Raw genomic sequence first — 144,179 nt, 5'->3', positions numbered from 1 at the left:
CCGAAACGTCAGCCTTCCTGCTTGGCCTGCTGTGTTCATCCAGCTCTACACCTTGTTATCTCTTACCAAAGATGTGTAAGCTGGGAGGATTGGCCATTCTAAATTGCCGATAGTGTTCAGGAATGTGTAGATTAAGTAGGTTATCAGGATTGGGTCTGGGTGGGAAGCTCTGAGGGAAGGTTCTGAGAGGAGGTGTGGACTTCTTGGGCCAAAAGGGCCTGCTTCCACAATGTAGGGATTCTATAAAAGTGGAATCTCAACCTTGCTAGCTCATTAGTGAATGGGAGTTTTCTTGAGATGTTCTACCTACACAAAAAATTTACTACCTCAATAAAATTATTCCTAAAAAAATTCTCTGCACAACCTTTCTAGCAAGAATTGCAAAAGTCATGACTCCAATCTTTAGTTAAGTAATTAATCCCATTCATTTATTTTTTAAGCCACTAACCTCAGGTTAACATAAAGCTATCCTTGAGTGTAATAAGCTCCAAGTTTATTTGAAGTGATTCACTTTTGTTTAGTAGTTTCAAGTTAAGCTTTAACTTTTTGACTAAGTTACATTCTGAACAAAGTTAACTAAATATTAGTCTTGATCATCTTTGATATTGATTCCCTCCATCACTAACACTCATTCACAGCAGTGTGCACTATTTCTACACTCACCAATCATTGGGCAACACCTTTCACACCTATGACCACTACCATACAGGAAAAGAGCACGTTTCCCTGAGCCAACAGTGTACTTTGGTCAAAATCGTGGATTTCCTTCTCTAATGATATTATTGGTTTCCCTAGTGCAGATAACTGCTGCATTTCAGTCACCCTTTTAAAGGGCACGTACAGGTGGGCATTAACATTTGATCCAGCCTGTGACACCCACGTACCATGAGTGAATTTTGAAAGCGCTAAGAAAATTTCAAAAACATTTTTTAAAAAACATGTACACATACACACAAATCACAAACAATTCAGTTCTGTATAGCAGCATATCAAGGAAACAGACATTGGAGTTTGATTAATCAAACAAACCAAAAACATCTCTTCCTTGAAGAAGGCAAATAAGAAAACATGAGATAACAAGGTGTAGAGCTGGATGAACACAACAGGCCAAGCAGCAGGAAAACTGACATTTCATATCTAGACCCTTCAGAAATAGGGAGTGGAAGGGGATTCTGAAATAAATAGAAAGAGAGGGAGAGGCAGATAGAAGATGGGTGGAGGGACGACAGACAGGTCAATGAGGCAGGGGTGGAGGTGCACCTCCCAGTCGTGAACCATTTCAAATCCCCCTCCCACTCCTATTCCCATTCCCTAGACGATATGTCCATCCTGGGCCACCTGCAATGCCACAACGATGCCACCCGAAGGTTGCAGGAACTGCATCTCATTTCACCTGGGAACCCTGCAGCCCAATGGTATCAACGTGGGCTTCACAAGCTTCAAAATCTCCCCTTCCCCGACCGCATCCCAAAACCAGCCTGGCTCGTCCCCACCTCCCGAACCTGTCCGTCCTCCCACCTATCCCCATATCCCACCTCAAGCCGGACCCCCATCTCCTACTGCACCCTTGACTTGTCCGTCCTCCCTGGACTGACCTATCTCCTCCCTACTTACACTCATTTACTGGCTCCAACCCTGCCTCTTTGACCTGTCTGTCTATCTCCTCTCCATCTATCTACTCCTTTATCCATCCTCTCCGCCTTCCCCCCACCCCCCCCCGTTTATTTGTGGCCCTTCCCCGTTTCTGAAGAAGGGTCTAGACCCGAAACGTCATCTTTCTTGCTCCTCTGATGCTGCTTGGCCTGCTGTGTTCGTCCAGCTCTTCACCTTGTTATCTCAGATTCTCCAGCATCAGCAGTTACTACTATCTCTGTAACAAATAAGAAAGCATGATTTATCTGTCGTCTAAACCAAAGACCAAGACCTATAATCCTCTCAGAACACACGAATGTGAAATAGATACACCACACAATCAAAGTATTAGAGATAATGGGAACTGCAGATGCTGGAGAATTCCAAGATAATAAAATGTGAGGCTGAATGAACACAGCAGGCCAAGCAGCATCTCAGGAGCACAAAAGCTGACGTTTCGGGCCTAGACCCTTCATCAGAGAGGGAACTGGAATAAATAGGGAGAGAGGGGGAAGCGGACCGAAGATGGAGAGTAAAGAAGATAGGTGGAGAGAGTATAGGTGGGGAGGTAGGGAGGGGCTAGGTCAGTCCAGGGAAGACGGACAGGTCAAGGAGGTGGGATGAGGTTAGTAGGTAGATGGGGGTGCGGCTTGGGTTGGGAGGAAGGGATGGGTGAGAGGAAGAACCGGTTAGGGAGGCAGAGACAGGTTGGACTGGTTTTGGGATGCAGTGGGTGGGGGGGGGGGGGGGAAGAGCTGGGCTGATTGTGTGGTGCAGTGGGGAGAGGGGACGAACTGGGCTGGTTTTGGGATGCAGTTGGGGAAGGGGAGATTTTGAAACTGGTGAAGTCCACATTGATACCATATGGCTGCAGGGTTCCCAGGCGGAATATGAGTTGCTGTTCCTGCAACCTTCGGGTGGCATCATTGTGGCAGTGCAGGAGGCCCATGATGGACATGTCATCTAGAGAATGGGAGGGGGAGTGGAAATGGTTTGCGACTGGGAGGTGCAGTTGTTTGTTGCGAACTGAGCGGAGGTGTTCTGCAAAGCGGTCTCCAAGCCTACAATCAAAGTATTACTTGTTTGGGCTAAGGCTAAGGCTAAGGCTAGAAAGGGAGGGAGGGGTGGGGGCACAACCCACGAGCTTCAATCTCAGCCATAACTACCCGGAGCGGAGATGTAGGTAGGCCAAAGTGCTCGTGATCTCCGGGACGCTCTGATAAATCAACCGCCAAGACTAACAACCCACTCTTCATTGGACAGTCAGGCAGCCAATCAGAGTACGAACCAGCTCCGTCCCTGCACCGGAAACTGTACCTTCATTGGCGGATTAATGCCTGTCTGTTGATTGGTGGATCCGGAGACACTGCGATTGGCTGATGTTTCGGCGGCCTGCCATTGGCTGACTGGAGCAGACCCTGTGATTGGTGGATGTGCGCGGGCTTGGGGGAGGGGCCTCGAAGACAGCAAGATGGCGACTGCGGAGCCGGCGACAGCAGCGGAGCCGGTGAGAGAAGATCGGGTGGAGAGAGATGATCGAGTGGAGTTGGGCTAACTGTTTATGTGGGCCGGTAACAGTTAGATTGGTGGGGCTGTGTAGGTGGAGTTTAGAGTGGAAGCCTGGCTCTGGGCCGGAGTGCAGTGGCTAGGCGGGAATGGAGTGTGGAGTAGCCGGGCCTTGGAGTGGAGGGCCTCGACTCGGAGTGTACTGTGTGAAGACAATCTCCAGGGGTGGGATGAGGACTGTTGAGCTGGATAGTGTAGGAAGCTCTGTCCTTGAACTATTGGGTAGCTGAACGCGTGCTGCTTCTACGGAGCTGGTAGTGGGCCTTTCGCTGGCGGGAGGTGGTGCTGATAATTGCGCTAGGGCCATTGGGCAAGAGATTGGCCTTATCAGGAGGATGACCAAAGGAATTCAGTGACTATCGAAAACGAATCTTATGGGATCATCACAATATAACAAATATTAAATAATTACTTCAATCACTCTAAAGACGGCACATATAACAGTAGATGATTTAAAAAATTATGAAGACATTTACGAATGAAAGATGGACACTAAATACACTTGCATTTCATGCAAGTTAAGATAGGAGGTAACAAATTGCTAGAATCAATCTGTGCAATAGTTATTGATCAGAAATAGATTGAAATAGAGCAAGCCTAGGGAATATAGATGTTGCTGGAAAGATCTTGGAAGCTTTACTGTCATGTAATGGGAAAAACCATAATTGAAACAATTCAGAATAGAAGGTATTGCTCAAACTTATAATTGAATTCTTTGGGTGGATCAGAGTAGGTGAGTTACAGTAGAAAAATGTAGATATATTTATTTCAATCTCAGAACATCCCAAAGCTTGGCTGCTTATTAACTACTTGAAAGCATAGGAAATGTGGCAGCCAATGTGCACAAACATCAATCAAATCTGTTAATCAGTCAAGTCAAATAATTGTTGCCTTGCCCTTAAAATATCATCATGGAATCTTTTGCATCTGCCTGAGTGTGCAAATGCTGAGGATTGGTTTACCATCTCATCCATGTGATTACAGTATCCTTTAGTATTATACTAAAGTGTTAGCCTAGATTTTGTGGATAACCTTCTGGAGTGGGGCTTAAACACAGCCTTCTTACTTTGAGGCAAGAGTACTAATTGCTGAGTCACAGCTGATGTAATGTGTAATATAGTCAGAGTATCTAAACACCAGTGGTAAGTAATTGCAGTGCTAACTCAATATTTAGGTCACGGGACATGTGGAGTCAGTCAAGTACCAGTACAGCTAGCAAGGTGGCTACAGAAGCAGAAACCAGTGTAGATTTAAGGGGGAGTTGTTCAGAATGGGGAATAATATTTTTATCAAAACTCATGCAGAAACTACTGTTCATCGTTTACATACGTTTGGAATTAGGATTTCGGGCTGGTATAAGGACAGGTTGAACTGAGGAGTCGGGCAACGTGACTGAATTTGTTCAAGGTGTAAATGTACACTGTACTAGTGATTGAATAGCTGTATTGCTAAATGAATTTCCGAGGAAGGGTCCAGACCCAAAATGTCAGCTTTCCTGCTCTTCTGATGCTGCTTAGCCTGCTATGTTCATCCAGCTCTACACTTTGTTATCCCTGTATCGTTAGATAATTTGTTTGTCTGTGGAATGTATCCAGCTAATGGCTGTTGGACATGCTTGTACATTCTTGGCAAACGCAAATATTTATATGTTCATTGTTTCTCAGTGCCAGGCCAGCCGAAGGAAAATGGTAATGCCTCCAAGGATGAGAAATGAGGGTGGCACGCTGGCTCAGTGGTTAGCACTGCAGCCTCACTGTGCCAGGGACCTGGCTTTGATTCCAAACCTCGGGCGACTGTCTGTGTGGAGTTTGCACATTCTCTCCATGTCTGCGTGGGTCTCCTCTGGGTGCTCCAGTTTCCTCCCACAGTCCAAAGATGTGCAGGCTGGATAGATCGGCTATGTGTTCAGGGGTGTGTAGGTTATAAGGGGATGGGTCTGGGTGGGATGCTTCAAGGGCGGTGTGGACTTGTTGGGCTGAAGGGCTTGTTTCCACACTCTAGGCAATCTCATTTAAAAAAAGTACTCACGACATATCGCTGCCCCAGAGGGAGAATAAGGCTTGTCCATTAGTTTATAGGCTGACTCTAATGTGTTTCTTCACAGTTCATGACAATAAATTACTTTTGTTTTCATGTACTTGCACAACCAAACAAGGGCCTTCATGCCCAGGAGAATGATCTGTTGGTGGAGTGCTCCACAGTAAGAAAGAAGCACAGGGAAGTTGGCACCCTGTGAGTGAGAGAATTCTCTAGGAAGAATCTGTCGGTAATCACAATTTCAACAGCAACCGATGCTTCGTAAGCTGGAAAAGCAGTTATTTAATGACTCCAGACCTGACAGAAGGGTATTGACTCTCCTGAGGTCAGGTGCATTTTTTAACTTCAAGAATTCAGTTGCAAGAGTTCTTGGATCAAACATTTCAGAATGATAAATGCATCTAGCATGTCCCAGCAGCTAGTGCATTCCCTCTTGAACCAGGTTAATTCTGTTCTGGTGAGTTGAAGATAGGGTTTTGTTATGAGTCGGGTAGCATGTGAAAGAATTTGGCGCAAAAATGACGAGCTAACAGATGTAGAATGTATCTGGCCCAAATTTTACATTTTGATCACTGTATTAGTGCAAGAAAGATCTGGATTGGCAAGGATTAGGCTATTTGCCTATACGTGTCAATTTGTCACCTGTCAAAGATGTAAACACTGATAGATTGAGGTTTGGGTTGTCTGAGCAGTCACCACAGAAAATGCCCAGTATTTTTGCCCTAGATACTTGTAAACATTCACAGTCCTCTCTTCTGCAACCGTGAGTTCTAAACTGAAGGAACAATCTTGGATGGGAGCATCCTGTGATATCTGTTGCAAGCTGCTGTTACAAGGAGTGATGTTTTCTACAATGCAGGTGCAGAAGCAGGACATTTATTCTGTCACGGCTGTACTACCATTCAGTGTAATTATGGCTGATCAGCATCTTACTCCACCCTAACAATTCTTTTTCTCTTTCAAAAAGAAATCTGTCGATTTCAGTTTTGAAATTTTCGTGCTTTCTCTACCCCCTCCACAGAACCCCTTTGAGCCTTTACACACCTTAATTAGATCGCCCCTTAATTTTGACACTCAAGGGGGAAAAAGTAAGTTCTTTCTGCGCTGTGCAATTGTATAGTAACCTGCAAGTTCCTGTACACAATCAGACACTGTTGCGATACTCAGCACACAGGTATAAAGTAAAGAGTTTGCGTGCTTAAGCAAATCAACCATGTAATCCAAAAATATTAAGAGCGAGTTCTAGTCCATGTACCTAGTCCTTATAAAATTAGCCCATTTTAATCCTACTATCATCTTGATAAATCTGCACCCATTTGCAAATGTCTTCTCCTTGAGATGCAGTGTCTGAAGCTACATTGTGCTGTAAATGGAGTATAAGTTAGCCATAGCATAACTTGCAAATTAAATCAAAATATTCTGTTTCTCGCTCTATGGATCCTGCCATACTTGTTGAGTTTCCCCAGCATTTTGATTTAATAGCAAAACTTCTAAATGTTTATATTACAGCTGCCTCAGGACAAAGGCCAACATGCCATTTGTGTCTTTCAATTTCTTTTGCATCTGCTCAGAAGCTCTTGGCCTCTTGAGCTTGCACCAACATTAAAAAAAAAACTTCTGTAATGCCCCTTAAAAGCCATCGCACCTCCACAGTTCCCTGCTTCTCAACATTGGCAAAACTCTCTTCAATCAAGGTTGAAAACTTTGTACTTTCCCCACTCAGTCAACTCCATACAAAGCAGTTCTGCCTAGTTAATCCATCAATCTCCCTTTGCAGTTTTTAACTATCTGCTTAGCATAATACGTCAGACTTAGATATGCGATTCTCTTTAATCAAAGACATCCAAGAACAGAAAATAGGATACCCCAAAATGTATCAATTTTTCCAGTGAAGCTGCACAAACAGCAGTAAGTGTTTTTTTTTGTTTTTTTTCCTCATTATTTTGTGGGATGTGGGTGTCGTTGGCTGGCCAGCATTTCTTACTCATCCCTAGTTGCCCCTGAAAAGGTGGTGAACTGCCTTCTTGAACTGCTGCAGCCCACCTGGTGTCGGTTGACCCAGAATGTCATTAGGGAGGGAATTCCAGGATTTTGACTCCACAACAGTAAAGGAACAGCAATATATTTCTAAGTCAGGATGGTGAGTGGCTTGAAGGGGGACTTGAAGGTAGTGATATTCCCATGTGTCTGCCGCCCTTGTCCTTCTAAATGCAAGTGGTTGTTGGTTGGGAAGGTACTTTCTTAAGATCTTTAATGAATTTCTGCAGTACATCTTGCAGATATTGTATACTGCTGCTACTGAGCATTGGTGTTAGAGGGAATGGATGCTTGTGGATATGGTGCCAATCAATCAGACTGCTTTGTCTTGGATGGTGTCAACTTCTTGAGTGTTGTTGGGGCTGCCAGAAATCATGGAGCATTTCTTCAAGAGTTCCTCAGTGTAGTATCCTTGGCTCAACCATCTTTAGCTGCTTTGTCGATTACAATTCCCTCCATCATAAGGTCAAAAGTGGGATGTTCGCTGATGACTGTACAATGTTCAGCACTGTGTGGCTCCTCAGGTACTGTAACAGTCCATGTTCAAATGCATCACGACTTGGACAATATCCCAGTTTGGGCTGACAAGTGGCAAGTTACATTCTGTCACACTACTCCCATACAATTTCCATCTCCAGTAAGAGATAACTTAGCTCGCCCCTTGATGATTAATGGCATTGCCATTACTGAATCTTCCACTATCAATATCTCAGGGATTACCATTGACTAGAAATTGAAGTGGACTAATCATATAAAATTTGTATTTGCAGAGGCAGGGAATCCTGCAGCAACAAACTTGCCACTTGACTCCCAAAAGCCTGACTATCATTAAAAGGGCAGGTATTTTATGGATTACTTCCCACTTGTCTCAACGTGTGTGGCTCCAACAATATGCAAAACATTTGGTACCATCCAGGACAAAGCAGTGTGCTTGACTGGCATCACATCTTACACTCACTTTACTGCCTATCCTCATTAGTAGCAGCATGTACCACCTACGAGATGCACTGCAGAAGTTCACCAAGGCTCCTTGGATAGCATCCTCCAAACCCTAAATACGTGGAAAGACCACCATCTGCAAGTTCCCCTCCAAACCACTATATTGTCATTCTTTTATGTCACTGGGTCAAAATCCTGGATACCCATCCCTGATGGCATTCTTGGTGTACTGATGCCAGATGGATTGTAGTGGTTGAAGAAGGCACCTGACCTCCACCTTCTACCAGGCAACCAGGAATGTGAAATAAATGATAGCCCAATGAACAGAACCTGTGAATTAATGAGAAAAATCGGTTTTTGGTGATATTAGAGCCATTGAGATGTACAGCATGGAAACAGACCTTTGGTCCAACTTGTCCATGCAACTGTATATCAGAAATTAATCTAGTCTAATTTGCCAGTATTTGGCCCATATCCCTCTAAAACCTTCTTATTCATCTAACCATCCAGATGCATTTTAAATGTTATAATTGTACCAATCTCCATCATTTCCTCTGGCAGCTGATTCCATACATGCACTGTCCTCTGTTTTTAAAAAAAAATGCCCCTTAGGTCTCTCTTAAATCATTCCCCTCTCATCTTAAAACTATGCCATCTAATTTTGGACTCTCCTATCATGGAAAAAGAGTTTTGCTATTCAACCTATCCGTGCCCCTTATGATTTAATAAATATAAGATCACCCCTCAGTCTCCGATGCTCCAAGGAAAATACCCCCAGCCTATTCAGCCTCTTCCTTTAGGTCAAATCCTTCAACCTCAGCAACATCTTTGTAAAATCGTTTCTGAATCCTTTCACGCTTCACAATATCCTTTCTATTGCAGGAAGACCAGAATTGAAAGCAGTATTCCAAAAGTGGCCTAACAAATGTCCTGTACAACCGCAACATGACATTGCAACTCCTATATTCAATGCACTGACCAATAAAGGCAAGCTTACCAAACACTTCCACTATCCTGCCAACCTGCAACTCCACGTTCACAGAACTATGAACCTGCACCTCAAGCTCTTTGTTTGGCAACGCTCCCCAGGACCATACCATTAAGTGAATTAATCCTACCCTGATCTGCTTTATCAAAATGGAACACCTTCCATTTATCTAAATTAAACTCCCTCTGCTGCTCCTTGGCTCGTCTGATCGAGGTCCTGTTGTACTCAGATAACCTCCTTCACTGTCAACCGCACAACCAATTTTGGTGCCATCTGCAAGCTTACTAATCATATCTTATATAATCACACCCAAGTCGTTTATATACTTGATGAAAAGCAGCAGACCTGGTACCAAGATAATAAAATGTGAGGCTGGATGAACACAGCAGGCCAAGCAGCATCTCAGGAGCACAAAAGCTGACGTTTCGGGCCTAGACCCTTCATCAGAGAGGGGGATGGGGTGAGGGTTCTGGATTAAATAGGGAGAGAGGGGGAGGCGGACCAAAAATGGAGAAAAAGAAGATAGGTGGGGAGGGAGGGTCTAGGCCTGAAACATCAGCTTTTGTGCTCCTGACATGCTGCTTGGCCTGCTGTGTTCATCCAGCCTCACATTTTATTATCTTGGATTCTCCAGCATCTGCAGTTCCCATTATCTCAGACCTGGTACCAATCTTTGTGCACACTACTGGTCACAGGCCTTTAGCCCGAAAAACAACGCTCCACCACCATGATAACAAAGTGTAGAGCTGGATGAACACAGCAAGTCAAGTAGAATCTTTGGAGCAGAAAAGCTGACGTTTCGGGCCTAGACCCTTCATCAGAAAATCCTCTGTCTCCTATCTTCAAGCCAGTTTTCAATCCATATGGCTTGCTGTCCCTGGATTCCATGTGATCTAGCCTTGCTAATCAGTCCACCTGTGGAACCTGGTTGAATGTCTTGCTGGAGTCCATAGACAATGTCCATCTCTCTGCATTCATCAATCTTCTTTGTCACTTCTTGAAAAAAATCAAGTTAATGAGACACAATTTCCTACGCACAAAACCGTGTTGCCTATCCCTAATCAGTCCTTGCCTTTTCAAATACATGTAAATCCTCTCCCTCAGAATTCCCTCCAACAATTTATCACCACTAACATCAGGCTCGCCAGTCCGTAGTTTCCTGGCTTTTCATTATACCTTACTTAAATAATGACACTACATTTCCACCTTCCAGTCTTCCAGCACCTCACTTGTGGCAATTGATGGTACAAATATCTGAGCTAGGGGCGCAGCAATCGGTTTCCTAGTTTCCTACAAAATTCTGGTGAGCTCATGATTGGTATAGACATTGGGTGAACTACCTTTTGAATAGTGCCGTGAGTTTTTTGCATCGACTTGAACAGGCAGATAAAATTTCAGTTTAATGTCTCATTTGAAATCCAGCATCTGAGACTAAAGCTTACTATTATTCAGCCACAATATTTTGTTTTTGACAATAAAAGATACAGTCATGTATATGTTTAGCCTTGAGTATTGCTTAAAAATAACACACTTTGTTAAAGTCTTTCGTCGTGCCCTCATCAGGACAATTCATAAGTATACCAATGCAGAGGGGAATAAATTTTGAACTGTATGAACAGAGAAGACCTGTTGATTGACAAGTTGCCTCTGATTGGTGGAGACGGAGAATGCACACATTAATGATAACTGGCAATTAATTGCCAAGCTTCATTTAATTATAAGCAAAGCAGGTTGACTCTAGTCAAGACATTATTCTTTCTGCCAAAGTGAAGAACTTCAGATTTTCTCACATTATACTCAATTTGCTGTACTCAGTCCCACTCACTCAACCTATCTACACCCATCTACATCTTCCTGATGTCATCTTCACAATATACGTTCTGACTATCTTTGTGTGATCTTTAAGTTCAGCTACTTTGCCTTTGCCCCCTCATTTAATATTTTTAAAATTTATCCTATTTTTCCTCATCGAACTGTTCGGAGATGTTATTACACACTTCTAGAGCAAGTGGGACATGAACCCAGGCTTCCTGATTTAGGGGTAGGAATGTGACCACTGTGCCACAAAACGGCACCCCTGCTCCCCTCCTTTAAGTCATTGATGTAAATTGTAAAATGCTGGGGCACCTGCACAAACTGTTGCAGGATTCCAGAGCCATGGCAATGTGGTTGAGTCTTAACAATTAGGAAGGGACGATAAATGCTGTTTGAGCCAGCGATGCCCACATTATGTAAATTACTTTTAAATTTTTTTAAAACCTTGAGCACCTACAATGCACAATAACTTTTCACGTGGCACCTGGTCAAATTTCCTTCCAGAAATCCAAGTCTGCCAGCCCCATTTTGTTCACAGTTCAGGTTACTCCCTCAAAGACCTCTAATAAATTGGTTAAACATTATTTCACTTTCAGTAAACCCCATGTTGTCTTTTCACGATTACTTTGAAGTTTTTTTCCAATTGTCTAGTTATAACCTCCTTATTGATTGTACACTTTCCCCATGGTGAACATCAAACTAACCAGCCTGTAGCTTCCTGTTTTCAACACCTCCACCTTTTCTGAATAGAATGATATATTCACGACATTCCAGTTTGATGGACCCTTCCCAGAATCTATTGAACTTTGGAAAATTATTTCCAGCATTAGCAACCTCTTTTAAAACCCTGAGATGAAAGTTACTTACTTTCTGGAGAGAGCTTGCCTGTGGAGGCGACAGCATTGGGGTCTGGAGTGTGGCAGCAGCTGGGGCCCAAAGCGGGACACTGGTGCCAGTGAGCCTGGTGAAACTAGAGTGGTTGGCAAGGCTGACAGGGAACCTGGAGGTCAGCAGCGATACAGCTGTTTGGGGGAGAGATCAAGCTCTCGTAGGGAAAGCCCAGAATGGAGTGTCTGAAGGTCCATGGCTAAAGAAGACCTAAAAAGCTGAATTTTTACCTTATTTCTTTATTCTTCTACTTTGTATCTAAGATTTTGTACCCAGGTACCCAGATTTTGTACTGAAGATGGTGTGTGGAATGGCGAAGTTGTACACTTTTCACTGTGCTCTTGTATCCCTGTATTGAGTACAGGAGACAATAAAATCTAATTCTAATTCCATTTTTAATGACCTGGGGAATTATTAACCTGCAGCTCCATTAGTTTGTGCAGCACCACTTCCCTATTGATTGTATATCCTCCACTTTGGAAACCAAGTTCTCAAATAACCAAATGTTATGAATCTTCACGATACTTGTCATCAGTTTTTGGCCTTTATGCAGTGTCCAATTGCTCAGACATAAAGATACAATGCAGAGTCTGGATTAAGCATCGTTTTGCTGTGGTGGTCAGGCAAAAGAGGACTGGAGGCTGCAACATCTTTAATATGACTTTATGAAACGCACAGATTTTTGTCTTTTGTACCTTACAAAACTTTGTAAAGATGATATTTATAATTCTCTCAGTATGCTTGAATCTTCACTATTTATTTTCTAGCAAGAAGTACCTGAGGTCCTTGAAGCTGATTCAGCAGCAGCACCAGAAGTGTGCCCTGAAACTGTAAGCCAGGATCAATACCTAAAACACCCACTGCAAAACAGGTCAGTTTGAATCTGTGCATCAGGGTTGGACAAGTGCTTTTGCAGCGTTTTGAAGACGTCATGGTGGGTTCAAGGTCTGCATGTAACTTAGTGTTTTGTACCTGATGTTAAGAGTGTAGAAGTCAAGTGTTGAATATGTACAAGATTGAGTTAGGATGCAGTGATAGCTTTATGTACAATTTGGAAGCCTTTTATGGGAATCGTAGAAATTGCAGCACAAAAAGTGACCATTTGACCCATCATGGAGTCTACTGAGTCTTTGAAAGAGCAGTGGTGCTTAGAACCACACATCCACTTTTTGTCCCTAGTCCTGTAAGTTCCTCCATCTTCAATAAATATCCAACTTGCTTTCGTAATTCCCAATGGAATTGGCATCCATAACCTTTTCCACGAGAAGCTGACAACTCATCAGATTGTTTCTGTGTCCAAGATATTTTGCCATTAATGTCATATATTATGTGTGTGTGTGTGTGTGTGTGTGTGTGTGTGTGTGTGTGTGTTTTATTTATTTATATGCTTCTGGTTATTATCTATCTCACTAGGGGAACACTCATTCTCTACCTTATCAAAATGTTGGGTCATCTGGGAAATCTCTGTTAGACCATTTCTTGGCATTCCGTGTTCCAAGTAGCACTTTTTATTTACCTTTCCTCAAAGATAATTTCCTTCATTGCTTGCAAGTCTCATTTAGAACATAGAACAGTACAGCACAGTATAAGCCCTTCGGCCGAAGATGTTGTGCCAAACTTTTACCCTAAAAATGTGTACTCTGGTTTCTAAGATATTCCATCTTACTGGCAGTGTGCTACCCAGAATTGATCTCAGTATTTCAGCTGAGATCAGGCTAGTGATTTATACAGTCTACCACAGTCTCTTTGCTTTAATCTGTTTATAACCTAAGTAACCCATACGATTTTAATTTACATTTTCAACTAGGCTCGCCATCTTTAAAAATATTTGTATATGGACTTCAAACTCTCCATGCTTGTTTACCTTTTTTAAGGTGTCCCATTTGTTCTCTCCATGAAAGTGCATGAATTCGTAGTTCATCTACTCCATCCTTCTTTGCATTTCAGCATCTTGTCTGTCATCCTGAAATCTGCAACTAATCTTGTTCACCACTATGTTGCCAAGTTTCACGCCATCTGAAAATTTTATAATGTCCCACGTTATAACTGACTCGTTTTTTTCTGTGATATTGCCCTAGACCTAAAAATTCACCATTGGAGCACCACTACAGAGTATCCTTTGCTTCGTCACTGTGCTGATTCTATATCCATACTGCATTTTGTCCCAATTCCAGGATTTCCACCTTCTTAATAAGCTTCCTTTCTGTCACTTTCGTCAAATGCCTTCTGAAAATTGATACGTACAAGTTTGTGCACGACATGTATCAATATTTTCTGTTACATTATCAAAATAATTTTGTCAAGTTAGACATAATTGATCTTTAACAAATCCAGGCTCAATTAACCTCTGTCTTTTCAAATGAAAGTTTAATTTATCCCTGATAATGGTTCTCCCACAGCCAGTGTTAAGCTGAGTGACATGTAGTTTCCTGATATATCCCTTCTTTCTTCTTAATGCTGGCAACGACTCCTGCTTCCAGTAAAGGTCGTGACTGGCAACTTTGCTAGTTCTTGATGCACTATCGTGATTTTACCCACTTGAAAATCTGGGGCTTGAGCTGAAACAACTGGCAGCATTTCCTGCATGAATTATTTTCTAGAATTAGAGTTGTGGTCTTCTCACAAGAGAAAAAGATATGCATGACATCTTGACCTAGTAACCCCTGGATAACTTCATGATCACTAAAATAGTTGACACTGATTTATGAAACTGAGACAGAGCTCTCAGAAACTGATGCGTGAAACTAAGTTAAGAAACCATTTAACAAAGAAAACTAAAGCACAAGAATTGGTATCTGTCAATCTGAGGTGTGATTCATTCTGCCTTCTAATGAGTAAACAACATGGTGACAAAATAAGCTATTTAAGTAAATTGATACATACCTACCATCCCCAATGCTTTGTGACAATGACTCTATTTCTGAATTGCTTTGTTTACACTCTGACTTGGTGACTTTCATTCTGCCTTGATTTCTCCAATCTCACTGACACTCTGATGGTCCTTCCACCTTATTTGTTGTCCTGTTGTATAAGATGCCAGTTCAGCCTCAAATGTAGCACTGTGCCCACTTCTGGCTACTGCAGTTTAGGGGAGGACATGAAGGCTTTGGATCAAGTGGAGGAATGATGCATGAGAATATTTTCAGAAATGAAGAACCTCAATTATGAAAAGAGGTTGGAGAAGTTGAGACTGTTTTCTTTGGAGAAAATAAGGTTGATAATCAATCTAGTGGAGAGGTATTCAAAATCATGAAGGGTTAGACAGCTTAAAGAAGAAAAATCTGGCTCCACTTGTCAAAGGATTGAGAATAAGAGGGCACAGATTTTAAATAATTGGCAAGAGAAACAGATGCAACTTGAGGAAATAGCATTTTTATGCAGCAGTTCGATGAGGTGGGATAGTGCTGAAGGCACATTCAATTGATGCATTCAAGAAGGAATTGAACAGTTATCTGAAAAGGATGAATGTGTAGAGTTATGTGGAGCTAGCGGGAGAATGGCACTGGGCAAAATACTCATTTGGAGAGATGGTGCAGACACAATGGGCTAAATGAGCCGTAACCGTTCTGTGATGCTGAGGCTCCATGTTGGCTAGCAGAAAAGAATGATATAAAACTCTGTGGAAAGGTTCATTGTTGATTCACTGGAATGTTACCAGAAATGGAGGCTGCAGTTATATAATCTCTGCGCTTCTGTTCTGTATTACAGATGGGCTTTATGGTATTTTAAAAATGACAAGACCAAAAGTTGGACAGAGAACTTGCGACTTATTGCTAAATTTGATACTGTTGAAGACTTTTGGGCGTAAGTATTATTTGCCTAATGTACATTGAATAAATTGCATGAATGTGATGGGCTGAATGGCCTTCAGTACCATAATGATTCCAACAGAATGAAATGTGCAGATGACTCAATTTTACTCCTTCAAAGTAAGCCAGGTCAAGAGAAATAAAGCAACACGGTTTTTATCTTGGGAGAGCATCAGTGATTACATGGGAAAGTACTGCATAGCTCTCAGGCCCCGTGGACTGTACCCTGGCACTGTTATAATGTTTGGTGTGACTGTGGGAAGAAGTAGAGAGGGATACACAATATCTGTATGCTGACATAAGACAGTGTCTAAATTTTGTCTCAGTCAGTTATTTAAAAGCTTGTTTGCATAGATGAGGCACTTACATTACTAAGTAGTCTTTTTTTATGCTGGAAAGAGATAAGGATCTCACATATGTGCTGCTAATGTCAATTAGGTTATTCCTTAATCTTCTCGACTTTCAATGCTGCATTGCTTTACATTTTGCATTCATCCAGTAAGCATCCTTACATAATCATTGCAGATTCCTTTGCCTGTCAGGGTTTGAATTTTCCTGGGGTGTAATCCACATGAGCTGCCATCTTGAGTGTTCTGGAATTGGTAACAAAGGCAGGCTCTCAGCTAGCAATTTTGATTATACGGGTTCACTTTTTTTTCACTTTTTTGGGTGTTTGTGATTTATTGACACTTGACCCCCCGCTTACCATTTGATCTAATTGAGGTATTTAAGCAAGTTCAGCTGTAGTTAAGGGAGATGTAGATAAGTATGTGATTTGGAGAAGCCCAGAACAAGAAGCTGTAAATTTATAATCAGAGGCCAAGCAATTCGGGATGCTATAACGAACCATTTTCTCACATACAGGAGAGTGAAAACCTGGAACTAAGGTATGAGGCAAATTGACAATTGAAGAATAGGCAATGGGTATGAGGAGTTATGCACTGTGATCTGTTAATGGATTGAGGGTACAGATCAGCCAAATTCCCACTAAATGCCTTTCAGCAGAGGATTATGAAGCAGTAATGAGAAGCTGGCTGAACCTTTCTTTCTGTAGCCAGGGTAATATTTGGGATGTTGAAACCCCGAGAAGGGCATTGAATTATGGAGGAAAATAATAAAATTGGGTAGGTTGAACTTTGGAGTTGAGTTACAAATCGTGTTTCAAAAGGAGAAGTGCCTGGTGATGGGATATGAGAGGTGAAAGACACAAGGGTTTAAAAAGAAATGATAACTGAAAGGGACATGTTTGACTCATCAAAACTGTTCGTGCAGGATGAGAAGAAAGCTAAGCCGAGATGCTGTGCTGTAAGGTTAGAAAGGCAAAGTAGAATTTGAGCAGAAGGTGAAACATTTGTGCAAAGCATTGAATACAGTTACGAGTACTGGTATCGACCCTCCACCACGACCGCTGCATACAGTTCTATGAACATTGAGTAGGACTGGCTATTCAGCTCTTTGATTGGCAGACTAGGCTCAATCAGATTGTGGCTGATCTAATTGTAACATTAAACCCATATTTCTACCTCCCTATTACTTAACCATCCCACCTCCACTCCAGCACCTGCTGAACAAAAATCTGTCTACTTGTGCCTTAAAAATATTTGACTATTTCACCACCTTTAAGGGAGAGAGTTCCAAAGGCTTGTAACCTCAGAGAGAAAAAAAAATTGCCTTATCTGTTTTAAATAGGTGACCCCTGACTTTTAAATGGTGACCCGTAATTCTAGATGCTCCCATAAGAGGAAACATTCTCTCTACATTGTCATGGCCCCTCAGGATCTTAGAACATTACAGCACAGTACAGGCCCTTCGGCCCTCGATGTTTTGCCGACCTGTCATACCAATCTGAAGCCCATCTAACCTACACTATTCCATGTACGTCCATATGCTTGTCCAATGGTTACTTAAATGTACTTAAAGTTGGCGAATCTACTACCATTGCAGGCAAAGCGTTCCATTCCTTACTACTCTCTGAGTAAAGAAAGTACCTCTGACGTCTGTCCTATATTTTTCTTATGATGAGTTAAAGATCAATGCCAAAGGCTCGGCAATCTCCTCCCTGGCTTCCCAGAGGATCCTAGGATAAATCCCATCTGGCCCAGGGGACTTACCTGTCTTCACACTCTGTAGGATTTCTAATACTTCTTCCTTTTGAACCTCAATCCCACCTGGTCTAGTAGCCTGTATCTCAGTATTCTCCTCGACAACATTGTCGTTTTCTAGAGTGAATACTGTTGAAAAATATTCATTTAGTGCTTCCCCATCTCCTCCGACTCCACACACAGCTTCCCACTACTGTCCTTGATTGGCCCTAATCTTACTTTCGTCATTCTTTTATTCCTTAAATACCTATAGAAAGCCTTAGGGTTTACCCTGATCCTATCCGCCAACAACTTCTCATGTCTCCTCCTGGCTCTCCTGAGCTCTCTCTTTAGGTCTTTCCTGGCTACCTTGTAGCCCTCAAGTGCCCTAACTGAGCCTTCACATCTCATCCTAACATAAGCCTTCTTCTTCCTCTTGACCAGAGATTCCACTTCCTTCGTAAACCACGGCTCCCGCACTCTACAGCTTCCTCCCTGCCTGACACGTATATACTTATCTAGGACACACAGGAGCTTTTCCTTGAATAGGCTCCACATTTCTAATGTGCCCATCCCCTGCAGTTTCCTTCCCCATCCTATGCTCCTTAAATCTTGCCTAATCTCATCGTAATTGCCTTTCCCCCAGCTATAACTCTGGCCCAGTGGTATACACCTATCCCTTTCCATCACTAAAGTAAACATCACAGAATTGTGATCGCTATCACCAAAGTGCTCATGTACTTCCAAATCTAACACCTGGCCAGGCTCATTACCCAGTACCAAATCTAATGTGGCTTCGCCCCTTGTTGGCCTATCTACATACTGTGTCAGGAAGCCCTCCTGCACACACTGGACAAAAACTGACCCATCTATAGTACTCGAACTATAGTGTTCCCAATCAATATTTGTAAAGTTGAAGTCCCCCATGACAACTACCCTGTCTCTCTCACTCCTATCGAGAATCATCTTTGCTATCCTTTCCTCTACATCTCATTTGTTTCAATCAAGTCATCTCTTATGCTTCTAAATATCAGAAGCACAAGCCTTGCCCGATTAACCTTTCCTCACAAGACAACCACAAATTCATGTGTTAGTCTTATATTCTGAACTGCTTTGAAAACATCTACATCCTTCATTAGATAAGGGAATCAATACTGTACACACTATTGCAGATGTGGTTTCACCAGTGCCCTTTATACTGAAGCATCATGTCTCAATTTGCATATTTGATTCCCCATGGCAATCGGTTGACATTTTATTAGCTATCATAATTACTTGTTGTACCTGCATATCGACTTTTTGAGATTCATGCACTAGGACACCTAGATCCCTCAGCATCTCAGCACTCTGCAATCTCACTGCTTGGTCACTGCTTAGTTAACACAAACACAAAGATGGCTGTTGAAATGGCACCACATGTGCAAAAGGGCACAGTTGCTGGCAAATGACATCCCTGAGCAAGAATGAATCTGTATGGCTGGTGTCACTACGTTTACACATGTAATAACATCAAGTTGGCTGTAGATACGCATATGGCAGTCTAGAGATTAAGGTGCCAAGAACAGGACAAATGTCAGTAAGTACTGCTGGCCTTTCAGCCAGGAAATTCCACCCAGTGGAGGAGAGAGGTGGTGACTCTGGGCTGAATTTAGACAGGGATCGCGAGTGTGAATTTTCTTGCTGCCTTGCATTCAGCAGACGTTGCTTCACTGAATGCTTGAAGGTGAGCTGAATTGACATTTTATTATCTTTGCTGCCAAAATGGACAATATCACATCTTTTACAGTGGTAGGATGCAAATCTACCCCTCTGTTTAAGACTGGAGCCTTAATACTATGTATTTCATAGCCATGCTATCAGTGGGTACTGGTATCTGCCCACCACTGCCATGAGCACCGGATACAGTTCTAGGCTATTCCTATTTGAATGTCTAAATGTGCTTTTGTTTCCTTTCTGTAGGTTATATAATCACATACAACAACCTAGTAAACTTTTGTTTGGTTGTGATTACTGTTTGTTTAAGGTAAGCTCTTTGCTTATTGCTTTCAAACTTAATAATGTTTATCTGACAGTAACAATTTGATTAATTTTCTGGATTGTTGGAGAGGAATTGACTTCCTGGAGTCTAAATGGAGGCAGATCAAAAGGAATCAGATTTATTGACAATATTCTAACCAATTTTATTTTAATATGTATACTGACTATAAGTAACTTGAGTGCATAGAATTTAGCTGAAGCTCAACATTTGGAACAGCAGCTTCTGACTTGCTCAGTACATGCCAGTGACCAAACCAAAAATGTTATGCTTGATATGTCTCAGTGGGTGAAGGAATGGAGTGGGTCCTGGAATTGCTTGTTGCATTGGGGAATTTTCTTTTAGCTCATTGTGTCTAACACTGTAGGCTCAGGCCAAATGAGATTTAAGCATGTGGCAATAAGATTAAGGCTCAGCATCCATCCTATCTCACTCCGGAAGGATGGGTGGGAATTGATTGTGCAATGATTGTGAACGGAACCTGGTTAATTTTGATCAATTTTTAACTTGTCAGTCATGTTGGTGTATAACTGGAATCTTGTATGAAGCAAATCAAGTAAAAACCATGATTCCCTTCCCTAATGACATCAGTGAACCAGCTGGCTTTTTTGACATTGCAATGTTGTGTTGACTGGTGACTGATCATCTTTTTCCTTATATCTAGACTTTTCCCCCCTGCCTGCACCCTCCAGAGATGGTACAAGAGATTTCTTTTTCTGTTTGAATTGTAGTTTTTGCTGGATGGGGATAGCTACTAATGAGTACGTTACTCATGGATGGTATTGAATTAAGGAATTATTTTAAGTTTAAAATAGTAAAGTAGCCTTCTCATTCTGGTTTCAGCAATTGTTCAACGTTAAAAAGTCAAAGTTAATACAGTTAGATTTAGGAATTTAAAAATATTTGACAGAGCTCACAATAAATTTAGTCAGTTAATCTTTGGTTTCAATGATGTGGTTAGTGAAACCATGGGGCCTGTGAAGTTTGTAGCTGAACTTGTTTGTCGTGTGGGTATTTGTATTGTAATAGCTTGGAGACTGTGGTTAGGGGTCTTGGGAAACAGTGGAGTTTTTGTTTTCTTTTAGGCTTCCTGACCCTGTTCAGGATTATTACTGAAATCATAGAAGCAGCTAATCAAGATGTGACTATTTTAACAGGACGGTATTAAACCGATGTGGGAAGATGAGAAAAATAAAAGAGGAGGAAGGTGGCTAATGACACTTAACAAGCAACAGAGGCACAATGACTTGGACCGATACTGGCTGGAAACGGTAATTGCTCTCCAGTAAAATAAATACCCTGTCTATAGAACATGCTCTTGGCAACCCTTGAATCTGGAATTTTAATCTAGGTTGTAATTGGCTTTTATTCTGGGCTTTAAGTCCTCCTGTTTTGGTATGGCAATAAAACAAACAGGCCAGTTACGCAGTTCACTAATACCACTGATGTTCTCATGACAAATTGTTTATTCAAGTAACTGGTCTATGGTGTATGCACCTCTTGTCTATTTTATCTACAGGAATAAAGTTAACGGTTCATTGTTAGATTATTAGATGTTTGAAATGCGTGGTTGAAGATGGGTTGATTCCACTGAGTGTTTCATGCAGTAATGAGGCCATTTGTATGAAGTTAAAAGTGGCAGTGTTATGACTTACTTTGAGGACAAATTGAATCTATGGTCTCTTCTCTGACCGAAAAGACCAGGAATGATTGGTTTTGGATTGTTCGAGCTGAAAACCTTGTTTTGTGAGGTGTGTGTATGGAATTGTCCTAAAATCTGACAACAATTAATTAATCTTAGAGCTCGTGAATGATCACTGTGAGGAGGATTAGTACTTCCATTTGAATCCCTGCAGAACAGAAGGAGGCCAGTTGGCCCATTGAGCTGACACAGCCTCTGAAGACCATACTTCCCAGTCTCATCCCCAAACAGTAGCTCCATATTTACCGTGATTAATGTACCCAGCCTGCACATCCCTGGACACTTAAGTTGTCATTTAGCATTACCAATCTACCTGATCTGCTCATCTTTGGGCTGTGGGAGGAAACTGAAGCAGCTGGGGGAAATGCAAGCAGACACAGACAGTTGCCCGAGGCTGGGATTAAACCCAGGGCCACAGCACCGTGAGGCAGAAATGCTAATTACTGTACCACCCAGAGTTGAATGCTACTTGGGACAATGTCATGTCCACAGAGCAGCCTGTAAACTGCAAATTTGTTCAGCTTGTTTAGCACCCTTCTAGTTTCCAAATGTTTTTATTAGTAAATAATCAGCAGCAAAGCTTTAACAAGACAAAACTTAGTTTACACAATAATTTCTGAAATGTTATTTCAGTAAAATGGTGATCAAGTTATTAACTAAAACACAGAAATAACCATTTAAATTAATTATAAAAGATACATGTGAAATTAAACATGAAATCAATTTCTAGTATAATTGCAGGCCCATTGTTTGCTTAAGATGCTCCACCCCAGGTGAAGGGATTCAACGTTGACATCTTAATCAGAAGATGTAGTATCTTCTGTAATTGAAGAGTTTACCTTTGTAGGTGGACATAGTAGGTAGAGAAGCATCAGGAAGTGAGGAAAATTCTCTTTGTTAGTTCTGCTGGCATAATACTTAAACAGCATGGTATCCTTATCAGCACAGCAGGGGGCTTTCTGGGCACCATTTCTCTGCAGCTGCTGATGTTGGAGTGAAATCCCCACTCTCATGCTGCTGACAGTTCAGCTGAACCTGTCTGTCATCCAGTTTCTTAATCCCTACACACTCAATGGCTCTCTCAGCCATGGTTTAATCACAATCAAACAAAATGGCTGTAAATAACATTGAATCAGTATTCCAGAAACCAAAGGCTATTCTGCTGGAAGGACACTGAAAGGAATTTCAATCTCCTCTGCAACAATACCTTTGAGTCTTCACACTTTATTTAATGGACAATTCCAGAATTTCATGAATTAGTTAATGATGTTTATGACTGACTTTTAAGATAACACATCAGTGTGTCTGTTTTGGCTGCAATGAATCAACAAGATCAGCCATATGACTAATAAGAGTCATCTTTAAGATTCTGCGTCTATTTTAAAGACAGGTTAGCTGCCTTTGCAAATTATATAATTACACAGTCATGACAAACTGTAAAGGGTGCTTTATTCTGTACTTGGACAGTGTTGTGAGCTCTGGATTGTTTAATGCATGTGTGCAAATGCAGCTTTATGCTATGTTGAACCATCCTTTGAAAGTGTTCCAGAGTATGCTGTTAGCTCAGCTCTACTTTGATGACAGCAACTAGACAGGGCAACAAATATTACTTTGCCAATAATGTTATTATCTTATGAAAGATTATTTTTTAAAACTACCATGGCAAGAAGTTTGAAGACTTTTTGTTGCTCATGGCCTGGTTATCTATAGTACATTTGTAGTCTGTTGGAATTTTTGTATGATAATCTTAATGCATGAAGGCGATTCATTGCAATCTATAACAGTTCTTTACCTGTTCCTATCCCATGTGACAGCTTTTGTGTCTGATTGGGGAGGCCTTTGATGAATTCAGTGACGAGGTGTGTGGAGCTGTTGTAAATGTCAGGCCCAAAGGTGACAAAATAGCAATCTGGACAGGGAACTGCCAAAACAGAGATGCAGTTGTTTCAATAGGGTAAGTGCTAACGTTACGATCCTCAGTATTAAAGGATGAATGGTGGGAATTTTATCTGTACTGTGCTGTGACTTCTGCTTTACATTCCTTTTACTGAATTTTGGTTCTTCCCAGGATGTGTGCCCTTTGCGGAGGGAGCACTAAGACATGAAGAGACTTGTAAAATTGGGGCTTTATCCATTACATCAACATACATTATTCGTTAAATACGATGCAAGTGTTTAAAGTTATTAAAGTGTAGGTCAGAGTAGATCAAGCACGATGAACTGAAGTGATTTTGAACAGAAAGCAGGTAACTTTTCAGAACAACGAAGCTGTGGAATTTATATCTAAGGCTAATGATCAAGGCAGAAAGTTTGAACATTTGGGATATGGTTGGATGGATGAAGCGAAGGGACGTGGAAATTGGATGGGTAAATGAGAGGTATATATGCTGGAGAGGGTGGAGTAAACAGTAGATGGAGATGGACCCCAGAGAGAAAGGGAGAGAGAATAGTAGTTAGACAAAGGAATGGAAAATGGTCAGCCTGGGAGAAAGGTAACCTGCTAATGGCAAAATGGATGGGTTGTGAGACCGGACAAAGAGATGACAAAGCCGGTTGTAAAGAAGCATCATTGGACCCAAAACGTTAACTCTTATTTTCTCCACAGATGCTGCAAGACCTGCGGAGTTTTTCTGGCAATTTCTGTTTTTGTTTCTGATTTCCAGCATCTGTAGTTCCTTTGATTATTTTTATTTGATGACATAGCCTGATGTTCGGGGTTGAGAGAAGGGCTTGGGAGAAGATGCTCAGGCCCTAAAATTATTCAACTTGATACAGAGCCCTTGATATAGAGTCTCCAAGCAGAAAATGCAGCTTTTCTTTCTCCCAGGCTGACCGTTATCCATTGTTTTGCCTGCCCAATTGCTGTTCTCTCCCTGACCTCCATCTCTGCCCATCATTTACTCCTTCCCAGCCCCAATTCCTCACCCTTACCATCTCCACAATCTTCAGCATATATACCAATCTTTTCTAGTTACAACCGGTTCTGAAGAAGGATCACTGCATCCAAACATTAACTCTCTTTTCCCTCCGGAGATGTTGCCAGAACTGCAGAATTTGTCCAGCTATTTCTGTTTTTGTTTTGTCATGTTCCCGTGTTGGTACCCATGCATGGTAATAAATTACCGTGCCCAGAAATAGTTCAGTTTTGCTGTTGTGCATGATACAGTTCTGTGTGAGCTCTGGTGACTGCTTCGTTTTTCTCCTGGTGTGGGGGATGTCTCTGAATCTCTCTCCCTCCTTTGAGGGCCTGTAATCCTTTGGTTGGGGGGGTCGTGTGAAGATCGTTACCCAGAATTTGAGGTGGCCCAAGATATGTGTTGGATTAATATGTCTGACATCCTGTCCTGAGGGGGGTTACCTGCTCCACAAATTTCAAGCGCCTTTGCTTATCCTAATCTGGTCACCAGCAGATCTCATTGAGTAATGAACAGATGCTGAGCTTCCGTTTATTCCTTTCCCTCATGCCTGGTTCTTGGCTGTAACTGCTGACCTGCATAAAAATGAGCTAACTGAGCAGAAAGCAGGGCTGCAGCCGGGACCTCCTATTTGGTGTGGCTAATCACCAATGAACTGTCTTCAACAACTGAGTTTTTAACAGGAGCTGTACTGCTCACAATTTCAGCAGCCTCTTTAACAAGAGGGCTGATTGACTCGTGGGGCATGTGCTGGTTGCGGAACCTCTCCAGTGCCAGTCTGCAGGAGGGAAACAGGAAGTCACTGAAGAGAAAACATGCTGAAATTCACTGATCTGAGACAAAGGCAGAAGCTGGAAATGAGTTGGCAGAAGCAGATCAACAACTGATGTTTGAAAAGACAGCTTAACATTTTGGTGGGAAGGGGCCCAAGATCGTAGTTCTGAGGTATTTTTTTGAAACTTATCTATCCATCACATTGTTGATAAACCCATAGGAATCCTGGCACTTGCTGTTGTTGTAGGAAAGCACTGTGCGTTTAATGTCAGTTGTACCTTCAACTTTCATTATGTGTTACTCATATTTTATAAACAACTTCGTGTATTTTACAGGCAATTGTACAAAGAACGTTTAGGACTGTCTTTGAAAGTTCTTATTGGTTACCAGTCACACGATGACACATCTAGCAAAAGTGGATCCACAACAAAGAACCTGTTTTCAGTTTAGCGAATATCCCAAATGCAGCAAACAAACTGAAATTCATCTGGTAACATGGGTAAAAGTAAATAAAACATTGGATCTATCAACACACAAAGAAACTTGCAGCAAGCAGGAGCTGAACACGCCAGGTTCTGAGAGATCCTTGCAGCTAACCAGAATTGGTTTCTATTGACAAATGAAAGGTCGATGGAGGGAGCCACACCATCGGGTCTATAGAATTTTTTTCTTTATTTTGGATTTATCAGGCTCAAATTTAACACTAGCTGATGAAGAAACAACACATTTTCAGTTTTAATGGCCATTTCTAACCAATCTTTAGCTTAACACAAGCAAACAATAGTTTGATGTGTACATATCACATAGTATGAGCAAAGGACAATGAACATTTTCCCTAACATTTGGCCAGACACACACAGCATGCTGATAATGGTCCTGAACTTCAACTGGTAATGGTAAGAGCAGTGTGCATAGCACAAATTACAGCAGATAAATCATTAAAATCTGCAGTATTTGCAAACTACAGGCTTTCTCTGTATAAAGCATCCACAAAGAAGCGGCTTTGGGAACAGGCAGAATCTGACACATTCACATCAATCATGCTGCTTCATACATGGGAATGTGCTTATACTTTAGTCTTTCCAAGCTGTCTGAGCTCAACATATACGGAAGTTCTGTCTCGTGTCTGAATGTGAGAGCTTACCATCTCTCCCTAAGCCTGAATATTAATTTGGAATGGGAGCCAACTGCTAATGCCCATGCCCTTTTCCTCGCATTCCAGAACTGTCTCCAGGAATGTAATGTTTGTGAATCTAGTTTGCATTTATGTGGGCAGTGTTAAATTATTCAGAGCCAATTATAAGCAGAGCAGACATCAGGGAAGAAAGGTGAAATAGTTCTTTGTCAAAATTTCATAACAGATGTGAAATTGGGAAGAAATTCTAAAACGTACATTAACTGTTTTAAATTGGGGGGGGGGCAATGCAAATGTCAGTAGTTAAAAACAATCTAGCTATTTCTCTCAGCTGCCACTTTGAATGACTTGGAGTTTATTGCTGCTTTTCCTTATATCCTGCATTTCTTTGTTAAGCTCTGATAACTTGAGTGTCCTGAAACATTCCTGCTTATGTTTGATCTGCAGCCCTGTGTTGATTTTGATCACTTGCATTTTGAGGTGAACTTGTTCGCATGTGGAACTATTCCATAGAAAATATTATTTTCTTAAAGTATTTAACAGTTAAAAGCATTGCTGTGAACTTAATTCAAAAGATTATTCAATTGGATGCTAAACAGCTATCCTTATTTGAGATTCATTGATTGGATTTGTAAGTCTTTTCACAGCGGATGAAATAAAAATTAGAAATTAGGGATATTGCCTAATGAGCAGGAAAACTGATGCTTTTAACATCCTTTCACCAGTATTTTCTCATTGTGCATTGTATGAATTCCAGAACTTGGTAATAAATGCTAATATTGGAACAATTTGTGAATTATTTTGTGGTGGTCATTACGTATTCCAGCCGTATGCAGATTGTAAACGACATTGATAGTATTTGATCTAATATACCTTTAATGATGGAAATTGCCTCTTCCCTCATTAGTCTATGAATTACTGAATGATTTTAAACTCTGTGCAGAATCTTCAACCAGCACTATATACTCCTAGTCTGGGGTAGAATAAGAACCTTGCCCCAGGGTTCCTGTGGAAGTGCACATGCAATGATGCTATTTGGAAGTAGATACTAGCTCTGCTCGGAGACCCCACATTTGTCTCACTAATCAGCAGTCACTGTCCAGACATGTGAAAACATGCTAATTGTCGGTGCAAACAGAGGGAAGAGGATACTTTGTGCATACTTTTCACCCTCCTGTGCTCTTACTTTGCTATGAATGACAGTAAAATCCTGAAACAAAAACAGAAATTACTGGAAAAGCTCAGCTGGTCTGTCAGCCTTGGGAGACTGAATGAACTGAAATAAAGATTTAACTGAGTGGCATGTTCTTGAATATCTGCTATATGGAAATTAATTAGTTAATTTTTTGAATTCCAAAAGACTCAAAGTTAACTGTTTCTCTCTCCACAAATGTTGCCAGATCTGTTGAGTTTCTTGAGCATTTTCTTTGTTTCAGATTTCCAGCATCTTTGGAACTTTGCTTTATTATGGAATTAATTAGATCAGTCTAAATAAATAAAACCTATGGTTTGAGGTAGAGGGGCTGGGAATTGAGATCCAGAGTCGGTAATCATTATTGTAATCGTTACTGCTGTCATAGTGATTGTCTACAAATGAAGATTAGGTTGAATCAATGAGTGAAGGAACATGGGAACAGAATTAGTAATATAATAAGAATTATTGAGTCATGTGAAGAGTAAATGTTAACAGCCTGATTCCAGGCTAAAACTTCCGTGTACTACTTTGTACTACACTCATGACTTAGTTCTAAATTGCTGATGGTGCAGATTCAGGATGCTGTGACCCCACTGTACCACCAGTCTGTCTGTAAACACTGCCAACTTATTTCAAGAAGACAGTTTCAGAGATGATGGTTCTGTGAAGGAATGAAAAGCAATTCTACCAAATAAATAGTTAGTACATTTTGAACAAAGAAGAATGAGCTTGGATGCTTAAAAAAACAACTTTGTACTATTTGGGCTTGAACAGGAGTTGAATATATGAGATTGAAAATGAGAAATTGAGAATTAGGATTATTTTCAGCAATTGTTGACATTCCTACTATGTTGATGTGACTTTGAAAGGCTGCATCATCATTCTAAGGGGGCCTGGAGGAATATTGCACAGGGAATTTAATCACATTAACCCCAGAACTCAGCCACTTTGCCGCAAAGAAAAAGAAGCTTGAAGTTGATAACTGATGGGATAACAGAAAACAGCTGGCTGTAGCGCGGACATGTTCAACGGCATCACATTAAGTTTCCATTACAAGGTGAGATCAGTCTATGCTCATCTCTAGTAGAAATCTTTCTTTGGAGAGAACGATATTCATAGAATCTATATAAAGCCTAATGTTTCATGTACAGTTTCCTAGACTCAAAGATGACCTAGTTCTTGAGGGAAACAACATTGAGCTGGTGTTAAATGCTGTTGCTCTTACTTAACAACCAACAACTGTGAAAAAAGGTATTTGTATGTTTGTGGGTGACATCTATGTGAACAAAAAGTACTTGTTCCATGGTGAATAACACTCATTTCTTTAATGCTGAACTCCTTCAGATATTAATTGTTGAACAAATTTTGTGGACTGAAAAGAAATGACAAAATAAACCAGATGCTGACTAGAAATTGGGACAGAAATTCAAACCATGTGGCAGACTGAAGGCTGATAAATTCCAGATAAATAGACTTTAGAGTTGGAGAGGAAAGGACAAAATGTCCAGTGAAGGTGAATGAAGGAAAGAGGACAAACCTGTAGTGGAAAAGGGAATATCCCATGTCAGTAATTGGGTAGGGAGAACACATAGGTTTCTACCTGCCTTGTTGAATAAAATTCTATCTACTCAGTTGACGCCAACCTCAACAATTTGATGTTCCAAATCTTGACTAACTCTTTATGAAGCGTTTTCTGACATTACCTCTGAATGTCCCAAATTTAAGAATTTTGTCTCCCTCACAGGCTGATGATTTAGTGAGAATGTCATTGCATCAGTAACTCAGATGCCAGGGCTATGCTTGGAGGACATGGGTTTGAAACACGACACAGCAAATAGTGTAATTTAAATTCAGTTATTCAATCTAGAATTAACAAGTCTATGGTGACCTCTAAAAAGATATATTTTTAATCAACCTATTCAGGTTTGTTAGGACACTTATGGAGCTGATGTGATTCTGAGTTAGAGACACTACCTCTGCACCCTGAGGAATTTGTTTAATCACTAACAACAAATGATACTGATATGGCCCCTCAAGCTGACACCAAAGCTCTAGTGATCAGAGATAATGGGAACTGCAGATGCTGGAGAATCCAAGATAACAAAATGTGTAGCTGGATGAACACAGCCGGCCGAGCAGCATCTCGGGAGCACAAAAGCTGATGTTTTGGGCCTAGACTCTTCATCATGAAGGGTCTAGGCCCAAAACGTCAGCTTTTGTGTTCCCGAGATGCTGCTCGGCCTGCTGTTTTCACCCAGCTACACACTTTGTTCCCAAAGCTTTAGTGCTGTTTCTGCCTCAGTTGAGTACTGTGGGTACGGAGCAATATTACAACAATGTTGTTGAATAGCCTAGCAAAGCACTGTTTTTATATTAAGCAACTACAAAGTCTAAGTGAAGCAAGCAAACAACATGGCATCAATCTAGAAGAGAAAAAGGAAAATCCAACTCTGTTGACACTGCAAAAAGTTTTATTTAGCACCTGGCAGCTTAGTGCAAATTTGGAGAGCTGTATCACAGACTGGTCAAGCAACATTGTGAATTGGACTTGTCTGCATTATCTCCACAGATGCTGCCAGACCCACTGAGTTGCTCCATCAGTTTTACTTTTATTTCAGTTTTCCAGCACCTGCAGGTCTTTATTTTATTATACATCATTTTGTGTGATATTTTCATTGTGTTAATAGACTTTGAATAGATCTAGCAATACTGGGTGTCGGTGAAGCACTGTGGGCCATCAGCAGCTGAGCTGTATTCAATTACAGCCTGTATGCAGAGAGCTACACCAAGCATACCTAAACAAGGCATCAATCTGGTGAAGTTAAAACAGTGGACTACCTGCACCCCAAATAGTACAAGTGGCAGGCAATAAAGCTACGTGATCCTATGATTGACAGCTCAGTTATGCAATCTTTCCATACCCAGTCATGAATGGTGAAGGACCATTAAATAATTTATAAGGGAGTTAGTTAGTTCCACAAATATCACTAGCCTCTACGATGGGGGAAGCCCAGAATATTGGTACAAAGTCAAGGCTAAAGTATTTGTATGCATCTTCTGCTGACGAACCAAGTGATGATCGATTCTGAACATCATTAAGAAATGGCTGAAGACACCAGAATCCGAGAAAGAGATTGTTCCTAACAACGTCCAGAACCATGCTGGAAGTCACTACCATGTACAAACCTTGGAGATTCCATGCAACAGAAAAAATAATAAGCAGAATTTTTGTTCAGAACAAGTTGTGCTTATAGCCAAGCTATTCCAGTAATTACACAACACTGGAACCTGTGCAATTGTGTAGAAAATTGACCAGGTATGACCTGTCAATGCAGCTGGCTGTCACAGATACACAGAAGTGTTAAACACAGGGGCTATTTGGGTCCGTCATGTGCACCAACTCTCAAAATGAGCATTATGGCTTCATGCCATTCACCTGTTTTTTTTCCCCCATCCCTTCCACATTGATAGAATTGAAGTAATCATCCAGTGCCCTCTTAAATGTCTCTTTTGAAACACGCTTTCAGGCAATGCATTTCAGACCCAAACCACTGTATGAAAAAACTTGTTCAAATATCAGATTTGTTGTATATAAGCAAATCTCTTCCCTCTTGTTCTCAATTTTTTTTTGAGTGGGAACAGCTTGTCGTTACCTAACCTATTCAGACCTCTCATGATTTTGGCCTTCTTCATTCTGAGAACAATTTGCTCCAATTTATCCTCATAACTGACTTTTCCCAGCCCTTGAACTATTCCTGTAAATATCTTCTGCACTCTCCATTGTGTTCACATATTTCCTGTAGTGTGGCACCCAGATCTATGCTCAATACTCCAGCTGAGGTCTAACAACTGACTTGCATAAGTTCACCATAATCTCCTTGTTGATATACCCTATGTTCCTATTCATGAAATGCAATATACTGTATGCTTTATCAACTGCTGTCTTCTGCTGCCCTGCCGGTGTCAATGATCTGTCCACATATGAGGTGGTCCTTCTACTCCTACAACCTCTTTAGAATTTTATATTGTCTTTCAATGTTCTTCCTCATAAAATACCTCCCCTCAGATTTCTCTGCATTTAACCTCATCTGCCATCAATCCACCCACTCCACCAACTTGCTACATCCTTTTAATTTCTACACTGTCCTCACCATTTATAATTCTACCAAGCTTCCTGTTATTGGCAAACTTTGTAATTTCCCCTTGCACACCAAGCTCAGTAATGTATATCAGGTAAAGCAAAAGTCCCAAACCAAACCCTTAGGAACTCCAGTACAAACCTTTCTCCAGCCCGAAAAAATACCCATTGACTATTACTCTACATTGTCTAGCTAATTTTTACTCAAAGTTGCTACTGTCTCTTTTATTCCATGAACTATAACTATTCTTGTAAATCTATTCTGTGGCAATGAATCAAAGAGATTTTGAAACCCCCAATACACCTTCATCTTTGACATTTTCAGTTAATTAATTAAACAAAATTTCCTGTTTAGAGACTTGTGCTAGTTCTCCCTCATCAACACAGTTTTCCATGTGACTACTAAGTTAAATTGACTAGTCTGTAATTATAGTTGAAACCTTTTTTAGAACAGAGGCATAATCTTTGCTATTCTCAAATCATTTGTCATCTCCTAAGAGTCCAGAGAAGATCTGAAAGATTTATGGCCAGTACTTGTGTAATTTTCACTCTAACTTCCTTCAGTCACCTTAGATGTACTTATCCAGTTCCAGCGCCTTTTCAACTTTTAAATACTGGCAGTCTAGGCAACACTTCCTCCTCATCAATTTTGAACCCTTCTAGTAACAGTTTCCTCCTCTGTCTGCTGGTCTGCATTTAGCTTCTTGTGAAAGACAATGCAAAAATATTCGATACCTCAGCCATGACCTTTGCCTCCATATCAAATTCCCTTTTTGCTCCGTAATGGGCCCCACTCCTCAAATTGCCACATTTTCTTACTATTGATGTCCTTACAGAAGACATTGAGAATACCCTTTAAATTGGAACCTAATTTTTTTTTAATAATCCCTTTTTACTTCTTTGACATGCCTTTTTCCTGTCTGAATTTCTCTTGGTTTTCAATTGTACGTTCTACATGGCACCAGTCACAAGCACACATCTACTTCACTCTTATTTTTTGCCCAACATTTTCTGTCTTCAGGGAATATATCTTGTATGTGCCCAAACAATTTCATTTCGTGAAGGTAGCCCATTTTAACTACAGTTTTTCCTACATTTCATTCCAGTCTATATGGCCTAGCTCTGTTCTTACCATGTTGATGTTGACTCCATCCCAATTAATTATTCTCACCCTAGATTGCCTATTGTCCTTTTCTATCATCATCCTACACTGTACAATATAATGATCACTGTCTCCTAAATGCTGGCCCACTGACATTTGATCTACTTGGCCCAACTCATTTATAAGTATCCAGTACAGCAGCGCATCCTAACCAAACTGTTTCATAATGTTCAAAGACAGAATCATTCTCTTTCTCCAGAACTGGAGTAGTCTTCTTAACCAGTATCACAACCCCTCTTTCTCTCCTATCTCTTCTGAGTTTGTTGGATAAGATTGGTGAGTTTCAGTGGCTGTAACAGAGACTCAGCTCAAAGAAGGGCTGTTAAATAGTTCTGGATTCAAGGTATTCAGGAATGATGTAGAATAAAAATGTGGGTGGTTTGGTAGTAATGATTCAGGAAAGCATTTGTTTAGACTTTGTTCCCTACCCTGGACCCCACTAATCTCTTTCTCATGCCATCGGTTTCTCCCAGTATTAGAAACTTATCTGAAAAGGGCAGTTCAGAGACTACAGCATTCCTTCACTACCATGTTCCTTGATCAGGCCCAGATACTCCTCAAGTGGAGCTTGACTCACGTCCTCTGTTGGAAAGAGCCACCCACAACAAAAACAGAAATTGCTGGGAAATCTCAGTAGGTCTGGCAGCACCTGTGCAGAGAAAGCAGAGATAACATTTTGGGTCCAGTGATCCTCCTTCACAACTAATTGTAGTTCTGAAAGGTTGGTATATAAGTGAAGATGGGGGGGTGGTGGAGGGAAAGGGTAGAGGAGTAGACAATAGGTGGAAATGGACCCTGGGCAGAGAGAAAACAATTGTACAAAGGAATGGGTAAAAGTTCAAAAACAGAAGTTGCTGGAAAGCTCAGCAGGTCTGGCAGCACCTGTGAAGGAAAAAGAAATCACAGTTAATGTTTCGGGTTCGGTGACCTTTCCTCAGAACTGAGGGTTACCAGACTCGAAATGTTAACTGACTTTTTTTCTTTACAGATGCTGCCAGGCCTGTTGAGCTTTTACAGCAATTTCTGTTTTTGTTCCTGTTTTACAGCATCCACAATTCTTTTGGTTTTTATGGGTAAAAGTTCAACCTGAGGGATTCAATGCCTGCTAATAAAGACTATTAGTAACTGACAATGGGTTGGTTATGGTATAAGGCCACGTGATGACAAAGCTGTGTGTGTGTCGGCAGGTGCGGGTGAATTGTGATCAGGGCATGGGAGAAGGTGATCAGGCTCTAAAATTATTGAAACCAATATTGAATCCCGAAGGCTGGAGTGTTCCCAAGCGTAGAATGAGATGCAGTTCTTCCCGTTCATGCTGAGGTTCGCTGGCACACTGCAGCAAACCCAGGACAGAGAGATGTTGTTGTGTGAGAGTTTTGAGGGGGATTCTGTTTTGGTTGTTGTTGCGGGGAGGAGTGTGAGGGATGAATTGCGGGAAGTGCAGAAGATACGGTCAAGGGCGTTCTTGACCACTGAGGGGGAGAAGTTGCGGTCCTTGAAAAACAAGGACATCTGAGATGTTCAGGAGTGGAATGCCTCATCCTGGGAGCAGATGCGGCAGAGGTGAAGGAATCGGGAATAGGGGATGGTCCTCACGTACCACCCTACCAACCTCCAGATCCAATGCATCATCCTCTGACACTTCCGCCATCTGCAATCTGACAGCACCACCGCAGACATTTTTCACTCCCCACCCCGATCTGCTTTCTGGAGGGACCACTCCCTCCGTGACTCCCTTGTCCGCTCCAGACTGCCCTCCAGACCCACCACACCTGGCACTTTTCCCTGAAACTGCAGGAAGTGCTACACCTGCCCCTATACCTCCCCCCTCACCCCCATTCCAGGCCCCAAGAAGACCTTCCACATGCGGCACAGTGGTTAGCACTGCAGCCTCACAGTGCCAGGGACCCAGGTTCGATTCCAGCCTTTGGTAACTGTCTGTGCGGAGTTTGCACATTCTCCTGTGTCTGCGTGGGTTTCCTCCGGATGCTCTGGTTTCCTCCCACAGTCCAAACATATGCAGGCTAGGTGGATCAGCCATGCTAAATTGCTCGTAGTGTTCAGGGGTGTGTGGGTTATGGGGGGGGCGGGGATGGGGATGGGAATGGGTCTGGGTGGGATGCTCCAAGGGGCGGTGTGGACTTGTTGGGCTGAAGGGTCTGGTTCCACACTGTAGGGAATCTAATCTAATCAAATCAAGCAGAGGTTCACCTGCACATCTGCTAATGTGGTATACTGTATCCGCTGTTCCTGTTGCGGCATCCTCTACATCGGGGAAACCAAGTGGAGGCTTGGGGACTACTTTGTGGAACACCTACACTTGGTTTGCACTAAACAATTGCACCTTCCCATCACGAACTATTTCAACTCCCCCTCCCACTCCCCAAACGACATGTCCATCCTGGGCGTCCTGCAGTGCCACAACGATGCTACCGCAAGGTTACAGGAGCAGCAACTCATATTTTGCTCGGGAACGCTGCAGCCCAATGGTATCAATTTGGACTTCACAAGCTTCAAAATCTCCCCTTCCCCTACGGCATCCCAAAACCAGCCCAGCTCGTCCCTGCCTCCCTAACCTGTTCTTCCTCTTACCTATCCCCATCTCCCAACCCACCCGCATCTCCTACTTACTAGCCTCATCCCACCCCCTTGACCTGTCTGTCCTCCTTGGACTGACCTATCCCCTCCCTACCTACACTCACCTTTGCTGGGTCCATCCCCGCCTCTTTGACCTGTCTGTCTCCTCCCCATCTATCTTCTCCTCTCCCCCTCTCTATTTATTTCAGAATCTCCTCCCCCACCACCCACCATTTCAGAAGAAGAGTCTAGACCCGAAACGTCAGCCTTCCTGCTCCTCTGATGCTGCTTAGCCTGCTGTGTTCATCCAGCTCTACACCTTGTTATCTCAGAGAGATGTTGACCAGTAAACACAGTGACAAGAAACTGTGGAAGTTCAAGTCAGAACGTAGATCCACCCACACTGCTGCACCTGGTACTAAGCACATAGAATCACTTCAGAGCTCTAGCCAGAAACAGACCCTATCCCGAATATACTGGATGAATGGGACAAGGGGAAGGGAAACAGTCCACTGCATCGAGCGAAGATAAACGTCGTTCAGTTAGAGGACTCCCATCGGATAACCTCAGGCTTCAGACCCCACGAACCCAAGCGACCATCTGCCGGGCTGGAACCCCGCCCCGTGCACTGAGCACTGCACTTCACCCGGGAATGACGGGAGGGATTGGCGTGAGGTAACATCCTGTGGGCGTGGTCTGGCAGCGCGCGGGCTAGTTGTCTGTTGCCGCCATGTCGCGGAGCGGGGAGCGAGTCTGTGGGGTGAGTCGTGGCGCTTGCCGTAAACCATTTCAGATAACTGTGTTGAGCCCTCGTGTCTCGACTCGTTCTACCCCCTTCTCTATCGCTTCTTGACAGATTCTCCCCGCCCCTGGCTCACCTTCTCGCCCCTTCCTCCTTGCCCCGTTACCCTTTCTTCCTTGCTCACCCAACCCCCCCCCCCCCGCCTCCATCGCCACACTTTCCTTGCTCACCTTTCTTTCTTGCCCCGCCTTCACCCCTTACTCTTTCGCTCTGTTCTGTGGCAAAACAAGCTTGTATCTCAGATTTTCTCTTCCCAAGTCACCTGTGTTGAGTGGCCCAATCAGTAAACAATGTCCAGTGGCTTTCTCAATGAGTAGTAGTTTCATAGATATGGTCATTGAGTGGTTTTTAGGGCAACACTAAATGTGAAATAGTGCATTTTTACATATCTGTAGCTTAAATGCTTGAATTATTTTGTTTTGGTTGAATTATATGTGAAAATTGCTTTCTCTCCCTCTGGATGTAGTGTACTCCATTGGTGGGGAAGACTCCGTTGGTGGGGAAGAAACCTTTTGCAGAAATTAGACATGGGCAGAAAACCACTGAAACAAAGTGGAACCGCAGGACTGTCCCAGTGACTATCAGTTTGTTGGAAAGCAGTGAAGGTGAAGAGGATTGGATGGAAGCAGTTGTGAAGTTACCCGAATCAAGTGAAGTACTTCCTGAATCTCCAGTGGCTATAGCAGATGATTTTGTTCCTGAAACACCAGCCAGTGAAATAGCAGCACAACCCAAGTTGCAAATGCCCAGTGTGATGACACCACCGACTTTCCATGCCTATCGTTCCAAGTTGAATTCATCGAAGAAATGTACCAGAGTTAAAGTTCAGCTGTTTTCAAACAGTGAAAATACTGGAGCTGTGAAATCAAGTCGACGACACAGTGTCAGCAGCAAGACTAAGAGACAGGATTTGTTGAGAGATCGTGAAAACTTTTCTCCTGTTTGCTTATTTGGGAAGAGATCTGCTGGTCCTAATGAGGTACCCAGATTGAAAAAGCAGAAATCAGCTCCAGTGAAGGAAGTAATTGGTGACATGGTCCAGGATAAACAGGACTGTTCTGATTGTCTTCTGCAAGAGTGTCTTGTGGCTATTAACCAGGCTCCGCTTGGACCACAGTTGTGCAACGTTGTGAAGAAAACTGTGAATGAAAAGCTGCGAGATAGAAAACTGCAAAATGGGCAGATGAGACAATGTGGGAATTATGTTTTGAAGCCACTCTCTTCTCCAAACTGTTTATCTAAAGATGCAAACCTTCCTGTGTCTGTGTGGAATAACGTGGGGAGCCTGCCATTGCCCACATCCACCACTCTGTTAAGAAATCCCTTCAAGAGAATAGATAGACTGTGTACAAATTCACAGAATAAAAGTTGTGATTCAGTATTTGTTCAAATAGCAAAAACTAAGTACGGTAACCATAGTAAAGAGGATGCAGACTGGAATTGTGTTGAGCCCACAGTGCCAACAGATAAAACAGGAGAAGTGGAGATTATGAAAAGCCCTGGCACAACTTTGGGGCATCATAATGTGAACAATATTCACCTTTGTATTGATGAAGAATGTGAAGAGCAATGTGTCAAATCTGAGGACGACATTGGAAATGCTGCAGCAGATTTAAAGACTGTGTCTTCTCCGGTTGAACTATATTTTAGTGTGACGAACAAACCCCAGATCTCAAATGTTACAAAACAATCAGATGCACTGGGAGAATCAAAGAGCAGAAGCTGCTCACAGAGTTTCAGTCGTGCAGCAGAGATGCCGAATTCTTCGAGGTACAGCTGGTCTGTTGCTCTCAGTTAGCCTGTGGTGCAGATTTATTTGTCATTACAAGGCCTTGTTAGAAACTTGAATATGCAGTTGTTGAATTAATCTATAAATTTCTCTTGTCTACATGCCTTTGTTTTTGCAATAGTTGGCTGATTCTTGCTGTTGTCTTATAAACTTTACCGCAATCATCCTGGCTTCCTTTTGACTCCTTGCTTTTTCTTAGAGTTTCTGTATATGTCAGTGACTTTCTAAGCATATATTGCATTGATCGGAGTTACTTAGGTGATCACCAGTTTCGTTGAACTAGTAATGTCATCAAGTAATTTTACTCTTGTGGTCCCCTCTTAAAAACTTAGTCATGAACATTGGAAACCTCTCTATGGCATTAACATTTTGGAATGTGTTTGCTGAGCTTCCAGAGAATTGCTGACCTTCAGCTCTGTGTACAAGTGTGGAATGTTGCCCATGAGGCTTAGTTCTCCAATAATGATAGCATCTATGCTCAGTACATTTTGTGACAGTTTTTATTACATTTGTATTTCCACCCAAAAGCCATACACACAACTAATAAGATATGAAAACTGGAAGGTGTAAAATTCAGAGATAGTAGGAACAGCCAATGCTGGAGAATCTGAGATAACAACGTGTAGAGCTGGATGAACACAGCAGGCCAAGCAGCATCAGAGGAGCAGGAAAGCTGACGTTTCAGGTCTGGATCTGAAACGTCAACTTTCCTGCTCCTCTGATGCTGCTCGGCATGCTGTGTTCATCCAGCTCTACGCCTTGTTTGCCAGGTGTAAAATTGAGTTCCTGCCATCATTATATTGACTGTAACAGGTAGTAGACAAAATTTCTCCTGTCTTGAGATTATAATTTGCTTCCCAATTCTACCATTGCTCCAAGTCCATTTTGGAGCTAGGCAAATCATCTATAACAGATATAGAAGCAATAGTTTATTGTCTCTGTGACAATACTTTAAAGTGTTAAAAATAAATCATTGAAAGCAGAGAACCTTAGAAAAGTTAGGGTTTGATTATGTCTCGCCTCTCTTAAGTTTGTTGCAATCCAGTGTCGTTATTTTGAATCAGATAATGCAGTTTTTTCATGTATTGTTCATGTTTTCAACTTATGGTGGTCCTCACTCTTTCTGAAATCTACCTGGTATATTTTCCAAGGTTGACTCTCATCCTTTGGATTTCAGGATAATGCTCAAACTATTGACAATAGGTGCAGGAGCAGGCCATTCGGCACTTCGAGCCAGCACCACCATTCATTATGGTCATGGCTGATCATCCACAGTCAGTATCCTGTTCCTGCCTTATCCCCATAACCCTTGATTCCACTATTTTTAAGAGCTCTATCCATCTCTTCCTTGAAAGTATCCAGAGACTTGGCCTCCACTGCCTTCTGGGGCAGAGCATTCCAAATATCCATCACTCTCTGGGTGAAGAAATTTTTCCTCAACTCTAAACGGCCTACCCCTTATTTTTAAACTGTGTCCTCTGATTCTGGAGTCACCCATCAACGGAAACATGCTTCCTGCCTCCAGAGTGTCCAATCCCTTAATAATCTTATACGTCTCAGTCAGATCCCCTCTCATCCTTCTAAACTCAAGTGTATACAAGCCATTGTGGGAATTGACCTCGTGAACCTATTGGTAGCGTCCTCATCTCCACCACCTCTCTGGGATATGAGGGGGGCAAAGGTTTTCCAGTGTATGCATGAACTTCTTTTGCCCCACTTCTCAATTTTTGAAATGTAGCAAGAGGATTCCATTGCTTATTTACTGTCCAGTGCGTTTTGCAGCCACATTCATTACCAGTGCCCACCAGGAAGGTGTTGATTCTAATTAGCTTCTTCCATTATTTGCCTGGATGGCCTGACTTATTTTACTGTTACCGCACTAACTATTCTGTTGGCGGTATTGTGTGATGCTGCCTCAGATGATCACAGCCTTGTTGATTCATTACCTCTTTGTTCCTGAATACTTTGCCTATTCTGATTGTTCCTACTATAGCTTCTATTTCTAGTCCTTCTGTCAGTCTTCACTCTTAAGCTTATTCTCCTTTTGTTTTCTGCTTTTGGCTTTTTTAAGAAGTCTGTTTGTAGTTCCACATTGCCAATGCAATTCTTGCTTTATTCTCTGTGATTTTTATATTTTATACTTTTGGTTCTGGTTTTATTAAAATCTGAAATTGAATGTATGGTATGTGCTTTTCACAGATACAATGGACCAGCATTTTTTTAATGATAGTAGAAACTGCAGATGCTGGAGAATCTGAGATGGCAAAGTGTAGAAGGCTGACGTTTCGGGCCTAGACCCTTCTTCAGAAAAGGGGGACGGGAAGGGGGTTCTGAAATAAATAGGGAGAGAGGGGGAGGCAGATAGAAGATAGATCGAGGAGAAGATGGGTGGAGAGGAGACAGACAGGTCAAAGAGGTGGGAATGGAGCCAGTAAAGTTGAGTGTAGGTTGGGAGTGTAGGGAGGGGATAGGTCAGTCTCCAGGGAGGGCGGACAGGTCAAGGGGCTGGGATGAGGTAAGAGATGGGGGTAGGGCTTGAGGTGAGAGGAAGGACAGGTTAGGGAGGCAGGGATGAGCTGGTTTTGGGATGCCGTGGTGGGAGAGGAGATTTTGAAGCAGTGCCACAATGATGCCACCTGACGGTTGCAGGAACAGCAACTCATATTCTGCTTGGTAACCCTGCAGCCCAATGGTATCAATGTGAACCTTACAAGTTCAAAACAAACATTGAAAACTGTGTAAGAAAGTCCTAACTTGAACAGCATTGTCTTTGCTTATAGTTTGAATGCCACAAACAGGTTCCAGGATGCTTAACCCAATCCTAATTATTTCAAAGACAATTTCTCTGTGGCGTTTATGTCTTGCTCATTTCAAATGTTGTCCCATTTACTGAGACGCATCAACTATTCTGTCATGCTGTTGTTGGAAACCCATTCTTAAGTACAAAATTCATCATACGTTCCAGCATACAAGTTTCTTCACACACAGTAAATCATATTTGAGCACAGTGGTATCCCAGTATCATGTCTATCTGTGTTCAATGGCAAATTTTATTTGGCTTTCAGGTGGTCTTACCAGAATAAACATTGGATGTCTCCTGTATGATCCAGTTACTAATGTTAAATGCAAGGGGTCTGCTGAAAAATGCAAATGAATTGAAGGCGTAAATTGAGGGCAATGCTTTTGATGTAGTGTACATTGGCTTCAATAAGGCTTTTGATAAGGACCCGTAACAACACAGTATTCTTTGAAGTTTGCATCACATAGACAGAATGGTGCAAAAGGAGAGTTGCACATCCCAGATGTCTTCGTTTTTCAAGGACTGCAACTCATCCCTCACACCCTGTCCCTGCAATAACTGCCAAAAGAGAATCCCCCTCGTACTCTCATACCACACCACCAACCTGTGAATCCAACACATCATCCTCCGACACTTCCACCATCTGCAATCTGACCCCACCACCAAAGACATTTTTCCATCCCCACCTTGTCTGCTTTCCAGAGGGACCACTCTCTCCGTGACTCCCTTGTCCACTCCACACTCCCCTCCAACCCCACCACCCCTGGCACTTGCCCCTGCAACCGCAGGAAGTGCTACACTTGCCCCCATACCTCCTCCCTCACCCCCATCCTAGGCCCCAAGAAGACTTTCCACATCAAGCAGAGGTTCACTTGCACATTTGTCAATGTGGTATACTGCATGCGCTGTACCTGTTGTAGCCTCCTCTACATCGGGGAAACCAAGCAGAGGCTTGGGGACTGCTTTGCAGAACACTTACGCTTGGTTCGCAATAAACAACTGCAACTCCCAGTTGCGAACCATTTCAACTCCCCTTCCCATTCCTCAGACGAAATGTCCATCCTGGGCCTCCTGCAGTGCCACAACAATGCCACCCGAAGGTTGCTGGAATAGCAATTCATATTCCGCTTGGGAACCCTGCAGCCCAATGGTATCAATGTGGATTTCACAAGCTTCAAATTCTCCCCTCCCCCTACCGCATCCCAAAACCAGCCCAGCTCATCCCCGCCTCCCTAACCTGTTTTTCCTCTCACTATCCCCTCCTCCCACCTCAAGCCACACCCCCATCTCCTACCTGCTCACCTCATCCCGCCCCCTTGACCTGTCCGTCCTCCCCGAACTGACCTAACCCTCCCTACCTTCCCACCTACACTCACCTCTACAGGCTCCATCCCTGCCTCTTTGACCTGTTCGACGACTCCTATCCAACTTTGATCTGCCTTCCCCTCTCTCCCTATTTATTTCAGAACCCTCGTCCCCTCCCCCATTTCTGATGAAGGGTCTAGGCCCGAAATGTCAGCTTTTGTGCTCCTGAGATGCTGCTTGGCCTGCTGTGTTCATCCAGCTTCACACTTTGTTATCTTGGACAAATACACCTATCTATTTCCGAACAGAATAATAATTTATAGTCACGTGTATTTTTACAAAAGAAAATACAGTAAAATATTTTAAAAGTCACCATGGCATGATGCCTGTATTAATGACAAAAGTCTCAGAAGAAAAAAAGTAAAAAAATTAAGACAGAGTTCATCTTGGATCAAGTTTAGTTCAGGGAAAAATTAAGACAGTGATTGCTAGAATTCCTGGAAGCTGCCATCAAAGAAGATCTGCACACTGATGAGACCTCTGTGCTGGGATAACATCACCAAATGTGGAAAACACCACGTCACACCAAGCCAAATCTGTTCCTCCAGGACAAGGCCACCACAGTGGGGGGGCCGCCACCACTCCAGGCTAGAATACAAGACCTTCACAAATGGGGACAGGCCAAGATTGCCATTGCCACTACCAAAGAAGACTTCTACACCAACGGGACCTTCATGTTGGGACAGCACCGCCGCAATGGGAGATCAATGCATCAGCCCAAAACCACCACGCTGGGCTAGAACCCTTGTCATTGCAGGGCCCAGGCTGGGAGAAGATTCTTCTGCCAAAGAAGTTAAGAAAGATAAGATAATAAATGGGAATGTTAAGAAAAAGCAGAGAAAGATAAATAAAGTAAAATGCAGACACAGTGGATGAGTTCTGGGCTCCTTAGATAACAAGTTTACCACCTATTTAGTCTATTGTCAATCATAGTAATGGTGCGATGGTATCGTAGAATCCCTACACTGTGTAGAAGTAGAGATAATGGGAACTGCAGATGCTGGAGAATCCAAGATAACATAGTGTGGAGCTGGATGAACACAGCAGGCCAAGCAGCATCTCGGGTGCTCCTGAGATGCTGCTTGGCCTGCTGTGTTCATCCAGCTCCACACTTTGTTATCTTACACTGTAGAAGTAGGCCATTTCAGCCCATTGAATCTGTGAAGAACATCCCACCCAGACCCAGACCCCTATCCTTTTCCTTTCACCTTGCATTTCCCATTGATCTAGTCTACACATCCCTGGGTGCTATTGGCAATTTAGCATAGCCACCCTACCTAACCTTCACATCTTTGGACTGTGGGAGGAAACCCATGCAGACACAAGGAGAATTGTGCAAACTCCCAAGTGTGGAATTGAATCCTTGGTGCTGTGAGGCAGCAGTCCTAAATACTGAGCTACCGTGCCACCCAAACCATAATTTCTTTACATGAAAGAGTGTTGCTGTTGCTTGATGGAAGTGTGTTTGTATAGGTCTTGTGGACTTCAGTGAAACTTCTCATCTATTTGGTGTATTATTCCCCCTTTGCTTCTAAAGGCATTAATTTTTGGGGTGCTGCTGAGACTTGAGTATGTTATCATAACTTGAACAGGGTACATGTGACTTATCACAGGTGACTGGATATTGATTTGGAATGGTAACATGGTATTCCTAGCCCAGAGTTTTTGAGTAATCTCCGAATGGTCTTACATTTCAGGGCTAAAACTTGGATCCTTGTGTTCTTGTCTTAAGTACACTACAATGTATTTACTCAGGTCATTGGAAAAACAGTTTTATGACTGTGTGGCTTTTCTCTCGTAAAATTAAAATTGTGCATGATTGTCCTTGTTATTTCCATCTTCAGTGAGAAGTGTTTAAATGCTGCTGCAAGTGTGTGTAAAGGTCGGTACCAAGTGGTGTTGATTAATGAAGTCTTCAGTCCCAGTGGTGATCGAGAAAAATACTTGACAATTACAGCGAGCCAAAAAGGCACAGACGGCCGCAGTGACACCCAGCAGTGTGTTCTGAAGGATGATTGGTGAGGAGCTATGGCTTTCTTTTACTGTCTCCTGTACATGCAGATATTCTGTGTCCATGTGCAGTAGCTTCATGCCCATATCACATCTTAACTCTCTCATCATCTGTGCATAACAACACTCCTCTTATCAAGGGCTCTTGAGCATTGTTGAGTTTAACTATTTTATTATTGTCCATTCCCTCAGCTGCCTAGGTCCTAAGCTCTGGAATTCCCTCCATTAACCTCTTGGTCTTGTACCTGACTCCCCCTTCCCCCTCCCTCTCTCTCTCTTTAAGGTGCTCCTTAAAATCTAGCTTTTTAATCAACCCAATTTCCCTAATATTAGCCCAAATAACTTTGTTTTGTATGAAATATTTTCTCACAATGTATCATATTAAAAAGTCTATCTAATGTTTTTCAGTGAATTTAAATGCATTTTAACAAACTATTATCCTTTTCAGGGACGCCGTTGAGGTCAAAGTCGGGGATACGGTCTATGTTGAAGGAGAGAAGTGTTCTGATACCTTTGTAGTAAGCAGGGAAAAGGGGTACCTGATTGTGAACCCAGACCACCTTATTTCTGGGACTAGTGTTGCAAACAGCATCCGGTGCATGCGTAAGGCTGTGTTGAATGAGAGATTTAAGGTGAGAGTTATAAATCATATTCGTTTGAGGGAGTGTGCAATAAGTTTTGAGCCCTGTTAAACAAGACATTGGTGTGATCACATTTGAAGTACTGTGTGTAGAACTGGTCTTTTAATTCATGGAAGGATGTAAATGCATTGGAAGTAGCTCAGAGAAATTTCACCTGACTTAATACCTGAAATGAGCAGGTTGTCTTATGAGGAAAGGTTGGAGAGCTATGCTTTTATCCAGAGAGTTTAGAAAAGTAGGAGATGGCTTGATGGAAACATGCAATATCATGAGGAGCAGCATTCCTGCCCCTTTTTTTTAACCCTTCTGCGTAGACCTCCAGGATCTGAATGCAACTGTGACTTCTGGAATTGGACGTCACTGCTGGAAATGGCACTTGCACCTTGGGAGTATCTGTGTGCATGTGGGCAACAAGGAGGAAAAGACAGAGTAGGTGTTGAGAAGGTATTTCCTCTTAATTTACAAGGCAGTGGTTAAAATTGAGATGGGGCAAAATTTCAACTCTCCCTAAAAGAGAGTTGAAAGCGGAGATTTTTCTTTAAGGTAGGGATAAATAGATTCTTGTTAAGCAAGGAAGTGGAAATTTATTTGGGCCAGGCAGGAATGTGGGTTTACGGTAATGATCAGATTAGCTATGATCTTATTTATGGTAAAGTTGGCTTAAGGAGCTCTTGCTCCTCTGTTATATGTTCATATGTCCCATTACTGCCAGTATATGCTTTTCATACATGTCCAACCGACACCTTGATTCCAGTCCTTGGGTACTAACCCAGTGTCTTTGAAATTTTCAGTATTTGGAATCCTGCCTGTTTGTATAAATGCCCCAATCTTTCAACCTTCAGAAAGTACCCATTCATATAAATTCCCAACACAAGGACAGTGTCCTGCTTAAATTATGATCCTAGCTATATTAATGGAGAAGTCTGATCCCAGGCTGAAACTGCCATATAAAATTTAATTTGTTTTTGGTTTAACCATGTGGCTTCTCAATGAAGCATGAGTATACGATGCTGCAGATTTTGCTTTATCCACAAGAGGGAAATTTATTACAAAAGAAATGACAACGGCATAGAATCATCCATGCTATCTACTTAATACAAATTTAAAGGTACTAAATATGGTAAAATATAATCCCATTAATTCCACAGCCCTCCTTCATAAATAGAAGAGGAAATCAGATATTTAGTACCGAAAACAGTTCTACACCACGAGTAGTTTTCAGTTTCTGAAATCGCCACTCTTAAAATACTTGTCAATATCCCTGTATTCAGCTGATCATAAGTTTGTCTACTGTGACTTTAACTTTTAATGTCGAGCTGCTGATTGCTTATTCCTGGTACTGCCATTAACCCTTCTCTCCAAGGTAATCTAATACACGAAATCTGTCGTTCCCTTCTCAGGAGCTCTGCTATTCGTCCTGTTCTAAGGTCTTCTGAGATGTTCTTTTTTAAAAAAAACTCAAAAATTAAAAGTGAAACTCAAAGTTGCTCAGTCATGGGCATTCTCCTTAAGTTTTAAACAACAGATTCCAGATGCTAGTAAACCTTTGAAGCCTCATTATTGAACGTGCTAAGTCACAAACAGTCTAAAATAAACAAAACTCCATTGGTGCACAAATCTATTCACTCTACATCTAGGCTTTAAAAGCTCTTTTCAAAAGAAATCAGCATGGTTATGGAGATAATTGCAGGTTAACCGCTAACTTAAGACATACAGACTATCCATCTGTTGCTGACGAGAAAAGACTCATACCCATCTAAGATATGAAAAATTATACACTTAAGTCCCACAGTTTACATCATAATATGAATTTCTATCTGAAAACCCTCCAACACAATCTCAAATTTGTATTAATTTCACATTCATCCAGCCCTCATGTTGCAAATTATAATTATTAATAATGAAGCAGGACATGCCCTGGGGAGAATGGAGAGCAGCTGATGTGTATTAGAGCAAATATCTAAAGGCTGGTTTTCCCCAGGAAGGGAAGACAACAGACTGGAGTTTGTGTTGAACTAAGAAATGCAAATAAACAGTGGGACACAGACTCCTGCTTCCTGATTGGCTTTTAACATTGGCTGCTATTCCTGTTCCTATAATTTTTTCACTGTTCTGAGATTTGTTTTCTCCCTGCGTTGTGTCTTGATTGCCGTGGTGAGTTTAGCTTCATAACTCACTCTAGATTGAACAGTTGTAATCTCAGTAATGGAACTGTATATTCTAAGTTATGGACAGTTTGAACTCTGAATGTTTCATTGTGTTGTCACATCTGAAAGTGTTGCACCTACTAGCTAGTGTGGTGCTTTGAATAATGGACCTTTGTGTATTTTTTGATTAATATCTTCATTCCTTGCTTTTGTTTTGAAGGCCTGTGAAAAGGGAACGCAACAGATGTTAGTTGGCACTCTAGTTCATGAGATCTTTCAAAAAGCAGCAATGAGCAACAGGTTTACTCAGAATGCATTGGAAGAAGTGGCCTCTCAAACAGTATATTCCCAAAAGTACTTGGGAGAGATGTAAGCAATGTTTGTCTAATTTCTTTTAATATTAGTGGAAATGTTTTGAGCTGTTAAGCTTATTTATAGTTTCTATATCTGGGGCCTTGAGATGTGAAGCTCAGCTTCCATTCCTGGCTACGTGGATGAGGATACTGCTTCACCTAATGCACCAAGAAGTCAGAATTTGATTTCTCATTTTTTGAACTACTGTCAACTATTGCACCAGGTAAGTTGTTACATGTGTGCTCATCCCTGTGGTGAGGTAGAGAAGATGACCTGGACTCCTCCTTGATTGTTGGGTGATTCCCCTACCAAAATTAAAGAGCCTCTATTCTTCAGTATCTAGTATTGGTCCACAGTGGCTTACTCTATGGGACTGTTCTACTGTGCTTTGCAAAAAAAATTGTGATAACTTGCATTGAAATAAAACCTTGTCACATCCTTGGGATAGCTGATTAATTTCTTTTTGAGTATGGGCACTCTTGAATTAAATTGAACTGAATCATTTATTGTCACAGTGGGCTGAAGCATTGCATCCATATTCAGCCAGAACTGCAGAGTGGGTGGTCCATTTTAGCCTCCTTCTGAGCTCCTCAGTGTCACAGATGCCAGTCGTCAGCCAATTATGATTTAGTCCACATGATACCAAGAAATGACTGAAGGCACAGGACACCACAGAAGCTGAGTCCTGACAACGTTGCAGCAATAGTACTGCACAATTATGCAGCAGAGCTAGACGATCCCTCGCTAAGATATGCTAGTACTGCAACAACTCTGTTATCTACCTGATAATATGGGAAATTGCTGAAGTATGTAATGTCTACAAAAACGTGAATGAATAGAAACATACCTTCATAGCATGTTGCTTGACTTTAGAAGCTAGCAGAATAGGCCAGGTTTTCGCTGCTGATCAACTTGATTAAAACCCAAGAGGCTGACTAAACCACGAATGACACTAAATGAAAAATAAATAGCTTGAACTGTTTTGATCAAGTGTGAGAGAAGGGCTTAGAAAGAGATGATAGTGGTTTTTTTGGTCGGGTATTCCAAACAAAGATAGGTAGGAACTGGAAGAGGGACAGGCAAACGTAAGGAAGGGTAAAGTTAAGAAGGAGACTATTCTTCAGGATATTTTTGGGTAGCATAATGCAATCGTTAAAGCCATGATGGGGTTGGATAGGTTGGTGCAAATCAATGAGCATAGGTGCCAGTGGATAAGATATGGAAAGCAGAGTTTTGAATGAACTGAACGATGTGGAGTTTATGAAGTTGATTAGGAACACGTTCGAATAGCCGTGCTTGCAGGTAAAGATATGTCTCATTTACTGACTTATAATTTTGCTTGTCCACATTAGCTTCCTACATTATCTAGTCTTGCTCATGGTTTCAGATTGAAGGAGTCTAATTTGATCAGGACAAGGTGAGAAATATTTTCTAAAGCCACGTGAATATTAGACTACTTAAGCAAAGGCACAGCACAGAAATAGTAGCCAAATAATCAATTTTTGTGCTGTATAGATTTCTGGAAGGATTTAGTGGCTTTAGGTGTATTTGATAATTCAAATGCTTTGAAATTCCTGTGGTGAGCATCATGCATGCCATTCCCAGTTGTTGTTGATGCAGTTAGTGGTCCAATGAGTACTGCTTCGTGATCTGTTTGCAGGTTAATATTCACTGCAGATTCTGGCTTTATTTTGGTAATGGGTGAAGCTTTAGTATTCTATGGGTCAGAGCATTTCAGGAGTGGCCTCCACTGGGTCCAGACAATTAGACATCCAGACCCGAATTAATGTATCTCTTTCTCCCTCGGGGATACTCTCTGGATTAATTCACTGAGCTATGAGGGACATCTTTGGTCTGATGTGATCTTGAGCTGTTTTTAAAATGCAGGTACAGTTTGAATCTGAGTCAAGCGGATATGATGCAAGCAGTACGTGATTACCTCCCATCGTTAGTGACCTGGGCTCAAGATTTCATGGATAATTCTGCTCAGTCCAGCAAACGGCAATTGCAGCTAAAACTGTACGTAGTGTTCCACATCTATTAAACATGGTGTATAGGGGTTGGTACATTAAGTGCAATAGATGCAATCGAAATTATATTATGCGGGATCATTCTGTCCAAATGGTCGCCGGTGTTCATACGCTCAACTTGTTGCCCAGGATCTTGTGTCTGTTTAACTGTTTATCAATCTGCACTTAATTTTTTTTAATGAACAAAGAAAATTACAGCACAGGAACAGGCCCTTTGGCCTTCCAAGCCTGCGCTGATCAGATCCTCTATCTAAACCTGTCGCTTATTTTCCAAGGATCTGAATCCCTCCGCTCCCTGCCCATTCATGTATCTGTCTGGATACATCTTAAATGACGCTATCGTGCTCGCCTCTACCGCCTCCGCTGGCAACATGTTCCAGGCATCCACCACCCTCTGCGTAAATAACTTTCCACGTGTTTCTCCCTTTAACTTGCCCCCCTCACCTTGAAATCATGACCACTCATAATTGAGTCCCCCCACTCTGGGAAATAGCTTCTTGCTATCCACCCTGTCAATACCCCTCATGATTTTGTAGTCCACAATCAGGTGCCCCCCTCAACCTCCATTTTTCTAATGCAAATAATCCTAATCTACTCAACCTCTCTTCATAGCTAGCACCTTCCATACCAAGCAACACCCTGGCGAACCTCCTCTGCACGCTCTCCAAAGCATCCACATCCTTTGTGACAGTGGTGGTTCCTTGGTGACCAATCCCCTTTCATTGCCGTTTAAGTATTTATTGAGGGGAAAATTGTTGCTGCAGCACTTTACCTCAAAATAATTGGGACAACAATAAGAATGGCAAATTTCAGATGATAATTCGTTGGTCAACAAGAGTAGACTTTTCATCAGGGCAGCACCTTGTCTTTACTGTAAATTTGGGAGCTCTGGTCTTTTTTGAACTGAGAGAGCTGAAATGACATGCCTTAATTTGTTTTTTTTTCCAGTGTGTCTCTTCTATCTACTATTGACTTAGCTACTCGTCCCTCATTGCCTAATCATCTTTCTTTGCTGGTATTAGTTCCCTGCAGCGTACCGCCCGCATGTCCCATGCATCGGCACATGCACTTTTACACACTTGCTTCTCCACAGATTCCCTCTCATTGATTTCCAAAGAGTGATGGCCATCCAAAGTATGATGTAAATTACTTGAATATATTTCCTAGACCCAGTGACAGAAATTCGTCCAGACTGGCATCAATCTGTGGCATCACAGTGCTTGATATTGAAGACATTGAGGAGAATATTTGGTCCCCGAGGTTTGGATTAAAAGGCAAGATTGATGTAACAGCATCTGTTAAAATTCACTGCCAACCCAGGACACAAACTAAAGTCATGCCGTTGGAGCTTAAAACTGGGAAAGAATCTAATTCAGTGGAGCACAGAAGTCAGGTACGTGGCTCAGTATCATGGGGGAGTAGTACCTGAAGGTGCTGACTCCCTTGCTAGAGTATGGCTCCTGAAGGCACTGACTCTCGCTGAGGGATGGCTGCTGAAGATGCCAACTCTCACTGGGATGCAGATCCGGAAGATGCTGACTCTTGTTGGGGGAGTGGTTCCTGAAGGTAGTCATTCGAGCTGTGGGGAAGAAGGAAAGAAAACTCCAACCCACTCCACTGCTCACTATTTTCTGCTTGTTTTAGCAGCTTTCCAAAATGCTGTCACGCTCCCTCATAAAGCATGTGTCTTCATTTTGTTGAAGTGCTCTTGCATGGCACCTGAGCTCAAACCTTTTATTTCCAATAGAACCTGCACGTTCTTTATTCTCTGCAAACTTAATTAATTATCTGCGCAAAGATATTTTTTCAGCTGTAACTGGCCCTTTATTGAGTTTTGTGCTTTGTTTAAGATTTATTTTCCAATTTCCTTTTATGTTCCCCATCAATCTTTCTCCATATGACCATACAAGCAGTGAGCAGGCCATTCTGCCCCTTAAGCCTGCTGCATTGTTCAATAAGATCATGGCATAATGGTAGTGGTAACCTCATGTCCTCATTCCCACCGATTGCCAATAATTTTTCATTTGTCTTGATAAACAAAAATCTACCTACCTTTGCCTTAAAAACATTCAAGGACTCTGCTTTGTGTTCCAAAGATTCAATGTTGAAAAAAATTAACTTCATATTTGATTGAAATAAATGACCCTTAATTTTTAACGGTGAGCCCTCGCCCTAGATTCCCCCATAAGAGAAAACATTATCTCCACATCCAATGTGTCAAGCCCCTTCATTATCTTTTGTGTTTCAATCAAGTTGCCTCCTATTCCTATAAATACCAACAGGTGCAAACATCACCTGTCAAACCTTTCCTCCTACCACTGCACACCCATAATAACTGTTAGTCTGTTAACGAATTGCTTCCGATAATGGAACATAGAACAATACAGCGCAGAACAGGCCCTTCAGCCCCTGATGTTGTGCCGACCTGTGAACTAATCTAAGCCTATCCCCCTACACTATCCCATCTTCATCCATATGCTTATCCAAGGACTGATTAATGCCCGTAATGTGGCTGAGTTAACTACATTGGGAGGTAGGGCGTTCCACGCCCTAACCACTCTGAGTAAAGAACTTGCCTCTGACATCTGTCACCCCTCAATTTGCAGTTAGGCCCCCTCGTACAAGCTGAAGTCGTCATCGTCGGAAAAAGACTCTCACTGTCCACCCTATCTAGTCCTCTGATCATCTTGTATGTCTCTATTAAATCCCCACTTAGCCTTCTCCTCTCCAATGAGAACAGACCCAAGCCCCACAGCCTTTCATCATAAGGCCTTCGCTCCAGACCAGGCAACATCCTGGTGAATCTCCTCTGCACCTTTTCCAATGCTTCCACATCCTTCCTATAATGGGACAACCAGAACTGCACACAATATTCCAAGTGAGGCACTAGCGTTTTGTACGGTTGCGGCATTACATCATGGCTCTGGAGCTCAGTCCCTCTACCAATAAAACCTAACACACCATAAGCCGCCTTAACAGCACTATCAATCTGGGTGGCAACTTTCAGGGATCTTTGTAATGGACACCAAGATCGTTCTGCACATCCACAGTACCAAGAATCTTTCCAATGACCCAGTATTCTGCCTTCCTATTATTCTTCCCAAAGTGAATCACCTCACATTTATCTGCATTGAACTCCATTTGCCACCTTTCACCCCAATTCTGCAGTTCATCCAAGTCTCCCTGCAACCTGCAACATTCTTCCACACTGTCCACCGACTTTAGTGTCATCTGCAAACTTACTAACCCATCCACCTATGCCTGCGCCAAGTCATTTATAAAAATGACAAACAGCAGTGGTCCCAAAACAGATCCTTGAGGCACACCCGTAGTGACCTGACTCCAGGCAGAATATTTTCCATCAACCACCATTCATTGCCTTCTTACAGAAAGCCAGTTTCTAATCCAAACTGCTAAATCTCCCTCAATCCCTTGCCTCTGTACTTTCTCCAATAGCCTACCGTGTGGAACCTTATCAAAGGCTTTACTGAAGTCCCTGTACACCACGTCAATCCCTCTACTAATAAAACCTAACACACTGTATGCCTTCTTAACAGCACTATCAACCTGGGTGGCAACTTTCAGGGATCTATGTACATGGACACCAAGATCGCTCTGCACATCCACACTACCAAGAATCTTTCCATTGACCCGGTATTCTGCCTTCCTATTATTCTTCCCAAAGTGAATCACCTCACATTTATCCATATTAAACTCTATTTGCCACCTTTCCACCCAATTCTGCAGTTTACCCATGTCTCCCTGCAACCTGCAACATTCTTCCACTCTGTCCACCACTCCACCGACTTTAGTGTCATCTGCAAACTTACTAACCCATCCACCAATGCCTGCGTCCAAGTCATTTATGAAAATGACAAACAGCAGTGATCCCAAAATAGATCCTTGAGGCACACCACTAGTAACCGGACTCCAGGCAGAATATTTTCCATCAACCACCACTCATTGCCTTCTTACAGAAAGCCAGTTTCTAATCCAAACTGCTGAATCTGCCTCAATCCCTTGCCTCTGTATTTTCTCCAACAGCCTACCATGTGGAACGTTATCAAAGGTTTTACTGAAGTCCATGTACACCACGTCAACTGCCCTACCTTCATCCACATGCTTGGTCACCTTCTCAAAAAAAAACTCAGAGGTTTGTGTGTCACGACCTGCCCTTGACGAATCCATGCTGACTATCTCCAATCAAATTGCTGTTTGCTAGATGATTATAAATCTTATCTCTTATAATCCTTTCCAAAACTTTTCCTACAACAGACGTAAGGCTCACAGGGCTATAATTACCTGGGTCATCTCTACTGCCCTTCTTGAACAAGGGCACAACATTTGCAATCCTCCAGTCCTCTGGTACTAAACCTGTGGACAATGAGGACTCAAAGACCGCCACCACCTCCCTAGCTTCCCAGAGAATCCTCGGAAAAATCCCATCCGGCCCAGGCGATTTATCTAGCTTTACACCTTCTAGAATTGATAACACGTCCTTCTTTCTAACCTCAATCCTTTCAATTCTAGAAGCCCGTAACTCAGTCTTCTCCTCTACAATATTCTCCTTTTCCTGCGTGAAAACAGATGAGAAATACTCGTTTAGCACGTCTCCGATCTCCACAAGGTCTACACACAACTTCTCACTTCTGTCTTTGACTGGCTCTATTCCTACCCTAGTCATCCTCTTATTCCTCAAGCTGTAGAAAGCTTTAGGGTTCTCCTTTATTTTACCTGTTAATGTCTGCTCGTGTTCCCTCCTTGCTCTTAACTCTCTTTTTAAATCCTTCCTAGCTAATCTGTAACTCTCCGTCGCCTCATCTGAGCCATCTCGTCTCATCGTCACATAAGCCTCCCTCTTCCGCTTAACAAGAGATACAATTTCTTTAGTAAACCACGGTTCCCTTACGTTATCACTTCCTGCCTGCCTGACAGGGACATACCTATCAAGGACACGCAATATCTGTTCCTTTAAACCAGCTCCACATTTCGATTGTTCCCCCTCCCCTCCATTTTGCTACCCCATTCTGTGCCTCCTAAGCCTTGCCTAATTGCATTATAATTGCCCTTTCCCCCATCTGTAACTCTTGCCCTGTGGCACGTTCCTATCCCTTTCCATCACTAAACTAACTGTAACCGAATTATGGTCACTCTCTCCGAAGTGCTCACCTACCACTAAATCAAACACCTGGCCTGGTTCGTTCCCAAGTACCAGATCCAGTGTGGCCTCCCCTCTTGTCGGCCCTTCGACATACTGTGTCAGGAAACCGTCCTGCACACGTTGGACAAAAACTGATCCATCCATGTGCTAGTGTTATAGCAATTCCAGTCAATGTTGGGGAAGTTAAAATCTCCCATAATGACCACACTGTTTCTTTCACTCCTGCCCAGAATAGTTTTGCCGATCCTCTCCTCCACATCCCTGGATTTTGCGGAGGCCTATAAAAAAAAAACCTCCCAGCGGTGTGACCTCTCCTCTCCTGTTTCTGACCTTAGCCCATACCACCTCAGTAGATGAGTCCTCCTCAAAAGTTCTTTAAGCCACCGTTATATTTTACCACCTTCCCTGACCTTAATGAAAGATCTAAGCCCTGGAACCTGCAATATCCATTCCTGACCCTGTTCTGTCCTTGTCTCCGAAATGGCCACAACATCGAAGTCCCACGTACCTATCCAAGCTGCAAGCTCAACTACCTTATTCCGGATACTCCTGGCGTCAAAGTAGACACACTTCAAACCAGCTTTCTGTCTGCCAGTACACTCCTATGACAGTGAGATCCTGTCCATGTCCTCTCTACTCTCTTCCTCCTGTGTACTGGAACTACACCTCAGTTTCCCATCCCCCTGCTGAGCTAGTTTATATCCACCCGAATAGCACTAGCAAATTTCCCACCCAGGATATTAGTGCCCCTCTGGTTCAAGTCCTGTTTGTAGAGGTCCCACCTTCCCCAGAATGATCACCAATTGTCCATGTACCATGTACCTGAAGCCCTCCCTCTTGCACCATCCCTGCAGCCATGTCTTCAGCTGAAATCTCTCCCTGTTCTTCACCTCGCTATCACGTGGCACGGGTAACAAACCAGAGATAACCACACTTTTTGTTCTAGCTGCCAGCTTCCACCCTAGCTCCCTGAAATCCTGCCTGACATCCCTATCCCTTTTTCTACCTATGTTGTTGGTACCTATGTGGACCATGACTTGGGGGCTGGTCACCCTCTCCCTTCATGACCCCAAAGACAGGGTCCAAGTTATCACGGACCCTGGCACCTGCTAGGCAACACACATACTGTGCGTCTTGTTCGTTCCCAACAAACCTTCTATCTGTCTCTCTAACTATTGAGTCCCCAATGACTAACACTCTCTTCCTATTCCTCCCTCCCTTCTGTGCAAGAGGGGCAGACTCTGTGCCAGAGACCTGCACCCCAGTGCATGTCCCTGTTAAGTCGTCCCCCCAACAGTGTCCAAAACGGTAATCTTGTTTTTCAGGAGACTGATTCCTTTTCCCCCTTCCGTCAGTTACCCAGCTTTCTTCATGTTTAGGAGTAACTACTTCCCTGCAACTCTTGTCTGTAACAGTCTCTGCCTCCCGAATGATCCAAAGTTCATCCAGCTCCTGCTCCAGTTCCCTGACGCGGTCTTGGAGGAGCAAGAGCTGGGTGCACTTCCTGCAGATGTACTTGGATGGGACACTAATGGCATCTCTCACCTCTAACATCATGCAGGAGGAACATTGCTCTACCTGCACTGCCATCCCTGCTAGTCCCCTCATCAGAAAGTATTAAAAAAAAAGCTTACCTGATTTGCCTTTTGTCTATAATCTTTTTGTAGTCTTCTTATGTTCAACTTAGTTAATAACTTAGTTTCCTATCTATGTTTGTGTCATGAGCAAATTTGGCAATTATGCATCCTGTCTCCTGACGCAGAGTCAATTATTGGATGGAGAGGAATTTGTTTAGCGTGTGCAAGACAATTTTCTGATTCAATATGTAGATGTACCTACTGGAGAAGGTGCAAAATGTGACTTACTCTTGGGAACTAAGGCAGGGCAGGTGACTGGGGTATCAGTAGGGGAGCACTTTGGGGCCAGTGACCTTCAGTCTATATGTTTTAAAATAATGATGGAAAAGAATAGACTAAAAGTCAAAGTTCTAAATTGGAGCAAGGCCAATTTTGATGGTACTAGGCAAGAACTTTCAAAATTTTATTTGGGGGTGGTGGATGTTTGTAGGTAAAAGGACAAATGGAAAATGGGAAGCCTTCAAAAATGAGATAATAAGAGTTCAGAAACAGTGTGTTCCTTTCAGGGTGAAGGGCAAGGCTGGTGGGTGTAGGGAATTCTGGATGACTGGAGATTTAGGTTCTGGTCAATAAAAAGCAGGAAGCATAGACAGCAGAGATCAAGTGAATCCCTAGAAGAATACAAAAGTAGTAGGAGTATACCTCAGAGGGAAATCAGGAGGGCAAAGAGGGGACATGAGATAGTGTTGGCAAATAGGGTTAAGGAGAATCCAAAGGGATTCTACAAATACATTAAGGATGAAAGGGTTATTAGGGAGAGAATAGGGACCTTAAAGATCAGCAAGGCTGGCTATGTGGAACTGCAGGAGATTGGGGACATACTAAACAAATATTTTGCATCAGTGTTTACTGTAGAGAAGGAAATGGAAAACGTAGAACGTGAGGAAATTAATAGTGACATCTTGAAAAATGCCTGTATTATAGAGGAGGTGGTGCTGGGTGGATTAAAACACACAAAGGTGGATAAATCCCCGGGACCTGTTCAGGTGTACCCTAAAACTCTGTGGGAAGCAAGGGAAGTGATTGCTGGGCCCCTTGCTGAGATATTTGTATCATTGATGAGGTGCAGGTAGACAGGAAGTTGGCTAATGTGGTGCCATTATTTAAGAAAGGTGGTGAGAAAAAGCCAGGGAACTACAGACCAGTGAGCTTGATGTTAATAGTGGTAAGTTGTTGGAGGGAATCCTGAAAGAGAGGATTTGCTTATATTTGGAAAGGCAAGGACTAATTAGGGGTAGTCCGCGTGGCTTTTGTTCGTGGGAAATCATGTCTTACTAACCTAATTGAGTTTTTTCAAGAAGTAACGAAGAAGATTGAGGGCAGAGCGGAGGACGTGATCTGTATGGACTTCAGTAAGGTGTTCAACAAGGTTTCACATGGTAGACTGGTTAGCAAGGTTGGAATATAAGGAGAATTAGTTATTTGGATACAGACCTGGCTGGAAGGTAGAAGGTGGTGGTAAAGGGTTGCATTTCAGACTAGAACTCTGTGACCAGCGGTGTGCCATACAGATCAGTGCTGGGTGCACTGCTTTTCGCCGTTTATACAAATGATTTGGATGTGAACACAGAAGGTTCGTAAGTGTGCAGATGACACCAAAATTGGAGCTGTAGTGGACAATGAAGAGGGTTACCTCCGAGTACAGTGGGACCTTGGTCAGATGTGCCAATGGGCTGAGGAGTGGCAGGTGGAGTTTAATTTAGATAAATGTGAGATGCTGGATTTTGGAGAGGCAAATAAGGGCAGGACTTATACACTTAATGGTAAGGTTCTGGGGAATGTTGCTGAACAAAAAGACCTTACAGTTTCATGGTTCCTTGAAAGTAGAGTTGTAAGTAGATAGGATAGTGAAGAAGGCGTTTTGGTATGCTTGCTTTTATTGGTCAGTGCATTGAGCATAGGAGTTGGGAGGTCGTGTTGCAGTTGTACAGGACATTGGTTAGGCCACTTTTGGAATACAGAGTGCAGTTCTGGTCTTCCTGCTATGGGATGGAGGTTGTAAAACTTGAAAGTGTTCAGAAAAGATTTACTACAATGTTGCCAGCGCAGAGGGTTTGAGCTAAAGGGAGAGGCTGAATAGGCTGGGGCTATTTTTCCAGGAGTGTTGGAGGCTGAGGGGTGACCTTTATAGAGGTTTATAATATGATGAGGGGCATGGATAAGGTAAATAGACTAGGTCTTTTGCCCAGGGTGGGGGAGTCCCAAATTAGAGGGCACAAGTTTAAGGTGAGAGGGGAAAGATTTAGAAAGGACCTAAAGGGTAACTTTCTCACGCAGAAGGTAGTGCAGGAATGGAATGAGCTGTCCGGAACTGATGGAGGCTGGTACAGTTACATTATTCAGAAAGGCATCTGGATGGACTAGATTTATTTAGGCTATCAGGTCGGCATGGACAAGTTGGACCAAAGGGTCTGTTTCCGTGCTGTACATCTCTACAACTCTTCATAAGTTGTTAACAGTTGAGATCCTAGCACCAGTCTCTGGTACATCACTGTTTGCCAACCTGACAAAGATTTGTTTATGTCTACTGTCTGCTTTCTGTAAGCGAGCTGATCTTTCTTTCATTTCAAATTACCACTGCTTACACTTCGCTTTTTCTTTTCGCCATAACTTTTGATGTGGTATATTGTCAAATGCCTGCTGGAAATCTAAGTATAGTTTATCCATCGGTTCTGCCTAGTCACAATACGTGACTTCCTAAAAAGAAGTTCTGTATATTGATTAAACGTGATTTCTTTTCACAGAACTGCGTTGACTCTGCCTGATTACCTTGTACTTATCTTAGTGTCCTGTTAAAAGTTCTTTAATAATAGCATCTTCCTTATGACAGATGTTAAGCTAACTGACATAAATTCCTTATTTTTTTTGTCTCCTGTTGCTGAATAAAGTAGTTGCACTTGCTATCTTTCAGTCTCATGGGACCTTCCAAAAATTGAAGGTGGTTTTGAAAATTAAAACTAAAATAGCAATTATCTCAATAGATACTTTATTACATGTATGTTTATTATGTTTCATTTATTTCTCCAACTTTTGCTGCAGACTCATTTCTTCCTTTTAGGAGGTGGTTCAATCCTATTTGCCAGTTTTTTGGCTTTCAAGTTTTTCTGGGCTGGTTCCCTCTAATGCTCTTCAAAATTGCCTTTTTTCAGATTTTATCTTCATCTTCTCTGTTTATAATTTTGAATTCAGTTCCATTCTGCTTGTTATTAGTGAGATCCTTTTTACTTGTCCCATTTCATTTCCAAAATACAGTGGGACCTCATTAAGAGGAAAATAGTGTGGATGTGTTGCAGAAAATCATCCTGCTGTTGCCACTTTCATTATTTTTACTGTATTTTATCTGTGGAATCATCCACAATTCCTACTCTCCCAAGTTAACTTAGTTCGAGTTTGATTGAGTTATGTTGGAGTGCATAATCTGAAATTGATTGGTTTTTCTCAATCATTGGTATGTCATTATTTTCAGGCAGTTTTCACATTTCCATAGATGGGTTGGGTGGGGAGAATTCAAGGAATGGGGACTCTTGAGTTTCTCTCTGCTCTGGCCAATTTAACAAAGGGAGCCTGAAACAAGCCTTAGGCGTGTTATTTACATCTGTTAATGTTTAACAAGTCATCTTACCCACTGTGAAGTTGGGCTTGGGATAAGGGTTGAATTGATTCCACAAAATTGCCATATTTTGCATCCATTTTTCATCTGTTAGTTCAGTGTTTAAACTTGGTGAGTCTTGAGAATAGGTCAAATTTACTCCTTCATTGATCAATATCTGCCGGTGGAGGAGCAATCTTTCCCAATCAGGGAGCCCACAGAAGTAAAGCATCAGCTACTAAGTGATGTTTATGGAGACTGGTAGCAGAATATAATGTATAGGCCCAGAAACAAGAGCTTACTGACATTGTCTTGGACTCTTTGGCCACGAGTAAAGTTCCTATGCAGGTATGAACAAAGCAATACTGTGGTTCTCGTTTCGCATTGCTATCTCAAGATCGTGCTTCAGTGAGATCTGTGGGATTCCGATAAGATTTTGGATCACTGCCTCTAGAGCTGTAGAATCTCCAGCATGGAGACAGTCCATTTAACTCCACAGTTCTCTGCATGTGCTAAAAATTCATTATTCCAATATTTCACCCAAATTGCCGCTTCACAGACTTGTCGAGAGCAGAGTGCAGGCGCTCTACAAAGCGGTCTTTGAGCCTCTGTGACAACACTTTCCAGTCGCGAACCACTTCAACTCCCCCTCCCACTCCCTGGCGACATTCTCACCCTAGGCCTCCTCCACTGTCACAACAATGCAACCCAGAAACTGGAGGAGCAGCACCTCATATTCCACCTTGGGAACCTACAACCCATCGGTCTCAATGTGGACATTACTAGTTTCAAAATCTCCCCACCCCAGCCTCATCCCATGACCAGCCCCCCCCCCCCCCCCCCCCAACCTCCTTGACCAGTCCGTCTTCTCCCACTCCTCCCACTTACCTTCCCTGGCCCCACGTCTCCCCCCTCTCTTTATTTCAGAGCTCCGTTCCTCCTCCCTCATTTCTGAAGAAGGGTCCCGACCCGAAACATCAGCTTTCCTGCTCCTCTGAGGCTGCCTGGCCTGCTGTGTTCCTCCAGCTCCACGTTGTGTTTCTCTGACTCCAGCATCGGCAGTTCTTAGTATCACTAATCAATCATCAGTTGGCAGAGTTCCAAGCTTATAACTTTTGTGTGAAAATAGCATAGATGATGACATTGTGATATTATTTTCTAGACTGTTAATCCAGAGACCTGGGTAATGCTTGGGGAACCTCTGTTTGAATGCTGCCATGGCAGTTAGTGGAATTTAAATTCAATAATAATCTGGACATAAGAATCTAATGATGTCTTTAAACCATTACTGATTGTTACAAAACCCATCTGGTTCACACATGTCCTTTAGGGAAGGAAATCTGCCATCCTTACCTGTTCTGGCCTAAATGTGACTCCAGACCCACAGCAAAGTGATTGACTCTTAGCTAACCTGTGGGCGATTAAGGATGGGTAGTAAATGCTGGTCACCTATGTCCCATAACTGTATGAAAAGCATTTCCCACTTTCATTCCTGAAAGGTATGTCTTTTTTTAGGCTGTGCTCCCTAGTCTTAACCTACTTCTACTGGTTGGGAAGTAATCTTTCTCTGCTTTATCTGTTCATTTTCATATCTTAAAAATCACCCTTTAAACTTCTGAAATTTGACGTTTATGAAATAAATGTAAACATTTGTACTGAGCATTTAAAGTTTATTTTAGCACCATCTGGACACTATCCAGGCTTGGGTTGAAAAATGGCAAGTAACCTCCGCACCACACGAATGCTAGGCATTGACAGTCCACAATGAGAGACAATATAACCAACATCCTTTTGACATTCAATGGTGTTACGATCTCTGAATTGCCCACTATCGACACCCTGGGGGTTAACATTGACCAGATACACAGCTGGACTCACTGACATGGTGGCTACAAGATACTATCTCAGAGGCCAGGAATACTGTGATGGATAACTCATCACCTCACCAGCCCCCAAAAAGTCTGCCCACCATCTACAAGGCACAAGTCAGGAGTAAGATGGAATACTCCCCACCTGTCTGGATGGGTTCAGCTCCAACAACATTAAGTAGTTTGACGTTACCCAGGACAAAGCAGCCGGCTTGATTGGCACCACATCCACAAGCATCCACTCCTTCCACCTTTGACACTCAGAGGCAGCAATGTGTGCTATCTATAAAATTCTCTGCAGCAATTCAATAAAGATCATTAGACAGCATCTTCTAGACCTATAACTACTTCTGTCTAGAACGGGCGGTATGGTGGCTCAGTGGTTAGCACTGCAGCCTCACAGCGCAGGGACCCGGGTTCACTTCCATCCTTGGGCAACTGTCTGTGTGGAGTTTGCACGTTCTCCCCGTGTCTGTGTGGGTTTCCTCGCACAGTCCAGAGATGTGCAGGCTAGGTAGATCGGCCATGCTAAATTGCCCGTAGTGTTCAGGGAAGTGTGGGTTACAGGGGGATGGGTCTGGATGGGATGCTCCAAGGGGCAGTAAGGACTTGTTGGGCTGAAGGGCCTGTTTCCACACTGTAGGGAATCTAATCTAATCTAGAAGCGCAGGGGCAGCAGATACATGGGATCAGCACCACCTACAAGTTTCTTCCAAACCACTCACCATCTGACTTAGAAATATATTACCATTCTATCAATTTTACTAGATCAAAATATTGGGCTTTGTTGGGTCAACCTACAGCTCATGGAATACGGCAATTCAAGCAGGCAGCTTACGACCACCTTCTGAAGAGAGAAGGGTATTAAATGTTGGCCAGACAGTGACACCCACATATGATGACTGAATTAAAAAGAAGTTTGGTCAACAATGAAAACCAATAAGCAGAGGTAAATTTTTACCCTTTTTTTTTCCCCCAGGTAATCCTGTACACCTTACTGAGCCAGGAACGCAGGGAAGATCCTGAAGCTGGATTTCTCTTGTACCTCAAAACTGGTGCCATGCATCCAGTACCAGGAAATCGTATGGACAAGAGAGGTATTGTGGAATTTCAACTAAAAGATTACTGGTCGTTGCTTTTGTGAGATGGTGAAATGTGTGCTGTTCCAAATGTAATTGTGGCTGGCATCCAGAGTTCAGGCACCCAGCTGGCATGGGCTTTAATCAGACCTGGGTCGTCTAGGTTATTTATGTCAGTTTGAGATTTTTCTGTTTTAGTAGATTTACTGTATGGCGAGAATTGGTGTGGAGTAGCTGGGGATCAAGTGACCTGGCTCTTGAAAGACGAATGCAGAGATCAGGGCAAGACATGAGGCTCTTCTAGCTGACTACTGGCCGCTTGATCAAGCTGCCCATGAAATTAGAGCCAGTAGGCAATGATCCTCCACAGTAGATGGATAAAATCAGCAAAAGAGGATGAGATGTTATACTAGCCTGACATAATTGGCAACATTGTGTTATTTATCAAGGACTCAGAAAGAACTGAGGGTGGGTGTATGGTATGATATTGATTCAGCCATACATTCATTTGGCGTGTGCTGTTAGTGTTATGCTTGCTAGCATGTGATGGTATTAGTAATGTCAGGATTATTTTTGAGGTCCTATTTTTCAATATACATCCTGACACCCTAGATTCTGCTTGTAAAATCTCATCCTTTTTTTTTAAATAACCTTTCTTGTTGATACTAATATAAAACATGAAAACTAGGAATAGGAATAAACAATTCAGCCACTCAAGACTGCTCCACAATCTGATATAATCATGGTTGATCTCCTTTTGGCCTCACCTTTACTTGCTTGCCTGCCGTCCATACCCCTTTATCTGTCTATCTTCTCCTTGTATTGACTCAACGATCCAGCATCCACAATACTCTGGGGGTGTGAATTCCACAGGTTTGTGGCCCTTAGTTGAGAAGAAATTACTTCTCTCACAGTTTTAGGATAAGGGGTAGTAGATGTAAAACTATGACTTGTTGTTCTAGATTGCCCTACTTGAGGAAACAACATTTCTGTGCCTGGTCTGTCTATTCCCTTTAGCATCTCCTATGCCTTAATTAGATTTTCGGCCATTCTTATAAACTCCAAGAGTCTAGGCCTAAACTGCTCAATCTCTCTCAGGATAAACCTCTCATTTCTAGATGTGTACACAGACATTGGCTGTTTACCTTCAGAGTACCTTGCTGCCACTTCAGTGCACCATTGTATCAGAGATAATATATCATCCCAGAGTGTGTCTCTCCCAGCAAAAATGCCTGTCATTTGCCTTTACTGGATCTCCAATCACCAAAACGCTATCATTCTTCTTCATCGCCTTTCATCAGAGTCAACCATGGTGTCATGGACCTGATTTCTGAAGTTATCAACTGAGAGGTCCATCACCCTCCCCAACCCCAACAATATTAAAGAAGGGAACAGGCACAGGGCACTTCTGTATGACCTACCTTATTCTACTCTGCTTAAGTCTCTTTTTTTTTGGTCTGTTCAATTTTTACTTGTGATGTGACCACTGTACTGAACAGGCTGTGCATGACAATCTTCAGAAGTCACAACACTAGGTTACAGTCCAACAGGTTTATTTGAAATCATGAGCTTTCGGAGCACCACTGCTTCATCAGATAGATGAAAGCTTGTGATTTCAAATAAACTTGTTGGACTATAACCTGGTGTTGTGTGACTTCTGACTTTGACCACGCCAGCACCTCCACTTCACGGCAGTCTTGGTATTGCGGATGCTCCACAGCGAGTCCACTGGTTCACCCAGTTCCAAAATGCTGTTAGCTGTGTGGCTACTGGAGACACTGGAAGTATCCATGACTTGCCACATAGCACAAGATGATCATATGTAAGCTGTACTGCTGTGATTTCCTCTTAGATTAAGCTGGTCAGTTATTGTCTTTAAAGAGTGCTGATTAATGCTGTGGACCTTATTTTACTCCAGATACTCCCGCTGCAATGCAAAATCCTTACTAGAAGTCTTTGGATACCGTTAAGGCCTAACTTTACTTCCTTTACAATACTTTTATCACCTTACATTGAGAAGTAGTCATAGAGATCTACAGCACCGACATAAGCCCCTCAGATCATCGAGTCAGAATCAGTCCAAAACAAGCTGTACAAATCCCATTTTTCCAGCACTTGGCCCATAGCCTTGTATGCCTTGGCATTGCAAGTGCACATCCAAATAGTAATTAACTGTTATGAGGGTTTCTGCCTCTACCACTGTTAAGGTAGGGTGTTCCAGATTCCCACCATCCTCTTATCCACTTACCTTAAATCTCTGCTTCTGGTCTTTGGTGCACAGATCAAAGGGAAATGTTCCTCCCTGCCTCCCTTTAGTAGTTTAAAATATCTACAATCTGATCCCCTACCCCCCAGTCACATCTCTCCTGCAATATGGATTCCAGAACTGCACGCAGTACTCCAGCTGTGGTCCAACCAGTGTTTTATATAATTGCAGTGTAACTGCCCTGTTCTTAAACTCTATACTTTAGCTAAAGAAGGCAAGTATCCCATGTGCCTTCCTAACCACTTTAACCACCTGCCTTGATACGTTAATGAACTAGTGTACATTCACACCAAGGTCCATATGATCTCCAGTGCTTCCCAGTCATCATGTATTCTCGTGCTTTGTTTGTCCTGCCCAAGTGCGTCACCTTGTTTATTTGAATTGAATTCCACTTGCCATGCTCAGTGCACCTGACCAGTTCATCTACATATCCTTCTGCAATCTAAGGCTAGCTGCCTTACCATTTACCACCCCTCAATTTTTATATCATCTGCGAACTGACTGATCAACCCTCCTACATTCCAAGTCTAAATCGTTCATATACGCTACAAATAACAGAGCCCCAGCACTGATCCTTGCAAAACCATACTGAAAACAGGATTCAGTCGCAAAAAAAAAACACTCCTCAACCATCATCCTCTGCATCCTGCCGTTTAGTCAATTCTGGACCTAATTTGCCAACTTCCCTTGGATCCTACCATCTCTTACTTTTACTGTCAGCTTCCCATGTGGGACCTTAGCAAAAACCTGTTTAAATTCAAGTGATCAAATACATTGCTCTCATCTGCGCACCTGGTTTCCTCTTCAAAAATAAATTCAACCAAGTTTGTTAGACATGACCTCATCTCACCTCAACAAATCAACACTAAGTGTTCTTGATGATACCTGTCTCTCTGTGCAGATTATTTCTGTCTCTTAGAATCGCTTCCAAGAGTTTCCCCTACTACTGAGGTTAGCCTGACTGACCAGTGGTCTCTTGATTTATCCCTTGCCCATTTCTTGAATGACAGTACCATATTGGCTGTCCTCCGGCATTATCCTGTGCCCAGAGAAGAATTGAAGATTATTGTTAGCACCCCCACGATTTCCTCCTTTGTCCCACTCAACCACTTGTGACACATTAGACCAGAAACCTTAACTTGTGTTTTTTTTCACAGATGCTGCCAGACGTACTGAGCTTTTCCAGCAATTTTGCTTTTGTTCCTGATTTACAGCATCCACAGTTCTTTTGGTTTTTACACATTTGTTCCAGCCTTGAAAATTTAACTACTTTTAAGCCTGCCAGACCACTTGGACCCTCCTCTTGGTCTCTGTTAATTTCTTTAGTTGTATCACAGTCCTTCTCCCTGATTTCTATACCCAGGTCAACCCCCTCATTAGTAAATGGTGAAGCACAATATTCATTTTACATTTTCCACACCATACCCAAATTATCACTATGGTCCTTAATAGGCCCTACTCTTTCCCTAGTTATCCTTTTACCCTTAATATACTTGTAAACTAACTTAGGATTTTTCTTTATTTTACATGCTGTTATCCTTTCATGCCCTTTTTTTTGCTCTCCTAGTTTCCTTTTTTAAGTTTCCATTTGCAATATCTAGACTCCCCTATGGCTTTTATTTTTGAGTCCTTGGTATCTTTTTCTTTTTATTTAATCCTGTCTATCCTTTATATCCAGGGTTCACAGGATTTGATGTCTGTATTGGAACATGTACTCTCCCCCTTTGTTTGAATGTATCCCCATGGTCTTAACTAAAAGTATTGACTCCCAGTCTACTCTGGCCAAATCATAAAGCACACGCACTCACGTTAGAATTTTGGTTTTAAGCCCATGCTTATCTTTTTCCACAACAGTCATGAATGAAGTTATAATTGTTGTCTGTGTAATGCTCCCCCGTTGATGCTTCAACCATTACCCAAAATGAAGTCCAAATTAAGGACCAGGGCTTTCTGGAAATTGGCTTATAAAGCTTTCCTGATGCATTCTAAATGTTCTAGTCCCTCTAAATCTTTCACACAAGGACTACTACAGTTAATGTCGGGGAAATTATGATGCTTCACCATCACTATCTGATTACTTTTACTCTTCTCTGAATTTGCCTACATAGTATTGATTTGATAGGGGTAGATGTAAAGTTAGGAGCATAGACCAATCCGATATAGAAGGGATGCCAAAGCAGTCCAGTAAGTGAAGAAGACACGAGCAGGATTATGTAAATAGGAGATCTGGAAGCTGAATTGTATCTATTTTAAGCTTGATTGGTAACTTACAGCATTGATCAGTAGTGTGAGAATATGATTTTGTTGCAATTGCTGAGACATGGTTGAAGGAAGTACAAGATTGGCAGCTCAACATTCCAGGGTGTAAAAGTTTCGGACAGGCTGGGGGTTCATAAGAGAAGAGAGGCATTACGTTATTGTTAAGGCGAACCATCACTGCAGTAATGAGGGAGGACTATGTAGAAGGGTCTTCAAATGAGGCCATCTTGGTGCAGTTTAGAAATAAAAAAAGGGCTGATTACCATTCTAGGATTATACTGTAGGCTTCCCAACAGTCAGAGAGATGAAGGGTAAGATATGTAAGCAAATAACAGAAAAGTGATGAGAGAAACAGGTTTGCATTTGTGTGTGATTTCAACTTTGCTAACATGAACTGGGATTGCCTTAGTGTGTGAAAGGATCATACAAGGTAGAATATTAAAGTGCAGTCAAGAGAACTTTTGTCCCAGTACATATTCCCACCAGAGATGGGGCAGTGCTAGACCTTGCCCTAGGGAATTAAGTGGCCAAGTAGTTGAAATTTCAGTGAGTAAACATTTTTGGGATAGTAACCATAACTCTGCAAGTTTGAAAGTTATGATGGAAAGAGATAAAAGTTTGCGCAGAAGTTAAGTGTTTAAATTGGGGGAGGGCCAATTTCAACTACATTAAATGTGGCAACCACAGATGGAAGCGGCTACTTGCAGGTAAGCTTACACTTGGAAAGATGGAGTCTTTTATAAGTTGTATAATGTGAGTTCAGGGACAGCACATTTCTCTAAGAGTGAAGGGCAAGGGCAGCAGGTCCCGGGAGCCCTGATGTGAAGGGATATTGAGCGTTATGCAAAGAGGAAGAAGGCAACATATGCCAGGTGCAGTGTACTTAAAAAGATAGGATCAAGAAAGCCTCTAACCTTATAATGGTATACTGTACTAAGAATGAGAGGATTATCAGCCAATGTGTGGGGCCTATTAGAGATCAAAAAGGCAACCTGTTCGTGGAGTGTGGAGCCAGGGGACATGGGTGAGGTTGTAAATGAATATTTCTAACCTATATTTACAGAGCAGAAAGACATTGTAGCCAGGAATTTAGTTGAGATGATGAAGGTCTAGAACTTAATACATTGCTGGCCACAAGTGAAGTGCCAGAAGACTGGGGGATACCTAATGTGGTTCCTTTGTTCAAGAAAGGCAGCAGGGATAGGCTAGGTAATTATAAACCAGTTAGTCAGATATCTGTGGTAGAGATATCACTGGAAAAAATTCTGATGCACACTATTAATCAACACTTGGAAAAGTAGGGATTGATCATGGATAGTCAGTAAGGATTTGTGAGAGGGGCATCCTGCCTGACTAATTTAATTGAGTTTTTTGAAAAGGCGACTAAATATATTGATAAGAGTAAAGCAGTTGATCTGGTTTGTACAGACTTCAGTAAGGTCTTTGACAAGGTCCCACATAGAAGACTGGTCCAAAATGTATGAGCCCATGGAATGCAAGGTAGTTTGGCAAACTGGATCCAAAATTGGCTTTCAAATAGGAGGAAACAGGTGTTGTAGGAGGTTGTTTTTGTAATTTGAACTGTGAAACTTTGCCACAGTTACGAAATTCCAATTCCAAGTGGTGTACCACAGGGATCAGTGAAAGGGACCCTTGCTGTTTGTTGTTTACGTTAATGGCTTGGATGTGAATGTAGGTTTAATTAGAAAGCTTGCACATGACATGAAAATTGGTGGTTTCATCGAAACTGAGGAGGTTGGTCTCAGGCTACAGTCTAATGTTGATTAGCTGTAAATCAACAGAACAATGATAGATGACATTTAATCCCGATTGCAGTTTTGGGAGATCTAATAAGGGAAGGACGTATGTAATGAAAGGTTGGTCCCACTGCTGACTGCAGTGCACTTGTCTTGCCAGCTTTGCTGCACTGCAGACAGCAGGGTGCTCATCCTGACAGCATCATTGTGCTGTCGACTGCAGGGCACTCATTCTGGCAGGTTCACTGCGCTACTGACTATAGGGCAGTCATTCTCAGATTCAGAGCGGACGGTGTCGAGCAGTGGGCTCAAAGGGCATGGAAGTGTTTTCTGTGCAAGCTGCTGCTGCACACACTCTTCTCCACCTTTGCCCACTGCTGGGATATGCCTTGGTATGATGTTTTGTCCTCCAACAACAGAGATAAAGGGCCCTTTTACGAAGGGTGTTCCCCTTTTCTGATGGATGTTAGAATCATAGAATCTGGATTTGGAAGTGCTAAGCATGCGACGTGTAATCGTTAGCTCAGTAAGTTCATAGGGCGTCAGACTACTCATTGTGTTTGTGGCCTGGAGGAGGCAGTGTTTCATGTGTGTAGAATGTTTTTGTTTGGAGCCCTTTTTCTGTATTTTGAAGGGGCTGCTGAAAATTTGGTTGCACTTAACTCCCACCCTCCTGATCTATGCTCACCTGGTGCAGGGAGGAATGGACAGATTGAAGGGCCCTCTCGTGGCTCTTCTGGGTGGTTGAGGCAGTGAGCTACATAGGGGCTCCTTGTTTCACAACCATATCTGCACTCAGGTGTCCCTGGAGAGGAAGCAAGTGGTGCTCATCAGCACAATAGAGGCCTTTAGAGACAACTGGCACTGCAGGGCCTGGGGTGCATCATCACCCTAGACAGCATTATTTTAATTTTGTAAGTTCCTGTTCGATTCTCTAAGCTTCTGTTCAACTGTTGGCCTATGATGATTTTGATACAGTGCCACAGCCAGGGGCTGTTTCGTTGTTATTATTTTCAAAGTAGAGTTGAGGGAATAGCCTGTATTTAACCCCATGCTGTTCCTGTCCTGGGTATGTTTGATGGGGACAGTGTTGAGAGAAGTTTATTTTCAGTTTATGTTCAGTTTACAAAGTATTTAACTCCTTGCTGTTCCTCTCCAAAGAGAGTTTTATGGGAGCAGTGTTGAGGATATTTACTTCTAGTTTATTTTCAGTTTTAAAAAAAGTAGGGAAAATTTACTCTGGATCTAACCCTATGCTGTAACTGTCCTGGTGGTGTTTGGGGACAATGTGGGTGATGGTTTCATCAAATGCTAATCCCAGGTTGAACATGGCCTAGCTATTTGAAAAGGGAAAGCTTTACTCTATTAACCCTGTGCTGTCCCTGTCCAGAGTGTTTGATGGGGATAGTATTGACGGAACTTTGCTCTCCAGCAGCAGAGCAATGGGCTGAAATCACCAGACAGGGAAGCAATTGTTTTGCTAAAACAGTTTTTGTTGTGATTCTTTCACAGAATTGCTGAAGCTAAGGAACCAGCTGGTCTTTTATTTAACCAATGGCATTGTCTGGCCAGCATCAAAGAATACTGACATCAAGGCCGCAGTACTCCCTCCCATCATCAGTGACCAACAGACTTGCAGGTTCTGCTCACAGCGACGCAACTGTGCTTTATACAGCAGGTGAGAGAGTGTCCAGTCATTGAAGCAGATAACAGTAAGGGAGTATCTTGCCATTGGAGCAAATAATGGTGAGGAGGTATCTGGTCATTGGGGCTGGTAATGGGGTGGGAGTATCTGGCCATCGGGATGGGAAGCAGTGTGTTATATGATTTCGTTTGATTTATTGTACCTAAGTGCAGTGAAAAGCTTCATTTGCAAGCTCTGCTGGCAGATCATAGGATCCTTAAACAGAGTGAGGCATACAGGTTACATCGCACAGAAGGTGTGCATAACAAGATCAAAGTAAGATCAACATTATTTGAAGTTAGAGGGTCCATTCATCAGTCAAATAACAAGGAAGAAGCTGTTCTTGACCCTGTTGGAGTGTGTGTTCAGGCTTCTGTATCTTCTGCATAATTAGAGAGGTTATAGGAGAGTATTACTGGGGCAGGATGGGTCTTTAATGATGTTGGCAGCCTTTCTGCAGCAATGAGAAATGTAAATGGAAAGTTGCCTTCTGTGATAACCTCGGCTGTGCACACAATCTTCTGTAGTTTCCTATGGTTCTGGGCAGCGCAGTTTCCAAACCAAGCCATTATGAACCCAGTTAGTATACTTTCTGTGGGTGCATCTGTAATAGTTGGTGAGGATCCTTATGAATATACTGAATTTCCTAAGCCAACTGAGGACGAAGAGGCGTGTGCTTCCTTGACCATCATATCTACATGAGAAGTCCAAGACAGGTGGTTGGTTTCACTTCTTAGGAGCTTGACATTCTCAACCCCTGCCCCGTTGATGTAGATGGGGGTGTGTTCTCTTCCTTTCTTTTTGAAGTCAGTGATCAGTTCTTTTGTTTTGCTGATGTTGAGAGAGAGGTTGTTATTATTACATCACAATGCCAAGCCCTCAATCTCCTTTCTGTGTTCTGACTCCTTGTTGTTTGATATCCATCCTACCATGGTGTTGTTGTCAGCAAACTTGTAGATGGTGCTTGTTTGGAATTTGCCCGTTATGGCATAGTGATACAAGTGACCTCCAGAATGAAACCTGGCATGATTGATCATGTGTTTAATGTTGTGTTGTGCAGTTAGTTAATATGGCTTTTGGTTACTAAAACATATTCCCATGAGGCTGCGGATGCCCTTTAACATAAGAACGTATAAAGAAAGGAATCAAACAAGCCCAGCTACATGTATGGTATGCAAAGTTCCAACCTGTTTCCCAATACAGTCCATTACAGTGACTCAAGTCCAGATAAATTATACTCCTACTGTACCTCCTTAAGTTTCTGCTTAACTGACTCAGTTTCTCTTTTTGGAGCTGCATACAGTTTTCCGATTTCTCTGGGTTTTTTAGTGTGAACCATCCACAGGTCTGATGGTCAAAAATTTTTTCAGTTCTAACAATGTGAAGATTTCCAGCCCAAATTTTCCTGGTTTGGAAGCTTCACAAACTAGAAAATGAAACATTGCTGCAAAGACTGATTCCCTCTGAACTAAACCTTGTTAGGAAAGAAACTCAACAAGAAATTCTGTTTTCTGAGCTGATCTGAAAATACATCCCCCTCTCTGATGAAGGGTCTAGGCCCGAAACGTCAGCTTTTGTGCTCCTGAGATGCTGCTTGGCCTGCTGTGTTCATTCAGCTTCACACTTTATTATCTTGGATTCTCCAGCATCTGCAGTTCCCATTATCACTGATACAATTTTAACCTCACTGCGAAGCCTCTTCCAGGGATGCCTAACCTGAAGAAGTTAACCTCCTCCCTCCAGACCAACCTCAGGGAATCACTCTCCCACTGCAACTCTCTTGTCTCTCCATCTTCGGTCCGCCTCCCCCTCTCTCCCTATTTATTCCAGAACCCTCACCCCATCCCCCTCTCTGATGAAGGGTCTAGGCCTGAAACGTCAGCTTTTGTGCTCCTGAGATGCTGCTTGGCCTGCTGTGTTCATCCAGCTTCACACTTTATTATCTTGGATTCTCCAGCATCTGCAGATCCCATTATCACTGAAAATACAACTACTGGCTTAATGTGTTTACACTACCTGTCATAAACCCAAAAGTATAATCATCTTATTCCAGGAATTCTCCTAAACTTTTGGTTCTAGTCACTTGTTTTCTTGGAATTGATGTTTTCAGGTTACACCAGAAATACTTCAACATTAAAAAAAAATCTGCAGACCACATCTGGAGTGCTGAGATACTTTTCTTTACTTGAAAAAGTATCTAGCTGCATTAGAAGCAATTCAGAGATGGTTCATGTGACTCATTTGTAGGATGATGGGCTTATCTTATGAAGGAAGGTTGAACGGGTTCTACATCCATGGACATCTGGAAGAATGAGAGATGATTTTATTGAAACATCCAAGATCTTGAGGGGACTAAATTGTGTGGATAGCAGGGGTCGTATTCATTAGTGGAGAAATTTAGAACAAGCAGACTTGGAAGAAGAATAAGCAGTCCTCCTTTTAAGACAGTTGCAAATTTGGTTTTTTCTTTCAAAGGATTGCTGAGGTGTGGAATTCTCTTCCCCATTAGGTAGTGGAGTCTGGGTCTTTCAATTTATTCATAGCCAAAATGAATAGATATTTTGTAGTTAAAGACTGGAAAGTGAAGCTGAGATGACAACCAGATCAGCCATGATCTTATTAAATCATAGAGCAGGCTCATAGGGCCAAATGGCTAATTCCTAAGTCCTGTGTTCCATTCCCACTTCCAACAGGCAATGTTTTGGAGACATGGGAACGGGAGAAAACTATTTAGCCCCCAATTCTGTTCTGTTCAGAGAGGGAACCTGCAATTACATATTTTTTTTTTCCATATTACTTTCAATGTCCCTCAATCTCTAATTTAAAATTCACAGGCAATATTGCATTATATGTCATTTATGAAAGAGTTTCAACATTCTATGTTCTATCACCTTTGCATGTAGAAGATTCCCTGCTACTCATTCTGAAAGGTCTGGCTGTAATTTGTTGATTATATTTCCCTAGACCTTCCTGACAGAAAAGTTTACTTCTACCTATTCTGTTTATTCCCTGAATATCTTGGGAAGATCCATTGAATCACTTCTTTGAGTAATTGAATCCTACAGCATGATGACAGGCCCTTCGGCCCAAACTGGTCCATGCTGAACAATTTCCTGGCACTTGGCCCATACCCTTCTAAATCTTTCCTATCCATGTATTCATCCAACTGCCTTTGAAATGTTGTTAATGTACCCACCTCAACCACTTCTGACATTTCATACCATATGCAAGCCATCTTCTATGTTTTTTTTTCAAAAAAAGACCCTCTGGTTCGCATCTATTCTTTACCCTCTTGCCTTAAGCTGATGCCCTCTAGTCCTTGATTCCACAACCTTAGGAAAAAGATCAAATGCATTCATCCTATCCATACCTCACATGATCTTATGCCCTTCTATAAAATCTACCCCCCAGTCTCCTATATTCTCAAGAAAAATGTCCCAGCTTGTCCAACCTCTCCCTATAATGCAGTCCCTTGAATCCTGGCGGCATCTCTAAGTTTCTTCTGCATTCTAACATCCTTCCTATCGCAAAGCGACCAAAACTGAACACAATACTCTCAAGTGCGGCCTCACCAACGTCCTGTACGACCAACATAACTTCCCAGCTTCTATATTCAATGCCCTGACTGATGAAGATCAGTGTGCCAAAGCTGCCTTCACTTCCCTGTCTATCTGTGACTCCATTTTCAGAGAACTGTGCACCTAACTCCAAGGTCCCTCTGTTTCACTACACTCCTTAACATTGTAGACATGCTCACCAACTGCTGGGTTTGGTTGCACATGTTTCATCACCTTGCTAGGTAACATCATCAGTGCGCCTCTGGTGAATCATCGACGTTCTGTCCTACTTGTTATTTATATACCTTGGTTTGCTCGAGTGGTTGGTATAACTTCTGGTTCTATTTCTCAGTGGTTTGTTCGCAGGGTCTAATTCAATGTGTTTGTTGAAGGAGTTCTGGTTGGAATACCAGGTCTCCAGGAATTTTTTGGTGTGCCTGTGTTTGGCTTGTGCAATTATGAATGAATTGTCCTAGTCGAGTTCATGTCCCTCGTTGTCATTGTGTAGTGAGACTCCTTAAGGCCCTATCGTTAACCATGAACTACTACCTTGATTTGATTTTCCAAAATACAATACCTCTCACATCCATATTAAACTCCATTTGTCAATTCTTGACCCACTTCCCCAGCTGATCAAGATCCTGCTGCAATTTCTGATAACCTTCCTCAATACCGTCTATTTTAGTGTCATCTGCAAACTTACTAATCATGCCTTGGGAATATCATCCAAATCATTGATATACATAACAAACAGCAGTGGGCCCAGCACCGACCCCTAAGGCACATCATTAGTCACAAGCCTCCAGCCTGATTAGCACCCTTCCACTATTACTGTCTGCTTCCTACCATCCAGTTAATTGTGTATACAGTTTGCCAGGTCTCCCGGGATTCCATGTGATCTAACCTTCCAGAGCAGCCTACCATGTGAGACCTTATCAAAGGTTTCACTGAAATTCATATAGACTATGTCTACCACCTTGCCCTCATCAACCTTCTTGGTCACTTCATCAAAGGACTCGAACAAATTTGTGAGGTGTGGTCTCCCAAGCATGAGCCCATGCTGTCGACTATCAATCAAATCCTGTCTTTCCAAATGCGTGTATATCTTTTCCTTCAGAATCTTCTCAAGTAACTTACCTACCACAGATGTTAGGCTTACTGGTCTATAATTTCCAGGTTTTTCTTTGTAGAACTTCTTTAATAAGGGAACAATATTTGCTACCCTCCAGTCTTCCATGACCTCACCCGTGGCTAATGATGATGCAAAGAAATCAGCCAAATGCTCCTGCAATTTCTTCTCTTGTCTCATTTCTTCTGTCCCCTTGTATTTTGATCCTTTATATAAAAAACTGGTGTTTTATTAGGCTCATTGATAATTTTTTGCTTGGTCAGTGCCTGTTTTCTGCACTTGTTAATGGTTTTAAAATCTTCCTCTTCTTCTATGCATATCACTATTTGAACAGTATTCTGTTGTTTTTAGTCCTTGGTGGATGATTCACATTTGCTTGCATTGATGCCTCCTAGCATTACTGAAACTGAAGGAAGCAGAATGTGATTAAAGCTATCACTTTTATTTCAAGTTTTGTGGGGAGCTGATGGCCTAGTGATATTATCACTGGACTGTTAATTCAGAGACCCAGATAATGTTTTGGAAACCGGGCTTCAAATCCCAGCACAGCAGATGAATTCAGTAAACAAAACATTAAATTTTATTGAATTCATTGAGTTGAAAACAATAAAAATATCTGGAATTAAGAATCTAATGATGACCATAAATCTATTGTTGATTGTTAGAAAACTCAGTCTAGTCACTAATGTCCTTTAGAAAGGAAACTGCTGCCCTTGTCTGGCCTACATGTGACTCTAGATCCTCAACAGTGTGGTTGACCCCGAACTGCCCTCTGAACAATTAGGGATGGGCTATAAATGCTGCCTAGCCAGCAATACTCTCATCCTGTTAATGAGTAATATATTAATAAAAAACTATTTGCCATAGTGTTGCCCATTTACTTAATTGATCAAAAGCTACTTTGCTTTCATCTACGCACTTGTAATACCTTAAATTTTGCATCATTGGCAAATTTGGTATGTGGGTTTGTGTATCTCACCACCTAACTGATTCCTTAGTGCCAATTAGAGGGTCTGTCAATTATCCCTAATGTCTCCTCAGCCAGTTTCTTAACTGGGTCAATAATTGTAAGTAACTTGTCATGAGGCAATTTATTTAAGTTAACTGGGTGTGCATGTGAATAAAACCCATAGCCATTCTCAGTCCTCTACTTTAATCATCTCTTCCAAAATTTAAATAAGATTTCTTCTATCTAGTGACTTGCTGCCAACAACTTTTACACTGACTAGTCTTTAATGATTTGGTTTCCCTTTCTGAAAAAGCAGAATGACATATAGCTTTCCAATGTAGAGAAACAGTTTGTGAGTTCAGTGAATTTGGGGAAACCAATAGTTCAAGCATCTACATTGTTCTTACCTACTTCCTTTAAATTCCTGTGGTGGAAAGCCATCGGATTCTGGTTATTGGCTACTTTCTCTTTCATTGATTTTTCTTTTTTTTTGTTCATTTATGGGATGTGGCCAGCATTTATTGCCCATCCCTAACTGTCCAGAGAGTCACCCAAATTGCTGTTGATCTGGAATCACGTGTAGGCCAGGCCAGGCAAGACGGCAGTTTCCATCCTTAAAGCACAATAGTGAACCAAATGGATTTTTCAGACCTATGGCAATTCATGGTTAGAAGATTAAGTCCACATTGTTATTACTTACAAATTCCACGAAGCACTGCAGCAAGATTCACATCCATGTCTCCAGAACCTTACTTGGGCCCCTGGATTAACAGTCCAGTATAAACATCAGTCAGTGAAAGCAAGCATGCAGGTACAGCAGGCAGTGAAGAAAGCAAATGGCATGCTGGCCTTCATAACAAGAGGAATTGAGTATAGGAGCAAAGAGGGCCTTCTGCAGCTGTACAGGGCCCTGGTGAGACCACACCTGGAGTATTGTGTGCAGTTTTGGTCTCTAAATCTGAGGAAGGACATTCTGGCTATTGAGGGAGTACACCGTAGGTTCACGAGGTCAATTCCCAGAATGGCGGGACTATCATATGTTGAAAGATTGGAGCGACTGGGCTTGTATATGCTTGAGTTTAGGAGGATGAGAAGGGATCTGATTGAGACGTATAAGATTATTAAGGGATTGGACAATCTGGAGGCAGGAAGCATGTTTCCGTTGATGGGTGACTCCAGAACCAGAGGACACAGTTTAAAAATAAGAGGTAGGCCATTTAGAACAGAGTTGAGGAGAAACTTCTTCACCCAGAGAGTGGTGGATATATGGAATGCTGTGCCCCAGAAGGCAGTGGAGGCCAAGTGTCTGAATAGTTTCAAGAAAGAGATAGATAGACCTCTTAAAGATAGTGGAATCAATGGTTATGGGGATAAGGCAGGAACAGGATACTGATTGTGGATGATCAGCCATGATCATAATGAATGGTGGTGCTGGCTTGAAGGGCCGAAATGCCTACTCCTGCACCTATTGTCTATTGTCTAATACCATTAGGCCATTATCTCTCCCATGAGGTGACGTTACGTTGCTTAAATTAATAATTTTCTTGAGACATCCAACATGCTGACCTCTTCTGTAAATACTGATAAAAAGTAATTAATCGACTTTTACTTATTTTCATTGACAATATCGCTGTTAATAGTTTTCAACAGATACACGTTGCTTCTGACTGCCTTGTTTTCCTCATAAAACTGTAAAATTAAAAAATTGTTTTGCTTTTGGTATCCCTTGAAATTTTATTTGCATTCATGTTTAGCTGCCTGTTTTCTCATCCTATGCTGTTTCTCCTATTTCTCCAATTCACCTGGATCTATGATATCTTCGGAATTTGTGTATGTGTTTTAACGTGAGAACTATGAGCAGGAGTATATAATTCAGACTGTTAAGCCTCTTCTGCTATTTAATATGATCATGGCCAATCTCATCTCATCCCCAACTCCACTTTAGTGCCAGTCTCTCTAACCCTTTAACCCATTAATAATTAAAACTCTGCTTATCTCCTCCAATTGATGCAATGTACTGTCATCTACCGCATCCTGGGATAGTGAATTCCACAGATTCATGACCCTTTGAGATAATTCCTCCTTATTTTTGTTTTAAATCTACCATCCCTTAGTCTAAAACCCCGATCTCTTTCCTAGATTGCTTCACAAAGGGAAACATCTGTTACACATCTACTTTGTCAATCCCCTTTAGTACCTTATACACCTCAGTTTGATGTCTTATCATTTTTCTAGACTGTAGCCCAAACTGCTCAATCTCACTGCATAAAACAAGCCTTTCATCTCTGGAATTAATCTAGTGAAGATTCTCTGAATGGTCTCCAGTGCAATTAATATATTCATTGCTGCTTAAATTCTCACCTCTTTTAGTGTTATCTGCAAATTTGGCTATCCCTGCACCCAAGTCCCAAGCACCAAACCCTGTGGCATCCCACTAGTTATAGCTTGACATCCAGAAAAAGCCTCATTTAGACAGACTGTCTGTTTGTTAGCTAATCCTCTATCCCAGCTAAAATATTACCTGTAATGCCATGTGATCTTCAATTGTATGTTACCGTTTTACATAGCATCATATCAAATGCATTCGGGGTATCCAAATATACTGCATCAACTTCAATTTTCGACTTCTGTTCCATTTTAAAAGAACACTCAACAATTAGTCAAACATGATTTACCCTTCTTAAAACTGTGCTAACTCTGATGGATTAAGTAATGGATTCTGATGACAGACATTAAAATAATTTGACTATGGCTTTCTATTTTCTGCCTCCCCCTCTTTTTGAGTAAGGTGTCACATTTTTTCTTAATTCACTAGAACTTGTCTAAAATCCAGGGAATTTTGGAATTATTTTTGAAATATTATGATTAATGCATCCACTATCTCTGCTCCTCCTTTTAGTTCCTAGGATGTAGGCCAGCAGACCCTGGGAACTTGTCTGCCTTTAATTCCAATAATTTGCTCGGGCTTTCTTCCTTAGTGATTGTTTTAATTTCTTCCTTTTCTATAACCTCTGCATTACTTGTCATTATTGGAGGAGTTTATGTCCTCCAAGATGAAAACTGAGGCAAAATATTGATTTAGTGTCTCTACCATTTCTGTGTTTACCTATCAGTAACTTCTCAGACTCGTTCTCTAAGGATGAATATTCACTTTAGCTACTCTTTCTTTTTTTTATGTACTTTTACTGTCCTTTTAGTTTTAAGTTGTCACCTAGCTCTTTTGTCATCTTTGACCTTTATTCCGAGGAATTTTTGGAAAATAGCCCATTGAGGAATAATGGCAGATATCTAAAGAAGTAGTTAATCACTGATAGAAATGATATATCCTAGTGAAGGATTCTGGGAAGGGGATAAATCAAGTGGTTAATCAAAGACTTGAGAGTTATATTAAATTGAAAGAGGGGTAAAAAACTCAAATTAGTGGTAGCAGAGGATTGAGCAAGCTTTAAAGCTAATAAAAATGTCATAAAAACCCTTTTAATTCACTAAATCTGTGGAAAGAAATCTGTCCTTTCCTATTCTGGCCTACATGTGACTCCAGACCTCCAACCAGACTTGGTTGACTGTTAACTGCCATTAGGGCAATTAGAGATAGGCAATAAATGCTGGCCAAATCAGTGATGCCTGCATCTCATGAATGTTTATTTTTAAAAGTGAGGTTAACGTAGTAAATAAGCTAAAAGCAGATAGTAAGAGCTTTTTTTAAGTATATGTTAAATTTTATAAAGGAAGCCAGAGTACAAATGAACATAGGCCCCTTAGAGAATAAGGCTGGGAAAATACTGTGTAATCAGGAAATTGTAGAGTCAATTCAATATTTTTCATAAGTTTTTGGTAGAAGACATTGTTTGTATTCCAAAATTCAAAGGGCAAAATGTGAAGAGGAAATAAATATAGTAACTGGCGTTAGAAGAAAGGTACTAGGGAAACTAACAGGTTAAAGACCAATATGTCTCCTGGAATGAGTTATTTTCTTGAATATTAAAGGAAATGGCTAGAGAGATATTGGATGCACTAGTAGTATTCCTTAGATCCTAAAGTCCCAGAGGATTAGAAAGTTGCCAATGTAACAGCCTTCTTCGAAAGAGGAGACAGTAAACAGATAATTTTAGGGTAGTTAGCATCTGAAATTGGGAAAATAGTCGTCTATTATAAACGATATCAATAGAGCATTTAGACATAATACAATCAAGCAAAGTCAGCATGGTTTCACTAAGAGAAAATCATTACTTTTTCTGATGAAGTGTCTAGGCCCGAAGCGTCAGCTTTTGTGCTCCTAAGATGCTGCTTGGCCTGCTGTGTTCATCCAGCTCCACATTTTGTTATCTTGGATTCTCCAGCATGTGCAGTTCCCATTATCTCAGAAAATCATTACTGACAGTAGAATTTTTTTGAGGCAGCAGCAAGCGGAATAGATAAAGTAGAATCATTAGAAGTAATATGTTTGGATTTCTGAAAGGTATTTGATTAGGCACCACGCGTAAAACTACTTAAAACAATAAGCTGCTGTGGTGTTTGGGGTAGTGTATTAGCATGTATGGATAGGTTAACAAGTAAAAGACAGAACTGGGTCTTCTTGGGGGCAACCTGTAACTGGTTGAGTGCCACAGGGAGCACTGCTAGGGCCCCAATGTTGACCCTATATATTAATGACTTGGGTGAGAAAAGTGTATACGTTGTCAGTTTGTGGATGACACAAAATTAAGTGAGAAGGCGTTAGTGAGGATGACAGTCAACAGAGAAATATAGACAGCTTAAGTGAGTGAGCAAAAACTTGGCAGATGGAATATAATATTGGTAATGGGATTATGCACTGTGGCAAGCAGAAATAGAAGATGCAAATAATTTTAATGGAGAAGGCTGCAAGATGGAGAGATTGCGAGTCTTTGTGCATTAGTCACAAGCTAGAATACAGTTCAGGTGTTAGAGAAGGCAGATGGAATGTTGCTCTTCCTTTCAAAGAGAATTGAGATTTTAAAAAAAAGGTAAATTCTGTTAGAACTATACAAGGCAATAGATGGACCACAGCTGGAATACTGAGAGCCATTTTGGCCCCCTTACCCAAGGTAAGACCGATACGCTGGCATTGGAAGCAGTTCAGAGAAGGTTTATTCCTTTAATTACGAATGGAAAGATTTTCATACGCAGAGTTAAGTACTTGATAGAAAACATCATCTAATTGAAGCATACAAAATTCTAAGGAGTCTTAACAGGGTGCATGCTAAGGGGCATGTTTCCCATTGTGGGAGAGACTAAGATAATTTCAGTATTAGGGGATGCCCATTTAAGACAGATAAGGAAGAATTTCTTCTGAGGTTAATGAATCTGTGATTGTTTACTGCAGACAGCTGCCAGGTCTGTTTTTTTTAAGACAGTGGAGGGTTATGGGGATAAAGCAGGAAGATGGGAGATGAGGATTATCTGATCAGCCACAATCTCATGGAATGATGAAGCAAACTAAATGTGTCAAATGGCCTACATTGTATCTTGTGTTTTATCCATATGTTCTGTTTGCTGCAGATGGTGTGTCTTATCAGCAACAGTCTTTGCCAAACACACTTGAATTTAATTATGTTAAGATCACTGTTGACAGATATTCAAACTGCATCTACTAAGTCTAGATCATTACAGTATGTACTATGGCATTCTGTCTTATTGGTTCTAGGACATGTTGCAGAAGAACTTAGACATATCCAAGAAATTCACCGGTTTACTGACCATGGTTTTCTTTATTTCAAATCGATAAGAAAGTGTAAAGGTCCTGTGTTAAAACCAGCCAGCCTTTGCTACATCCATGTTTAATCACTGCATTTATACAAACTACTACTTCACTACCAGATGCCTGATCACAATTATATTTCCTTATTATTGAGATTTCATTCTTAACCACCAAGGTTTCACACTTCTAAGAGTAAAGGGCAAGGACAGTAAGTCCAAGGAGCCCCGAATGTCAATGGACATTGAGTTTGAATAAGAAAAAGAAGGAAATATATGTTAGGTACAGAGCATGACAAAAAAGAGAGGCCCAATAGGAATATAGTGCACGTAGAGGAGTGCTATGAAATATCTTTGGCAGGTAGGATTAAGGAAAATCTCAAGGTGTTCTGTAAATATGTTTAAGAGCAAGAGGATTACCAGGGAAAGAGTGGAGTCTGTTAGAGACCAAGGGATTTGATGAAGTCTTGAGTGAAAACCACTGATCTGTATTCATAAAGGAGCTTTATTATAGCCCCTCATTATTGAGATTTCATTCTTAATCACCACATTGTAACTGGAGATTTTAGTTGGGATATTAAGGTTCCAAAGCACATTAAGATTAAGGAGCAGGGAGTATTAGATGTTTTAATGGACATAAAGGTGCATAAATCCTTGGGGCGGGGGGAGTCAATGAAATATATTTCAATCTGCTATAGGAGGAGATTGCTGGGGCTCTGATGGAGAAATGTGATACTTCACTGTGTTCTGGGTGAAGTGCTAAATGACTGGAAGATAGCTAATGAGGTTCCTTTGTTCCAGAAGTGCAGCAGGGATAGGCCAGTTAATTGCAGACCAGTTGGCCAGATATCATCGGAAAAAAGTTCTGAGGGGTATGATTAATCAACACTTGGAAAGGCAGGTGTTGATCAAGGATAGTCAGCAGGGATTTATTGGAGAAGGAATTTAATTGAATGTTTTTGAAAGGGTGACTGAAAATGCTGATGAGGGTAGTGCTGTTTGTGTGGTTTAGTTGGATTTCAGCAGGGCTCTTGACAAGGTCCCATGTGAAAGCTGTCTAAAAGGTCAGCCTGTAGGATCCAAGGCAAGTTTGTAAACTGGAGCCATTATTGGCTGACAAACAGGAGGCAAAAGTTGTTGTTGGAGGGTTGTTTTTCTAATTGGAAGCCCATGACCAGCTGTATACCATAGGGATTGGTGCTGGGATCCTTGCTTTTTGTTATGTACGTTAACATCTTGGATGTGAATGAAGATGGTATCATTAGTGAGGTTGTAAATGGCACAAAAGTGGCGGTGATGAAAGTGTAATATTGCTGGAAAAGCTCAGTAGGGCAGGCAGCGTCTGTGGAGGAGAAGAGAGTTAATGTTTCAGGTCCAGTGACCCTTCCTCAGAACTCTGACATTGATCAGCTGATAACTTGGGCACAGCAATGGCATGTGGAGTTTATTCCTAATAAGTGTGAAGTGTCGCATTTTGAGAGATTTACTCAATGAATGGTAGGTCACACGTTCATAGATTCCTGTAGGTGTCAGCATAGGTAAAGGCAGGGTAGTGAAGACGCCATACAGGACACTTGCCTTCACTAGCTGGGTGTATAAAATAGGAGTAAGGAAGCCTAGTTTCACCTTTGTTGAGCATGGCTTAGGCCACACTACTGTGTGCAGTTCTGGTCATCACACTCCTGGGAGGATGTGATTGGACTAGAGAGGGTGTGGAGGAGATTCACTAGGATGTTTTCTGGTATGGATAGATTCAGTTATGAGGAGAGACTGGATAGTGGCTTGGTATGTTTTCCCTGGAGCAGAGTAGGCTGAGGGGAATCTGATTGAGGTATACCTAATTGAGAGACGTGGATAAAGTAGATGGTGAGAATTTTTTCTTCATGGTAGATGAGTCTAAGATCAGAAAGTATAAGTTTAAGATGAGGAGTAAGTGGCTTAGTGGGGTCTGAAGGAATGTTTTTCACCCCAAGGTCAGTGGAAATATGGAACTCACTGCCTGAGAGGTACGCTTGCAACATTTAAGGAGCATCAGGATGAGTACTTAAAATGAATTTCTCTCTCCTGTACTTGTGGTGCCTAAAGCACAACATCTGACTGTCACACTACACTTTTGTTTGATCTTCAAGAGTCATTTATATGACCTTTTTTGTTTTACTCTTACAGCAAACTTATTAACTTAAATTCCCTGTGATTGCCCTATTTAGTTCTTTATCAAGAATCATAGTTCCAGCTTGGTTTAAATGAAGCCTGATCCAATGCTGATGCCAGTATTCCATTCAATGGAACTCCCCTTTCTTGTGCCAATTCTTCAGCCAAAAGTCACTTCCCTAATTTGATTTTCTATGACTTGGGTATTCAAATGTTATGGTGGTATGAATCAGGTTGACTCCTGCATCCTCATTCCCAACCAGAAATGCTGATGCCTGACTCCACACCAGCAAGGGATAAAATTTATGTTGTGAAGCTATGAAATTTCAAACGTAGTAATTGAACTGCATACTGAAAGGGAGAATGGCGAAATGACCATAAGATGTAGGAGCAGCAATAAGCCATTGGCCTTTTGAATCTGCTCCACCGTTCAATTTGATGATCCTCAACTGCACTTTTCTTCCTTTACCTCAATCCTGATTTCCTTACTGGCTTAAAGACCTATCTGTCTCAGCCTTGGGTATACTTGACAGTCCAGCTTCTACATCCCTCTGTGGTAGAGAATTTACCAGATTTCTTACCTCTGAGAGAAGAAATTCCTCTGTGAATATGAGATGAGATTGTAAGGTGGATATTATGCTCAGACTGATGAGTTAAGCTGTTTTATTTTTGACAGGGCAGTGGAGCAGGAGTTGGAGAACTGTTCTGTACCTGCAGATGTGAAGCCAATTCTGCAAGAAGAGACTGAGCACTTGGAACTTGTTCACTTGCAATACTTCCGTCTCTGGTACTTGCTCTGTGTTCTGGAGGCGCAAGCTGTTGATAAGAAAGAAGGACTGAAAAACATCTGGCTGCACTCTGCAGAGGAAAGGTGAGAGAGAATCCACAGTAGATGACAGCCATTGTGATGTGAAGTATATCTGTGTAGGCAGGTGGAGGGGTGTGGAATTTGCTGTAGCCAGATGGGATGGCTTGGCTATTCGGTATGTGAGGTAGAGCTTGGTGCCTTATCTTCACAGGCTGATACAGGAGGTGATTTGTGGAAATCAGGTCTCAAATGGTTCAGAATTCCAAGATTTGGGATAATGGGATCTTCCTGTGGCTTATGTGTTTGATTTAGGATTGAACCTACAGGTGCTATCTGGCACAGGGTCAGTGTTCCAGACAGAAATGAAAACAGAAATTGTAGGCAAAACTCAACAGGTTCATGTTCTGCAGTCAATTCAACTTCTGAAGAAGGGTCACTGGACGTAAAATGTTAACCTTGCTTTCTTGCAACAGATTCTGCGAGATCTGATGTGTGTTTCCAGAATTTTTGTTTTAATTTTGTTTGTTTCTTTGATTTCCAGCATCTGCAGTTTTCTGATTTATTTGTAGACACAGATGATGAATTTTCAATGACCTCAGTCACCACTTCTGAGGATTATTAGGTCTCAGAATTTATTTACTAAAGATTAGAATCGAGCAGTTGCTGATTATGTTGTTTATTTTATATATTCTACACCTGATCATGGTGCTCAAGACTTAAAAAGTTTATTCTAACACATTTGGCTTCAAAATCATTAGATTTATTTGAATCTTGAAAATTGCCATATGCTCTCAGGTGTTTACTTTACTCCCATAAGTGAATCTCAACTCCAGTGATCTAGATTTGCACATTAATATGCTAACTATTGTATCTAGATAAGTAATATCAAATCCTAAGGACTGAGTTATACATCTTGCTGGAGATGTTTTCAACATTGATTTTTGGTGTATTGTCCAAATGGTTATTCATCACTTGAATAACATGCCAAATTCTAGCATCTGTAACCCTGATGTCTGATTTGGCTGTTGATCAGGAATCTGGTCAATTTTTCTCCTACCAGAGAAAACAGTTACACTGTTGAAAATGCAAGCTTTGTTTGAGTGTCATTATTGCACTCTATATTGAGAAGGCGTTGGAGGAGATTCTCCATTTATTTTGTCACAGCAGTGTGATTTTACAAGTTAATTTTCCAGGACTAAGAAGAGCCATGTAATGTTTTTGACATTGTTTAATGTTTATGTGTGGATTATTTGTTTCAATAGGGAGCAGCAGGGATGCTGTGTTGCTAACCTTGTGCGCAGTGATTGCATCCAGACCATTGCTGATGGACAGTATGAGCATAAATTCACGCGGAGGGCTGGATCAATATCAAAAACCTCATTAATGGTTGGAGACAGAGTCGTTGTAAGTGGTCAGGAGAAAATGCTGCTTGCTGTCGCTTCTGGATATGTCACTGACATCTGCTCATTCCAGATCACATGTACTTTAGATCGGTAAGGGATCCATTCATGTCAGGATTCTGTCAGAAGTATTGAACCTGAAATCCAATAGGAGAACTTTGACTGGGATTCATAACTTTCTTCTGGGATTTTATGGGATGCAATTTTATGCAAGGAGTCAGTCTGTAGAAACCAACTGGAAAAGAAAATGTAGAAATCTAGTGCTTAATTTGACAATGCAATACTACTAGATTTATTGTTAGCTTACCTTCAAGTAGGACAAGATTTATGTCCCTTCCTAAATACCTATGAACTGGTTGGCTTGCTAGGCCATTTCAGGTGACAATTAAATGTTGACCACAATGCTGTGAATCTAGTTTTACATGTAGACCTGACCAGATCAGTTAAGAACATAAGAAATGCATGCAGGAGTAGGCTATTCAAACCCTCAACCCTGCCTGGACAATATTTAAAATCATGACTGTTCTATCCCACCATTCATCCCAGGAACAATCTGGTGAATCTGTTTTGAACTGCTTCTAATGCCAGTACTATTTTATTTTAGATATGGGGATCACAACAGCACACTGTACTCCAGGCCTCACCTGTGCATTTGTAACATGACTTGTCTATTTTTAAACTTCAACCCCTCAACAATTAAAAACCAAAGTTCCATTTGCTGCTTTCATTACTTCTTTCATCTACATTTTGGTGTCTTGTATTTCACATGGAAGAATGCTCACAACGTCTTGTGTTGCACTTTTTTGGAGTCTATCCGTCTAAATAATGGTGTGTCTCATGATACTTCCCTCTTGTGCTATACTTCATACTTACCTTCGTTGAACTCCATCTGCAAAGTTTTTGACGACTCACTCGATCTATCAATATCAGTTTGCAGATTCCTTATGTCCTCATTGCAATGTACACTCCCATTTAAAAGTGACAGGTTTTTTTCCCTGAAAGTGAACCACATTTTTTTATAACTCTTAATGACATTTGTTATGTTATCATTACTGAGACACGTTCTTAATTCCAGATTTAATTAATTGGATTAGTGAGGTTTGAGCGCATGTGCCTAGAGATGGACTCTGGAATAGTCCGGTGACTCGTGGTTGTAACAGCTTCAATGCTGGCAGATCACCATTACTACTTTTGGCACTTAAGTCAAATCTGAACCGTTTGTTTCTTCCTATCAACTCTATCCAAGCCATAATTATATTACATACCTCTACTAAATCTCCTTCAAGCCTCTAAGTAAACAATCACAATCTCTCCAATCTGAAGTACTGTCCCTGTCATCATAGAACAGTTCTTCTCAGCATCCTGTTAATGCCTCATCCTGCCTAAAGCGTCTTGCCTAGAACTGAATATAATACTGCAGTTGACATAAGTATGAAAGGAAGCATGTTACTATTCTTATTGATAAATCCTGGAATTTCTTGTGCTTTATTAACTCCCCTCATAACCTGTGCTACCATCTTCAGTGATTGCTGAATATATATATCTATCTCCAGGCCCCATCTGCCCATTTTAGAAATGGGCCCACTTTATTTTGCCTTTCCATGTTCTGTGTATGAAATGAAACGCATCACATTTTGTTGCCATTTATGCATCCATTTTGTCAATCTGTATTGATTCACTTGTACATTAGCTGCCAAAGACGACTTATACTTCCTTTTTGTTTCTGTTATTAGCGTTTTAAAGTTTTGTTCCAAACCCTGTATATTTATCCAATAAGGCAAAAAAAGTGTGGATGCTGAAAATGTGAAATAAAAACAGAAATTTCTCAGGACATGCAGCAGGTCTGACAGGAGAAAGCAGTCAATGTTTTGAGTTTGGTGACTCTTCATGAGAACTGATAACAACAAAGAAAAGCTAGGTATTTATGCTGAAGGTGAGCTTGGGTATGGTGGCAAAGAGGTGAGCCGATAGGTGAAGACAGAGAGCTATGAAAGGATTACAGTCATAGAATTACACAACATGGAAACAGACCCTTCAGTCTAACAAGTCCATACCAACTATGTTCCCAAACTAAACTAGTTCTACATGTGTTTGGTCCATATGCCTCCAAACCTTTGCTATTCGTGTACTTAACCAAATGTCTTAAACATTGTAAGTGTACCTGCATCCACCACTTCCTCTGGCAGTTCATTCCACACACCACCCACTCTACGCAAAACAAAAAATGCCCGTATGTCTTTTCTAAGTCTTTCTCATCTCGCCTTACAAATATTCCCACAAGTCTTGAAAGTCCCCACCATTTGAAAAAGACATCTGCCATTCACCATCGCTATACCCCTTATGGTTTTATAAACCTTTATAAGGTCACCCCTCAACCTCCTGTGCTCCAGTGGAAAAAGTCCCAGCCTATTTTTAGAACGCAAGGCCTCCATTCCCAGCAACATCCTGGTAAATCTTTTCTGAACCCTCCCTAGTTTAATAATATCCTTCCTATAACAGGTGGACCAGAACTGCACACAGTACTCCCAGAAGAGACTTCACCATCATCCTGTACAGCCTCAAATTGACCTCCCAACTCATATACCCAAGGGTCTGAGCAATGAAGACAAGTGTGCTAAATGTCTTCTTAATCAACCTGTCTACTCATGATGCAAAATTCAAGGAATTATGTACCTGAACCCCTAGGTCTCTGTTCTACAACATTACCCAGGGCCTTACCATTAATTGTATAAGTCCTGCCCTTTTACAAAATGCAATACCTCGTATTTATCCAAATTGAACTGCATCTGTCACTCCTCAGCCTATTGACCCAATTGATTAAGATCTCTTTGCAATCTTGGATAACTTTCTTCACTGTCCACTATACCACCAGTTTTGGTGTCATTCGCAAACTTACTAACCATGCTTCCTTTATTCTCATCCAACTCATTTGTACAAATGGTAAACAAAAATGAACCTAATTACTGATGCCTGTGGAATACCGCTGGTCACAGGCCCTCAGTTCAAAAAAAAAACCCTGCACCCCGGCCCTCTGTCATCTCCTGTAAAACCAATTACGTATCCAGTTTGCAAGCTTGCCCTGAATCCCATGTGATCTAACTTTACTAATTAGTCTACCATGTGGAGCGTTATCAAAGGCTTTTCTAAATTCCAAGTAAAAGCGTCTACCGCTCTGCCCTCATCAATCTTCTTGGTTGCTTTTACAAAAAACTCAATCACATTTGTCGGACATGATTTCCCTTGCATAAAACCATGCTGACTGCCCGGAATCATTCCTTGCCTCTCCAAATGTATGTAAATCTTATCTTTAAGAATCACCTTGCTCATCACCGATTTTAGACTGTTAGGTCTGTAACCCCCAGGCTTCTAATTTAGAACCTTATTTAAATAAATACACAGCATTAGCCACCCTCCAGTCTTCCAGCACCTTGCTCATGGTTGAGATGATACAGATAATGATATTTCTGGCTGGGCACCTGCAATTTCCTCCCTAACTTCCTACAGCATCCTAGGATACACTTGATAGGTCCTCAAGACTTACTGACCTTTGTTTTCTAAGATCTCTAGCACTTCCTCTTTGTAGCGTGAACTGTTTTAAAAACATCAATATTTATTTCCCTAAGTTCTCTAGCTTCCATTTCTTTGTCCACAGTAAAATCTAATGCAAAATATTCATTTAATGTCTTCCCCCATCTCAGGAGGTTCAACGCAAAGATGACCTCATTGATCTTTAAGGCAGACCTATTCTCTGTAGTTACTCTTTTGGTCTTAACGTATTTGTAGAATCTCAGGGTTATCCTTAACCATGCCTGCCAAGGCTATCTCATATCCCGACTTTGCCTTCCTGATTTTTCACTTAAGAATGTCCCCATACTGTCTATACTCTTCAAGAGATTCATTTGATCCCAGTTGTCTATATCTAATATGTTTTTTTTTAAATTCTTGACAAGAACCTCAGTATCTTTTTGCATCCATTGTTCCCCAGGTAAATCGTTATCCACTAAATGTTCATCTCTTGACGCCTGACCCATTTCATTTCCAAGAATCAGATCTAATGTTTCCTTTTTCATTGGACGAGAAACACACTGATATAGGAAATTTTCTGGAAAACAGTCTAGGAACTGTTGCTATCAGTCTGCCCTTTACATATTTCTATCTTGGTCTGCTCTTGATCACCAGAAAACTTATGGAAGTCTAGTGAATAGTGCTGTGACGTAGCACTTGTATTGTAATAACGTGCTCGCTTTGAAGTCCCCTACTCCACTCAGCTGCTGATCTCAGTACTGGCTTTTTAATTCATTTGTGGGATGCATGTATCACTGGCTGGCCAACATTAATTGTCCATCCGTGGTTGCCCTTGAGAAGATTTTAGTGAGCTGCCTTCTTCAATCACCGCAGTACATGTGCTGTAGGTAGACCACATTGCTGTTAAGAAGGGAATTTCAGGATTTTGACCCATCAACATTACAGGATGCCAATGTATTTCCATGTCAGGATGGTGAGTGCTTTGGAAGGGAGTTTGTAGGTGTTGGTGTTCCCATGTATCTGCTGCCCTTGTCCTTATAGATGGAAGTGGTCATGGATGTGAAACGTGTTGCCTAAGGATCTTTGGCAAATTTATTGTAAATAGTATGCATTGCTTTTACGGGTGATGGAGAGTGTGGATGTTTGTGGAAGTGGTGCCTGTCAAGTGGGCTGCTTTGTCCATGATTGTTCTTGAGTTGTTGGAGCTACACATACTCAGGCAAGTGGGGAGTATTCCATCATACCCCTGACTTGGGTGGAACATAGAACAATACAGCAAAGGAAGATATCTTTGGCCCACAATGTTGTGCTGAACATGACGCCAAATTAAACTAATCCCTTGTGTCCGCACTTGATCTATATCCTTCCATTCCTTGCATATTTATGTGCTTATCTGAAAGCCTCTTAATGCCCCAATCGTATCTGGCACCACTACCACTCCTGGCAGTGTTCCAGACTCCTATCACTTTGTGTCTATAAAAACAATGCCCCTTACATCTCCTTTGAACTTTCTGACTTTCATCTTAAATGCATGCCTCTTAATATTAAACAATTCAACTGTGGGGGAAAAAGAATCTGACTGTCAACCCTTTCTCTGCATCTCATAATTTTATAGATGTCTATCAAATTTTCTCACAGCCTCCACTGCTCTAGAGAAAACAACCCGTGTTTTTCTAGCCTTTTCTTGTAGCTCATGTCCTTTAATCCAGGCAGCATCCTGTAAAACTCTTCTGCACCCTCTCCAAAGCCTCCACATCCTTCCTGCAATGTGGTGACCAGAACTGAACACAGTACTCTAAATGTGGCCTAACCAAATTCTTATAAAGCTGCAACATGACATCCTAACTCTTATACTCAATTCCCCGACCAATAAAGGCAAGCATGGCATACTACTACTTTACCACCCTATCTGCATGTGTGTGGCCACTTTCAGGGAACTATGGACTTGAACCCCAAGATCTCTCTATATCAATGTTGTTCATTGTCCTGTCATTAACTGTATACTTTTCCTTAATATTTGATTTCCTAAAACGCAGCACCTCACACTTACTCAGATTGAACTCCATCTGCCATTTCTCCACCCACATTTGCAACTGATCTATATCCTGCTGTATCCTTTAACAACGTTTTACATAATCCACAATTCCACTGATCCATAAGACATAGGAGCGGAAGTAAGGCCATTCGGCCCATCAAGTCCACTCCGCCATTTAAATCATGGCTGATGGGCATTTCAACTCCACTTCCCTTTACTGTCCCCATAGCCCTTGATTCCTTCTGAGATCAAGAGTTTGTCGATCTCTGCCTTGAAGGCATCCAACGTCCTGGCCTCCACTGCACTCTGCGGCAATGAATTCCACAAGCCCACCACACTCTGTCTGAAGAAATGTCGTCTCATTTCCGTTTTAAATTTAGCCCCTCTAATTTCAAGGCTTTGCCCATGGGTCCCAGTCTCCCCGCCTAACGGAAACAACTTCCTGGCGTCCACCCCTTCTAAACCATACATTATCTTGTAAGTTTCTATTAGATCTCCGCTCAACCTTCTAAACGCTAATGAGTACAATCCCAGGATCCTTAGCCGTTCATCATACATTAAGCCTACCATTCCAGGGATCATCCGTGTGAATCTCTGCTGGACACGCTTCAGGGTTAGTATGTCCTTCCTGAGGTGTGGAGCCCAAAATTGGACACAGTATTCTAAATGGGGCCTAACTAGAGCTTTATAGAGCCTCAGAAGCACATCGCTGCTTTTATATTCCAACCCTCTTGAGATAAACAACGACATTACATTCGCTTTCTTAATTACGGACTCTACCTGCAAGTTAACCTTTAAAGAATCTTGGACCAACACTCCCAGATCCCTTTGTACTTCTGCTTTATGAATTTTCTCACCATTTAGAAAATAGTCCATGCCTGTATTATTTTTTTCCAAGTGCAAAACCTCACATTTATTCACATTGAATTTCATTAGCCATTTCCTGGACCACACTCCTAAACTGTCTAAATCTTTCTGCAGCTTCCCCACCTCCTCAGTACTATCTGCCTGTCCACCTATCTTTGTATCATGGGCACACTTCGCCAGAATGCCCCCAGTCCCTTCATCCAGATCATTAATATATAAGGTGAACAGGTGCGGCCCCAACACTGAACCCTGCGGGACACCACTCGTCACTGGTTGCCATTCCGAAAAAGAGCGTTTTATCCCAACTCTCTGCCTTCTGTCAGGCAGCCAATCCTCAATCCAAGCCAGTAGCTCACTGCGAACACCATGGGCCCTCACCTTGCTCAGCAGCCTCCCGTGAGGCACCGTATCAAAAGCCTTTTGGAAGTCTAGATAGATAACATCTACTGGGTTTCCCTGGTCTAACTGCTTGTTACCTCTTCAAAGAATTCCAACAGGTTTGTCAGGCATGCCCTCCCCTTATTAAATCCATGCTGACTTGTTCTAATCTGACCCTGCACTTCCAGGAATTTAGAAATCTCATCCTTGACAATGGATTCTAGAATTTTACCAACTACCCCGGTTCGGCTAATCGGCCTCTAATTTTCCATCTTTTGCCTTGATCCTTTCTTAAACAAGGGGGTTCCAACAGCAATTTTCCAATCGTCTGGGACTTGCCCTGACTCCAGTGACTTTTGAAAGCGTCTTTGTATCTGATCTTTGTATCATCTGCAAACCTACTAGCCTAGCCGTCCAAATTTTCAACTAAGTCATTTATACATATCACAAACAGCAGAGATCCCCATCTGGATTCTTGTGGAGCACCAATAGTCATGGACCTACAGCCTGAAAAACACTTGTCCACCACTACCCTCTGCTTTCAATGGGAAAGCCAATTCTGAATCCAAGCAGCCGTCACCATGCTTCCAATGCACCTTAATCTTCTAGATGAGCCTACATGAAGGACCGTGTTGAAAACTTTACTAAAATCAATATACACAACATCCGCTGTTCCACTTTCATCAATCTTCTTTGTCACCACCTCAAAAAATTCAATTAAGTTAGTGAGATATGACCTGCCCTACAGAATGGCATGCTGACTGTCCCTAATTAGGCCATGCATTTCCAAATGCGACAAATCCTATCCCTAAGAATTCTCTCCAGTAGCTTCCCAACCACTGAAGTGAGACTCAACAGTCTATGGTTTCCTGGACTTATTCCTATTTTCTTTCTTGAACAGCGAACTCGTGCCTTATAAATGGGAACATGCTTTGGGGAGTTAGGAAGCGAATTACTTGTTGCAGTATTCCTAGCCTCTGACCTGCTGTTGTAGCTTCTGAATTTGTATGGTGAGTCCAGCTGAGTTTCTGGCCAATGAATGAACAAGCTGAATTCTAGAAGATGAAAGTGACTGACCTTGGCATCAAGGTGTCCTAGCAAGCCAATGGGAAATCGTGGGAAAGCGTTCTCCTATTTGGAGTCATAGCTTACATGAAAATGGTTGCTGCCCTGGATGACTCGCTGGAGTGACCCAGAGCTTGGGAAGCCCTGATCTACAAGGGAATAGTAAGGAATAATTTTCAGCTGCATGACTGAGTTCAGCTCCAGCAATATAGTGAATTCAACACCATCCAAGACAAAAAGCAGCTGTTTGATCAACTGTGCAATCCATCCAATTTTTACATTTACTCCCTATACCACTATTACATGATGGTAACCTATACCATTTAAAAGATACACTCCAGACATCACCAAGTCTTGTTGACAGTTCTATCTAAACCTATGACCGGTATCTCTCAGAAGAATAAGAATAGCAGACTTGTTGGAGCACCACAACTTGTAAAATTCTCTGCAAGCCAAAAACAATCCTCAGTTGCAGCTATGTTGCTATTTCTTCACCATCGTGTCAAAATTGTGGAACTCCCTTGCTATTAGCAATGTAAATGTGCCTATAACCTAGGGACTGTAGTAGTTCCAAAAGTGGCTTCCTGCCATCTTTTGAAAAGCAGTTTGAGATGGGCAGTCAATGCTGTTCTTGCCAATGATGCTTACATCTGATGAATTAATTTAAAATAGTTTTATGGATAATGACTTGCACTCTTCAATTATTTGTTTAGAGTTCCATAAATGGAGAAGTTCCATGCTCTTGCCACCTTGTGCTTTAAATATACCAGAGTCAGAATGTAATATCACATTGGTAATACCACATTGATAATATTGCATTGAAAAGAACTCTTCGTTGTTACGTAGGAACCTCTCAAGGCTGCCACTAGAAACTATCTTCAGACTTGATCATGAAGAGGGAGTTGGAAATGTGAACATTCATTTAGGGAATCTTTCGAAGTTGATGGAAAAATCTGTAATCAGGTAACTGTGGGTGGATAAAACTGACTACCTTGTACTTTTTTTAAAATTTTCATGGTTAGCCAGGTAGGGCAATACCAGTTTCCTAGGTAATGGAGCATATTATCATCATGACCATCAAACTGGACTAGCAGGCATTAAATAATATACAACTCAATTTTTTTTTAAAACTGTGATCTGGACTCGGGTATGTTGGTTATAGTGTCAAAGTTCGCAGATTTTATGAAACTCAAATACAGTGAATATTGTGGGAAGTGATAGATGTCAGGAAATTATAAGTGAGGTAGAAGAATGATGGGAGGCAATATGCTTCAATTTTTAAAGGTGTGCAGCAAAAAAATCAGACCCATATGTATGACCCATACGTCTTTCAATATAGCAAAGTTAAAAGGCTGCCTTTTTTAAAAACAAAACTCCTATTGTTCCCTCGCTTTATCAATGAAGCATAAATATTTGACAGTTATGCTTCCAGGATACCTGAGATTTTTAAAAATGGGCAAATGGAAAAGACTTTTGGAGTGATGTGGCTTAGCCCTGATAATGAAGTTTGACATATTAAAGGCATAGAAGTACAAAACTTGAGTACTGCTTAAAACATTCTCATTTACTCAAAGCTTTTTGTCTTGCACTCAGAATTCACAAGAATACTGATTTAAGGGGAAAACCAACATTCTCAATCAATGAATGGGGAGAACTGGTTAGTTGACAACGGGTGCTGACTGAGGGCAATGCCATTGAGAATGCACCAGTTAATAACTGACAGTTAACTAGGCAGGTTGTCTCCAGTCAGGGTATTGCCTAAGAAATTAACCAGTGAATAGTGTCACCTATTTTGTTGAGTTGAAATAGGCACGGGACGTGTACGCGTTCTTCCTGTCTGCAAGGACAGGGCCATGCATATTAATAACTGGAAACTACATATTAGATATGCCACATTTTTAGTCCAGCAGATAATCCTGTATTTGATGTCTTCACACCTAGCATATATTGTCGAAATGTAGAATTATGTCTAAATTTGGAAATTTGAGTTTGGCAAGTGTGGCTGGCTGGGTACCTTGTTGTGAACAGCTGAAGGAATGTGCTGTTTGAATGATCTGCCACTTGAGGTTGGTTGGCTTGCCGAGCTGGTTCATTGTTGTTCAGCAGTCGTTTCATTACCCTGCTGCGTTTTGTGTTTTCCCGCCTGGTTTTTAAACTCTGGAGTCTAAGTGAGGACAGCTGGATGTCCTCCCTCCCGGTTTTCCTTTGCTATGGGCAACATACATGTTGCCTGTTTATACAACAGACTGCAGCAGCATAGAGCTATGCCAAGAAGGAAACGAATACCTCTTCCAGGTATTCAAGGTCAATGGATATCCAAAAATCTGGGTCAGAAGATGCCTATTACACGAACAACACCAGCAAGATACTACATGTCCAGACTCACTCATCACGCTACCTTACATCACTCACAGATTGGAACTAACCACAAGACTCCTACGACTGCTGGGTATCAGAGTGGCATACAAACCCACATCAACCCTATGACAACTGCTCACTCAAACCAAAGATCAACCCACTATGGATAGGACCAATGTCATATACAAGGTTCCCTGCAGAGACTGTGACAAATGTTACATTGGACAAACAGGAAGGAAATTAACAACAATTTCACTGATACCAATTGGCTACAAAAACACATGACCAATACTCACTCATCTCTATCCACATGGATAAGGAGAACCATCAATTCGATTGGGACAACACCAAAATCCTGGAACAAGCAAAGCAGAGGCAGGCACGGGAGTTCCTAGAAGAAAGCCATCAACAAACACGTAGAACTCGACCCCATGTATACTCCATTATGAAGGAAGACCAAAAGTGAGGTAATCCATTTGAGCGGACTCCAGAGTTTAAAAACCAGGTGGGAGAACACAATGGCGCTTCATCAGAGGCTGCACTGATGATGTTACCCAGCAGGGTAATGAAACGTCTGTGGAACAGCAACGAACCAGTTCAGCAGGCGAGCCAATGTCCTCAACTTGGGCTACAAATCTCCAAAACCTTAGAGATCTACCAGTCTTTGAAATCTAAGGCCTATATACTTGATATCTCTCTGACATTGAAATTTATATACCACATTACTCAGATAAAACTGGTAGAAATAGTTATAGGCCAACAATAGCTATTGTGTATTCTTTAAAAAAAAATACAAAGACACTCCAGGTAACAACTGGCAGGTCCATTTAAAGTTAATGGCAGATATTAGTTCAAAAACAACAATCGGGAAAAAAAACTCAACAGTTGAAGAAGTTTGAGTACATTAAGGAATGCAGCACAAATTTGTGAATAATTGTGATTGACAAATTCAGTTTTTTTGATGAAGTGATAGAATAGATGGATAGTGGATGTTAGTGTTTGAAAAGTACTACATAAAAGGCTGTTAGCATTTCCAAACAGCTCGTGTGTGGGTGGAAGAGAGGGAAGGTGTGAGAGTGAGAGCATCTGTCTGGGTGGATGGGTTGGAGAACATGTGATGTTGGGATTAAAGGATATGTAACTCAGAGGGAAATGTGTGAATTCTTGAGGCTGGAGCACGCTGGCATCCTTTCCCTTCTCCTCCTCCCTCTCAAAAAAAAAGCAAACTGGGGAAGGAGGAAATTCCCTGCTAAAGGCAGTCTGCTTCTGAACCCCACTTAAATATGAATTCCGCCAAAGCTTAAAGAGTATGCCACTAGAAGTTAATCAGGGTCATTGTTGGTTAAACCTAGTTCCTCAACTTGGTCCTGGTTCCATCTCATTCTGAGGTGATCAGGACTCAGGACCTGGTTACTCTCTAGTTCTGCTTCCTAACCAAAAAGGCAAGAAACAAAAAGGTTTGTTTGTTTGGCACTTTTCATTGGCTATTTTTGTTTGTTGCTCATTTATTTTATTGATCTATTTAGAATTTTTTCCCTGAAATTCCTATTTACTGTTATGCCAAATCATAATTTCTGAAATATTCAAGCAGGCTCCCAGATGAGAGTAAACTTGACATGCTGCGTACCCCCTCCCCATGTAAAATGTTTGAAATCTCTATTCGATCCACTTGAACACTCCGAAGTCAGGTAAACACTGCGTAAAGAGCAAACGCAGGAAAAGTACAGGTCTTGTACTCAATTTAAAGCCTAGTGATACCTTGAGAATACCTTGTAGTGAAATCCTGATGCATACTTCTTTATTCATTTATTTTAACCAATATGCGATCAAAAGAATGAGATTTCTGCATTTTCTTAGTGATAAACTACGGAAGTTGATCATCGACCTCAGGCCTCCACAATTCATTCCTTTCCTGAGCACTGTACTCCCAGGGGAAGCAAAGGAAACGGTGGCCAATATTTTGCGAGGTATGCTGTATTTGCTATACTTTCTTCTGGTGTCTTTCAGCAATTCAGATTAATAAATCAGTTTTAACATACTGGAATAAATATGGCTGCCCTCTCTATCACCAGCTTTGTTTAGGGCCTTATACATGCCCACTCTCGTGCTTTTCCTTCCCTCTTTGCACACCCCGTCGCTCCTTCCTGTCCCTCCACCTTTCACCTACTTTTCCTCCAAATTTATGCTTCCCTTGCTTCTGCTTCCTCTTGTGCCTACACTCCCTCTGAACTCTCCAACTATTCTGTTTTGTCTCATCCTCTCCCATCATGCTCCCACACTCTCTACTTCAGCCACTGAAACTAAAGTTATTTTCTTCCATTTGAAGGCCTGAACAAACCTCAGAAACAAGCAGTGAAGCGGGTACTACTTTCCAAGGACTACACACTTATCATGGGCATGCCCGGAACAGGCAAAACTACCACTATCTGTACTCTGGTAAGGGAAAGTGTCCAAGATTGGAGCACATGGTATTATAGGAAAATTGCCAGTGTTCTCTGTCTAGATTAAGGGGTTAGCTGTCTGCAGGGCAGGGCGCAGTCACTTGTGTCAGCCCTTGATCAGGCAAAGAAAGGAACAGTTGGGTATTTCAAGCTGCTGAATACATAAAACTTTGGTTTTATTATTTACAGTACAGTATCATGTTACTGTGGACATGAAAAGCTTATTTCGTTATTGGTTTTGAGGTATGTTGAGGTTATTTTGTCCTTTTTATTTTCAGGTGAGAATCCTTCATGCTTGTGGTTTCAGTGTCCTCCTAACAAGTTATACTCACTCAGCTGTTGATAACATTTTATTGAAATTGGCTCGTTTCAAGGTGGGCTTCCTGCGTTTGGGACGTTTCCAAAAGGTTCATCCAGACATTCGGAAGTTCACAGATGAGGACATTTGTAGAAGGAGATCCATCCAAACCATAACTGAGCTCGAAAGGCTGTATAAAAGCGAAGTAAGTAAGGCCTTGGTTTAGTTTGACTCTGCATCATGCTGCAATAATGGGTCCACAGTTTCTTGGTGTCCTCTTTTATTTCTCTCAGGTGGCCAGCTTTTTGTGAATATATTCTTTGACCTATCTAGCTGCAGAATACATCTTAGAGTAGTCTATTGGACAAGTCAGTGTACTCAATAAAATACAAAGGATATACGTATGAGGAGTAGGTACCCTGTTCACTTTTTACTTGTTGTTTCACCTCCTTAACTGGCCAAAGTGCAAGTGACATGTTACCAAGGTAACATTTGACTACGACATCAAGGAACCTTGGAGAACTACAGTTATTGGGAAGTAGGGACAAACTCCTTTTTGGAGTCGTGCCTAGCATAAAGGAAGATGATTGTGATTATTAGAGGCCAGATTACTACAGGAGCTCCTCTGGGTCATGTTCATAGCCCAACCATCTTTAGCTGCTACATCAATGACCTTCCTTCTGACATTGTGCCAATCACAACTTTCCCTGACGTTTAATGCATTGCAATTGCTGAATTCCCCACCTTTTTACACTCTAGGGGTTACTATTGACCTGAAATTTAATTCGACCAGCCTCATAAATATTGTGGTGTGAGAGGACGTCAGAGGCTGGGATTCACCTTCTGCCTTGCCCAAAACCTGTCCACCATCTAGAAGGTTCATGCCAGGAATGTGATGGAATACACTCCGCTTGTCAGACTACAACTCAAACAATGCCTGAGAGATTTGATGCTCTTCAACCTATTTGATTGATACCACATCCACTAGCTTCAGCACTCTCTCCCATCACTACCGACAGACCGTCACGACAGTATATGTATCTAAGAATGCATTGCAGTAACTTAACAAGGTAACACTGATAGCACCTTCCAAGCTAATGACTTGTAAAGCTTAGAAGATAAAGGGCAGCAGGTCATGGATCACCACTAAATCCTAAAATCTGCTTTCAAGTTATGCACCATCCTTAAAATATACCACTTGATAAACACTTGGTTTAGTTGCATTTTTTTCAAAGTTATTTTAACTTTTCTGATAGTTTATTTCTGATCCTTTTGAGGACGTAACAAACAGGATGGATAAAGGGAACCAGTTGATGTAGATTATTTGGATTTCCAAAGTTGGTTATTCCACAGGATAACACCTAATGGTGTTGGTTGTGATCGAGGGTTCTATTTTGGCAGGAAGAACAGAAATTAAGAATATTGTTTAAATGGAACCAGATTAAAGAACACTGCAGTACAGAGGGATCTGGATGTTGTATACACAAATGAAGATATAGGAACAGCAAGTAAGAAGTCAAATGGAAAAAAAAATAGAAATCACTGGAAAAGCTCAGCGGTTCTGGCAGCAACTGTGGAGAGATATCAGAGTTAATGTTTTGGGTCTGGAATGTTGTTTATTGCAATGGGATGGAGTTTACTACTGCCCAGGACAATTTTGAGACCATACCTGCTCTGGAGTACTGTGTACAGATTTGGTCATCTTGCACATAGAGGGATTTACTTGCATTGGAAGCAACTAAATCATTTCCCTGGCCCATCCCCTTCCTCATGACTTGTAGTCACCTTCACTTTCTCTCCCACCCCTCCATGACCTGTTAGTCACCTGTGCCCCCAAATTCCATGGCACCCATATTCTCCATGCTGCTCTTTGTCACTTGCCTTGCCCCCAGTACCCACAATCAAGTACTGTCACCCCACCTTAGATTCATAGAATCCCTGCAGTGTGGAAACAGGCCCTTCGGCCTAACAAGCCCACAACAAACCTCAGAGCATCCCACGCAGACTCTTCCCCCATAACCCACCTAATCTAGGACAATTTAGCATGGCCAATTCACCTAACCTGCACATCTTTGGACGGTGGGAGGAAACCAGAGCACCCTGAGGAAACCCACGCAGACCTCGGGGAGAATCTGCAAATTCCAGCATTGGGCAACTGTCTGGGTGGAATCGAACCCAGGTCCTTGGTGTGTAAGGCAGCAGTGCTAACCACTGAGCCACCGTGCCGACCTCTTATGGTCACCCAATCATCTTTCCTGACTCCAATTACCTACCTTAATTCTTGCAATCCTATGTACCAATAATACAATTTACAACTCTTCAACCTTCTGATTTTTCTCATTGTCTCAACTTGCCTAATGATTACTTTGATGTTTGACACTTCTTTCTGGGAATCTAATGCTTAGAATTACCAGAATGATTGATTTTAATCTGAAATGCTGTCATTTATATCATAACTGCTGTAAGTTAATTGTTATGGACCAGACCAAACCCCCCTAAAAACATATCTAGGCAATTGCCTAGACCCTAATTTTTGTCTTACTTAAAGGTAAATGTAAGGCACTGACTTCCGGATGTAATTCAATTAGTCAAGCTTTAAGTAAAACACGCTTTATGTTCTTACACCAAAGTTAAAATCCAAACCCAAAAAAAAGGCTTAGGTTTAACTTTCGAAATACCATAAGACACAGGAGCAGAAATTAGGCCGTTCAGCCTATCATGTCTGTTCCGCCATTCAATCGTGGCTGATAAGCTTCTCAACCCCAGCATCTCATATTTCGCCTGGGAACCCTGCAGCTCAAGGCTATCAGTGTGGACTTCACAAGCTTCAAAATCTCCCCTCCCCCGACCACATCCTAAAACCAGCCCAGCTAGTCCCTGCCTCCCTAACCATTCCTCCCACCTCCAGCCCCACCCCCATCTCCTACCCACTAACCTCATCCCGCCTCCTTGACCTGTCCGTCCTCCCTGGACTGACCTATCCCCTCCCTAACTTCCCATCTACGTTCACCTTCACTGGCTCTAACCCCACCTCTTTGACCTGTCTGTCTCCCCTCACCCTATCTTCTCCTCTATCCATCTTCTCTCTGCCTGCCCTTGTCTCCTTATTTATTTCAGAATCCCCTTCCCCTCCCCCATTTCTGAAAAAGGGTCTCAACCCAAAATGTCAGCTTTCCTGCTCCTCTGATGCTGCTTGACCTGCTGTGTTCATCGAGCTTCACACCGTGTTATCTCAGATTCTCCAGCATCAGCAGTTCCTACTATCTCTGTACAGAAAGACTGCCCACAGACCAATCCTGAATTACAGGATTGTATATAGAAAGACTGCCCATAGACCAATCCTAAATTACAACAGTTACCACCCCAGTGTCCACAAAGAGCTGTGTCAAGACTCCGTTTAACCAAGCAATAACTCACTGCAGCACTTTGGAACTGTGCAAAAATAAAGAGGAACACTTGTATAGAGTCCTTGCAAACAAGGGTCATCCTAACAGCTTTGTCTGCTGATGCCTGGCGAACAAATAACACCAAGAAGACACTGGTAACACCCAACACGCTGGCCACCCTATGCTATGTTAGAGAAACATGTGAACTAACTATAAGTCTCCTATGACCTCTTGGAATAAGGATAGCACACAAGCCAACAGCTGCACTTTGTCAGTTACTCTCAAAGGCAAAAGACCCCATACCCAGAATGAGCAGGATAAATGTGATATAGAAAATATCATGCAGCAACTGTAACACTACATAGGACAGGTGGGCAGGAAACTCCACTAGGATGCATGAACACCAACGGCACAGCCGACTCTCCCTCATTTCAATACACTCCGACACAGAGGATAGAGGTTTAACTGGGACAAAGTAACAGTGATAGGACAAGCAAGAATTAGACAAGGACAAGCAGTCCAGGAGGTCTGGTTTTCAACCACTAATGCAATTAACAAACTTTTTGGAATAAACCCAACTACATATCATTACAGTACGAAACCAGAAATGACTGCCCCCCATGACAGTCCACACCGTATAAATTCAGAGCAGGTAGAACAATGGCTATATGGGTGGAACTGAGAAATAACAAAGGGATAATCACAATATTGAGATTTATTATAGCACACCCCCGCCCCGCCATAGTCAATGGGAGATTAAGAAGCAAATATGTAAGGAGATCTCAGATATTTGTAAGAATAATACAGTTATGGTCTTAGGGGATTTTAACTTTCTGAACATTAACTGGGACTGTCATTGTGTTAAGGCCTTGGATGGGGATGAATTTGTTAAGTATGTAAAATAAAAGTTTCTTATTGAATATGTGGATGTACCTACTAGACAAGGAGCAAATGCTAGACCTTTAGAGACAGTAGGAACTGCAGATGCTGGAGAATCTGAGATAACAAGGTGTAGAGCTGGATGAACACAGCAAGCCAAAGCAGCATCTTAGGAGCAGGAAGGCGACGTTTCGGGCCTAGACCCTTCATCAGAATTGGGGGAGGGAAAGAGGATTCTCAGGGAAACCAAGCAGAGGCGTGGGGCCCGAAACATCAGCCTTCCTGCTCCTAAGATGCCGCTTGGCCTGCTGTGTTTATCCAGCTGTACACGTTGCTGGACATTCTATTGGGAAATAAGGCAGGGCAAGTGACTGAGCTATCAGTGGAGGAGCACTCTGGGACAAGTGATCATAATTCTAGTTTTAAAATAGTTATGGAAAAGGATAGAACTGACCATAAAGTTATAAATTTAAGTAAGGTCAACTTTGGTATAAACAGGAACTTTCAAAACTTGATGGGGTGTGGTGGGATTTGCGAGTAAAGGTACAGTTGGGAAGTGGGAGGCCTTTGAAAATAAGATGGAATGTTCAAAGACAATATGTATCAGTTAGTGTGAAAGGCAAAGCTAGTAGGTGTAAGGAATGCTAGATGACTAAAGAAATTGAGGATCTGATTACGAAAAAGAAAGTGGTGTATTTCAGGTATACATGGGTAGGATCAAGTGAATCCCCAGAAGGGTAAAAGGACAGTAGGAGTATACTTAAAAGGGAAATGAAGAGGGCATAAAGAGACCACGAGATATCTTTGGCAAATAAGAGGCCAGGAGAATCCAAAGAGATTCGATAAGTGCATTAAAGGCAAAAGAGTAAATGGGGAGAGAATAGGGCTCCTTAAAGATTGAACAGAAACGAGCACCATGACACAGCACAGACTCGTCAAACAAAAATTCTACAGGACGTGCTGAGAGAATGCTAAAATAACAGCCTCATAAGCTAAGCACAAGATACAAAATGGTATTAGAAAGGAACTTTTGGAGCAGCATCGTAATTAGCCCTTCTGCCTCACAGCACCAGGGTCCCAGGTTCAATTCCAGCCTCGGGCGCCTGAATGTGTGGAGTTTGCACTTTCTCCTATGTCTGTGTGGCTTTCCTCCGGCTGTTCCAGTTTCCCCCCCGCAGCCCAAGAGATGTGCAGGCTAAGTGGATTGGCAGTGCTAATTTGCCTGTAGTGTTTAGGGATGTGTAGCTTAGGTGGGTAATGGGTGGGGGGGTGGGAAATGGTCTGACTGGGACGTTCTAAGGGTTGGTGTGAACTTGTTGGGCCGAAGGGCCTGATAAATCAAAGAGGCTGTCTGTGTGTGGAAACACAGGAGATGGGTGAGACACTAAACAAAAACTTTGTCATATTTGCTATGGAGAAGGCCATGGAAGCTAGGGAACTTGGGTGGGGGGGTGGGGGGGGCGGAGGTGGTGCGGTTGGGAGGGAAACACTGATGTCTTGGAAAGAGTTCATATCGTAGAAAGAGGTGCTGAAAGTTTTAAAACACATGAAGAAAGATAAATCCCCAGGACATGATCAAGTGTTTCCCAGAACTTTGTGGGAAGCTAGGGAAGACATTGCTGAGATATTTATGTCATCAACAGCCATGGGTAAGATCCTAGAAGACTGGATGTTGGCTAATGTGCCATTGTTTAAGGCAGGCTGTAAAGGAAAAGCCAGGCAACTATATACTTGTGAACCTTATATCAATGATGGGTAAATTGTTAGTGGGAATTCTAAGGGACAGGATTTACATGCAATTGAAAAAACAAGGACTGGTTAGGGCTAGTCAACATAGCTTTTTGCTTGGGAAATCGTGTCTCACTAACTAGTTTGAGTTTTTTGAAGAGGTGACAAAGAAGGTTGATGAAAGCAGAGTGGAAGACATTGCCTATATGGACTTTAGAAAAGTGTTTGAAGGTTCTGCATGGTGAACTGGTTAGCAGAGTGGAATCACATTGGATCCAGAGGGAGCTAGCCAATTGGATACAAAATTGACTTGAAGGAAGGAGACAGAGGTGGTGGTGGAGGGTTGCTTTTTGGACTGGAGGCCTGTGACCAGCAGTGGGTGACAAGGATTGGTGCTGGGTCCACTGCATTTTGTCATTGATATAAATGATTTAGATGTGAATATAGGAAGTATGATTAGTTAGTTTGCAGGTGATACCCAAATAGATATGTAATGTGTAATGCAAAGAAGATTATCTCAGAGTGCAATGAGACATTGATCAAATAGGCCAGTAGGCCAAGGAGTGGCAGACGGAATTCAATTTAGATAAATGTGAGGTGTTGCATTTTGGTACAGCAAACCTGGGCAGGATTTGTACTGTTAGTGGTATGGTCCTAGGGAGTGTTGATAGAACACAGAATATACAACAGTATAGGCCCTTCAGTCCACGATGTTGTGCTGAATTTTTACCATAAACCTTAGGTCTGTCTAACCTCCACTCCTACCTTATGCTATCATCCATTACTATATAATAGCCGCTTAAATACCCACAATGAGACCGACTCCACTACCCTCTCCGGCAATGCATTCCACGCCCATATTCACATTCCTTTATTCACATTTAAATTCCACCCCCCTACCACTCTGAGTAAAGAACGTACTTCTGACATCGGCCCTATATCTACCTCCACTCACTTTAAAACTATGCCCCCTTGTAATAGCTACCTCCACCCTAGGAATAAGCTCTGGCTGTCCACTCTATCTATACCTCTGATCATTTTGTACGCCTCTATCAAGTCACCGCTCATCCTTCATCATTCTAAAGAGAAAAGCCCTAGCTCTCTCGACCTTCCCTCCATTCCAGGCGACATCCTGGTAAATCGCCTCTGCACGTTTTCCAATACTTCCACATGTTTCTTGAGGCGACCAGAACTAGACATAATACCCCAGATGTGGCCAGACCAGCCTTTTGTACAGCTGGAGCATAATTTCACGGCTCTTGAATTCAATCCCTCTATTAATGAAAGCTAACACACCATACGCCTTCTTAACAACTCTATGCGCCTGGGTGGCAGCTTTCAGGGAACTGTGGACGTGAACCCTGCGATCCCTCTGCTCCGCCACACTGTCAAGAATCTTTCCATTAACCCTGTATTCTGCTTTCAAGTTTATCCTTCCAAAATGAATCACCTCACGCTTTCCATCTACCACTTCTCCGCCCAGCTCTGCATCCTATCAATGTCCCTATGTGACCCAGAATAGCCTCCGCACTATCCACAACTCGACTCACCTTCGTATCATGTGCGAACTTACTCATTCACCCTTCCACTCCTACATCCAAATCATTTACAAAATTGACAAATAGAAGAGGACCCAGAACAGATCCTTGTGGTATACCACTCGTAACTGAGCACCATGTTGAATATTTTCTGTCCACTGCCACCCTTTTCCTTCTAAGGGTCAGCCAGTTCTTAATCTAATCTGCCCCATTTCCCCCTATCCTATGCCTTACTTTCTGCATGACCCTACCATGGGCAACCTTATCAAATGCCTTACTTAAATCCACGTATACCACATGCACTGCTCTACCTTCATCACCTCTTCAAAGAATTCAGTAAGGTTTGTGAGGCATGATCTACCCCTCACAAATACGAGTGTTGCTGAATAAAGAGGCCTAGAAGTGCAGGAACAAAGCTCCTTGAAGGCAGTGTTGCAGTTAGATGGACTGGTGAAGAAGGTATTTGGCACACTTGCCTTCAGAATATTGAGAGTATGCATTTGGATGTCATGTTGCGGCTGTACAGGACTTTGCTGAGACCATTATTATTGCTTACAATTCTGTCACCCTTTTATAGGAAGGCTGTTGTTAAACTTGAGAGGGTGCAGAAAAGATTTACAAGGATGTTGCCAGGACCAAAGAGTTTGAGTTATAGGGAGAGGCTAAATAGGCTGCAGGGTAATCTTATAGACATTTATAAAAATCATGAGGAACACTGTCTTTTTCCTAGGATGGGAGAGTCCAAAAGTAGAGATCGTAGGTTTAAGGTGAGAGGGTAAGATTTAAAATGGATCTGAGGGGTAACTTATTAATACATAGGATGGTGCAATTATGGAATGAGCTACCAGAGGAAGTGGTGGTAGTACATGCAATTACAACATTTAAACGGCATCTGGATTGGTATATGAATAGGAAGGGTTTAGAGGGATATGGGTCAAATGCTGGAAAATGGGACTGGGTCAGATTGGGATCTGTGGTCGGATGGGTTAGTAGACCAAAGGCTGTGTTTCTATGCTGTACAACTCTGTAAGCCTGTCTTAACCCACTATGATCAATGATACAGATGGTTTTAATGGTATGTCATTGTGTTTCAGCTGGTGGTTGCAACAACATGTATGGGAATGAAACACCCAATATTCAGTCAAAGAAGGTTTGACTTCTGTATTGTGGATGAGGCATCCCAGATCAACCAGCTGATCTGCCTGGGCCCTTTATTTGCTGCTGATCGGTTTGTATTGGTGGGAGATCATCAACAGCTACCTCCCATTGTTCAGAGCTCAGATGCCAGGTACAAATTTCAATTTTGTTTCATCTGACCCACATTTGAAAGGCAGCTTGTCTGCAATGAATTGTATTCAGCAGAGAAACCATCCTCATAGAACGTGCACAAAGTAAACTTGTTGCACTTGAACTGAAAACCAAAGGACTTTGGATGCTTGAAATCAGAAAGAAAAACAAATTGCCAGGAAAGTGCAGCAAGTCTGGTAGCATCTGTGGATGGAGAGAAAGCAGAGGTAACATTTTCAGTACAGTGACCCTTCTTCAGAACTGATTGTAGCTTCGAAAAGGTTAATATATATCCTGAAGATGGGGAAGGCGTAGGAGTAAATGATAGGTGAAAATGGAGCCCAGAGAAAGAGAATAACAGTTGGACAGACATGGTAATGGGTGAAGGTCGTCCTAGGAGAATCAAGAGCTGCTATGGGGACTGTTGGTAGCTGGCAATGGGTTGGTTGTGGTAGTAGCCTATGAGATGACAAAGCCTGGTGTGAGGGGGTTGGCTGAAAGACATGAGAGAAAGTGCTCAGGCTCTAAAATTATTGAAATCTATACTGAGTCCTCAGTACGACTTCAGGGTCCCCATGTGGAAAATGAGATGCAGTTCTTCAGCCTCCGCTGTGCTTCTTTGGAGTACTGCAGCAAGCCTGACACAAATGTTGGCCAAGGAACACTGGTGTGTGTTGAAGTGGCAGACAGATATGTGTGTTATGTAAAGGGGTCACCCAGTCTGCATTTCATTGCCTCAAAGTAGAGCAGACCAGATTGTGAGCAGTGAATATTGTAGACTAGATTGAGTGAAGTGCAGGTAAATTGCTGCTTCACCTGTAAGATGTGTCTGGGGCCTTGGTGAAGGAGGAGGTAAATAGAGGGTGTTATACCTTCTGTGATGGCTTGAGGTGTGGGAAGGTGTTGGGAGTGGACCAGGATATCCAAAAGGGAACAGTCCCAGCAGAAGGCTGACAAGGGACTGGACGGGAATATATCTGGCCATTGCCTCTCGTTGGAGGTGGCAGAAATGGTGGCTAACAATCCTTTGGAAGTGGATGGTGGTGGTGCGGTAAGTGAGGACCGGGGTCCCTGTCGCTGTTATGGGAAGAGAAGAGGTGAGGGCCAAAGTTTGGGAGTTGGGTTAGACGTAGCTGAAGGCTACGTCAACCACGCTTGTCAGCTATTAATTATCCTCACTGGCAGCTCTTGATGCTTCCAAGCTGACTGCTACCCGTTCCATTGCTTGCCCGACTCTTGTTTTTACCCTCTGGTCTCCATCTATGTCCATCGTTTATTGCCACCCAATTTTCAACATGCATACCAACCTTTTCCTAGCTACGGCCAATTCTTATGAAGCGTCACTATACCTGAAATGTTAACTTCATTTTCTCTCCACAGACGCTGTCAGACCTGCTGAGATTTTCCAGTAACTTCTGTTGTTGTGCCTGAAATAGGCTAAGGCCAGTGTTGTCATGGAGTGGTTAAGCAGTATTGTGGGGGACAGTTATGCTAATTTGTGAATTGAAGGAACTAGGGAGTTAGGGAGTGGATTTGTAGAGGGCTAGGAAGACAAACAGTATGAGAAGAAAGAATTGTCCTGAAAGAAGAGTCCAGACATCAGTAAAATGCAAAGTACACTGAAGGGTTTGTAATGAATACATGGAACATGGGAAATAAAGTTGTAGAGCTGATCAGCATACTTTCCATGCGGCGTTTTGATATTGCGATAAGTGGAAAACTTGCAATTTGTGCCAGTAGTGTTCAGGAAGAAATTAAAGATTGCGATATTGGTTAAAAATAAATCTTAATGAAGAAGGATGAAAGGTACTCCTACTTAATGTCCTGGCAATAATGATCTTGATTGTTCTAATGCAGACTTTGATTAATATTTAATACCGTTTTGTGATTGCTTGTAATCTGTAGGCCACATCTTGGCAGAGGAGCAAATTTCAGAAAAAGTAAGAACATTCTGTTGATAGTTGGGGACTTAGTTATTGTAACATTGATGGGAGAAAACCATGCAAACGGCAAGGAAGTAGAAGAACTGGATGTGAGTTTGCTCGTTGAGCTGGAACGTTAGTTTTCCGACGTTTCGTCACCATTCTAGGTAACATCATCAGCGAGCCTCCGGTGAAGCGCTGGTGTTATGTCCGGCTTTCTGTTTATCTGTTTAGGTTTCCTTGGGTTGGTGATGTCATTTCCTGTCCTTTTTCTGAAGATAAAGAACAGGAAATGACATCACCAACACAGGAAATGACATCACCAACCCAAGGAAACCTAAACAGATAAAATAGAAAGCCGGACATAACACCAGCACTTCATCGGAGGCTCACTGATGATGTTACCTAGTATGGTGACGAAACGTGTGAAAACTAACCTTGCAGCTCAACGAGCAAACTCACATCCAGAACCTCAACCTGAGCTACAAATCTTCTCAAAACTCGCTAGTAGAAGAACTCTTGAAATTGCATAATTAAAAATGTCATTAACAACAACAAAAAGAAAATTGCTGGAAAAGCTCAGCAGTTCTGGTAACATCTGTGGAGAAAAATCAGAGTTAACATTTTGGGTTGAGTGACCCTTCCTCAACTTTCATTACTTGTTTAGTTTCCAGCTCAGTGAAGTTAAAAATGATGCTGGATCTAATTCTGGTGAATGGAATTTATGGAGCATGCTTCAATGAGGAGGCATTGGGGAACAGATCATTCTAGCATCACATGTACTAGTGGAAAAGGAGCAATCAAAGTGTGAAGATATTTAAGTGGCTGAGGGGCTAATTTCAGAAAGTTGAGAGGATTTGATACAAGTGAGTTAGGAACAAAGATTACCAGGTAAAACAGTAAATGAGATTATTGGAGGCTATCAAAGAAGAATAGTTCAGTTACATAGGACACTCATTCCTATGAGGGCATAGGAAAGGAAGTGGACCTAAGGTTGAATCTTTCTTGAAGACTAAACTTGCAAAATTTAAACAAGGCAACATGAGTGTTTTTGATTTTAGATTTATAGTACAATAGGGAGCAAATGCAAGCACCAAAGTATCAAAGCTAAATTGAGAGGAGAACTGAAATCAGGAACGAGAGAAACAGAGTAAAAATTTACAAGTGGCGTAAAAAGGTGCACCGTCATCTTTACAAACATACAAACAGTGAACAGTGCAAAGGACAACTGGTTCATAAAGGGTAAAGGTGATTTTGTGGAGACGAAGCTACAACTGAGGTACTAAGTGAATACTTTTCCATTTTTTTCACCAAGAAGTAGTAATTTAAATGTTTTCAGTAATTTTGCATGACTTGATCAACAGGATTGTAACTTTGCAATTTAAAAAAAAATCAAATATGCCACGTGATTTCTCTTAGTTACTGCTTCCTCGTTTGTGCTGGTTACTGCCTACAGCCAATATTCCCTTTAAAATCTATTTGTTTCACATGGTCATTATATTTTGATGTGTTCACTCTGTTTTCATTTCTTTCACCTTATTTATTACAGAGCAAGGTCTTACACACCAATGTAGTTTAGTGGAAACATTGATTTCCTTCCCGCAACAGCGATAGGGTTCCCCTTATCCTTACCTACCATCCCGCCAGCATCCACATCTAGAAGATCATCAGATGCCATTTCCACCACTTCCAGCAAGATGCCACCATTAGACACACATTCCCTTGTCTGCAGGGACTGTTCCGTCCGGGACACCCTGGTCCAAACTTCCTTCACCCCCAACACTTCACCGCAGCCTTACGACACCTTCCCCTATTACAGGCAAAGCTGCAACTCCTGCCCATTTACCTTCTCCCTCCCCACTATCCAAGGGCTCAAACATACCTTGCTGCTCACAATGTGGTCTCCTCTACATTGGGGAAACAAAGCATAGTCTTGGCGACCCCTTTGCAGAACATCTACGTTCTACGTGCAAAAGAAGTCTCTGAACTACCCGTTGCCTACCACTTCAATGCTTCACCCTACTCCCTGGTCAACATCTCTGTCTCTGGCTTGCTGCAGTGTTCCAGTGAAGCCCAATGCAACCTGGAGGAACAACACTTCATTTTCCACTTGGGGACCCTACAGCCCTCCGGACTCAATATTGAGTTCAATAATTTTAGGGCCTAAACTCTCCCATGTCCCAGCCCCCACCCCACATACCAGGCTTTGTTTCACAATAGCCTGCCATTACACACCTGCTGTTGTTCATCACTAACAGTCTCCATTAACAACTATTCACCCTCTCAGCCTGATCGTTAGCAACTCCTTTGTCTGTTTAACTGCCTGTCTGTCTCTCCTCAGGCTCTATCCTATCGTTTACTCCCTACCCCACCAACCTCCCTATTTTCCAAATATAAACTGACGTTTTCCCAGCCACTATCAGTATTGAGGAAGGGTCACTGGACCCAAAACGTTAACTCTGGTTTCTGCTTCACAGATGCTGCCAGACCTGCTGAGCTTTTCCAGCAACTTTGTTTTTGTTCCTGATTTACAGAATCCACAGTCTTTTTGGTTTTTATTGATTTAATTAAGTTTGATTCTAGGCAGTCATGTTTGTATACCAATTGCATACTTTATAGTTTAAGATGACCTTTTCTAAAATTTGAGGCCTAGCAATTTTGTTTTAAACACCCTGCAACAACAGCTGGTTAGTACCCCAAGAAGTAAGGGCTGTTGTTCATGTGGTTATAGTAAGAGTTTTGTTATTTAGAATGTAACCAATTGTATAATTTAATTCTTTCCTGCAGCAATGTTTACAATCCTGAACCCTGTCACCTTCCCTGTCTCATTCCTCACCATCTGCCATTCTTGGATCCCAAGACCCCGCACTGTGATGCCTGGTGCCTCTACTGTTCCCCCACCGGTCTCTTCCTCACTCATTGCTCCTGCACGTGTACCATTGCTTTTTACTGTGTTTGTGTCAACAGATCTCTGGGAATGGATGAGAGTTTGTTTAAACGTCTGGAGCAGAATCTTGATGCAGTCGTTCAACTGAACGTTCAGTACAGAATGAACAGGTAGTTGCTCCACATAAAACACTTGATTCGCTAAAAATGAATTCTGCTGTCTTATAACAATTTTTAAAATCTTTTCAGTACGATTATGTCACTCAGCAACAAGTTAATATATGAAGGAAAGTTGGTGTGTGGTTCAGAACAAATAGCAACTGCAACTTTACAGCTGCCCAAGTGGAATGAGCTGCATGTACTTGGCCTGAAAGATACTTGGCTACAAGATGCCCTGGAGCCATATGAACCTGTTTGTTTCCTTGACACTGAAAAGGTGAGTGGAGACACATTATCACATCTGTGTTACATCCAAACTTGACTGGCTGGTGTGCCCCATACTGTTTGTCCTCTTTAGACTCCCCTCAGAGCCTGTGCTTCCCATAGCTCTTTAAATCTATCCCTCTCATAACTGTTAGATATCTGCTCATTACATTCTGACCTCTTGATCATTCCCAATTTTAATTCTTCAGCATCAGGAGCCTTGCTTTCTGCTGCATATAGCCCAAGCAATGGTATTCCCTATTCCCACCCCTCTCTTCTTTTAAAGTACTCCTCCAAAAGCTATCTCTTTCAGCAATTTTTTGGGGCCTGCCCTAACATTAGCTTCCACAGCTTAGTGTCAGACTTTATGATGCTCCAGTGAAGTACCTTAGGATAGTGTGTTATGTTAAAGACATTGAAGGTGGGCTACGCACGTTCTCTGTTGATGGCATTTTCTTCTTTTACTAATTGTCTGTACAGGTTATTTAGTTTGGGGTTTGATCTGTTTACATTATACCAAGGTGCCAGCTCCGGAGAGAGATGAACCATATGGACTGAGCAACCTGACCGAAGCTGAGCTGGTGTATTGCTTGACAACAGTGCTGGTAAAGGTATGAGTCTGTAGCTCTGAGTGAATTGTATGTTTCACACTGATCAATCCTAATGTGAAATATTGAAGCAAAAATGGTGGTCATTGTGTTAACGCATTTCATAACCTTACATTAAATGATATAGATTGCTTGTTTTCTAATCTGGTTTTATAACCAACCAAATGGCTGGGTGAGATGTTTGTCCTGCTTCTCTTCAATTCAACCTCACTGGATTGTGTACGTAAGTATTTATGATGTGGAGGTGCTGGTGTTGGACTGGGGTGGACAAGGTCAGAACTCACATGACACCAGGTTATAGTCCAGCAGATTTATTTCAAAACACAAGCTTTCGGAGCCTCAGTCCTCCTTCAGGTGTTACTGAGAGAGGTGGTATCAGGCACAGAAGTTATAAGTAAAAGATCAAAGGTCCACACCATTAGTGAGGATGTACACAGTGGTAAAGTAGTTAGCACTGCTGCCTCAGCGCCAGGGACCTGGGTTCGCTTCCACTGTCAGGGACTGTGTGGAGTTTGCACATTCTCCCCGATGTCTGCGTGGGTTTCCTCCGGGTCCTCTGGTTTCCTCCCACAGTCCGAAGATGTGCAGAGTGGATGGATTGGCCATGCTAAATTACCCATAGTATTCTGGGATGTTTAGTTTGGTGCGTTAGACGTGGGGGAATGCACGGAGAGGGGCTCGGTCTGGGTGGATGCTGTTTGGAGGGGCGGTGTGGATTTGTTGGGCACAATGGCCTGTTTCCACACTATCGGGATTCTGTGGGAGGGAAAAATACCTAAGATGCTATTAAATCTTTAATCGGTTAGAAGGTTTTAATTGACTAACATGTACATGTAAATTCCTGACGTCCTTTCAAGTCAAGGTCCTGAGAGGACTGTACAATTCAGTGTAAATAAAACGTGACATTTTGGGTCAGACAATGCAGGTTAGGTGTGTGAGATCTTGTTTAGAATCTGTTTGCGCTTTAGTTTGGGGTTAGACTGATTTTATTTCTGTAGTAGGAATTTATAAAGGCCACATTGCCTATATGTTGTGTGCTTTTTGAACAAAATAAAATGTATCTACAAACACAAATTCATCCCATAGATTCTCGTGTGTGTGTGTGTGTGTGTCACCAACACACACTGTCTCTCTCTCTCTCTCTCTCTGCGCTCACCCCCTCACACGTATACACTCTCTTCCCCCTTCTGTCACAAACGTGTGCGTGCACACAAATCTATGGGGTGAAATTGTATTTGCAGTTACATTCTATTTTGTTCAAAAAACACACAATTTATAGACAGTCAGTCAATATGATGTTTTATAAATTCCTGCTTAAGAAATCAAACCAGTTTGGCTCTAAACTGAAACACAAACAGATTCTAAACAAGGTCTCACACCTAATGCACATTGTCTGACCTAAAATATCACATCTTATTTATACTGATAAAACTTGAAAGGAATTTTGGGATCTAATCCAAAAATAAAATAACCTAACCTACATTCCCCACTTCCTACAGACTAAGGGGGTGGCCATGGGCACCCCCGTGGGCCCCAGCTATGCCTGCCTCTTTGTAGGTAACGTGGAACAGTCCCTCTTCCGCACCTACACAGGCCCCAAACCCCACCTCTTCCTCCGGTACATTGATGACTGTATCGGCGCCGCCTCTTGCTCCCCAGAGGAGCTCGAACAGTTCATCCACTTCACCAACACCTTCCACCCCAACCTTCAGTTCACCTGGGCCATCTCCAGCACATCCTTCACCTTCCTGGACCTCTCAGTCTCCATCTCAGGCAACCAGCTTGTAACTGATGTCCATTTCAAGCCCACCGACTCCCACAGCTACCTAGAATACACCTCCTCCCACTCATCCTCCTGCAAAAATTCCATCCCCTATTCCCAATTCCTCCGCCTCCGCCGCATCTGCTCCCACGATAAGACATTCCACTCCCGCACATCCCAGATGTCCAAGTTCTTCAAGGACCGCAACTTTCCCCCCACAGTGGTCGAGAACGCCCTTGACCGCGTCTCCCGTATTTCCCGCAACACATCCCTCACACCCCGCCCCCGCCACAACCGCCCAAAGAGGATCCCCCTCGTTCTCACACACCACCCTACCAACCTCCGGATACAACGCATCATCCTCCGACACTTCCGCCATCTACAATCCGACCCCACCACCCAAGACATTTTTCCATCCCCACCCCTGTCTGCTTTCCGGAGAGACCACTCTCTCCGTGACTCCCTTGTTCGCTCCACACTGCCCTCCAACCCCACCACACCCGGCACCTTCCCCTGCAACCGCAGGAAATGCTCCACTTGCCCCCACACCTCCTCCCTCACCCCTATCCCAGGCCCCAGGATGACATTCCACATTAAGCAGAGGTTCACCTGCACATCTGCCAATGTGGTATACTGCATCCACTGTACCCGGTGTGGCTTCCTCTACATTGGGGAAACCAAGCGGAGGCTTGGGGACCGCTTTGCAGAACACCTCCGCTCAGTTCGCAACAAACAACTGCACCTCCCAGTCGCAAACCATTTCCACTCCCCCTCCCATTCTTTAGATGACATGTCCATCATGGGCCTCCTGCAGTGCCACAATGATGCCACCCGAAGGTTGCAGGAACAGCAACTCATACTCCGCCTGGAAACCCTGCAGCCTAATGGTATCAATGTGGACTTCACCGGTTTCAAAATCTCCCCTTCCCCAACTCCATCCCTAAACCAGCCCAGTTCGTCCCCTCCCTCCACTGCACCACACAAGCAGCTCAGCTCTTCCCCCCCCCACCCACTGCATCCCCAAACAAGTCCAACCTGTCTCTGCCTCCCTAACCTGTTCTTCCTCTCACCCATCCCTTCCTCCCACCCCAAGCCGCACCCCCATCTACCTACTAACCTCATCCCACCTCCTTGACCTGTCCATCTTCCCTGGACTGACCTATCCCCTCCCTACCTCCCCACCTATACTCTCTCCACCTATCTTCTTTACTCTCCATCTTTGGTCCGCCTCCCCCTCTCTCCCTATTTATTCCAGTTCCCTCTCGCCATCCCCCTCTCTGATGAATGGTCTAGGCCCGAAACGTCAGCTTTTGTGCTCCTGAGATGCTGCTTGGCCTGCTGTGTTCATCTAGCCTCACATTTTATTATCTTGGAATTCTCCAGCATCTGCAGTTCCCATTATCTCTGATACTACATTCCCCTCAATTCACTGCTGTCCATGTGCATGTCCAGCAGTCGCTTAAATGTCACTAATGACTCTGCATCCACGACTTCCACTGGCAAAGTATTCCATGCGCTCACAACTCTCCGGGTAAAGAACCTCCCTCTGACGTCTCCTCTGTACCTTTCTCCTTACACCTTAAAACTATGACCCCTCGTGGCAGTCAATCCTGCCCTGGGGTAAAGTCTCTGGCTATCGACTCTATCCATGCCTCTCATTACCTTGTACACCTCGATCAGGTCACCTCTCTTCCTCCTCCTCTCCAGAGAGAAAAGTCCGAGCTCAGTCGACCTCTCCTCGTAAGACAAGCCCTCTAGTCCAGGCAGCATCCTGGTAAATCTCCTTTGCACCCTCTCCAAAGCCTCCACATCTCCCCTATAATAGGGCGACCTGAACAGGACACAATATTCCAAGTGCAATCTCATCAGGGTTTTGTAGAGCTGCAGCATAACCTCATGGCTCTTAAACTCGATCCCCCTGTTAATGAAAGCTAAAGCACCATATGCTTTCTTAACAACCTTATCCACTTGGTTGGCAACTTTGAGGGAGCTATGCACTTAAACACCAAGATCCTGCTGTTCCTCCACTCTGTCGAGATTCCTGCCTTTAATCCCATATTCAGTATTTAAGATCAACCTTCCAAAATGCATCACTTTGCATTTATCCAGGTTGAACTCCATCTGCCATTTCTCAGCCCAGCTCTGCATACTGTCAATGTTTCGCTGAAGCCTTCAATAGCCATCGATACTATCAACGGCACCTCCAACCTTTGTGTCACCAGCAAACATACTAACCCACCCCTCAACCTCCTCATCCAAGTCATTTATAAAAACTACAAAGAGCCGAGGCCCAAGAACAGAGCCCTGTGGGACACCACTTAGCACTGACCTCCAGGCAGAATACTTACCATCTACAACCACTCTCTGCCTCCTGTCGGCCAACCAATTCTGAATTCAGACAGCCAAATCATCCTGTATCCCATACCTCCTGACTTTATGAATGAGCCTGCCGTGGGGAACCTTATCAAATGCATATATGTAATTTTGCTGCAAGAGCAGATCAGAGGCAGGAAATTCTGCAGCACATAACTTAGCTCCGGTCTCAAAGTTTTGGCCATCAACTACAAGGCACAACTCAGGAATGTGATGAATGGCTGAGTGCAGCTCCAATAACACTCGAGCCTGACACCAACAAAGCAATCTGCTTGATTAACATCCTATCCTCCACATTTGAACATTCACTCCTTCCACCACTGATGTAGCGTAACTCATCAAAGCTCTTTCAACAGCACCATCTAAACCCCTGATTTCTACCATTTTGAAGGACAGACGAACAGATGCAGGGAATACGAACACCTGCAAGTTCCCCTCCAAGTCACCCACCATCCTATCATGGAATTAGATTGTTCCTTTTCTGTCAACTGTTCAAAATTTAGAACTCCCTTCCTAATGGTCTCCCAACACTGCAATAAAGGAGGCAGGTTTCCTCAAGTGGAAAGGAAGCTGTGGATCATGTCTAAATGGCTGACCCAGACTCTTGAACTTTTGTTTTGTGCATAGGTTGGCTGCAAGCCCTGTAACATTGGGATTATTGCACCTTATAGACAACAACTTAAAGCTATCTCTGCTGTGTTGAAGCGGGAAAAAGCCTTCAGTGCTGTTGAGGTCAATACAGTGGACAAGTACCAGGGGAGAGACAAAAGTGTGATTATTGTATCCTTTGTTAGAAGTAACAGTGAGGGAAAGGTAAGTGATGTGTTAATGTGTATTTAAAACAATGCTATAAGCCTACGGTATAATTCAGTAGGAGGATGGTAAATCAAGAGAGCTAAATCTATTTCTAATATACACCACTGTTAAATTAGAACCCACGTGAAAATCATCTATAATTTTAATTATTAAAAGTGTGCTGAACCGTGTATTATGGGCTGTTAGTTTGATGATCTGTCAACTTCCAGTTAGGCTGCTTATATTGGAATGGAATGGAAATGGTTCCCAGATTTTAAAGGATGCTTGATGATGAGATGAATCATAATTAGGGTGTTTACAGCTGTGGGAAATTGTTTTAAGTCGAGGCGTGTGGTCAGAGCCTACATAGCAAGAGAAACAAAGTGAGGTGAATTACGAAATAGTAAAGCTGCAAGAAAATATGAGACAGTTGGGGTCCTTACTTTGCCCATTAAGAATATATGGGAAAGAGGCGGCTGCTGGACATCATGAGAACAGTAGAGAGCTCAAAAGAGATTAAACACAGAATTGTTGAGAAAGAAAAACAAGATTTAAAGGATTAAGACCATGAGATGTAGTTGGCAGAAATTGGCCAGTCAACCCATCAAATCTGCTCTGCCATTCAATGAGATAATGGCTGATCTGATGACTCTCAACTCTTCTGCCTTTTCCCAATAGCCATTGATTCTCTTACTGATTAGCAATCAGTCTCTATTTTGAATATACGTAATGCTCTGGGCTTGGTAACCCTCTGCTCGAAAGAATTCCACACGTTCACTACCCTTTGAGAGAAGAAATTCTGTCTCCGTCTTAAATGTGCAACCCTGTTTTGAGGGATTATTACCTCATGTCTTAGATTTGCCCACATGGAAAAACAACCTGTCTACATTTACCTGTTCAAGTCCTTTTGAGCTTTTTGTATCTCAATAAGGTTGCCTCCCAGTCTTCCAAATTCCAGTTAGTACAGGTTCAACCTACTTGGCATTTCCTCCTAAGGCAGTGCCTCTGTAACCCAGTATCAGCCTATTGAACCTTCTCTGGATTTTCTCCAATGCCTGTATATCTTTCCTTGGATCAGAGATTCAAAACTGTTCACAGTATTCCAGTATGGTATCCTTTCTTCATTGGTACCTCCTACCTTTATACTCCATTTGCTTTGAAATAAAAGCCAACATTCCAATTGACTTCACATTACTGGATGAACTTGAATGCTAGCTTTTTGTGATTTATGCTTCAAGACTTCCAAATCTTTCTGTCCTAGCGTTCTGCAGTCTTTCTCCATTTAAATAATATTTAGCTTTTCCAGTCTTCCTGCCAACGTACGTGACCTCACATTTTCCCCCATTATTTTCCATCTACCAAGTTTTTTGCCCACTTTGTTAACCTGTCTTTGTTCCTTCGGAGACTCTGCCATCTTTACCACTTGCCTTACCACCAATTTTTCAGTCAGGAAGATAAGGCAGGTTTAGAGAAGATATTGTCCATCAATTAAGCTTTTCTTCTCTAATAAATGCCATTAAACCATTACGCGTTTGAGCAGCGCTAGCGAGTAAGTTAATACTTTGTGAAAAGAGACATGGAACAGGAAACCAAACCTCAGTAATTGGGATAACAAGGTGTACATTTGGATGAACACAGCAGGCCAAGCCGCATCAGAGGAGCAGGAAAGCTGACGTTTCGGATCTGGACTCTTCAGAAAAAGGGTCCAGACTCGCAATGTCAGCTTTCCTGCTGTGTTCATCCAGCTCTACACCTTGTTACCTCAGATTCTCCAGCATTGGCAGTTCCTACTATCTCTCAGTAATTGGGAGTTAAGATTGGGAGAAAAAGTGAAAAAAAAAAATCAGATTGAGAAAGACTAGAAGTGGAGATATCAACAGAGACAGAAAATATGAACAGGAATAAGACTATTCAAACCTGCTCCACAATTCTGATCATCCTACTCAGTTTGATCTCTTTAGCCCTAACAACTGTATGTATCTCCCTCTTGAGAGCATTCAGTGTTTTAGCCTCGATTGCACAGGCTCATCACTTTTTGGGTGAAGGAATTTCTCCTTTTCTTCCTAAATGGCCAACCCTGTATTCTTTGACCATGACCACTTAGTTCTGGATTCCATGGTCATTGAGAACATCCTCCATGTGTTTACTCTGTCTAGTCCACTTACAATTTTATAGGTTTTTATGAGATTCCCAGACTAATTCTTCTAAACTTCAGTGAATATAATCTTAATGACCCAATCTCTGTTCATGTGTCAGTCCTGCCATCCCAGGAATGAGTCTGGTAAACCTAGGTTGCACTTCTTCCATGGTCAAAACACCCTTCTTCCAATAACAGCATGGTGGCTCAGTGATTAGCACTGCTGTCTCATAGCCAGGTACCTGGGTTCAATTCCACCCTCAGTGCCTGTGTGGATTTTCCTCCAGATGCTTTGGTTTACTCCCACAGTCCGAAGATGTGCAGGTTAGGTAGATTGGCCATAGTGCCCAGGAATGTCCGTGGGGCCAGGGTCGCTCTGGGTGGGATGCTCTTTGGAGGGTGGGTGTGGACTTGATGGGCCAAACACCGTGCTTCAACACTACTTCTGTGTTCTACTGCACAACACTATTCCGAGTGGTCTCATCAAAGCCCTATACATTTGCAGCAAGACATCCCTGTTTCTATATTCAGAGCTGAGTGGTGTTAGCTGCTGGTTAGAATTAAGAGACGTACTTGACAAAAAACCTCATTTTCTTCACCCTATCAAACTGATGTAACATTCCATCTTTGTACCCAGGGCTAGAATTTGAAATTGCTCACAGCAACCCAACAGAAGATGGTGATCAGGGGATATGTCTGTGAAGTTTTTGAAAATCTGAACAAGTCTTGGGGAAGGGAATGACAAAATTAGTCTGATAATTCAAAATATGATTAAGAATGAAACACAAACCTTGAAATTGCTTGACTTGCGAACACCTCTGTGGAATCTTCACATCAAATGTGGGTATTATAGATAACGACAATAACTGCACTGGATTTTCTTTGACAGCTTGGGGAGTTACTGAAGGACTGGCGAAGACTCAATGTAGCACTGACTCGCCCCAAGCACAAATTGATAATGTTGGGATGTATGTCGACGCTGTGCCAATATGCTTCTTTTAAAAAATTATTTGATCACTTGAAGACTGAACAAATGATATCCTTTACAAGTGATAATGTATTTATTGAATAAAGGATGTATAAAGTCAGATTAAGTACTGGGAATTGGGCTGAGGTACAACTGAGATTGATGAGAGTCGCCTGTTTCGGACAGTAAGTGTCTCTGTGTAATCTAATGTGCCGTTTAATTCCCCTTGCCCATGGGGATCTTGCCCATTAATTGGCAATTTCAGCCAGACAAGTAATAGAAATTTAAACAAAAATTTATGGAGAAACTTAGCAGTCTAGGCAGCGTCTAACAAATGGTCACTGGACATGAAATGTTAACTTTGCTTTCTGTCCACAGATGCTGCAAGACCTGCCAAGTTTCTTAAGTAATTTGTTTTTGTTTCAGATCTTCAGCATCCACAGTGCTTTGTGAAAGTGATAGAAGTTGTTGGTACATGAAATAAAATGCTGTGCCTGTGTCATGGGAGGTGCAGCTACCCTCTAGATATCTGCTTGTGACTTTCTCTGCTCCTGTGGAAACAACTCCTGTTTCTCTCCACCTAGCTATCCTTTAATCCTTGCTGTTGTCCTGATGAATTTGCACTACATTTTAATACATTTTCTGTATTGGTGCATTTAAAATGATACTGTCCTCTAACTGGTCAAACTATTGACTTGTATAGACTTTGTTCTTCACTGTTTGCCCCTATTCACAAATTCTAAAATGTTGGTGACTGTTAGTAGCTCATTTCCATTTTCATGAAATTGTGTATCGAGACCATAACTTACTCTTTATTTTTCTATTTCATTCTGCATCTTCCTGTAGTTTGTTTTTCCTTTCTGAATGTACTAGGTCTCTCCCATGTTATATTGGAGCTGCTGCATGTCTGTATTGTCTGGACTGGATGAGGCTAGACATTGTTCTGTCCTGTGGATGGGTGTAGGTATTGGGTTGTCCTGCACATGGGTTTGAGAGTAGCAGCCATGCCCCTTCCTTAAGCAAGTCTGAGCATAGTATTTCTTCAGTATGAAGTGCTGAGTGAGGTTACTTTTTGCTAAGTTTTTGTTTTTGTTCAATAAGAAATTCACAAATAACAACCTTAAACCTCCATCTTATCACTTTCTCAAGTCCCTTTGTGAGGTGCTAAGACCCCACTAGGAATGCTGACAGAATGCTATGCTGTGAGTTGATCGTGTCTCCTTGGTGGATTGTTAATGCAAGTGTATAGGATTGTATGGGAAAGCCTGAGCATCCTTCTAATGTTTGATTATCTTTCTGCGCTGGTAGCCTTAGTCATCACTGGTTACTGATTTCACTCATAGCTGGGTGATTCTGTGGACTTCAATCACTGTATAGCACAGAGGTTTTCCTTAACTACCTTCACATCATTGACCTACCTGCTGCAGCACATACAGTCTTTGTTGCAAAGCATGTGCATTTGTCTTCCTGAAAAATGTGAATGTGGGCAGAACTGCTGTTTAGTGTTGTGTGCCTATGAAAGGGATATACTTGAATCATAACTGAACCTCTATCTACCTCCTGGATAAGCACTGCCAAGCTAGACTGACCTATGCCTGTCATTCAGGTGGATCTACTGCCTCTAAATATGAACCTAAACTAATTGATTAGAAATTCCTCACATTGTTTAGTTAATTCTGAAGAAGTTTGAATTCCCTCAACTACCAATTTCTAAATTAGGTGGACATAAGCTCAAAATTATGTCGCACCAACTCAACTACTCAAACTCTATTAATGTATGACACTGCATCACATCATATTAATGTGTAATACCCAACATATACATTATTGTAACACTGTGAAAGATTTGGAAGTATTTCTGGTATCCTGTTGCCAAGATGAGGGATATTGGTTGTTAACTTCCAGATCTTAAAAGAGATTGTAAAGTCAGTGCAGATTTCATTTAGTCAATGTATATCCAAACTCAGCATCTCAATTTGCCTTTTCATGGCTTTGATGTGCACAACTGAACCATTTTATTTCTCATTTATTGCAGCACTTTCATTTATTGGCTTATGGACATTGGTGAATTAAATCCTTGCCATTTAAGGGATAGCTGCAGGGATGGAGGAGGAATGGGGAGCTGTATGTTCACTGTAGTGTAGAAAATTTTGTGGTACACCAGAATGGGTTGCTATGTGCTTATGTACTGATGATCTGGTAGAATGCTATTTCTGATACCCTGGGCTGCTGCTTATATCATTTAAGATTGTTGAGACTTCCTGGACCAGTTGGGAAGTGATTACCATTATAGAGTTTCCAGCACATTAACCTGGTGTACCTATTTTAATACATACTTGTAGCTGCGCAACAATTTCAATAAAGTTTACAAAAATTAACCAAAACAGACATTTTCATTTTTACATTGAAACACTGATTTTGTCCTGTGACTGAGAAGGGGGACCTTTTAGGGATCAATGATTACAGTATCGTAAAATTTTAGCTAGCTATGGAAAAGGACAAAGAACAATCCAGACAAAGAATAATTAACGGGAAGGAAAGCCAATGGGGTAAGAATGGATCAGACAGATAAATAGGAATTAAAATGTTGCCAGACAAGACTGTAACTGTAGAAACTATAAAATTACAGTCAGTTCGGGCACATGCTGGAGAACGCATATGCAAAAATAGCTGTCACTTTCCACTAGTTATAATCTTCAAGTATTTGATGCCAGAAGACAGTAAAATTTTACCTATTATACCCTAGTTTGAAAAGAAAGTGTAAAAGAACAGCAACTGTAGGCCAACTGTTTAACTTTGGTGAGGAAACTTCTAGAAATGATTAATTGGGACAAATGAATTAATTACATAAAGTCAGTTTGAATTTGTATGGTATCATGCTTAATTTACTTCAGTGTTTTTAAGAAGTAACATAAAAGTTTGCTGACAATAATTCAGTTGATTCCAAAAGGCATTTGATAAAGTACCATTTGATTGTTTTATCAGAGAATGTAACACTCATAGAATAAAAGGCATGGATATAGAATTGGTTTACTGACAGAAAACAGTGTAATGATATTTTTCTTGAACCAGAATGTGAATTTTTTTTTGTGGAATCATTATAGCCGGTGAAGTTTAATGCAAAGAAGTGTCACTGATTTACTTTTCTAGGACAAATGCAGAGAGATGATATAGTTTTAAAGGGAATGTAGTAACAGTAACTTCTGTGTACAGCAAATTTTGTTTGAACCAGGACTCTTGACAAACCGACAAAAATTATACTCTGAAATACTGGAAGTTTACGATATTATTGTTATATCTGAGTAGTTGGCCAAGGGTGCAATTGAGAAGGCTCCCTATCAATAAGTTTTATTTAAGGCATAGTTACATCATTATAAGTGATTTATGCTGTAAATAAAAATGTCTGCATATACCCCCTGCATAAAGTTTCTGTTACTTGGTGTGTGTTTTTACGTTGATTATGTGGACTCCCTTAAAATATATTAAGAAGATAATCTAGACCCTAAATGCTTCTTATTTTAAAGGCAGGTGTAAGGTTCTGCATTCCAGATGCAACTGAATTGGTCAAATTACTTGATGGTAAGCAAAACACAATTTATTCATACATTCTAGTTAAAATACAACAGAGAAAATAATTGGATCCATTGGAAAACTTAACAGAATAATCGATTCTGTAATTATTATTAACTGTTCCAATATAATAACTATAAACATACACGCGGAAAAAGGCAAAATCAGAAAACCATATGAGTAGCCCAGGAAGAAAAACATCAATAGAACTCAGAGTACAGCAGGAAGAGGGGTAGTACACTAACAGACACAGCAACAACTGCTACTAAAAATCTAAGAAATTAAAACTCCTTGTTGAGATGTTGACCAGTCCATTCAGGCTGCATCTATTGTCCCTGCTTTTGAATAAGAGCCCAAAGTTTTGCAAACTGTTTACTTTAACAGTTTTCAATGAGCTTCTCAGCAGCTCTCTCTTAAAACTGTTCTTTACAAAAAAAGGACAAAAATAAATCTCTTGAAGCCACAGTATTGTCACACTCTTGATCAACTGACACACTTCTTGTTATTGAAGTTGCTGGTTAATAAAGCGTTTGTGGTATAAGTAATTGACCATGGCAGGGCAGAAAACACAGTATGCTCAGCTTTAAGCAGAGAATACAGTACAAAAGCAAGGACCTCATAAATCCGTATAGAACACTGATCTTAACTAGAGCATTGAGTTTAGTTTTCAATGCCATGCTTTAGAAGGGATGTGAAGGTACTAAACAGCTACAGTCAAGTTTCATGAGAATGATTATAGGGATGGGAACTTCAGCTATATAAACTGGGAAAGCTGGAACTGTCATGCTCGAAGGACAGAAATTTGAGTGTCTTGAGACTAGACAGAGTATCAAAGGAGAAACTGTTCTCAGTAATAGAAAAATCAAAAAACCAGATTGCATACATTTAAGGTAAAAGCTGCAATGGCAACATAGGTAAAACTTTTTTATGCAGTGAGGATTTTGAATGCATTGCCATTACCTGAGAATGTAGTGGAGGTGGGTCCCATGCAGTCAAGGGAGCTGGATTATTATCTAAAATGTACAGGACTAGCTGTGAAGGCAGGGGAATATCGAATGAAATGCTCCTGCAAATAGCCAGCAGATGTAACAGATAAAATATCCTTATTCTGTGTTGTAAACTTTCTATTGTCTCCTTTACTCTGCTTCCAAATTTACCTCCTACCTGCCTCCCCATTCTGCTTGAACCTTTGCTCCTTCACTATACTTCTGGCCTCCACCCCCATGAAAGAGAGCTTCATATCTATTCTGTTGATTTGGATCACCTAGAATTTGCTGGAGCAACATACCTCACAGTGTGTCCCATTACACTTTTCCCATTGGTTGTACTGTTTTGTACAGCAGACGTCTGGAACTGGGAGTTGATAATGATGGCATAGAATATTTGAGGCCATAGTTAATAATAGATATAGGTTTGATTTACACTACTGTCACGTGTACTCAAGAATAAAAGTACAGGAGTATAGTGAAAAGTTGTTGCCACACAGTTGTTAGTTACAAGTATCTAGGTACAAAAACTTAAGAACAAGGGAGAAAGAAATAAGGAATAAAGTTAAAAGTTAAACATTACAGTCACTCAGTGTTTAAACAAAAATCAAAAGTTGTAATATTACAGTCATTCTTAATATTATGTTGAAAAATAAAGAAATAAAGGTGGACTTAAGCACTTAATGTGTTATAATTCTGGGCCAGGCTACGAATTCCTATTACAACCTGGCAGGTGATGCTTTTTTAAAATTGAGAACATTTGAAATCAGATACTTGCCAAGCAAAAAAAACTATAACATTCCATGGTTTTGAGCGAACAAAAATAGATTTTACAATGCAAAGTGAGAAAAGTAAAACAATCTAACATAAGAATGCAGTTTATATTCTAACACCCAGAATTAATGAGGTAAATAAGGGTAACAGACTAACTTGGTCAAACACCCCACAGAACACATCAAATAAGAAATGTGGTCAAGATTGGTCCTGTGGATTTCTCATAACTTCCCCTTCCATACATTCATGATACAGTTGCCAAATCTTATATATGGAATTCCAAAGCTTTTTTTTTAAAGCACCCAGTTTCAGAAGTTCCTCAAAAGCCATTCCATCATGGACTGCCTCAACTACAGCTCAAGTCCCATGGTTCACTGTTTTTTTCCCCGGCACTATGCTCCACTGCTTACTGATAGGCATAATTCCAACTGAATCATATAGCATGTAAATAAAAAAATCCTTCAGTCCAATTAGGCCATGTCGACGTGTTCCGAAACTAAACTAGTGAAACTAAACTAGTCCCACTTGCCTGCATTTGACCCATGTTCATCCAAACCTTTCCTATTTATGCACTTAATCAAATGTATTTTAAATGTTGTAAGTGTACCTTTCTCTATCATTTCCCTTGGTAGTTCATTCCACACACTAACTATTCTGTGTAAAAAAACAAAAGACTGCCTCTCATGTCCTTTCTAAATCTTTCTCCTCTTGCCTTTTTTAAAAAAAAATGCCTCCGAGATTTGAACTCCCCCCACCTTGGGAGAAAAGACCTTTTTTTGTTAACCTTATCTATGCCTCTCATGATTTTATAAACCTCTATAGGGTCACCCCTCAGCCTCCTACGCTCCAGTGAAAGAAGTCCCAGCCTATCCAACTTCTCCTTACAACTCAAACGCTCTATTCCTGGCAACATCCTGCTAAATCTTTTCAGAACCCTCACTAGCTTAATAATATCCTTCCTATAGCAGGATGACCAGAACTGCATGCAGTACTCCAGAAGAGGCCTCACCAATGTCCTGTACAACGTCTACATAACGTCTCAACTCTTATATTCAAAGGTCTGAGCAATAAAGGCATATGCTAAACTCATTTTAAGCACTCTTTACCCGTGATGCAAATTTCAAAGAATTATGTTCCTGAACCCCTAGGTCTCTGTTTGACAACGCTACCTACGACCCTTCCATTAATTGTACAAGTCCAGTCCTTGTGTGCTTTTCCAAAATGCAGTGCATTGCATTTATCCAAATTGAACTTGATTTGCCACTCATCAGCCCGTTGCCCTAATTGATCAAAATCTCTGTAATCTTATTGAAGATAACCTCTTCACTGTCCAGTACACCATCAATTTTGGTGTAATATAGTCTCATTCAAATCATTTATATAAATGAGAAAGAAAAGTGAATGTAATAGCAATCACGGTCAAACACTATTGGTCACAGGGCTTCAGTCTGAAAAACAACTCTCCGTCATCGATGATATGGGAACTGCAGATGCTGGAGAATTCCAAGATAATGAAATGTGAGGCTGGATGAACACAGCAGGCTCAGGAGCACAAAAGCTGACGTTTCGGGCCTAGACCCTTCATCAGAGAGGGGGATGGGGTGAGGGTTCTTGAATAAATAGGGAGAGAGGGGGAGGCGGACCAAAGATGGAGAGAAAAGAAGATAGGTGGAGAGGAGAGTATAGGTGGGGAGGTAGGGAGGGGATAGGTCAGTCCAGGGAAGATGGACGGGTCAAGGAGGTGGGATGAGGTTAGTACGTAGGAGATGGAGGTGCGGCTTGGGGTGGGAGGAAGGGATGGGTGAGAGGAAGAGCAGGTTAGGGAGGCAGAGACAGGTTGGACTGGTTTTGGGATGCAGTGGGTGGAGGGGAAGAGCTGGGCTGGTTGTGTGGTGCAGTGGGGGGAGGGGATGAACTGGGCTGGTTTTGGGATGCGGTGGGGGAAGGGGAGATTTTGAAGCTGGTGAAGTCCACATTGATACCATTGGGCTGCAGGGTTCCCAAGCGGAATATGAGTTGCTGTTCCTGCAACCTTCGGGTGGCATCATTGTGGCACTGCAGGAGGCCCATGATGGACATGTCATCTAAAGAATGGGAGGGGGAGTGGAAATGGTTGGCGACTGGGAGGTGCAGTTGTTTATTGTGAACTGAGCAGAGGTGTTCTGCAAAGCGGTCCCCAAGCCTCCGCTTGGTTTCCCCAATGTAGAGGAAGCCACACCGGGTACAGTGGATGCAGTATACCACATTGGCAGATGTGCAGGTGAACCTCTGCTTAATGTGGAAAGTCATCTTGGGGCCTGGGATAGGGGTGAGGGACGAGGTGTGGGGGCAAGTGTAGCATTTCCTGCGGTTGCAGGGGAAGGTGCCGGGGTGGTGGGGTTGGAGGGCAGTGTGGAGTGAACAAGGGAGTCACGGAGAGAGTGGTCTCTCCGGAAAGCAGACAGGGGTGGGGATGGAAAAATGTCTTGGGTGGTGGGGTCGGATTGTAGATGGCGGAAGTGTCGGAGGATGATGCGTTGTATCCGGAGGTTGGTGGGGTGGTGTGTGAGAACGAGGGGGATCCTCTTTGGGCGGTTGTGGCGGGGGCGGGGTGTGAGGGATTTGTTGCGGGAAATGTGTGAGACGCGGTCAAGGGCGTTCTCGACCACTGGGGGGGGAAAGTTGCAGTCCTGGAAGAACTTGGACATCTGGGATGTGCGGGAGTGGAATGTCTTATCGTGGGGGCGGAGGAATTGGGAATAGGGGATGGAATTTTTGCAGGAGGGTGGGTGGGAGGAGGTGTATTCTAGGTAGCTGTGGGAGTCGGTGGGCTTGAAATGGACATCAGTTACAAGCTGGTTGCCTGAGATGGAGACTGAGAGATCCAGGAAGGTGAGGGATGTGCTGGAGATGGCCCAGGTGAACTGAAGGTTGGGGTGGAAGGTGGATGAACTGTTCGAGCTCCTCTGGGGAGCGAGAGGCGGCGCCTATACAGTCATCAATGTAACGGAGGAAGAGGTGGGATTTGGGGCCTGGGTAGGTGCGGAAGAGGGACTGTTCCACGTAACCTACAAAGAGGCAGGCATAGCTGGGGCCCACGCGGGTGCCCATGGCCACCCCCTTAGTCTGTAGGAAGTGGGAGGAATCGAAAGAGAAGTTGTTGAGGGTGAGGACAAGTTCGGCGAGGTGGATGAGGGTGTCGGTGGAGGGGGACTGGTCGGGCCGGCAGGTCTCCGTCATCAATCTTTGTTTCCTACCGTAAGGCCTATTTTATAATCAAATTGGCAAGGTCACCCTGAATCCCATATAATCTAACTTAATTAATTAGTCCATCATTCAGAACTTCATCAAAGGCTTTACTAAAATCCAAGTAAACAACATCCACTCTGCCCACTTCAATCATCTTGGTTACCTGCTCAAAAAAACTCAATCATGTTCGAGATGTATGGTTTCCTTGGCACAAAACCGTGTTGACTATTTCTAATCATTCCTTGTCTCTCCAAATGTATAAATCATATCTTTAAAAATCACCTCCAATAACTTGCCCACCACCGATATCAGACTCTCAAATCTATAGTTCCCAGGCTTCTCCTTACAGACTTGCTTAAATAAAGGCCCAACATTAGCCATCTTCCAGTCCTCTGACACCTCAATTGTGGTTAGAGATGGTACAAATACTTCTTAGGGGCTCTGCAATTTCCTCCATGATTTTCCACAACATCCTGGGATACACTTTATCAGGGTCCTGGAGATTTATTCACCTTTCTGTTTTCAAAGACCGCATATACTTCCTCCTCTGTAATGTGAACTGCTTTTGAAACATCAATATTTATTTCCCCAAGTACTCCACCCTTCATTTCTTTCTCCACAGTAAGAACTGATGCAAAATATTCTTGTAAGATCTCTCATCTCCTGCGGTTCAGGTTTGAGTTATGAAGAAAGGGCTGAATAGGTTGGTACATTTACATGACAAAGCGGGAGGTTGAGAGGAGACCCTTATAGAAGTTTATAAAATAATGAGGGGTATAGATAGTTATTCATAATTGTCTTTTCTCCAGAATAAGGTCGTTCAAGACAACGGATCACATTTTTAAGGTGAGAAGAGAGAATTTTAAAAAAGGGGGCAAATCCTTTATAGAGGATGGATTGCGTGTGACATGGCAAGAGGAACTGATGGTGTGGGCATTCTTATGAAATTTAAAAGACATATGGATAACTACATGAATAGAAAATGTTTGGAGGGATGTGGGCCAGGAGCAGGCAGGTGGAACTAGTTTAGTTTGGTATGAACTGGTTGGACCGAAGGGTTTGTTTCCATGCTATATGACTCCACGATGAAGACAACCTGGTTGATCTCTAAAGGGCTCTACTCTCCCTCTAGTTGATCTTTTCCTCCTAATGTACTTGCAGAATCTCTCTGGATTATGCTTAACCTTATCTGTTAAGGCTATCACATATCCCCTCTTTGCTTTCCTGATATCCCTCTTAAGAATGCTGTTTATACTCTTCAAGAGCTTCATTTGATCTCAGTTGTCTTTTTTATTCTTGAGTAGAACTTCAATCCCTTCATCCATTGTTCCCTAAACTTACCAGTCTCAGCTTTAACTCTACTAGGAATGTAATGCCTCTTAAACTCTTGTTATCACACTTTTGAAAGCCTCCCACTTGTCAGTCATCTCTTTACCTGTAAACAGTGTACTCAATCAACTTTTGAAAGTTTTTGTCTTATACCATTAAAAATTTGCCTTATTCCAATTAAGAACTTTAACTTTTATGTAAGGCATATCTTTTTCCATAACTATTTAAAAACTAATAGAACTATGTTCAGCTAACTTTGCCAAACTGGTATAACTACTGAACTTCTCTGAGTTCTAATGTTTCTCAACTGCACCAAACAAATAATGTTTGAGGGCTTCCCTTACCCACTACTGTCAGCCACAGTGAAATTTCAAGTGCTTGCAGACATCTTCTTTGCCCCAACAGCTCCTAAGTCTTTTCATGAGTCCAAACACCAATATTTAGCTATACCTACTGACTTCCAGGATGTTTGTGTGTTCTGACTACATGGAACTATAAGCTGCTCCTGAGATTTCTGTCTGAACCTCAACAACAGAAAGCTAGTGACCTCCAGCCACCCAACAGCAGCACAGTGCAAAGGGACAATTTTCCTGTAGTCTGCTCTTTTTAACTAACTCTAAAACTGATTAACTTTTGAACTTCTGTGCACTGACCCTTGAATTAATCCCAATTTTCTATTGAAAACCTTGCTATAATCCTTGATCTATAGACTGAATACAACAATTATCTTTTCTAGCGAATGTAGCAACAATTGGAACACCCTGTTCCCTAAAATAGCACAATATTTATAGATTGCTGTCTTAAATAGTAAAAATGAATAAACGAATTATAATCCAATGAGATTTCAGATCAGAAAGGCACATTGTGCTGAATGGCGCTCTCTTGTGCTGTGTGACTACACAGCATGAAAGAAAAGCAAATTTTCAGGAAGAAATTAGATGAATTAGTCAGTTGAATGACAAATGAATGAGAATGAAATGGATATGGAAATGTTAAAAATGAAATTTTTAACAAGTTCCTCAGTTTCTACTATTCCCATTTGGTCCTTTAGTTATACTGAATTCTCTTCTGCCTTCTCCGGTTTTATTTGGGATTGCCACAATCATGTCAGTCAAGCATTCCTCACTTAATTGCAATGTGTTTAATTCTCATATCACATTCTTCTACCTCCACTTACACTTCCCATTGCTGCAGTAAGCAGCCAACATTATCAAAGACCCCTCGCACTCCAGTAATGCTCTCCTTCAATCTCTTCCTTCAGGCAGGAGATATAGAAGCTTGAAAGCACACACCAACAGGTTCATCCCTGCTGCTTATTAGACTGCTGAATGAACCTAACTTCAAATAATGCTGATCTTGCTTTGTGCCTCATTCTGTTGAAGTGCCCTGTGATCTGCCTGTACTGCTTGGAAAACAAATCTTTTTACTGTAGGTACGTGAGTACAATAAATCAAATCAAATCAAACCTTATCTTAGGCCTTCATTGTCATCTTGTTCCTAGGTGTTCCATCTCCATCACCCACCTGCATATTTTCTCTTTCTCTGCAACAGGTGACTAGATCATTTTAATTTCTTCTCTGCTACTTTATTTGCTATTCACAGTCATTACTAACACTTACCTGATCCGACCCCATATTCTGGTTCCTGATTTTGTTTGTTCATGTTATTCCACATCCACTTCTCAGCAGAGGAACTCCAGTGTGGGAGTTGGGACTGTTCTCCTTGAAGAACAGATTTCTGGAGACTATTGGCATTGAGGGAGATGGAGATAGCAGGAGAATGACGCTGAAAATAAATGACCATTGTTACTCAGGATATGATGAGAAGGAAAAGGCAGGCTTTTAGCAGGTGCAAGGGAGACAAATCAGCAGAGGCATTAATGAAGCTCAGACAGTGCAAGGTGAACCTCAAGAAAGGAAGGCAAAGAAAGGATATGAGAAAACTCTGGTTAAAAATAAAGAAAATCTCAAACATATTCTATGTATCAATGGGAAGAGGATAACCAAGGAAAGGTAGGGCACATGAAGGACAAAGAGGATTACCAGTAAGTGAAGCCCAAGGAAGTTGATAAACTGTTGACTGAATACGACACATCCATCTTCATCCAAGAGAATAAGGATCAAACTATGGAACTCCAGTGGAGAGAATGCAAAGGTGTGTTGGCAAGCTTAAAGTGAACAGATCTTAAGATCCAGATGAGCTGTGTGCCAGGCTGCTGTGCTAGGCGAGAGAGGAAATTGCAGGGGCATTGACCCAAATTTTTAATTCCTCTCTGGCCAGGAGGGACGTGTAGGGGACTGGAGAACATCTAATGTAGTGCTGTTAATTTAAGAAGTCTTATTGAGTCATAACTATAAAAACACACCCTTCAGTCCAACTTCTCCATGCTGACGAGATATCCTAAACTGAACTTGTCCCATTTGCCCACATTTGGCCCTTATCCCTCTAAACCCTTCTGTTCATGTACTCATCAGGTGCCTTTCAAATTTTGTAATTCTATCAGCCTGCACCACCACCTCCGGCAGCTCGTTCTATACATGCACCGCCCTCTGCGTGAAAGAAGTTGCCTCTCAGGTTCCTTTTAAATCTTTTCCCGCTTGCCTTAAACCTACGCCCCCCAGTTTTGGACTCCCCCACCCTGGGAAAAAGATCATGGTTATTCACCCCAGCCACGCCCCTCATGATTTTGTAAAATTCTATGAAGTCACCACTCAGCTGCTCCAGGGAAAAAAGGCCCAGCCTATTCAGCTTCTCTTTTCGCTCAAACCCTCCCAGCCTGGCAACATTCATGTAAATCTTTACTAAACCTTTTCAAGTTTAGTAATATCTTTCCTATCGCAGGGAGACCAGAATTGAATGTAGTTTTCTAAAAGTGGACTTAGCACTGTCCTATACATTGTTACCAAGATAAGCCAGAGAATTATAGATCAGTAAGTCTCACGTCATTGGTAGGGAAACTTGCAGAAATCCTGAAGGGCAGCATCTATCCCCACTTGGAAGAGCAAGACTTGATCAGGGATGCTCAACAAGACTTTGTCAGACGGAGATCATAGCTAATAAATTTGATTGATTTATTTTGAGGAGGTGACTAGGTGTGTAGACGATGGTAGTGCAGTTGATGTATTTTATAAGAATTTCAGCAAAGCCTTTGAGAAGATCCCACATAGGAGACTTAACAAAAAGACAAATGCATATGGGAGACAAGGTAATTTCATAAAGTGGATTCAAAATTGGCTCAGCTATAGGAGACAGGGTGATAACAGAAGGCAGCTTTGGTGATTAGAAGCCAATGTCCAATGGCATACGTTAGGTCCACTATTATTCATTATTTACATAAATTACAGAGATGACAGTGGGGCATTAGATTATTAAATTTGTGGATGACACAAAGATAATTCAGATTATCAGCAACAGTGAGGTTGCTTGGGCTACAATAAAATATAAATGGGATGCTCAAATGGGCAGATAAGTGGCAGATAGAATTTAACCCTGAAAAGTGTGCGGTGATATACTTTGGAAGGAGTAATTTGACAAGAAAGCATTCAATGAATGGAATAACGCGTGGACCGAAGGGCCTGTACTGCACTGTAATGTTCTATGTACTAGGAAGTTCTGTTGAAAAAACGGACCTGAGTGTTTGTCCATAGATTTCTGAAGGCAGAAGGGCATGTTAGTTGGGTGCTGAAAAAGGCACATGGGACACTTGAGAAATTATCGAGGGATAGAATACAAAAGGAGGGAAGTCATGTTCGAGTTGTGTAGAACTTTGGTGAGGCCACAGCTAGAATACTGTATGTAGTTTTGATTGCCAGTTACTTGAAAAATGTAATTGCACTAGAGGGGATGCAGAGGAGATTCACCAGACTGCTACCTGCAATGGAACATTTATGAGGAAAGGGTGGAGAGGCTTAGTTAGTTTTCTTTGGAGCAAAGGAACATCTAGTTGAGGTGTATAAGATTGAGGGTAGAGACAGAGTTGATAAGGAGCAACTGTTCCCTTTCATTGAAGGGTCAGTCATGAGGAGACACAGGTTCAAGGTGAGGGGCAGGAGGTTTGGGGAGGGATGTGAGGAAAATCTTTTCTACACAGAGAAAGATGACTTTAAAAAGTATGTGGATCAGCACTTGGTACATCACAACATTTAAAGCCATGGGCCAAGTTTTGGGAAATGGAATTAGGTTAAACATCAGGCATTTCTTGTGTTGGTACAGACTTGACAGGCTGAAGGGCCTACTCTGCGCTGTATGATTCTAGATGATCAGCCATGATCTATTTAGCAGGCTCAACTGCTAAATGGCCTACAATGTTCAGTAGAAATTTAAATGATGGCTCAAAATAAGTTTCAATTCCTTAGCGAAGTAACCGTGGGCAACTGATGTGGTTCAGCTTGAAGATGTACTGCTCATTGTTCCCCAAAGGATTGCTCCCAAACCGTTACTCCTCACAATTTTTATTAACGACTTAAATGGGAAATCTTGGGAGTACGGGCAGTACATGTGCAGATAACACCAAACTGTGCAGTGGTTAAGATAGTAGAGAAGAGTACAATCAAATCCAACATGATTTATACAGAGTGCAAAATATAGAGGTTGCTAAAGTGTAAAAATAAAAGCAAAATATTAAAAACATTTAACAGGTCTGATATCTGTAGAAAAGAAAAATATTTCAGATCAATAACATTTCTACCAGTACAGATTTAGATGTGTTCGGTGATGGGTCAAATTACCATTGGTAAATGGTGTTTAGATCAGCTAAATGTGTGGACATCCAGTGCACCAATCCTTAATGATGAGGGAGTGCAGTAGGTCAGTGCAAAAGATATGGCTCAAGTATCGGTAACAGTCTTCAGCCACAACTACAGAAGTGGATGGTCCATTTTGGCCTCCTCAAGAGATCTCCAACATTAACGATGTCAGAGATAATAAGGTGTGAAGCTGGATGAACACACCAGGCCAAGCAGCATCTCAGGAGCACAAAAGCTACGTTTCGGGCCTAGACACTTCATCAGAGAGGGGGATGGGGAGAGGGTTCTAGAATAAATAGGGAGAGAGGGGGAAGCGGACCAAAGTTGGAGAGAAAAGAAGATAGGTAGAGAGGAGAGTACAGGTTGGGAGGTAGGGAGGGGATAGGTCAGTCCAGGGAAGACGGACAGGTCAAGGAGGTGGGATGAGGTTAGTAGGTAGGAGAAATGGAGGTGCGGCTTGAGGTGAGAGGAAGAACAGGTTAGGGAAGCAGAGACAGGCTGGGCTGGTTTTGGGATGCAGTGGGGAGAGGGGAGATTTTGAAGCTGGTGAAGTCCACATTGATATCATTGGGCTGCAGGGTTTCCAAGCGGAATATGAATTGCTGTTCCTGCAACCTTTGGGTGGCATCATTGTGGCACTGCAGGAGGCCCATGAAGGACATGTCATCTAAAGAATGGGAGGGGGAGTTAAAATGGTTCACGACTGGGAGGGGCAGTTTATTGCGAACCGAGCGGAGGTGTTCTGCAAAGCGGTCCGCAAACCTCCACTTGGTTTCCCCAATGTAGAGGAATCCACACCGGGTACAATGGATACAGTATACCACATTGGCAAATGTGCAGGTGAACCTCTGCTTAATGTGGAAAGTCATCTTGGGGCCTGGGATGGGGGTGAGGGAGGAGGTGTGGGGGCAAGTGTAGTACTTCCTGCGGTTGCAGGGGAAGGTGCCGGGTGTAGTGGGGTTGGAGGGCAGTGTGGTGCAAACAAGGGAGTCATGGAGAGAGTGGTCTCTCCGGAAGGCAGACAAGGGTGGGAATAGAAAAATGTCTTGGGTGGTGGGGTTGGATTGTAGATGGCGGAAGTGTCGGAGGATGATGCGTTGTATCCGGAGGTTGGTGGAGTGGTGTGTGAGAACGAGGGGGATCCTCTTGGGGCAGTTGTGGCGGGGGCGGGGTGTGAGGGATGTGTTGCAGGAAATGCGGGAGACACGGTCAAGGGCGTTCTCGACCACTGTGGGGGGAAAGCTGCAGTCCTTGAAGAACTTGGACATCTGGGATGTGCGGGAGTGGAATGCCTCATTGTGGGAGCAGATGCGGCGGAAGCGGAGGAATTGGGAATAAGGGATGGTATTTTTGCAGGAGGGTGGGTGGGAGGAGGTGTATTCTAGATAGCTGTGGGAGTTGGTGGGCTTGAAATGGACATCAGTTACAAGCTGGTTGCCTGAGATGGAGACAGAGAGGTCCAGGCAGGTGAGGGATGTGTTGGAGATGGCCCAGGTGAACTTGAGGTTGGGCTGGAAGGTGTTGGTGAAGTGGATGAACTGTTCCAGCTCCTCTGGGGAGCGAGAGGCGGCGCCGATACAGTCATCAATGTAACGGAGGAAGAGGTGGGGTTTGGGGCCTGTGTCGGTGCGGAAGAGGGACTGTTCCACATTACCTACAAAGAGGCAGGCATAGCTGGGGCCCATGCGGGTTGCCCATGGCCAACCCCTTTGTCTGTAGAAAGTGGGAGGAATCGAAAGAGAAGTTGTTGAGGGTGAGGACGAGTTCGGCTAGGCGGATGAGGGTGTCGGTAGAGGGGGACTGGTCGGGCCTGCGGGACAGGAAGAAGTGGAGGGCCTTGAGGCCATCTGCATGCGGAATACTCGTGTATAGGGACTGGACGTCCATGGTGAAAATGAGGTGTTGGGGGCCAGGGAATTGGAAGTTCTGGAGGCATCCACACCCCTGTCTGCCTTCCAGAGAGACCACTCTCTCTGTGACTTCCTTGTTCGCTCCGCACTGCCCTCCAACCCGGCACCTTCCCCTGCAACCGCAGGAAGTGCTACACTTGCCCCCACACCTCCTCCCTCACCCCCATCCCAGGCCCCAAGATGACTTTCCATATTAAGCAGAGGTTCACCTGCACATCTGCCAATGTGGTATACTGTATCCATTGTACCCGATATGGATTCCTCTACATTGGGGAAACCAAACGGAGGTTTGGGGACTGCTTTGCAGAACACCTCCGCTCGGTTCGCAGTAACCAACCGCACCTCCCAGTCGCGAACCATTTTAACTCCCCCTCCCATTCTTTAGATGACATGTCCATCATGGGCCTCCTGCAGTGCCACAATGATGCCACCCGAAGGTTGCAGGAACAGCAACTCATATTCCGCTTGGAAACCCTGCAGCCCAATGGTATCAATATGGACTTCACCAGCTTCAAAATCTCCCCTTCCCCCACCGCATCCCAAAACCAGCTCAGTTCGTCCCCTCCCCCACTGCATGACACAACCAGCCCAGCTCATCCCCTCCCCCCACTGCATCCCAAAACCAGCCCAGCCTGTCTGTGCCTCCCTAACCTGTTCTTCCTCTCACCCATCCCTTCCTCCCACCTCAAGCCGCACCTCCATTTCCTACCGACCAACCTCATCCCACCTCCTTGACCTGTCCGTCTTCCCTGGACTGACCTATCCCCTCCCTACCTCCCCACCTATACTCTCCTCTCCACCTATCTTCTTTTCTCTCCATCTTTGGTCCGCCTCCCCCTCTCTCCCTATTCATTCAAGAACCCTCACGTCATCCCCCTCTCTGATGAAGTGTCTAGGCCCGATACGTCAGCTTTTGTGCTCCTGAGATGCTGCTTGGCCTGGTGTGTTCATCCAGCTTCACACTTTATTATCTTGGATTCTCCAGCGTCTGCAGTTCCCATTATCTCTTAACGATGTCAGACTTCAGCAAGAAATGACTGAAGGCACTGATTACTGCAAAAGCTTTATTTTATATTCTGGCAATAGTCCATGATCCCAATCTAAAGATACAGGATATGTCATTCAGGATTTTGATAAGGAAAAATGTGTTCACCCAGAAAGTAGTGAGCCTGTGAAATTCTCAGCCACCGAAAATAGTTAGAACATAGAACAATAGAGCGCAGAACAGCCCTTCAGCCCTCGATGTTGCGCTGACCTGTGAACAAATCTAACCCCCTCCCCCTACACTATCCCATCATTATCCATATACTTATCCAAGTACTGTTTAAATGCCCCTAATGTGGCTGATTTAACTACATTGGCAGGCAGGGTGTTCCACACCCTTACCACTCAAGTAAAGAACCTGCCTCTGACATCTGTTTTAAATCTATCACCCCTCAATGTGTACCTATGCCCTCTTGTACAAGCTGAAGTCATCATCCTCGGAAAAAGACTCTCACTGTCCACCCTATCTAATCCTCTGATCATCTTGTATGTCTCTATTAAATCCCCTCTTAGCCTTCTTCTCTCCAATGAGAACAGACCCAAGTCCCTCAGCCTTTCTTCATAGGGCCTGCGCTCCAAACCAGGCAACATCCTAATAAATCTCTTCTGCACCTTTTCCAATGCTTCCACATCCTTCCTGTAATGGGGCGACCAGAACTGCACGCAATATTCCAAACGAGGCTGCACTAGTGTTTGTACAGTTGCAGCATGACATCACGGCTCTGGAACTCAATCCCTCTACGAATAAAACCTAACACACCGTAAGCCTTCTTAACAGCACTATCAACCTGGGTGGCAACTTTCAGGGATCTATGTACATGGACACCAAGATCCCTCTGCACATCCACAGTACCAAGAATCTTTCCATTGACCTGGTTTTCTGCCTTCCTATTATTCCTCCCAAAGTGAATCACCTCACATTTATCCATATTAAACTCCATTTGGCACCTTTCGGCCCAATTCTGCAGTTTATCCAAGTCTCCCTGCAACCTGCAACATTCTTCCACACTGTCCACCGACTTTAGTGTCATTTGCAAACTTACTAACCCATGCACCTATGCCTGCATCCAAGTCATTTATAAAAATGACAAACAGCAGTGGTCCCAAAACAGATCCTTGAGGCACACCGCTAGTAACCGGACTCCAGGCTGAATATTTTCCATCAACCACACTCGTTGCCTTCTTTCAGAAAGCCAGTTTCTAATCCAAACTGCTAAATCTCCCTCAATCCCGTGCCTACCATGTGGAACCTTATTAAAGGCTTTACTGAAGTCCATGTACACCATGTCAACTGCCCTACCCTCATCCACATGCTTGGTCACCTTCTCAAAAAACTCAATGAGGTTTGTGAGACACGTCCTGCCCTTGATGAATCCATGCTATCTCCAATCAAATTGTTGCTGGTTGGATGATTATAATTCCTATCTCTTATAATCCTTTCCAAAACTATTCCTACAACAGACGTAAGGCTCACAGGTCTATAATTACTTGGGTCATCCCAACTGCTCTTCTTGAACAAGGGCACAACATTTGCAATCCTCCAGTCCTCTGGTACTAAACCTGTAGACAATGAGGACTCAAAGATCAAGGCCAAAGGCTCCACCACCTCCTCCCTAGCTTCCCAGACAATCCTCGGAAAAATCCCATCGAAATATTACATGTTTATTACAGGTCAAAATATTACATGTTTTCAAGAGTTAGGAAAATTCAAAACCTCAAGCAAGTTAGTTAAACAGAACGTGACATGAACAAATTCTTGATGGATTTTCCTACGTAGGCCAGATTTGTCAATTTCACTTTTAATTTTGTCCAAAACCATTGCTTTCACCTCTGCTGACTGACCAGTCGTCAATGGACTTAATCTTTAAACCCTCTTTTGAATAAAGGCAAAATATTGGAAACTCTCCAATCCTCTCTTACCACTCATTTCCATGAGGATTGGATGATATTGTCAATATCTCCGCAATTTTCACCATTATTTTCCTCAGTCTCAGAGAATTCCTAGTGTGGAAGCTGACCATTCAGCCCATCAAATCCACACCAATCTTCCAAAGAGTATCCCACCCCAAGTTATCCCCCTATCCTATCCCTGCAACCATGACTAATCCACCTAACCTGCAGATCCTTGAACACCCTGGCAATTTAGCAAGTCCAACCCGCCTAATCTGCTGATAACAAGGTGTGGAGCTGGATGAACACGGCAGGCCAAGCAACATCTTAGGTGCAGGAAAGCTGACATTTTGGGCCTAGACCCTTCATCAGAAATGGCGCGGCGAGGGGTGGGGGGTGGGAGGAGGAAAGAGAGTACTAAAATAAATAGGGAGAGAAGGGGAGGCGGATCAAAGATGGATAGATAAGATAGGTGGAGAGGAGACAGACAAGTTAAAAAGGCACGGATGGAGCCAGTAAAGGTGAGTGTAGGTGGGGAGGTAGCGAGGAGATAGGCCAGTCCAGGGAGGACAGACAGATCAAGGGCAGGATGAGGTCAGTAGGTAGGAAATGGGGGTGCGGCTTAAGGTGGGAGGAGGGGATAGGTGAGAGGAAGAACAGGTTTGGAAGGTGTGGACGAGCTAGGCTGGTGTTGGGGTGGGGGGTACACAGAGATTTTGAAGCTTGTGAAATCCACATTGATACCATTGGGCTGCAGGTTTCCCAAGCAGAATATGAGTTGCTGTTCCTGCATCCTTCAGGTGGCATCGTTGTGACACAGCAGAAGGCCCAGGATGGACATACCCTCTGAGGAATGGGAGGGGTGAGTTGAAATGGTTCACGACTGGGAGGTGCAGTTTTTCAAAGGACTGCAACCTCCCACCACCCCCGCAGTGGTCGAGAACGCCCTCGACCGTGTCTCCCACAACTCTTCCCTCACACCCCGTCCCTGCAAATAACAACCAAAAGAGAATCCCCCTCATCCTCACATACCACCCCACCAACCTCCGGATCCAATGCATCATCCTCCGACACTTCCACCATCTGCAATCCAACCCCACCACCAAAGACATTTTTCCCTCCCCACCTGTCTGCTTTCAAGAGGGACCATTCTCTCCATGACTCCCTTGTCCGCTCCACACTGCCCTCCAATCCCACCACACTTGGCACTTTTCCCTGCAACTGCAGGAAGTGCCATACCTGCCCCCACGCCTCCTCCTCCCCCTCTCCCCCCGGCCCCAAGAAGACTTTCCACATCAACCAGAGGTCCACTTGCACATCTGCTAATGTGGTATACTGCATCCGCTATGGCCTCCTCTACATCGGGGAAACCAAGGAGAGGCTTGGGGGCCGCTTTGCAGAACACCAATGCTCCGTTCACAATAAACAGCTGCACCTCCCAGTCGCAAACCATTTCAACTCCCCCTCCCATTCCTCAGATGACATGTTCATCCTGGGCCTCCTGCAGTGCCACAACGATGCCACCCACGGGGTCCAGCAACTCATATTCTACTTGGGAACCCTGCAGCCCCACGGTATCAATGTGGATTTCACAAGCTTCAAATTCTCCCCTCTTCCTACCGCATCCCAAAACCAGCCCAGCTCATACCCGCCTCCATAACCTATTCTTCCTTTCACCTATCCCCTGCTCCCACCTCAAGCTGCACCTCCATTTCCCACCTACTAACCTCATCCCTTAACCTGTCCATCCTCCCTGGGCGGGCCTATCTCCTCCCTGCCTCCCCACCTACACTCACTTTTACTGGCTCTATCCCCACCTTTTTAACTTGTCTGCCTACTCTCAAAGATAACAAAGTGTGGAGCTGGATGAACACAGCAGGCCAAGCAGCATCTCAGGAGCACAAAAGCTGACATTTTCGGCCTAGACCTGAAATGTCAGCTTTTGTGCTCCTAAGATGCTGCTTGGCCTGCTGTGTTCATCCAGCTCTACACTTTGTTAGCTTGGATTCTCCAGCATCTGCAGTTCCCATTATCTGTCTCCTCTCTATCCATCTTTGATCCACCTCCCCCTTTCTCCCTATTTATTTCAGAACCCTCTTCCCCTCCCCCATTTCTGATGAAGGGTCTTGGCCCAAAACTCAGCTTTCCTGCTCCTATGATGCTGCTTGGCCGGCTGTGTTCATCCAGCTCCATACCATGTTATCTCAGATTCTCCAGTACCTGCAGTTCCCATTATATCTGATACAATTTTAACCACCTAATCTGCTGGTGCTGTAAAGCAGCAGTGCTCATGACTGAGACACCCTACCACCCCTTTGGATGCATATCATTCAGTCTTGGTGTTTTACTAATTTTTAGCCCATCCAATATCTCAAATCTTTCACTATGATTTCGGCAATATCTTAATCAGTAAAGAAAGGTACCTGCTCAGGTCTGCCCCTTACCTTTTTGCACTTTGGTTCTTAATTAGCCTCAACCTTTTTACCATACGTTTATGCACATATCTAGCTAAGTTACCAAGTTAACTCCACTACTAAAAAAAGAAAAAAAAATAAAGTCAGAGATCAGTTTGCCCAAAGACAATCATCAGTACAAGCCTGGAACATAAGGTTTAACCCTCAAACATTCCTCCATTTCAACCTCTCATCTTCCATTTTGTTCTCATCTCCCTTC

At 42.4% G+C, this 144,179-nt stretch overlaps 2 protein-coding genes across 4 annotated transcripts; both read left to right on the top strand.

Moving 5' to 3' along the window:
* The first annotated feature begins 3,056 nt into the window (after window positions 1–3,056).
* LOC125461959 (eukaryotic translation initiation factor 4E-like) lies at window positions 3,057–27,141 on the top strand. Its single transcript, XM_048551378.1, has 7 exons — window positions 3,057–3,139; window positions 12,670–12,773; window positions 15,611–15,706; window positions 19,752–19,815; window positions 20,985–21,098; window positions 23,344–23,483; window positions 25,554–27,141. The coding sequence occupies exons 1-7, from the start codon at window positions 3,104–3,106 to the stop codon at window positions 25,666–25,668; spliced, it is 669 nt and encodes a 222-aa protein (XP_048407335.1). The 5' UTR covers window positions 3,057–3,103; the 3' UTR covers window positions 25,669–27,141.
* Window positions 27,142–36,115: 8,974 nt separating this feature from the next.
* dna2 (DNA replication helicase/nuclease 2) lies at window positions 36,116–125,455 on the top strand. Of its 3 annotated transcripts, none has more exons than XM_048551337.2 (21): window positions 36,116–36,185; window positions 36,694–37,997; window positions 44,026–44,199; window positions 44,640–44,823; window positions 47,200–47,348; window positions 49,221–49,352; window positions 50,531–50,756; window positions 62,598–62,715; window positions 70,492–70,657; window positions 84,841–85,035; window positions 86,235–86,465; window positions 95,089–95,205; window positions 98,458–98,567; window positions 98,927–99,036; window positions 99,320–99,544; window positions 107,965–108,158; window positions 113,047–113,136; window positions 113,215–113,401; window positions 113,910–113,999; window positions 118,759–118,911; window positions 123,458–125,455. In XM_048551337.2, exons 1-21 carry the CDS (start codon window positions 36,156–36,158, stop codon window positions 123,569–123,571), a joined length of 4,299 nt encoding a protein of 1,432 aa, XP_048407294.2. In that variant the 5' UTR covers window positions 36,116–36,155; the 3' UTR covers window positions 123,572–125,455. The 3 variants fall into 3 exon arrangements, with proteins under 3 accessions (XP_048407294.2, XP_059509178.1, XP_059509179.1); XM_059653195.1 differs by having other exon boundaries at window positions 118,759–118,944; window positions 121,953–123,577; XM_059653196.1 differs by lacking the exon at window positions 95,089–95,205 and having other exon boundaries at window positions 118,759–118,944; window positions 121,953–123,577.
* The last annotated feature ends 18,724 nt before the right edge of the window (window positions 125,456–144,179 follow it).

This window comes from Stegostoma tigrinum, chromosome 20 (genome assembly GCF_030684315.1).
Source record: "Stegostoma tigrinum isolate sSteTig4 chromosome 20, sSteTig4.hap1, whole genome shotgun sequence".
NCBI classification, from domain to species: Eukaryota; Metazoa; Chordata; class Chondrichthyes; order Orectolobiformes; family Stegostomatidae; genus Stegostoma; species Stegostoma tigrinum.
Note: the sequence above shows the minus strand (reverse complement) of the source record. Positions and strands in the feature narration are given on the sequence as shown.

Coding starts and splice junctions, on each gene's coding strand:
- LOC125461959 (XM_048551378.1), top strand. CDS start 3,104: ATGGCGACTGCGGAGCCGGCGACAGCAGCGGAGCCG. Junction 3,140..12,669: donor CGGCGACAGCAGCGGAGCCG/GTGAGAGAAGAT, acceptor TTTATTTTCTAG/CAAGAAGTACCTGAGGTCCT. Junction 21,099..23,343: donor ACCGATACTGGCTGGAAACG/GTAATTGCTCTC, acceptor CCCATGTGACAG/CTTTTGTGTCTGATTGGGGA.
- dna2 (XM_059653195.1), top strand. CDS start 36,156: ATGTCGCGGAGCGGGGAGCGAGTCTGTGGG. Junction 86,466..95,088: donor ATCACATGTACTTTAGATCG/GTAAGGGATCCA, acceptor GTTGTTACGTAG/GAACCTCTCAAGGCTGCCAC. Junction 118,945..121,952: donor GAAGTAACAGTGAGGGAAAG/GTAAGTGATGTG, acceptor TTTCTTTGACAG/CTTGGGGAGTTACTGAAGGA.